At 33.8% G+C, this 144179-nt stretch overlaps 3 protein-coding genes across 6 annotated transcripts in view; 2 read left to right on the plus strand and 1 right to left on the minus strand.

Annotated features, from left to right (window-relative positions):
* The first annotated feature begins 10443 nt into the window (after positions 1-10443).
* LOC134229227 (zinc metalloproteinase dpy-31-like) lies at positions 10444-49081 on the plus strand. The gene is made up of 16 exons (XM_062710932.1): positions 10444-11555; positions 15048-15155; positions 15275-15479; positions 15685-15841; positions 20058-20133; positions 20222-20428; positions 28161-28302; positions 28413-28553; positions 28687-28787; positions 28962-29101; positions 29203-29324; positions 29561-29717; positions 39511-39599; positions 44760-44964; positions 46939-47073; positions 47163-49081. Exons 1-16 carry the CDS (start codon positions 11391-11393, stop codon positions 47251-47253), a joined length of 2241 nt encoding a protein of 746 aa, XP_062566916.1. The 5' UTR covers positions 10444-11390; the 3' UTR covers positions 47254-49081.
* A 15725-nt stretch (positions 49082-64806) lies between these two features.
* On the minus strand, positions 64807-114622 carry LOC134229229 (hepatic leukemia factor-like). Of its 4 annotated transcripts, XM_062710934.1 has the most exons (4): positions 114409-114622; positions 104500-104730; positions 90973-91128; positions 64807-68427 (listed from the first exon to the last, which is right to left on the minus strand). In XM_062710934.1, the coding sequence occupies exons 1-4, from the start codon at positions 114500-114502 to the stop codon at positions 68108-68110; spliced, it is 801 nt and encodes a 266-aa protein (XP_062566918.1). In that variant the 5' UTR covers positions 114503-114622; the 3' UTR covers positions 64807-68107. The 4 variants fall into 4 exon arrangements, with proteins under 4 accessions (XP_062566918.1, XP_062566921.1, XP_062566920.1 ...); XM_062710937.1 differs by lacking the exon at positions 90973-91128; XM_062710936.1 differs by lacking the exons at positions 90973-91128; positions 104500-104730; positions 114409-114622 and adding an exon at positions 72312-73888 and having other exon boundaries at positions 64807-68424.
* A 13971-nt stretch (positions 114623-128593) lies between these two features.
* The window catches only part of LOC134229228 (vacuolar protein sorting-associated protein 16 homolog), a 124981-nt gene continuing 109395 nt past the window's right edge, over positions 128594-144179 (plus strand). The window contains exon 1 of the mRNA XM_062710933.1: positions 128594-128680. Coding sequence (XP_062566917.1) covers positions 128637-128680 — 44 coding nt within the window. The 5' untranslated portion in view covers positions 128594-128636. The remainder of the gene's footprint in view (positions 128681-144179) is intronic.

The raw sequence follows: 144179 nt of genomic DNA on the forward strand, positions 1-144179 counted from the left end.
CAACGCAAATATAACCTTATTTTTCATTTAGTCTTCGCATATTATTTAAGCTTATGTTATATTTTAGAGTAATTTAAAATATGTGAAAGATACAGCGCTTGATGGTTTAGAAGATCAAAAACTGACTTCATGTCCCGCACTGGGATAGAACCTGCGTAATAAGGATCAACTCCATACCCCGCGACTCTAGAGCTAACATTGTAACAACTAAACATACATAAATGGTGCTAAACTAAACAAACATTCTGATAGTATTGCATAAGCAATATTTGTCCCCTACCGGCTTCCCCTTTTCACTCGTTTGGAATATTAATTTAGTGCATCAGGAACCCGATCGTAATCTTAATTATGAAAAAATTAAAAATGCCATAATTCCGTAAAACACCATTGAAGAAAAATGAAATTCAAACTTGATCTTTAACTCATCAAGATACAATCACATACCAAATATCAGCTCAATATATGCAAGCGTTTAGAAAAAAAGTGCGGAAAAACCAAGTGGAACAGACTGACAGAAAGACGTAAGGACAGACGGACGGACGATCAGACAGACAGACGGATTGATAGACTAAGAGGAAACCTATAGTCCCTCTCCGGTTTCACCGGTAGGGCACTAATAAGATAAATTGAAAAGTACTCTAAAATAGATAGTGGCTAATGCGAATTTCTTCTTTTTTCTGAAAGAATATTTGTTATTTAGATAATCATATGGAATTCATTTAGATTTTTTTTCTTATGTGAAATAATTATATTCAGAAGCAAAATGATATAAAAACAAAACAAAACGTTTTAACTGATTAGGAAGAGGGGAAAATACTTTTACTTTTTTTTGCTCAAATCTGTTCTTAGTTTGGAAGTTTTCGAAAGGTTTTAAGATTGTAGTGTATTTATAAAACTAAATTGATTTTATATGTTTGAAACTTTACTCCACAGTTTTTAATTTCATACAGTGTGAAAACTTTAGGAAGTCTTTATTTAAAAAATTAACGGAATTCAATGTTCTTTAGTAATTCTAAAAAGCATAAGAAGAGGTACTTTCAAACGCTGCTATTCAGCTAAAAATATAGTCCTTGTTAGAATTTTCAAATCGGTTTACCATTTCTGTTTAAGTTGTACAAATATGAGAAGGAAAATAAAATATGATCTTTTAATTAAATCCTCCACTTTAATCTGAATATTAACGACATAAATTGCATTTCGTCAGAAAACAGAATCATTCCTAAATAAAATCGTATTACTATGTAAATATTTTTAAAATATTTTTTTAAATATTTTAAAATTAAAGTTCAAGGAGTTTGAATAAAACACTTCGTATGAACTCTGGTAAAACTTATTTGAAAATGGCTAGTAGGGGCCCTGACAAAGAATTCGTAAATTTTTATGACTTATTTTTTCAAGAACACCCCCCCCCCCGTTAAAAGATAAACTTTTTCTTAAAGTTTTTCTTAAATTCATTTTCCCAAAAAGAAATGAATAAACAAAACATACCTTTGTCATATGTTTTCCAAACTAAATTCCATGTATTCTAATTGCTATCCCTTATATATTTTAATATATTAGGGATGGCAATCGAATACAGAATTGCTAATCGGTTAACCGTAAGCATTCCGACCGATTAACCGGTTAACCTTATCAAAATTCGCATTTTCTTGATGTACATACTTTTTTCCTAAATAGTTTAATTCAAATACTAGTATACAAGATTACTGATAAAGTCTAGGTGTTTTTTCATTTTATTTGCCTTGATTCTTGATTTTAAAAAAACACATATATTTTATTTCAGTTCCAATATAGAAAAGAACCCACATGCTTATATATTTTATTTCAGTTTCAATATAGATTAGAAAACGATGTGTTTGAGAGACACTGATGCCCCCGTGTGGCAAATTGGCAACACAGCGAAAGTTAAACTTTTCTTAAATGCAAATTAAATATATAGGTTCCCAAAGTTAGGCCTCCTCACAAGAAATACAATAGTGAAATATGAAAGCCCTAGCATCACCTGTTCAAAAGTTATGGCCAAGTATAAGTTTTTAAAAGGTAGGTCAAATTCCAAGGTCAAAGTTGTTGGTATCTTAAGAAAGGTCTTGTCAAAAGGGTTACATACACATGTATGTGAAGTATGAAAGCTTTAGTCCTAAACGTTCAAAAGTTATGACCAAGGTTCAAGTTTTTAAAAAGTAGATCAAACTCCAAAGTCAAGGTTCAAAAGGTTAAAGTTCTTGGTATCAAATGAAATGTCTTGTCTCTAGAATTAAATTTGTGAAGTATGAAAGTCCTAGCCCTGACCCTTCAAAAGTTATGGTCAAGTTTTGTTTTTAAAAAGTAAGTCAAATTCCAAAGTCAAGTCAAAATGTCAAAGTTCTTGGTTTCCAATGAAACGTCTTCTCATAAGGATTACATTTGTTAAGTATGAAAGCCCTAGTCCTTACTGTTCAAAAGTTATAGCCAGGGTTAATTTATTTTCATAAGTACTGAAACCAAAAGGTCAAATGTTGGTATACAATTGCAATAAAAGGTCTTGCCACAAAGAATACATATGTGAAGTATGGAACTTCTAGTATCTACTGTTCAAAAGTTATAGCCAAAGAAAAATTTTGAAATTTTTGTGTAAAAGTGGGTCAAACTCCAAGGCCAAAAAGTCAAATTTGGTGGTACCAAAATACAGATCTTGTCACAAGAAATACACATGTTAAATGTCATAGCTCCACTAAATCAAAAGTTTTTGGGGCAAGGTTTCAGTTTTTGCGGACAAATAGACAGAGAGAAAGACAGAAACACGGACGGACACGAAAAAACGACATATCCCCGAATCTTCGATTACGGGCGTATAAAATTAAGATAACCACTAATCATTTCTGAGAAATCAATATTTTCCTCAGCAAATTTCACATACGTTCATTCTGCATTGTCAGTATAATTAAAACTAGGTCTGAATATCTTAGTTTACAAAGTTTGTTTACTGCTAGTAATTTATTCAATAGATAACTGCAAAATATGAACATGCTAAATCCGCAGCTGTCAACGATGATTTAATTCTCATTAAAGAATTTCAGGAAAAAGTATTAACGACATGGTGTTCTAACATAATTAACACTTCAAACCCAAAATGACCGAATACCCTACATCAGCTTGGATATGTGAAAACGCTGAATTATAAACGTATAGCAAACATTTCATTTTCAAAAATGAATTTTAACAAATTATATATGTTTTATTTTTTCCGACTAATCGATTACAGATTTTCTAACCGATTGCCATCGCTCCAGCCGAGTACCTGATAATCAACCAGTTACACTCAAATTGCCTTATATGTATATATATAACAGCTGTCAATGACACCCTACCCCCAAAATCCCCACTTTTAATTTTTCTTATCTTCAGCTAAAAGCTTAACTTCCAACCTATGATAAAAGAAAGGGAGTCCTCTTGATGTGCACGATTTCGATGAAATAATGAGCCATACATAATTTTTATTTGTTTATTTCTATTTAAACTTGTTTAGCAGATTATATTTAATCGCATTTGGGGGACAAGAATAGATACCATTTTTGGTATCTTGACTTTATATTTTGATAATGGCTCGTTATTTATATATTATATGTCATAAATTTATACATAATTTTGTAATTAAATGTTGAATTTCAATGCACACTCCCATGACACCTGTAGCTTTTATTTGACATATAATAATTAACATTTTATGAATAACAATGGTAAAAAAAAAGCTACATGATAAAAATAAAGGAGTCCATTACATGAGCAGTGTCTCAATAAAAATTATATTTTATCATTCAATTGTCTCAAAACTACTTCTCTTTCTTGACTTTGATTAAAAAAAAATAAAAACAAGCAAATTCAAAGAATTATAGTCCCCCGCTTTCGGTGTATTAGTGGGTGAGATACCATTATCACAAAAGGGTCCAGTCTTGTATTCCACCATATTTCAAGTTAAAAACTATACCATGTATTTCCTACAAATATACATCGACTTTTGCTTCCAAACTTTTTAATTACAAGAGAACTTTACAGAACCTAGATACCGAATATCTAAAACACAACGCTCCTTCCTGTTCATGTTCCTCTTCACCCTAAAACTATAGTCCTGCTGGGTGACGTAAGAAAGAATGTAAGAAAGCGAAACCAACACATTTGATTTTCAGTCCTTACTAGTTATATATGCAGAGTAAACAAATTGAACACATCTAGTCAAATATAAACATTTAAAACAATAACAGGGTTCGGGTCCTGTATGCAAACACAGATGTTTGACGTGATGAAATGAAGATTGTCATTGAATTCTTAGAAAATTGTATAAATTCAATTCATTAATCTAAAGTATATTTTAATAAACTCAGAAATTAACAAGCAAATGCAAAGAATTATGGTCCCCCGCTTTTGGTATCTTTGAGGGTGAAATGTCATTTTAATTACATATTGTGTCAAATATGAACGCCATATCATATGTCATTTAGAAATAATCACCGAAGTTGAATTTTTAAAAGTGAAGGTCAAGGAGTCAGATATCATAGCATGCTCGGAAATATCTTATCACATGTAATGCACATGTCAAATATGAAAGCTCTATCTCTTTTCATTCAAAAGATGTGATTGTGAAACTCTGATATCCCGTATGGCAACATAGCGAAGATTAAACTTTTTTTATATGCAAATTAAATATAAATGTATTGGTACCCAAATAGGGTCTTCTCACGAGAAATGTGATTGTGAAAGATGAAAGCCCTAGCACCAACTGTTCAAAAGTTATGTCCAAGGATAAGTTTTTGAAAGGTAGGTCAAACTCCAAGGTCATAGGCTCAAAGTTTCTTAAGAAAGGTCATGTCACAAGTATTACGTATGTGAAGTATGAAAGCTCTAGCTCTTACCGTTCAAAAGTTATGGCCAAAGTTAAATATTTTAAAAAGTAGGTCAAACTCTGAGGTCAAGGTCAGAGGTTCAAAGTTCTTGATATCCAATGAAAGGTCTTGTCACAAGAATTATATATGTGAAGTATGAAAGCCCTAGCCCTGACCCTTCAAAAGTTAAGGTCAAGATTTTTAATTTAAAGTAGGTCAAATTCCAAGTGAAAGGGTCAAAGTTCTTGGTATCCAATGAAAGGTCTTTTCACAATGATTACATGTGTTAAGTACGAAAGCCCATATTCCTTACTGTTTTAAAGTTATGGCCAATGTGAAAGTTTTTAAAAAGTAGATGAAACTCCAAGGTCAAGGTCAAAGGGTGAAAATTGTTGATATCCAAATAAAGGTCTTTTCACAAGGATTAAATGTGTGAAATGTTAATGCCCTAGTCTTCACTTTTAAAAAGTTATGGCCAAGGTTAAAGTTTTTTAAAAAGTAGGTCAAACTCCAAGGTCAATGCCTGAAGGTCAAAGTTCTTGTTATCCAATGAAAGGTCTTTTCACAAGGATTACACATGTGAAGTATGAAAGTCCAAACCTTTACCGTTTAAAAGTTATGGCCAATGATAAAGTTTTTTCATAAGTACAAAAATCTTCAAGGTTAAGGTCAAAAGGTCAAAGTTGTTGGTTACCAATGAAAGTCTTGCCACAATCGTTCAAAAGTTATTGCCAAAGTAAATGTTTAAAATTTTTGTGTAAAAGTGGGTCAAACTCTAAGGACAAGGTCAAAAGGTCAAATTTGGGGGTACCCAAAGAAAGATGCAGGTGTGAAATATGAGTCGTAACTCCACTAAATCAAAAGTTATGGATAAGGTTTAAGTTTTTGTGACATCAAAAGGTCAAATTTGGTGGTACCCAGAGAAAGGTCTTATTTCAAGGAATGCACATGTGAAATATGAAAGTCATAGCTCCACTAAATCAAAAGTTATGAGCAAGGTTAATGTTTTGTGACGGACGGACAGACAAACTGACTGACTGGCTGACGGACGGACAGACGAATGAGATTTAATGTCCCTTTGCTTTCGCGAAAGCGGGGGACCAAAATATAAACAATGCCAATGTGTCAAGCCCTCTCACAAGAAATACAAATGTGAAATATAAAACCCTAGAACCACCTATTCAAAGGTTATGATCAATGTTAACGTTTTTAAAGGTAGAATAAACTCCGGGGTCAAAGTCAAAGGGTCAAGTTTGTTGGTTTGTAAAGAAAGACCATGTTTTTAAGATTAAATATGGGAAGTATGAAAGCGCTGGCCCTTACCGTTCAAAAGTTAAGGTCAAGGTTAAAGTTTGTAATAAGTAAGTTAAACCGCAAGGTTAAAGGGTCAAAGTTAATGAAATCCAATGAAAGATCTTGTCACAAGGATTACAAATGTGAAGTATTAAAGCCCTAGCCTTTACCGTTCAAAAGTTATGGCCAAGATTAAAGTTTTTTCGTAATTTCGAAGATCTCCAATGTTAATCAAAAGGTCAAAATCAATGGTTTCAAATGAAAGGTCTTGCCACAAGAAATTAATATTTGAAATATGAAATTCCTAGTATCTACTTTTTAAAAATAAGGGCTAAAGTAAAAGTTTGGAATTTTTGTGTTAAAGTGGGTCAAACTTCAAGGTCAAGGTGAAAGGGTCAAGTTTCTTGATTTCAAATGAAAGGTCTTGTCACAAGAATTAAATATGTAAAGTATTAAAGAGCCATTCTCTGTAATGATTTGAAATTTTATATAGGAGATGTGAAACGCATAGTCTCAGAATTTCTCCAAACTCTCTATGATAAAAGTCATTGATACCCTAAACTGAAATCAGGCAAAAATTGGTTGCTATGTTTTATGCTTACCATGGCAACATGTCTTAAAATTCGAAAAATGGCATTTTTTAACATGTTTAGAGCCCCATAGTTAACATTTGCGGCAAAGCAAACAATTGGCAATGACTTTTTCCAAAAGTTGAAGGTCAGATGTCTCAAATGCATGATAAATATGTTTGGTAAATCAACTATTACATACGTTACTATGGTAACAAAGTATTCAAAAGTAAAAAAAATATTCATTGAATTTTATAAAGTCATACACGTAAAAATAAAAAGCAATTATAGATGAAATGTTACCAAATAATAGAAAAAAGAGCCTTGAAACTTATACCAAGAACAAACTTTGATATTTCATTTTGGTTGGCAATGGTTGCCAAGGTTTTTATTCCACAGAGAGCCTTCAAAGTAACACTCTGTATAATTAAACCTGATCCTATCTTTTTAAAAAAAGCACATTTCCTCATAACTAATGATCAAATTTATAAGATGTCGATCTGCTCCAAGTTTTCCCACTTGAAAAAATTCAGATTAGATTCTTTAAATAGAGCGTTGCTATAGAAATAAGCAGAAAATATATGCTTAAAAACCTGAAAAATATTTTCTTTCCTTGGATACGTACCCTTAAATGTAGATTCCCAAAACTTTTATGATTGATATTTATTATCAGCTAACTTGACTTTTAATTTTGACTATCATCCAATCTCTAAGTGGATGCAAGAAGTTGGCACACAGGGTTTAATATTGATATAAAGTTCACAAAATCGAACATTTTCCCTTCTTGGTAACCATAGCAATAGTGTTGTTTTATTCATCAAATTTTATTAATATATGATATTCAACTTCAGTTCTAACAGATAAGTACTATTCAAGCTGAGTCCTTTAATTTGTTTCTTGATTAAATGGCAATTTAATTCTTAATGCAGCGAAAAATAATTCACTTTTAAGTACTGGTACTTTGTTTCCATGGTAACACTGCAAAGTAGCAATTATACCCAATTTTTCTTATGGTTTTGGTGTTGCAGGGCCCTAAGGATGCATATTTACCAGTCTTGAATTTTCATGTTTTTCCTCAAGACAGTAGGATTAACCCAGGGTTAGTTACTGGTTTTGCATGGTTACACTGTTTTACCATGGCAACCATAAAAGTTATTTATAGAATAATATTGCTTATACTTATATACTTAAGGTCAAACATTTTCATTGTTTTTCTTAAGTCGTTGATTGAGTTTGAGCATGTAACACCTACCATTAGTGAATACGGAGTGTTTTTCAGCATATTTCAGCATTTTAAATGTATTCCAAAAGTACCCTTGGTTACCACTTACTTAGAGATATAATCTAAAAAGTTTCTTTACAGTATAAGTGACATCAAGGTGTCATGTTTTTGTGAGAATGGTTTATTTGCTTTTTCTTGTTTTTATTAAGCCACAGTCAAGATTTAAAGTGGCTGAAAATCTCGATTTTTCAAACTTTTCCGGCTGTTGCCATAGCAACCGAGACACATAGCAACGAAATTTTGTTTGGTATTTGTTTCTGGTGTCAAGTACTAAGCATGGGTGAAGTTTCATCAAAATCGGTGACCATGCGTGGCAACGAAGTTTAAGTGGTTACAGGGAATGGCTATTAAAGCTCTAATCCTAGCCCTTCAAAAATTATTATATAATTATATGGTCAATGTTGTATTTTAAAAGTAGGTCAAATTCCAAGGTCAAGGTGAAATGGTCAATTTTCTTGATATCCAACGAAACGTTTTCTCACAAGGATTAGACATTTGAAGAATGAAAGCCCTAGCTCTTACCGTTCAAAAGTTATGGCCAAGTTAAAGTTTTTTCATTAGTACGGAGATCTCCAAGGTCAAAGTTGTTGGTACTCAATGAAAGCTTTTGCCACAAAGAATAATTATATGAAGAATAAAAATCCTGGTCCCAAGAACAGACTTAGGTCAAAATTTTGATTTTTGATATCTAAAGTTTCATTCAATGTATTAGCTTAAAAATTTGCAATTGTCCAAAACTCTTCAATTCTAATATATGATGAAAATTTTATTTTATTATCAAAATTATTTGGAAAGTTATATCAATTTGAGATTTTGACTTAAGTCTGTTCTCATTTTATGGTCTTGGGGCCTGATATCTACTGTTCAAAAGATATGGCCAAAGTGTAAAATGTGAGTCAAACTCCAAGGTCAAAGGGTCAAATTTGGTGGTACCCAAAGAAAGGTCTTGTCACAAGAAATACACATATGAAATATGAAAGTCATAACTCCACTAAATCAAAAGTTATGGGCAAGGTTAAAGTTTTGCGGACAAACAGACAAACAGCCAGAGAGATAGACAGACAGACGGACGGACACGACAAAAAACTATATAACCCCAAAACTTCGTTACGGGGGCATAAAAAGTATTCTGAGAGTATTGCATTAGCAACACATGTCTCCTACGGGATCCCCTATTATCTTTAGCATGTCAATTCATGAAAAAGTGCTCCCAAAATGTGAATATTTCGATAATTGTTCATAGGGCAGACTGACAGACAGACTTTGTGACAGCTATACGGTCGGACGGACGGACGGGCGGACTCAGAGGAAACTTGTAGTCCCCTCCGGTTTTACCGATAGGAGACTAATAAAATTTGAACAAAGAGTTACATGGCCTTGCCTCCCTCCCCAATAATTTTGCCGATATTTAATGTACTATAGAAAACCTAGCTACTATACTATCGTGCTCCCTTAATAATAACGCCTGATTTTTTTCCCCTTCTTTTTTTGATAGTTGATAGTGCTCCAACAGAAAAAAACATGACCCCCCCCCCTCCCCAACTGAAACTGCTAAGAGTTATTATTAGATTTGAATTACAATGTACCTATAGAAATAATACTGCAGATCTGAAGCTCGCTAATCAGAAATATTGGGATGGACATCACCGATAGTTGGAAATGCGTAACGGGCATAAATTATCCCACGTTTCCAACAGCCATTAGTGTCCCTGGCATACCCAACAAAGTAGACAGTTATTCCTTATATTTACAATTAATTGTGAAATAAAATTGTATATATATATTTTAAAATGTCTAATATATTTAAAATGGAATTGATTAGAAAAGTAAATATTTTAAATGTCAGCCTAAGGTCGCAGCAAGTGTTTTTGTTTTCCTGTCGAAGATTTTGAATAAAGTCTGCTTCATGTAAATACAAAAACAGGTCCTCCAATGCAGAAAAAATGGTTCCTTATGTTTACCTGGAAATTCAAGTGTAGGTGTACATAATGTATTATTTATTTAACAATGTTTTAAGTGGTATATATATTTTTTTTAAAGTTTTTTTTTTTAGCAATTTTATAATAGGATAATTTTTAGCGATCTCTTTACATTTCTGATTGAAAAAAAGTTTTACATGAAAAAAAAATGATTTAAAATTTAAACAAGTATATATTTGAAATGAATTTTAGATTGTTAGATTAAGTTTGTAAAGTAATGTTGAGTATATAATCATATAATAAAATGTATTATTTATTTAACAATGTTTTAAGTGGGAATTACATATAATAAACGACACACGAAAAAAGTTTTACCAAATGATTTAAAATTTAAACAAGTATATCTAATGAATTTTAGTTTTAGATTCACAAATGTTGGTATATAACTCGACACACAGTTTCCTTTTAAGCTCACAAAATTAATGTTCACAGTCTTGTTCTTTTTGATCGACTGTACTCACATTTTGTCTTTAACCATACAACAGAGCTAGATTAAAATTAGATAGGGTTCCCATGTAAGCAATAAATAATAGTGGTAAATAAGCCTAACTTTTAGACTAACTGACTGCGTTATAGCCAGAGTAAAACATGTAATTATTACTAGTATATAACCACCTGGCCACCTGGTATGAAGTAAAAACAATTAAATACATTCGAAATGCATGTAGTCAAAAGATTTACATAAAAATGTACTAAATATGCACACTAACCACAATGACAAAATACTTGTAGAAGCTGGGCGATCAAGATATGTTAATTTTCTGGTACAACTTACACTCCGCCTAAATCAATCTACACGTGGTGATTCAAACATCTGTTCGTTATTTATGCAAATAAAGTCTACAGAAGTTTATTGCATCCTAAGCAATACGTTATCTTTAAAGTACACTTATACTATATTAGTTGTCTCTAAATGACAGCAAGTAACGGTAAGTTTTCTTTAATTTTGATAAGATTCATTCATCGATGTGCTCAGCGATCTAGAACCATTTTTTTAAACTGTCTCAAAATCAAAGATTCTTACTGGTTAGATTTCAGAAAGGGGTGGAGATTTTGTTAAAAAAGAACAAAACAAATTCAAATAACTATCAATGAAAATAGGTAATCAAATTCTTGCATTATGAGTCGATAATAAACAAAAGGTAAAAGTTGAAAGCCCGCGAACATGACTTCCGACTTGACTAACACTGGGAGGTAGATATAAGATAAAACCCACAACGGTTCTAAACACGGGGTGCCCTAAGCATCGACGACAGTGAACGGATTTTTAGACATTAACTTATGATATAAACATCATTTAACAAGTTCTTTATTTTCATTTAACCGTTTTCGCGATATATCCTTTTTGCACGCATTTGTTTTATCTAACCTTTACCTTAAGTGCGTATCTCGTTTTCCGACAACCCTAACCATGATTGGTTCGGCACGGCCTTTGCAGCATATCACACTTTGTATAATTTATTTTGGCCTTTTTATTTTTATTTCAATGCGACTTTGCAATGGAATGCCAGTGGATATTTCTGTGGAACGACTAAATGAGGGTGTTTTGCCCCAAGAATCCTCCGAAAGGACTGAGGTAAGTCCAATTTTCTTGACGTATTTCAATCTTGGGCTCGGTAGTACAAGCTTTGATTCTTTTCATATTTTTTTTTCTCATCTTGTTCCTTGGGGTATTGTAATTCTTTGTGCAATAAATGATGAGGCTAGGTCAGAAAAATGATTGTATGAATTATAGAAACATTACAATTATCTTACCGTATTTTATGGAAGAATAGAGATATTCCAAGAAAATTAACCAAAGTTCGAGCAACTCAACCGCTCGGTGGATTATATTGGCATGCTCAAATTAGGATTATCGTTTTAGCGTGCATATCATGGTGTAAAAATTAGGCTTAGCGACTATCGTTAATCAGGCCCCAAGACATGCGTCCTTGTCAAATTTTGACGCGGGGTTTAGTACGAAGATGTTCCTCACCAGTGTGGACATTGTTCGTGGACCGTTTATGGCGAAAAAAAGCTGGGGAATGGCGATTATATTTAACTGTATGTCTTTATGTGACCCCCAGAAGATGTCAAATCACTCAAAATACCAGATTTGCACAAAAGAAATTAATATTCCATTTTTTTTATCCCTTAAAATATATCATATCTGTCATATTGTACGAAAACATTAATTTTGATAGCTATTTGAAAACAGGTAACGCCTAAATAAACTCATTATAACGTAATTTGTATAACTACTCTTGGTTAGGTATAAATACACTTAGTATGACTTTTTTTGCATTACATCGTTATTGTGTGAAAATTAATGAGTGAATGTGGAGAATTTACAAAATGTGATTAATCTTAACATTAAACAAGCTGCTTTATGGTCTCTCTTCGTTTGTAAATCACATTAACTAGTCCAATTATTCACACATTCTTAAACAGCTGGTTATGGGAAGCTCTATTAATTTTGAAATCGCCTCTTTGCATTGAGTAAAAAAAAAGTCGGAAACCCTGGCTCATTTGTAAACAGGTCAAAAAAAAAATCAGAACCACTAAAACAAAGACCAAAAAGGCTTCTATAATCAAATAATGGAGTGAATTTATAGCTAAGCTTGCGAGCACGCAAACAAAAAGGATAATCAAATAGGAACCTGGCCAAAGAAAAGGATTACAATGTTTACAAGTTATTTACAAAAAGTAGATTGTGTAGCCTAAAACCTTAATTAAGAAATCATAAATCTTATTAAAATGAACCAAATTTAATTAATAAGAAAATCTAATTGCTTTTTAAAAATCTTCTTTCAAAAAATTTAGTTATATATCTTTAAACAAAAGTAAACAGGTCTTTACAAGAAGTCTTACAGTACCTAATTATTATTATTTTGGTTTTGTTTGTGATTTGTGTTTTTAACTATTTCACCTGATAATTAAGACATCAGCTGAACTGCTTCTGATCGACTTTTGTTTAATCAACTGTTCGTCTTTCTTTCTGTCTGTCCTTCGAAAAATTAGCACTTTCGACTCTAGAACCACTTGGCCAATTTCATCGATTCAACTCTGCACATTTTGTTTTTGGTTAAAGGGTATTCAAATGTTCTCAAGGCAATACTTAAAAAAATAATTATGAATTGAAGAAGTCTGTAGAAAAACAGGATGACGATGACTCAGGCGAGCCTTTAGGCCATTAAACCTATAGCTAACTTTTTATAATACATCGTTAATTATGTTTCCATTTACATTAATAAACAAATTTAATAGAAAAAAAAACAAGCTATAATAGATCTATCACAAACAGCTTACAAATGCTGTTTTTACTTTACACATAATCTGATAGTTAAAGCAACGGAAGTATCGCCTTGATTGATTACAATTGAATCATACATCTTCGCGTATTCCTCTCTTGCAATAAAATTTCGTGTCTTAATACATCATTTTGTAAAAAAAAAAATATAATAATTATTTAAGAGTGATGATGAAAACTGTGCATGATGCAGCATTAATCTGGTAAATATGAAATACCACGTGCACGGGAGTAAAGAAATCAAGTTGGATATTATCCGAACTGAGCTTAATATGCAACTGTTAAACTCAATAAGGAAGTCCTCTTACAAAAAAGAACCTTTTATACAAAAGGAAATAAAAAGTTTCCCTTCTGGCCTATGAAATGCCTTCTTCACAGAGTAAAAGGCTTTTATCTCTATCAGAAATAACGGGGAAAGAATATACATATACCATGGAGTACAATAATGAACATTGTCAAGGTGTGTTATGAATTTTTAAACGCGTTCTAAAGCAGAAAATTCATTTTGAAGACATTATAAGACATTAAACTGTAAAATGAATGCATATGGAATATGGAGTGGAATACATTTGAAATAAAATCCTTTATCATCAATTCTTAAGTCAAGGGGGTTTATTTTTAGTATTTGTAATACAAACGAATCATACATGGTAAAAAAATTTTAAAAATGCAAATTAAGGTATTGTATTGATGAAATTTAGAAAAATAATTAATTTCTCCAACAATCTAAATTAAATTCAATTTGATTTCTAATAGGTGTTCAAGTTTAGATTTTGGAGTATCCAAAAACTCATTAAGAGAGTTAATTGTGACGAGTACACATTCCATCATCCGTAGAATTGTTTTGTGATAGTACTTTGAAATTCATCGAAAAATATGAATCTAAAAGCAAAGAATAGATCCTTGTAAAAACAAGCAGAAATTACAAATTTCACAATTTTCATTCATTTATTTTCAACTCTTTTTAAATTTACAAGTATTGAATGTTCCTGATAGGGATGACATCAAAATGCCAGTATTTTTTCCTGCCCACCTAATAGAAAGAACTACGTATGTTAGGCGCGGCGACGCCTTGTGGTGTACCCGAGGGCTAGCAATCAGACTGTTGTATCAACAGAAGAATGTGTGAAAACTATCTATGACCCATTAACTAGTGATCGACTCTGATCTGGATAAGACTATCAAGTGTGTAATCGGATTTATCTCTCAAATATTTCAACAGATGATCAAATGTGAGAAATGTAAACTATTTAAAAATATATTTACTAGCTACAAAACCGAAAATATATTAAATTACAAAAAGAAGTACATGTAATATGTAAAAAATGTAGAAGTATTCAATGTACGCGTGTTTCAAATGAAGAGGAGAAAGATTGAATTCTCATTGAAAAAAAAATCAGTCTCTTCAAATGGAAACTTGTGAAGTACGACAAAGTTTGTGATTTCTGTCAGATAACAAATCAAACGTTTCCCCTCAAGCCATTCATTGAAATTCACATAGACAAATGTCGATATGTCTAACTTCTAAATATCATCTAAGTATTTGTTCTAGCAATAAAAAAAATATTTAAATAACGTTTCCTTTGAAATTTCAAAATTGAATATAATTTGTAGACACGCTTGAGCATGATTTCAATCAATGTTATTTACAAAATAATCATTTCACAGTTTTGAAAGTTGAACAGATGCATTCATACGAGTTGTTACTGACAAGTAAATCGTAAAAGCAACGGTTTGTTATTTAAAATATCTTGACTCACCTATACTTTTTCCTCTTAGGCTTTCGATCCACTGGACATCAATGATGGTCAATCCTTGGACGCCAAACTCAAAATTATGAGGCTCCTGTCCGAGCTGGAAAAGGAAATGGAAGAGAAGTTTCAAAGAGTATGCATCAGATATTTATTTTGTGAATACACATACATTAAAAAACATAGTGACGAAAAAATACATTGGAAATTACTTTAATGAACTTGTTTTCAACATTTGTTCACTTACAATTTAAGAGAAAGAATCATACAAAGGTTAACGCAACAGCTACACCTCCAAAAGCGGCTCCCTACATTTTTGAGGGGGATATTATTTTACAACCAGAACAAGCACTGGAAATTGTTGAATGGGGAAAACGTCGACAAAAGCGCAAGCTGCACGCCAAAAAGGTTTATTTGTGGAAACTTCCTATATGGTACACCTTTCATCCTAACGAGTATAGTGAGTAAATCTCTCCTTGCCAGTTTTAGTTCATTTATACCAAACAAATTTCTGTCAGTCTATAATTTTTCTATTTCGAAAAAAAATAACATTGCTTAGTTTCTTTGGTTTATCTGAAATAACAATTAAAAAATAAATTAGTTTAATGTATCCTGATTCTAATTTTTTAATCACTGTTTTATTTTTAAAAAAACTTTTTTTATAGATAAGATGGAAGAGAATAGTATTCTAGAATCTATTAACATCTTGGAGAAACTAACTTGTATCAAGTTTCAAAAGATAGAATATCATCTACTGCTTAACAACACCTTCCAGTTGGCCAATCAAAACAATGTCACTATAAACTTCACCAAAGACATGGGGTAAGCGGAAATTTGCTTTGATTTTAAGAAGTTTTAAACTGTAATTTTTAGGTATGTCCCCTATAAAAGTTTAGAATCAATTTTGGTTTTACCGTATTTCTCATTTAAGACCGAAGTTTCTAACACAGACTTTAAGGCGCATGTAGTCTTTCTCATTATTACCTTTTTTTAAGTTCGTTCGAAAGACTTTTATTTTTGCTAATTCCTAATGTGATTATTCATTCCTTATACATGTATCAACTTACAGGAAATCGCGATTTCTCAGCAACAAGGAAATACTCATTTTAAAGACTACTAGTATCTTTTTTTTCTCAAAAATTGCTGCTGATAGAAATGCGATATTGTTCAAAAATTATTTTTTCATATGTCACAACTTGTTTGCATTGCAGTATGGGAAAGAATAAAATCTGCTTGATTTGATATATATCAAGCTGCATTTTTTTTTAGGTACAAACCGGAGTAGTGGGGTATTGAGGGAATTTTGTTATTTTAATTAATTTAAATTATATATATACCATATTTAATTTATAAATTGCACACAAACAAAGGAATCAGGATTAACTGGTCATGATTTGTTGTAATGGAAGGCTATTTAGAAGAAAATTCTACAAATCTTTCCACAGTCGTTTGTTTAATTTTATATTTTGGAACTTTGAAATTAATCTAGAGCTGATCATAAGATTTTCCTCCTAAAAATCAGTTATTCAAGATACCACAAGTAATTAAAAATCTCAATAAAGCGCTTAAAGATTGTACACATTATGCTTCTTGGGTGCAAGGCTCTGGATTAGGTTGCCATTTATTGATAATGTGTTAAACCTTTGAAAAATAATGTTCTTAAGTACTCATGGACACAAACGCGTCAAACTATAATTATCATAATTATAATCCGTACTTAACCTTTTTCTGACAATGTAAAATTCATGCCATAATATAGACATTATAATCATAAATATTTCGGTCTATGATTCAAGCAATATCTTGGAATTAAGTTGGTCATATATTGAAAATTCATTACTATTGAAAAATCTTTTCTTTGCCCCTAAATATTTAGCAGGCAGTCCAAAGACATGCTTGTTAAGGTATTCTCGTTCTCTGCCAGAGAGGATCCACTTGTTTTCCCTATAAAATATGATTTACTTTACAGATGAGGTTTGAAGAATTATTGTGGGTAAAAACGCGTAACTTTAAGAATTCAGAGACATTTTGTGAGCATTTTCAATAAGCCAGTGCCTGATTTTCAGAACCTGAGGATCGGATTACCTTAAATGAATTGGTGGGGTTTTTTTTTCTTCGTTCAAAATCGGATATGTCACATCTACATAATGATATTTGTTTTTGCCTGCTTTAAAAAAACAAGCTCAGTCGTTTAGCAGGAGAACTACGGAACATTTATTGAATTTAAGAATTTAAGTGTAATTCTGGTCGAAAAATTACGAAATGATGTTTAATAAAGATGAAAAGCAAAGTATGGGCCTCTTCCCTAAAAACAAAAAATGTACTTTTTGAAACTCATTTGCAAGTGTTACAAGAAAGCTATGATTATCGTCCACATGTATTTAGTCTTCCGCCTTGCGCAGTGGTTAGAGCCTCTGCTGTAGAGCCGCGAGGTAACGAGCTGATCCTCACTCGCGGGTTAGAATCCTCTGCTCGACTTGGCGAATGGTTCCTTCGACTGAGATCATGTTGGCACGAAAAAGATCCCTCGCTGCGCAGTGGCCCTGAGTGCCGAGTGTAGGTATATATTTGCAGTCACCAGTGTACTGTCAAGGTGTCTCCATATGAGTGAAAATTCTCCAGAGAGACGTTTAACAACAAATGAGCAAAACAGTTGCTGGTGAAAAGGACACAGAAGAGTGCAAATATTGGAAAAGTTGCAGATCTTCGCTTAATCTACTTGTTTTTTTTTCCCAAGAGTGCTGTCTGACATTTTGTGTCTTTGTCTTTCCTGATATACTTTATTTTATCAAATAAAATATACAACAAGACTATCTTAGTCATGTTGTATATTTTATTTGATAAGATAAAGTATATCAGGAAAGACATCTTCATAACGCGCTACAAAACGATGTAGAATCTCTTCAACAGGGGAAGATAATATTTCAGAAATTGGAGAAATTAAGTACGTCCTTAGAATCAAAATGGTTAAATTATTGGGGATTAAATGAAGGACATAGATAAAAGTGTAGTAAATGCAGTAAGTTTGGCTAAATTTAATCAGCAGTTCTAAAAACATAATCACTCTTGAATTTTAAGAACATCAAGGCTAAATGCTTAAAGGTGCCTGGACACAGATTTGAAAATTATAATATTTTCTTCAATTATCAGTTTTTCATATCATGACTTATATGTAGCTGTAGTATTTCACATGGAAATATAATTTTAAGAAAACCTATTTTATCTGGAAATTAGTGTAACTCTGAATTTCGGGACGGGCTTCAACGACTCATCTTTTGCACTCTTATGAAATAATCTTTACCCTTAATACTTATTAAAAGAAGAAATTGTCCGAAAGAGAAATAAATTAACTTTTATTTCCGTTAGAGAGTCATAGAAACAAACGAAAACTTTGTTTTTCCGTTGACAAATATCAAGATCTCTTAAAGGTACTTGGACACAGATTTGAAGTTAATTTTTTCTGTATAATATCATGAATTATATATTTTAAAAGCATTTCACACAAAAATTAATTAAAAATCTTTTTTTCATTTCAAAGTTATTAAAACTTCAAATTTTATGGCGGGTTTGATTGACACATCCTTGCACCTTCACAAATTTTAACTTTATTCTTAATCCTTCGGTAAAGTGGCAGTCTTTTTGTTTATTAATGAGAAATATTAAAACTTTAATCCAGAAAAATAATTTTTTTTCAGAGTAGAAATGTTACAAAGCAAAATTCCTTCACAAGTATTGTCATTCCGAACGAAATCTTGTGTGCAAATCGATCACACTCGTGTTATGTACACAGTTTTTGTAAACAGGGCAGGAGCTCTGTTATTGTTGATTGTTTACGATTCACCGGGTGCGTTCAGCCGTCAAAGTCTGCTCACCACAACTGCACGGGCTGAGAATATATTGTGTGTTTGTTTTGCTTTCGAACATGTCTACTCTGATTTTTCTGGATTATAGTATTAATATTTTTCATTTATACACAACAAGATTGCCACTTTCCCTAAGTATTAAGAGTTAACTTAAAATTTGTGAAAGTGCAAGGATGTGTCAATCAAACCCGCCCAAAAATTTAAAGTTTTAATAACTTTTAAAATAAATAAGATTTTTAATTAATTTTTGTGTGAAATGCTATTAAAATATATAAGTCGTAATATTATACAGAAAAAATTACCCCCAAATCTGTGTCCAAGTACCTTTAACCCTAAATCTTTCGAGAACAAAATTCACTTTTTGAAACTGCGACATTAACTCCTAGGACGGAAGTGTTTTTTAATCCAAAATTGTCATGCATGTAGTTTCTTTTAACTTATCTGATAAAAAATCAAAATCTTTCCAGTCACCCTTAGATTAGCAAGAAAATCAATTACTGTAAGGTTTTCCTTTGAAGATGGAAGACATTAACAGAATCATAAAGTGTGCGATTCATTTTTAAGATTCATTTTTCGATGAACAAAATCATTTATTTAGTCAATCGTATAACAAATATGATGTTCAATAAATGTGTTGAATAAAATTTCTTTTATAATCCCCTGGCAACGGATTTGGAGGGGATATAGTAATGAATTAGTGTTTGTGTTTGTATGTGTGTGTGAGAGAGAGAAAGGGGGGTTGTGTGGGTGTGGGTATGCTTGTTTGTTATATCCTATGCGAAAATGAAGTGACGCAGTTTGTATCGGGATCAATGTTTGCCTTGATCTATAGATATGTTCTTTGCTCATCATCTCAATCAAAGATATGTAGAAGGAGTTTCGACGAACAAAATGTTAGGCACGGCAGTACGTGCGAAAGCACGTGTCAAATAGCACAGCAGTGTGTGCGGAAGTGACATATATTACTTTTAAATACAAACATGTAATTAATAGATTAGGCCTAGCAGTGCTGTGTTTCAGGAAAAAACTTTGAAATGTGAAACAAATGCATTTTGATGATGTATATAGTGAATAATAACCCATATGTAACGGCCCCCGTTACAATTGTAGCAGCAGTAGTGAAAGCTTAAAGATATCTTAATGCTCAACCTTAATATGTTCAGACCTGGTTTCAGTTGTTGGTCCTACATCGGTAGACGAGAGGCACATAATGGTGTACAAGCTTTGTCAGCAGCCCCAAACTGTATGGTTGTACGTATTTGATTTACAATTAACCGTTTCAAATATCTTCTCTTGTATCATAAGACGTATGGATTTATGGGAGATTATAACTTTTCAGAACGAAGGTTCCTTGTTGCATGAACTGGGTCATGTAATTGGCTTTTGGCATGAGCACTCCCGGCCTGACAGAGATAGTCACATTAACGTGGAAAACGATTCAATAGAGGAAGGGAAATTGTTCAACTTCTACAAAAGCAGTTGGCAGAATGTGGAAACGAAAAACGTCAGTTATGATGTCAGCTCCATAATGCATTATTCTGCTACCGTAAGTTTATACACTTTTAAGTATTTGCTCAACACAAAATTATTCTGTATTTTAGACACTACAATTTTGTACTAGGTTACTTAAAATCTCTTCTAAGCTTCGACTTTTAGTAAGCAGTCCCTGACCGATATACACTCTAAGAATAAATTGAAAAAAATTAATAAAAATATGCAAATGATTTAATTCAATTATATGTCATTATCTGATAAGTATTTCGGAAATAAAAGGCCCGGGTGAATGAAGAGTCAAAAAATGCGTATATTTTCAATAATCGTGATTTATTTCTGCAACAGTTAAATGTTTTTGGTTAAGAAATTGAAAACATAAACAACTTACGATTGTTGTTTACCAACGATGAAATATCGTAAGCCTTACTGTAGGAAACCCTGTCATTGGTTCCTTTCTACTTTGTTGACGTCTGCCCTAGTTTGATCCCATGAAAATTTCACCCGTGAGCATTGCAAAAACCTTCGATTTACGATGGCGCTTTAATGTCGCTTGCTCAGGGTATTATTTCTTGTATAATATGCCTTCCCCTCTCAAACTTAAAGCATGGTATGGTTTTAGTCATATTTTATTCTATTCTTGTAATTTTTTACCATTTTGGGTGTGATAAAAAAAAAAAACAAGACCTTATCATGGACATCGAAATGCGAATTTTTAAACCTGACATTCCAAGGTAATTTTTGACTGTAAAGAAGATGGGCGCATTTGGCGTGTGATCTGCAGGAATCATTTGTACGAAACATTTATGGTTTAAATGTCAATGATTTGGTTGGCTGAACATAGCTGGTCAGATTTTACAAACACGTCCATAGTTTTTTTTTTTCATTTAGTTTGAAAGACCTTGGTATATGGTAACATCTATGCCCGTTTTTCCTAGGGGTACTATAACGTAGTAATGTTTCACAAAAAATAAACACCTAAAATATTTAATGCATAGATGCATGATACGTGCACATGTACATTATAGAATAGAAGATTGGAATTGATTTCGCTCGAGAACCAAACTGAACCGAAATTTATCTAATTCAAAATTTAAATACATCAGGACCTTATCATGGACAGAAATGCGAATTTTTAAACCTGACATTCCAAGGTAATTTTTGACTGTAAAGAAGATGGGCGCATTTGGCGTGTGATCTGCAGGAATCATTTGTACGAAACATTTATGGTTTAAATTCAATGAGCATAGCTGGTCAGAGGACATAAAACATTTTGGGTGAAATTTATCTAATTCAAAATTTAAATACATCAGGACATAAAACGAAACTGACCAAATAAATGGTTGTTTCATGAAAAAAAATTAAAGCCCCATGCCAGACTCGAACCAAAAACTTTTCGCTTTGAGCGGACTGAACAGGTAGCCCTACTCACTGAGCTATCAGCGCTACACGTATAAAGATGATTTAAAAAGGACAAAGAAGCACCACATTCACACATTTGGATTTTTGAGGGAAAAAGTACATTTTTCTTGGTCTCTCTCCAATCTTTTAAAAATGTGTATTCGTTTTTTTTTAATTAAAATACACACAAATAACCTTTCAAATCATGGAGAGAAGACCCAGAGATAGAAAATTTTTAGAAAAACGTGTTTAAAAATGTTCCATTTTGTATTAAATATCTGATCTGGCCAATTTTCAAGTTATGACTAAGGTTAAAAAAATTTGATAGTACGTTTAACTCCAAGATCAAGGTCAGAAGGTCAAGGTTACTGGTATTGAATGAAAGGTCTTGTCACAAGAATTACATATGTGAAGTATGAAAGCCCTAGCCCTTTCTCTTCAAAAGTTATTGCCAAGGTTAAAGTTTTTTCATAAGTTTGAAAATCTCCAAGGTCAAGGTCGAAACGTCAAGGTTATTGGTATCCAATAAATGCTCTTGCTTCAAAGAATACATATGTGAAGTATGGAAGCTTTGGTTCTAAGCGTTCAAAAGTTATGACCAAGGTTAAGATTTTATTTAAGTAGGTCTAACTCTAAGGTCAAGGTCAAAGGGTCAAAGGTCTTGATATCAAATGAAAGATCTTGTCACAAGGATTAAATATGTAAAGTATGAAAGTACTAGTTCTTCCCTTTAAAAGATATGGTCAAGGTTTATTTTTAAAAGTAGGTCATACTCCAAGGTCAAGGTCAAAGTGTCAAAGCTCTTGGTATCCAACGAAGCGTCTTCTTACAAGGACTACATATGTGAAGTATGAAAGCTCAAGACCTTACCGTTCAAAAGTTATTGCCAAGGTTTAAGTTTTTTTATTAGTACGTAAATCTCCAAGGTCAAGGTCAAAAAGTCAAGATTGGTAGCATCCAGTAAAAGGTCTTGCTACAAAGAATATATATGTGAAGTATAAATGTCCAAGTATCTACAATTCAAAAGTTATAGCCAAAGTAAAAATTTGATTTTTTTGAGTTAAAGTGGGTCAAATTCCAAGATGACGGTCAAATTTGGTGGTGCTCAAAGAAAGGTCTTGTCACAAGAAATACACATGTGAAATATGAAAGTCACAGCTCCACTAAATCAAAAGTTTTGGACAAGGTTAAAGTTTTTGCGGACAAACACACAAACAGAGAGCCAGACAGACGGACATGACAAAAACTATAAACCCCCGAAACTTCGTTTACGGGGGCATAAAAAGCTTGAATCTGTAACTGTCCGAATTTTCACAACCAGAGCTACAGTTCTGCAGCTATGATAAATTTATTTATACTTTAACGAAACTTTAGTAATAATAAGAAAAGTTGGCTTGTTATCATAAATTCTGTTATCACTCTCTATAGACCCTTTTCCTATGACATATTTTGCCTAGGAGTTATTCCCCTGAGCCGCCATCTTGTTGGGCAAAGTTGTGAATTTACCTCTTTGAGCAACCAATTTTTAATATGCATGCAAGAAATATATGTTGGAAAATATTTACAATTTTAAAATAGTGAATTAATAGAAGCCTTGACAAACGTATATTCATAAGAAAAATAGTGTTAACTTTACCTCATTAACCAGTATATCAAATTGAACTTGGTTGAATAATGAAGGGAACTGGATATGTTGCCCTACAATATGGCGGCTAAGGGGAATAACTCCTAGACAAAATATGTCATAGGAAAAGGGTCTAGTTGTCTGTCAATACGTTTTTCTCATAAACTATGTTTAATTAAATCGTACTTATATACTAGTATACATTATCTTAAACGGTCACAAGCATATCTTACAGTCACAGAGTTTCATCACCATTCAATACTATACCATTTTATAAATAATGCATGGTTATCACTGTAACTAAGCAATATGCCATGTTTATCTAATTCTAGAGACAAAGTGATTCGATTTCTTCATGCATTTATGAACAAATTTTTAATTGTAGAGTAAATGAAATTCTTCCTCTGTTTTTCCCTTGTTACAAACACTACTACGGAAGCCCATTTGTGCCAACCTGTATATAGAATGGAAAAGCGACATATAAAAGCAAACCTCAATATATAAAGGAAATGCGATATATATATAAACAAAACCTCGATATATATAAAGGAAATGCGATATGTATGTAGAACTCCAAAGTGTGATGGGACTCCAAAGTCCGATGGTCTACGCCAAACCCCGATGGTTTGACACGCCAAACCCCTATGGTGCTGAAAACAATTAACATTTATGACGTCATAATACTAATGCAGCAAACTATAATGCAGCACCATGCCAAGATTTTAAATAAGTATTTATAAATATCACTATGCGAAAACTAACCATTATCTCTCGGATAGGTGCGAAACTTACCCTAATCGCTCGAAAAGTGTGTAGGCCTAACAACTAAATAGATATCTAGATATCTTGGATGGGTGCGATACTAACCCTGATAACTCGACTAGTGTGCGAGGACTAACCCTAAATCAATTAAATTAAAAGGACTAACCCTAATCAGTTGAGTGGTGTGTGAGGACTAATCCTAATATCTCTGAAACATGTAAGCAATACACAAAATAAATAAAAGCGTATGCAAGGATAAATTCGTTTGAATGCAGGAAAATGGCGTCAAGGATTGACGTCGAATTATTGTGACGTCATAAACGTCGATTGTTTCTTCACACCATCGGACTTTGGTGTGTCAGACCATCGCACTTTAGCGCAGGGTGTCTTATAGGAAACGAGCCATCGGACTTTCGCGTGACCATCGGACTTTGGAGTCCGTACCGACAACAAACCATCGGGGTTTGGCGAGACCATCGGACTTTGGCGTCACCATCGGACCTTGGAGTCTTACATATATAAACAAAACCTCGATATATAGAGAGAAAAATATGATATATATAAACAAAATTTGGATATATATATAAAGAGAGATGCGAAATATATAAAGAGAAAATTTTCCATGGCCTGACCTTCAATGACCTTCAGGGATTCGCCAAAATCTGATAAGCGGCTCCCTGAGCACTGATTGAATGTAAACGGTAGATGTGGTTCAGTTTCAGGATGGTTTTCAGTGTTTTGCGTTTTCTTTATTTGTATATCTTAATTCATATGATGGTTAAAACTAAAGTGTATGAATAAAACTGCTATTTTTCTTACATTTCAAACGTGTTGGGGCAGAATAAAATCAAGACATTTTGCTCGATATGCTTATGTCATGGCAATAAATATTGGGTATTTTCATTTGAAATACATATAATTCAGTGCAAAAACGCACATCTGTAATTTCACGTTTTATAAGAATGATATAACTTTTTTAATTTGCATATAATCATGATAATTGCATTTATTTGCATTTATTTTATAATTGAATTTAAAATCTATAACAAGATTTTGACGGGGTTGTTATCATCAATTTGTCACTAAATTATAACGACATTATTTTTTTAAAAAAATGTTTACGTTGTAGTAATATCAACAACTTGGAACAATAATCCGCACTATAATTGATAAGTGTGCACTATTACTCCTTTCATTCATTCCAAAATACATAATATTTCTTTTTTTACACCCAAGAACCTTAAAATTAATTTTTAAAGGCGTGACTGTCGCCTTCTTCTCTAAAAATCCATCCTCACATAAAAAAAAATTATCTTCGTCTCTCGCATCTCTCTCCCATTCCGATTTTCAATTTGTTTACCAATCGGCATACAAGTATATTATACTTATATCATTAATTTGAATGTGGACATACAAAAACTAAACTTGTTAAGTCTTAATGCTGTACATTTATTTTCATAAATACTCAGTTAAATTGTTGGACCAGTATAATACTGTAAAGTTTTGTGAAAACGAAGTTTATCTCAAGTACATGTACACGTAAAGCCAATAAATACATAGAAAGGACGATTCACATCATATTATGAACTAATTAATAATCAAATGCTCATCTACTCCATTAAGTGCATTATTTTTAGTAAAGTTTCAAAAAGAGTTCCTTGATACATGTAAGAACAGAAGTCTCCTGATTCTGGGAACGCATAGTGTAATACAAGATTACTATCTCGGATCAGCCCCTGACAGGGCTTAATCTGTTTATAATCTTGATGGACAGCTGGGGAAGTCATGCAGTGGGAATTTTTCTCTTCATATATTTCGCATTTCTCTTTCTCCAAGTTTTGCTTACATATATATACACACATTTCTCTTTATATATATCATATATATCGAGGTTTTGTTTATATCTAACGCATCTCCTTTATATATATCGAAGTTTTGTTTACTAGTATATATATCGCATCGCATTTTCTTTATATATATATCGAGGTTCTGTTGATATATTTCGCATTTCCTTTATATATTGAGGTTTGCTTTCATGTATTGTTTTTCCTTTATATGTACAGATTGGCACTAATGGGCTTCCGTACATAACAAATACAGACGAGTGTGTATATGTTCCTTGAATGAAATTAGGGAACATACTCTTTTACTCATTTTTTTCTATTTATCTCTCCGAATTTTTTTTAAATTGTAAAAAAAAAAAATATTCGAGAGTTTTTTTTTATAGCTACTCTAAAAATGTTCATATTGGTCTTTATGCGTGCGCAAGCATCAGTGAAATTACTGTTTAAACCCATAAAGCCTAATTTTTTTCTTTTTATGAATCTCTTTGAACTAACAAAATGTATTAAAAGTGGAGAACTGATGATATTGTCAAATAACCATGAATTGTTCAAATCATTGTTCCTTGGATCAGATGGGGCCACGATAGAGATTATAAAGGTAGAATATTTAAAGCTCCTCAACAGTAAGTGCATGGTAAATCATTTTAGTTTGGAAGCATTCTCTGGTAGTGTAGATCTATTTTTGATCACATCACGATCCTCTGTATAGGATGGGCACAAAGGTTTTAAAAATACAGAAGAATGCATATATTTTGAGGGGAAATCTGATACAGAACAGCAAGGCCAAAGTTACACAGGTGAGCGGTGTGGCCCTTAGACCTTTATTTGAAAATCTACTCAAACTTTACCTTTTTGAACTTTAGTCGTAGAAATTTTATTTTATTAACACATGGGATCGTTTATTAAGATCAAATCAAACTAATATCTATAGAAATTTGGACAGTATTAAGTAGTTTTCTTAAGATTTCGATCACAGAACGATATCGTGACATTTTGCATTATCAAAGGGAAACAGTAATGTAGTTCAAAAGCCCGTGTGAAAATGGTGGGATTTTTCGTCCCAACCAAAATCTCACGGAAGGAAAGAAACTTTAAGGTATATCTCCTTACATTTTACATCATGGTAGAGATCGATAAAATGAAAAATCCCAACTGTGGCTTCACTTCGGATTTAAAGTCCTATCAAGAATTTTATTTTATTTGATGCCATATAGGAGAAATAAATCAGTTGATACTATGTTACATTGATGCTAGTAGTTTAAGAAAAGCTTTGAGCATAGTTTATATTAAAATTATGAAGAAATGTTGATTGATTGATTGTATGTTGTCTTACGTTCAATTTGAGAAGGCTTCTAGGCATTAATCCTTGCAAAAATCTATATTTAAACAGGAGAAGTGATTTTAAAATTTCATTTAATCAATTTTACGTTCAAAATACAAATTTGAAATCTAAGATAGAATGTACATAATTAACTCTGATACTGTAATGTTAGTTTATCAGAAAATAACTCTGATGATGAAATATCATTGTATAAAAAAAAATAACTACATAACTCTGACATTGAAATGTTATTTTATCCAAAAAATAACTTGATGGCTCTGATATTGAATTGTTATTGTAAAAGAAAATAACTAAATAACTCTGATAGCGAAATGTTATTTTATCAGAAAAAAAACGGTAAATAAGTCTGATATTGATATGTTGATTATTTTATCCATTCTTTCTTTCTTTTTATTATTATTATTATTACTGAAAACTGAAATGTTCCATTCAATTTCTTTTGAAAATTCTTTAAGATTCGTAAATAAAAAATGAAATAAATTCATCATTCTGAAGTAAATTTAGAAGCAAAAATAAGATTCCTTTTCCTCCTAAAGTCAAAGTACCCACTTATCTCAGTTAACCATATTTATGTGATGTTGAACAAGCAATTCTACCATTTTTAACATCTATACATAAAGAAATTTATTGACGTATACTTTAAATATTCTAATTACTTGTAGTCACAGACTTAACAAAATTTCTCCCTTAATTTGCAAAATTAAGAAATCGACTGTTTTTGCTCTACTGTCTTCTGATACTGAAATATTTAGAGGGGATGTATCGATGTCAGATCAAAAATTTGTATATTTCTTTGTAAATGGAATCATTCCAGGCATTTGCCGCTGTTCAGGGTGGTGGAACATTTGTTAAGCCGACACTTATTGCAAGGGACGTCCGCCTTCAACGTGCCCTTGGCCAAAGACAAGAGTTTTCTTTTTATGACGCAAAGCTTGCTAACTTGGCATACTGTCAAGGTAAAAAAGTAGTTTTCTGTATATTTTTCAGCAATGAAATAAAACGATAACTCATATGTAGTTAATATTCTAAATTACTTTATATAAAATATCATAACTTTTTCTCATAGACGTATGTGATCCTTCACTGTTGGCTAAGCCTTGTCTCCACGATGGTTACCAGGATCCCAAAAACTGTTCCAAATGCCGCTGTGCAGACGGGTTAGGTGGGGACTACTGCGAAAATGTTCAAATACATCCTCAGAGTACAGGTGAATTAGACTTTATTTTCAGTGTTAAACCTTGAATTTTATGGCTTCATAAATTTTTGTTCAATGAATTAAGTAGAGAAAAATATTCTTTAAAATGGTTTAAAATTTCTACCGAAACTTAATTTGGTTACAGTGGAAACTGGAGAAATCTTTGTTTCTGATAAACCCATAGTGATTTCTGCATATACAACTAGTGATTACAAGAAAGGGACTAAATTATCCTGGCTCTTTAAGGTACGTGATATAAAACATAAACTGAACGATCATGAATTCTTAAACAAATGGGGACTTTATGGATAATTTTTTTTACTCTGCTTAATAAAGTTTTCGGGACTTTTTTTCAGACTGTACCAAACAAAATCAATTTGAGTTTTTCTTCACAGCTAATAATTTTCTATTTTTTTTCAGACTGAGCCAAACAAAAACATCAAACTGACGTTTAAAGGAGATTTCATGATGTATTATAATTGCACAGATGATCCTAATGAGAAGTGCAGGGATTATGTTGAAGTTCGCTATTACCACAATCTAGCAAATCCTGGAGCAAGGTATATACAAGGTGCATGTATTAGAAAATGGAAAAGATAAGTTGTTTTCAGATGCGTATCTTCAACTCGCTTATTATATACAAAAATATTCTGATTTTCAGATTTTGTTGTTTCAATAAAAATGATAAAACCCCTCCCCTCTTATCAGAGGGGAATGAGATGCTGGTATTGATGCGCGCTTTTGGGGATGGTAAAAAAGGCTTCGAGGCGGAGGTGGTTTCAGGTAAAAAAAATCTATGAATGTTTAATACATATAAAATCCAACACAAATTATATATATATATTCAGGAAATCGGTATTGCTATACATGTATTTGTATCACTAGTATCATACAGTGCATGTATCATTGTCAGTTATTACATTTAAAGAAATCAATTCGAAAATAAATGGATGCAAGTTGTGTAAAAAAAATTCAATATGAAATAAAAAATAATTCATTTTTAACTGGTGTCCTATAAGAATATTGCGGCGGATATGGAAAGGATAGTCGAAGAGATCAGTCGTATATGCCTTGTTCCCGCCTTGTTCAAGAGACTTGTCAACAAGTGTGGGAGGAGAGGGAGGAAGTATCCTGTAAAACCTGGTACACATGGGCTCCAGACTGCAAAACAGAAGTGTAAGCATCCCCTTTATCTTTTTTCATATAATAAAACCAAAAGAAATCGAAAATTTTGGTTTTGTTTTAAACAAGAATATCAACAGTCTCGTTTAAAGTCATCATTTTGTAAATTCTATGGTCGATATAATGACCTTGTCATCTAATACAATTTATCATAAGGTCAAATGCTGGCTGGTTTTTCATAGTAATTGTTAGGTCATTATTCACACACTACATTGTCGACGGATTTTTCCGTTATTTCCCGATCATGACAAGGAGCACATGCAAGTGGGACCGGACGGCAGGGGATGCTCGCTCCTACAACCACCTGATCCCACCTCTTGATGCTTTTGAGGTGCGAGTTTGCTCAGCTCCATTTAGTAATTTTTAATGGACTTTTGAGCTTGAATACTATTCGGTATCTCCATATATCACATTCTATATTACTACTAGTATTTTACGAGGGCCGTTCAAAAATTACGCGGACTTGTTGCACAGAAAAAATATTTGACGACATAATTGGGCAAAATGTCACACATAATATAAAAGAATCTTTACTTATATGGTCTTCAAAATTTCATATCAAAATGTTGTAAATTGATACCGATTTTAAGTGATTTTTATGGAACGCCATCACTGCCTTATAGCATACAACTATGCATTTATTACGTCAATTTATCATTACGTGATGTGAACATATCTTTACGTTATGTCCATTTTTTATGGGATGATGAAATATCTGAACATCATGTCAATGCTGCATTACATGAAGTAAATACATCCTTTCATTATGTCAGCACTTCATAACTTGAAGTAAAAAACTCATTATGTGAAGTGATAATGTGTTTACATTGTGTTAAAACTTTATTACGTGAAATGAATGTTTCTTTACATCATTTCATTTCTTTAATATGTGAGGTCAAAATTGCATTACGTCAAGTAAATTGCGTTTTATAATTAAACTTATCATCACATGAAGTCAAAAGCCCATTCCTTTTTGAGAGTGTATATTTCTATTACATCAAAGTATTATTACGTGATATATATTTATCTTTATTTTACGGCGAGGGCATCATGATGTGAGGTGAACACATCTTACCTTTATGTCAGTGCTTTATTACGTGGTGTAAAAAGTGTATAACATAATGTGAACATATCTTTATATTATATCAACACTTTATTACATTATGTCGAAACTCCATACCGTGATGTGGATATATTATAACGTTATGCCAACTCTTTCTTATGTGATTTAAAAATATCTTTATATTGTGTTAACTCTTTATCATGTGGATTCCAAGTTCATTACCTGATGTAAAAATACATTTACATTATCTCAAAGCTGTATATCTAGTATATAATAAATGTTGACGACCCTGTTTTAATGACTGGTAAGAAGGGGGGGGGGGTCGTGATTGATTAGGACAAATTACAGGCACATAATATCAACCCCCTCTTTTCCCAGACATAACTTTACTATAGAAAATGTAATGTTCATTGAAACTGTACAGCCCCCCCCACCCCCACTTCTTGTTGAAATATAGTCCACTAAGGGTAATATAATAATATAATATATCTGGAAAAAAATAGGATTGATTGAAGTTGGACCACTCTCCCCCAAATAGGATTTTCGGGCTTGGACATTTTTTTTCTTGGCTTGTCTAGTTTTTTCGGATAAATGATTTTTTTACTGGCTGACCTCCTCTTTCAAAAAAATGATGCTACGTCACTGGAGTTAGTCATTTTTTTTAATCATTCCAGGGCCAGAATTCTATTACAAAAATCTACCAGTCGCTCATCTAAATCAATTGAATATGCCTTAGTAAGCATGCATGGGCACATATCAGTGGCAGATATGGGAATGTTGAACAAGGAAGGGGGACGGTATATGGGCGGAAAGCGGAGAAGCTCTCAGGCTTTATAGTTTTATAGAAAAAAGTTTTCAACTTAATTCAGCTAAACTTAATGTGAAACTAATGCAATGTCCTACAAAGTTTAAGACTTTTATGAAAAAAAAAAACAATTCAAAATAAAAAGAAAAAAATGGTTGCTGCACGACTCATAATATTTGATTTATTTAATTATCAGATTAAAGTAAACACCATTGAATTTCGACGTGACTTTCATTCACAGTCGCAGTGTTAAGGCTTTGCATGTTTCAAGATTGTCAATCATTTATCGCTTAAAGTTCATTTAAAGATGTCATTCCGAAATCGCTGAGAATCTCTTCTACGACAGTTTTCTCTCCCGCCATTTTAGTGCTTGCGGAACGCGGAAAATACGTTATGCTCATATAAAGGCCGAGGATACCCGCGTTCGCATAACGTAATAGTGAATCGACATAATGTAGAAGAGTGCGCACAGTATGGCATGAGCTTTTCACATCAGTTAATAAAAACTAAGATTGTCATGAAAAGTAAACATAACGAAATGCAAGTTGACGAAATAAAATTGTAGTATGTGAAAATGTCATAAAGAGTTGATATAATGTAAAGGAAAGTTAACACGATGCAATAGTAGTGTGGGTTAATGTCATAAAGAGTTGACATAATGTAATGGAAGGTTGGCACAATGCAATAGTAGGGTGGGTTAATGTCATAAAGAGTTGACATAATGTAATGGAAGGTTGACACAATGCAATAGTAGTGTGGGTTAATGTCATAAAGAGTTGACATAATGTAATGGAAGGTTGGCACAATGCAATAGTAGGGTGGGTTAATGTATAAAGAGTTGACATAATGTAATGGAAGGTTGACACAATGCAATAGTAGTGTTCTGCTATAAGGCAGTGACGGCGTTCCATAGATTTTTCAGGACATATCTTTAAGTCACGGAGCAGCAAAATCTTCGACGTCACAGGCATTATAAAAAAAATATGTAATTGAGCTTGCATTTTCTCAACATTTTCCCAAGAGTACCTTTACAGTTTGAGTTACTTTATCTACTCAACATCCAAACACCATTTTTTGTCAAGCTTAACATCTATTAAACAAGTAAAGAATATTTTTTTTTGTTTTAAAACCAAAAACTGCAGGTATTTATGAGATATAGTATCACCGTGTTTATCCCAACATGCGGGGTGTATACTATGTTGTGCGCGGGGTCTATGCTTCCGAAACGAGAGAAAGGGGGTCGAGGTACGTTCTTTGTCCGTTTTCGCAACTTACGGATATTTTCCCCCAGAAAGCATGTGCCTACGGAAGAAAGCATTATCTAAAGAGTTTATGGATACCTATGAATCCACTGTACACCTTCTAGTTTTATCAAACACCTCAACACAATTCCGAGGATCGGAGCAAGATTGACGCTACACTGTGTTTATGATCAAATATCAGAACAAAGCTTTGCTTTATCATCATTTTTATATTATTGTTAAATACATGTTTACAATATAAACGTTTGTACAAATTGCATGTCCGTAAATAAAACAGTCCGTATATCAAGATATTGACGAAAAATCAATGTTGTGTCCGGGGTGTATGCAACATGCTGTACGTGGGATGTATACCCCTTTCTTTTTACTCTATAGTATCATTGTCTGTAATATCATTAAAAATTACTTAACAAATGATTTTTATAAAAGTTCTATTAATTTTTTAAAATTATTCACCAGAATAGCACAACTTCAGGTTCATGAATTCGATTTACTGGAAAAAATTGATACATGTTCATCGCAATTTTGACTTTGCATGCATATGGAATTATAAATGTACAGGATACTTTGTTTAACTGTTTCATGTGATGACCAACAATCTATCCCTTCTTTCGATTTAAAGGCACCTTATTCAGATCCTTCCTTAATAAATACTTCACATATGCATGATTTTGAACATTAGAATTTTCTCATAATTTCTGTTAAATTTTTAAAATATTTTTAAATGACATTGAAAAAAGGCTTTTTGTAATGTCATAAACAGCGTTCTCCTTCATGTAGTATCTATATGCTGTGTACTTTGCCCCCAGGAGCCCATATTTGGCAGTAAAATATTTGTTTATATTGAGGCATTGTATTGAATTGAGTACATATTTTCTAGGTATTGGCCCGGGGAGGGTGTGTTTGTGCCTTAGGTCATTTTTTTTTGGGGGGGGGGGGTTACTTTATTACATGTATGTATACGATAATAAATTAGAGGAGGGGTGAACATTAATTAATATTAATTACACGTCAACGTTAAAATTGTAATTGTACCCAAAACAGTTTTTCTTTTCAATTGTGCATGCTCTCAGAAATTGTCGTCCCTTATTACAAATGTGCTTTTTTATAACCGGCTTTACATGTTTATATTGTGATTTGTAAAATATGAAATCTTTTCAGACGAGGAAAAATGAGTCCATATATTGCGAAAATTGAAAGGAAAATTAATATATCATACAGACACATAGTATTACCCCCTTTTTGTTCCAGACATAACTTTTCACTATAGAAAATGGTCATCGAAAAACAGGTTGCCCCCTCCCCCTTTTGTTACAGCATAGTCAAATAATGGTTATGTAGTATGTTTAAGTAAAAAAAAGGCGAATTGGTACTGAAAAAAGATGGGACCTACAATACCATCTGAAATAGGAGTTTTGAGTCTCGATAAGTCCCCCCCCCCCTTTTTTTTTTTTTAAAGCTAGTCAACTTATGTCAAATTTTTTTCAGGTACCCCCACCCCCCTTCAAAACAGATTCTACGTCACTGTCATAAATGCTTAAAAATAAATGTATTAATAACATAAATGTTGCAGAAACAAAAAATAAGATTTTTTCATAATACACCATTCACGTAGTGTTTCTATTATTTTTAAAAGGCTAAATACAATGTTAATAGATTAAAATGAGCTGAGAGGCAAAGTGTCCTTAATGCAGGGTTGGGGGAGGGCGAGAGATTTTATGATTACGTAGATTTAGACCATTGCGTCATCCTACGATGTAGCATTAATTCAGATAACAATCACTCCTTGCACACCTAGCGCCTATTATGTTTAAATATGATCGTTTCTTTTTAAAATTAAAAGAAAAAATTCTTTTGATTTTTAAAATTTAGTTTGTTTTATACTTCAGTACGTTTATGGAAATAACTTTATGGTTCAGTATTAGTATTAAGGTCTTTTTTTAACAATATCTGTCACTTATAAACCTGTGTGAATAATATTTCCATTGATACTTCGTATCAACAATCCTTAGAAAAATATGGGGTATACACCCCGCGTACAACATGTTGCATACACCCCGGACACAACATTGATTTTTCGTTAATATCTTGATATACGAACTGTTTTATTTACGGACAATTTGTACAAACATTTAGATTGTAAACATGCATTTAACAATGATATAAAAATGACGATAAAGCAAAGCCTTGTTCTGATATTTGATCATAAACACAGTGTAGCGTCAATCTTGCTCCGATCCTCGGAATTGTGTTGAGGTGTTTGATAAAACTAGAAGGTGTACAGTGGATTCATAGGTATCCATAAACTCTTTAGATAATGCTTTCTTCCTTTCTTCCGTAGGCACATGCTTTCTGGGGAAAAATATCCGTAAGTTGCGAAAACGGACAAAGAACGTACCTCGACCCCCTTTCTCTCGCTTCGGAAGCATAGACCCCGCGCACAACATAGTATACACCCCGCATGTTGGGATATACACGGTGAGTATGATATTGGTGACTCTGACTCAGTCACGTTCTTTACAGTCCGGATAAAGTTTTCGTCGAGAATCTTCTTCCCGTCCTCCCGTATAGCCTTTTTTACAGAGGTCTAACGGTCTAAAATTTGAATTTGCTATTTATGGACGGATGTCACGAATACCCTAGTTTACTACATGTTTTGTTATGCATATTTTGGATCTATGTTGGCGATATCTCGAGCATTACACATAATTTAACAAAAGTGTGGTGAGCTGTCAATTCAGGAAATGTCATTTTCACAGTTATTTTCACGGGAATCACATCAGAAAAAAAAATCACTATATTTCTGTTAGTATTTCAAATATCACGTCAGAAATCTAAGTACATAACAACAGAACAATTTAAAGATACATTTGAGAAAATTGTCGAAAAATATTGCGAATTATAGAAAATTAATGAGTTAAATTTTCGATTCTGCATGCTTTTGCTGCATTTTTTTTGTCGTGCTCCGTATCCTCCATCAGCGATATCAACATACAGATTATTTAATTAGAATTTTTTTAAAATACAGAAATTTTGCCGAAAATTTATTGGACTCTTTAAGATACATATTTCTGAGAAATTTCATAACTATATGACGTCTTTAAGAGTAAATAATAGCTCAGTCCGCGTAATTTTTGAACGGCCCTCGTATGACTTGTCCAAAGGCCCGAGAAGATTTTCTTATGGAAGAGCGTCTGGCATATCTGTCTTACTGTCCTGTATTTTCTTCTCTCTTTTTAGCTCACCTGAGCCGAAGGCTCAAGTGAGCTTTTCTGATCAAAATTTGTCCGTTGTCTGTCGTTGTCGTCGTCGTTGTCGTTGTCGTTGTTGTCGTCGTAAACTTTTCACATTTTCATCTTCTTCTCAAGAACCACTGGGCCAATTTCAACCAAACTTGGTACAAAGTATCCTTGGGTGAAGGGGATTCAAGTTTGTTCAAATGAAGGGCCACGCCCTTTTCCAAGGGGAGATAATCATGAATTTGTTAAAAATTAATGGCATTTTTAAAAAATCTTCTTCTCCAGAACCGCTGGGCCAGGAAAGATGAAACTCATGTGGAATCATCCTCAGGTAGTGTAGATTCAAGTTTGTTCAAATCATGACCCCTGGGGCAAAGGTAGGGCCAAAATGGCCGACCCAAGTTTTACATAGGAATATATATGAAAAATCTTTAAAAATCTTTTTCTCCAGAACCACTGGGCCAGGAAAGATGAAACTCATGTGGAATCATCCTCAGGTAGTGTAGATTCAAGTTTGTTCAAATCATGACCCCTGGGGCAAAGGTAGGGCCAAAATGGCCGACCCAAGTTTTACATAGGAATATATAGGAAAAATCTTTTAAAAATCTTCTTCTCCAGAACCGCTGGGCCAGGAAAGATGAAACTCATGTGGAATCATCCTCAGGTAGTGTAGATTCAAGTTTGTTCAAATCATGACCCCCGGGGCTAGGGTGGGGCCAAAATGGCCGACCCAAGTTTTACATAGGAATGTATAGGAAAAATCTTTAAAAATCTTCTTCTCCAGAACCACTGGGCCAGGAAAGATGAAACTCATGTGGAATCATCCTCAGGTAGTGTAGATTCAAGTTTGTTCAAATCATGACCCCCGGGGCTAGGGTGGGGCCAAAATGGCCGACCCAAGTTTTACATAGGAATATATAGGAAAAATCTTTAAAATCTTCTTCTCCAGAACCACTGGGCCAGGAAAGATGAAACTCATGTGGAATCATCCTCAGGTAGTGTAGATTCAAGTTTGTTCAAATCATGACCCCTGGGGCAAAGGTAGGGCCAAAATGGCCAACCCTAGTTTTACATAGGAATATATAGGAAAAATCTTTTAAAAAGTCTTCTTCTCCAGAACCACTGGGCCAGGAAAGATGAAACTCATGTGGAATCATCCTCAGGTAGTGCAGATTCAAGTTTGTTCAAATCATGACCCCCTGGGGCTAGGGTGGGGCCAAAATGGCCGACCCAAGTTTTACATAGGAATATATAGGAAATATTTTTAAAAATCTTCTTCTCCAGAACCACTGGGCCAGGAAAGATGAAACTCATGTGGAATCATCCTCAGGTAGTGTAGATTCAAGTTTGTTCAAATCATGACCCCCGGGGCTAGGGTGGGGCCAAAATGGCCGACCCAAGTTTTACATAGGGATATATAGGGAAACCTTTTAAAATCTTCTTTTCAAGTACTTCAGAGCTATGATTAGTGATATTTATATGGAATCATCCTCAGGTAGTGTAGATTCTAGTTTGTTCAAATGATGAATGCCTGGAGGGGGGGGGGGGTGAGTAAATTCAAGCCCGATGTGCTCAGGTGAGCGCTGTGGCCCCTGGGCCTCTTGTTCTATTTCTTGCCGCTAACCATCGGATCAATATCAGGCAAAGATGCCACGATGCATACAACGGTAATGGAACATCAACATTGTTTCAATCGCCATACGTTCTATCAATTTAAGATAACACAATGGGGGGGGGGAGTGTTCTACTAATTCTTTTTGGATCATGAATTTTTAAGAATAGTGGAATTGATCTCAAACTTTGTAATACACTGTATATTTCAAATTTATTTTCTTTTAGATCCATGGGCAATTACTTAGATACCAAAGATTTACAAGTCTTTGATTTTCAGCGTACTAGAAAGGTTTATTAAATCAAATATGGGAAACGAAAAATAATAATCATGCTCAAAAGTCCATTGAAAATACAAACTGGAGCAGAGGAAAGCACATATTTCTAAAACCTCAGAGGTAGGATCAAACACTAAGTGAGAGTTGGTGCAAAAGTGATGAAAACCTAACTTTTGTTAGTATACGGCAGTAGTGAATCAAAGACACCATGTATATAAGGTTAATTTTAAGTTAAGACTAATTTACATGACTGTCAAGTGTATTGTAAATTTCTCATTATCTACGGAAAAGTGTTCTCAATAACAGACTATCGGTATGATGGTATTTTTCCCTAAAATTCTATCATTTATGAAATAAAATGATCAAGTAAAATAGAGTGCTTGTTTGGAATCTGTTTGTCCCCACTGTTGATTTGAAATACATATGTGTATTATTCAGCCCTGGCATTCTTTGATGAAGTAAACCTTTGTTTTCAACAGCATAAATAAGACCACAAACGGTGCATTCTACTCCATTAGCATCATAAAAAGATATGTAGTTTAGATTTTCCCAAGTTTTGTTAAATAAGCTCTGTCCAGCACGATTGCTATAATAAAAGTTTGTTATAAAAAAACATTACGGCATTTACAGTTTTTGACAGAAAATTATGAAATTGAAATTGTGGGATCGGAAAAGGAATCTTCAATGTGTCTCTATTAAGAGAGAAGAAAAGTATTTGTAATACTTCTAAATAATAACGGCACCAATGGTCGATACAATGACCTTGTCAGCAAATATAATTTATCACACTGAATTTTCAATGGATTTTTCCCGTTCATTTCCGATCATGACAAGGAGCACACGGCCGGTGTGACCGGGTGGCAGGGGATGCTCACTCCTCCATGACACCTGATCCCACTTCTAATGTTTTGGAGGCCCATATTTGCTCTGCTCCTTATTTGTATTGTTTAACGGATTTTTGAGCTTGAATACTATTCGTTTTCTTATATTTCATGCAAATGTGACATGGGATTATGTAATGTAGAAAAAAATCTCAGGAAAACCAAAACCAAGTCACTCGGATGACTGTTGTGGCTCATGTACTTATTTATAGTATAATGTATTGTTTAAAGCAATATGAGCTGCAAATTTGAAGTCGGAATTATTTTGTTGCAAGATTGTAATTAAATATTTCTGAAAATAGTATAAATGAATATTTCAGAAAACAGAATAACAACATTAATAAACTTCTAGTGTTCATATTTGTGATGGAAGAACTATTTATAAGTTTGAATTAAAGCAGAATTACATTATTGTCATCCTGTACAATTTTTATCTCTGGTCATAAAAGTTTAAAATACAAACAACTTTATCATAAGAGCACATTTCAACATCAAAATAAAATTATCAAAAAAAAAAAAAAAAAACAGCTCATATTGCTTTAAAAAAGTAAAGTTTTACATAATAAAACAAAAAAATGTCTTATTGCTGCAAATGGTATTTTTCTCATATATTATTTACAAATTTTTATGTATTTCACCTACATCTAGAATGGTAAAGAAATCCAGGCCTGCTTTGTGTCCTAGATCCACATATTACTGCGCTGACGGCTTCTTCTTTGATGGCCAATTATGTGTTGGTAAGACTTTTTTTTTTGGGGGGGGGGGGACTGCAAATGAAGATTTCTAAAGTAGATCTATTGGGCCTGAAAGTCCTGAAAAAAAAATTAGAAAAGCTTCAGTGACTATCAAATAAAAAGCATGATTTTAGAGTTTGTGTAAATGAGGGTGAAAAACTCAAACGCAAGCACATCGAAAGGACGCAAACAATCATCTTGAAAAAAAATGGATACTACGTCATATTACAGGAGGAGAGTCGGTAATTGCCATGATTTTCCAAGAGCTCTTCGTCTGATTCATAAGGACTTAAAATCTTGCCCAGGGCTACAAAACTTATACCAGCTCACTTTTATCTTAGTCTCACTTTTCCATTTTGTATTCCTTTTGTATAAGAGAGACTTAGATCAAAGTAAGTTTTTCTAAGTTTTATGGCCCCGGGACCTTGTCGCGTGATTCTTTCTTGAAATATGAGAGATTCAAAATTCAGATATCAAAAACGTTCATTAAGTTGCAGCTTAATTATAAGGTCACCTGCGTCGCTGGTTAACTTTGCAATTTTCGGTTTCTTGAACCACTAAACCAATTTCAACCAATTTTGGCATATGGCGTCAATAAGTACAAAAATTGTGACTTCATGACCCAATGTGACCTTATGGATGGGATTAAAACAGTAAATATAAGTACTACTGTCTCTGCTCTTGTGTATTTACATGCAGCAGATGAGTACATTTACCCTTGTTTAGTTTTAAAATTATCTCATAAGACAAAATTTCCCTATATTGCTTTGCAATGAAAACCTTTAAATGAAATCTTAAGAGAAATTTATACATGTATGGAATGTCTAACAGGAAATTATTTAAGGAATCACTGTCTAGTTCGTATAGTATGCCAGGGCATCAACGATAGTGTGAAACATAGGATAATTTGCATAACGGGCGAAGCCCATCGTTGATGTCCCTGGCATACTATACGAACTAGACAGTGATTCCTTACATTTCCGTTTCACTGTGAAATAAAATTGTAGATTTATATTTTAAAAACGTAGACATAGATTTAAATTACATGAAGACTCCCTTGCCAATTTGCATAGCCCTCTCCCACTGACGCCAAACACAAAGGCAGCTGCACGAGATTTTCATGCATATTTGGCATCCTTAGCGTCAGACACAGAGACAGATGCGCACGAGATTTGCATGCATATTAGGTCTCCCTAGCTCCTGACCTTTCGACTTACATTCCGGCAGGTTTATCAAGAAATTAACTCCGCTAAGTTTCTAAGAGTTATCACAGAGACAAAAATAAGAAATGGAAATATTATGATGTACATGTTGAATGTGTTTACACATGTTTCACTACTGCAGGCAAATGCGAGCTAGGTAAAACATATAGGATTATTTTTTAGATTTGGCCATTTATTTAGAAATACAAGATCGAAACTAATCGGAAAATCAAAAATGTTGAATTTACATTTTAACCAAAACATTCTCATATCAAAACAGAACACAGTTAATCACAAATAAAAACTTAAAGCGAAACACGATTCGTAAAAGGAATGTGTCCACCATTTTTGATCGGATTCTCGCTATAATAATAATAATTTATTTATTATAGTGACTTGTGTAATACATTATATAAATATTGCATGTAGTGGAGTGTAACATTGAAAATTTTCACCCAAAGAAAACCATTGTCAACCGAGGCGCAGCCGGGGTTGACAATGGTTTTAGAGGGGTGAAAATATTCAATGTTACACTCAACGACATGCAATATTCATTATATTATACTGAATGTTTTATACAAATACATATAACAGTGAACCGTGCGCACATAAATTCTGCGCAGTCGCTATTTTTTGTAATACCACCCGTCGTCAAGCAATGTTGACTGTTGCTACGCTGGAGGGCGTGGCTTCATTATTCAGCGGGTAATAGTGTTTTTTAGCAAATGTTTCTCGACCAATCAGATTCAACTAATTTACATGAAAGTATGATATCATGAGATAGTTCATCTTAAATATAAAAATACAAATACTTTACACCCGGCCCTTTGGACCTATAAGTCACCTGGATTTAAATCTTATACATCATCTTCACGGACTTATATGTATGGACATTGTATGTACATGTAAATCGTTTATATTAATTTAATTGCGCTCCTGAGAATGACAAATTATGTTTATCAAGATAACATTTTACTGTCACAGACAGATGTCTATATCTATGATAATGACTAGAAATGCTCTTGTTGGTCATGTTGGTCAATTTGCACTGCTTGTCGCGGTATGATTCGTCCACTTGCATTGACCCTTAGTAATCTCCCCTGTTCCCGCGGTAAATTTCTCAAGATAGTGCGTGCATTTATTTCCATTAACCGTTCAATGCGAAATTTACTGCTTCTGATAAAAGTTTCTTTGTATAAATCGGTTCTTTTAACTTCATCTTGTTTCTAAGCACACAGATTTTTTCTTCTTTGTTTTGGAAACTGATTTTGATGAGGCCGGGTTTATTCGGAGACCTTGTTGGCAGCCGGACTGCGCCTGTTATCTGAACGTATTGTGATACAGTTTCTCTAAGTGCTTTAATCAAATTTTCAGCTTTTTGCATGACGTTTTCATCTTCAGTGACAGGGATACCACTAGCTGTGATAGTAATCTCATTGTTATCTAGCGGATCTAACGAGTGTCCGGTGGTTCCAAGGTGATTACTGTTATCTTTAGTGACATGTTTCTCTAACTTGTCCAGACGTGTTTGTATGGATTGTATGGAAGTGAGGATTTGATCAGTGCGATTTGTCTCTTGAGCAATATCTAAAGCTATCTCATCCTTCAATGATCGTATCTTTTTTTTCAACATTTTCCATCAAATCAAATTTTAACTTTTCTAACTTGGACTCAAACATGCGCTTCATACTTTCCTGATTATTCTTCAAATCAAGAACTACAGATAATAGTGTTTCTAATTTTTTTGACACAGAGTCACAGCTTGTTTGGTTTGACGCCATGTTTAAATATTGTCCACTGACCTTTCATGGAAAGTGAATGAATCAAATACGCTACTAGGTAGTTCACTGTCAATTTCACTTCTTATACAGTAAATCACTCACCGTTGTATCTCGCTCGACCCGCTCGTGAATACTGTTCAAAGTGGTGTCCTCGGCTTTAAAATATTTACAATCGGGACTGACTTCACTCCCGCTATTACTGCTGCTACTTTTGACCTTTTCCCTCTTCTTCTGCTTGTTTTGTCTATTTCCAGTCATTATATTTAGTTATGTCAAGATATGATACTAGTTCATACGGTTTTAGACGCATTTTATACCCAAAACTCGGAGCACCGAAAATTAACGTCCATACACCAAGTCACGTGACACCATGAGGATCCCTGAATAAAGCGACTGACTTGGTCACTGTTCAGTGTAATCATTCGTCACCTGTGTAGACGGACGTATGCTGTGCAACACTCGGTAGCGACAAAAAAATAACTTTACTTCTTCTTATCTTTTAAAGGAAGATGTTCAGCTTTAACAAAGGAGTAAAATTGCCATACGCATTGGTACACAGTCGCTTTGAAAATTATAAGAAAATATGTTTAAATGTGTTAGGTTACATGGTAGGAAAAAATTAAAAGAATCACAATTTAGTAGTACTGTAGGACTGGAATGGTTTCCAGTAATTTATAAGACTTGATTTTTTTTTGGGGGGGGGGGGCGTTGTTTAACATCCCTTTTAGAATTTTCCACTCATATGGAGACGCCACCATTTGCCATTGGAAAGCTGCAAATTTTATCCTCTACTCGGCACTTGAGTGAGGTATTTTTTCGTGCCAGCACCTACTGCGACACGGGACCTCGGATTTTACGGTCTCATCCGAAGGACCTGTCTCTGCGTCCCACAGTGGGATTCAAACCCGCGACGGAAGGATCAACTTACTTTGCGACTCAAGAGCAGAGGCTCTGACCACTTCACCACGTGGGCGGCACAATTTTGTATGTAATTATTTTTTGCATAAAACAATTTATTAACTTCTTTAAAATATGCAAGCAATGAATAATAAGTTGAAAATAAAGTTGCATTAATTAATACATGTATATCTACAATGAATTCTCTAACAAAACATGGACACTTTTTAAAAAAACAAGAAAAACGTGATAATTGCTGCGGATGACTTTTTGAAGACGAACGACATGAATATTTCGGCAGCAAATCTATGTAACAGAAACAAACCTACTTGGTGGTAAAACAATCACACTTGCATTTATACGTAAAACTGTTGGTGCTACAACAAAGACATTTCATTTCTTTCAAATCAAATCTTGGCTACTAACTAAGAGACCAGAATTATTCAAAATTGCTATAACTACAGTATGTAAAAAATAAATTATTTAAACAATACAGTAACTTTATTTTCCAAGACAAAACTAAATAAAGCATTAGTTTTAAGTCACGGGATATCAAGGAAAACAATTTAATCTTGCATTTCTAATATACAGTTATTAGTCATTTAACTTCTTGACATTTTCTCTCTCTCCCCTCTCTTTCTTTCAAAATATATATAATTTCATTGCACTACCATTACATATGAAAAAAAAAATAAGAAAAAAAATGCAAAAATGATTCATTCCAGGATTCGAACCCATTCTCTGGTAAAAAAAAAAAAAAAAAGTACTGGTTGGAAGCCCACAAGCATATCCACTAGACTATTTCGGACACGATGGTTTTCCAGTGTTATTTAATGTACACATTTTGCATTTCGTTTGGATAATAATTTTCATTCAATTTTTTGCGTTATTCAAAAAAGTGCCTCATTGAAACAAAAATCGGAAATGGCAGTTTTGAAGAAAGTTCCTCCTTCTTTGTGTATATGTAAAAAAAAAAATTTTTTTCAAGGAGGCACTTTTTCAGAACAATGGGGATTCCCTATTTAAAATGGAAAATCTGATATCTAATCTGAGACTAATTTTCACATCATTTAATGGCAAATTGGAAGTCAATACGCAGCTTCCAAATATTGTTTCTCGTTGTGTTTTATATATTGTTGCATTTGAAAAAAATAATATGGGTTTCTTCAACATAAAAATTCTTCTTTTAATCTGCTACAAATTTAGGGAAAATAACAAAAGAACTGCAACACCCTCTTTGAGATTGAACTTTTCCGTTTTTGGTAATAGTGTTGTTGTTACAGGATTAACCAGTACCTTTACATTACCACCTTCTCAGACGACTCACACGGTAACTCTCCAGGAAAACAAACTATCTTCAACCAGCAACGTTCTGTACGACGCTGTCGGTTGGACGACATGGTCATCCTGGAGTTCCTGCAGCGCTACCTGTGGTGGATGTGGAATTCAAACAAGGGATAGAACTTGTGAAGATTCCCAATTATGTGGGTTAGTACGTCCAACTTCAATTACATATAACTGAACCGATCTTAAAATTCTTGTCATTTATGAAGTGAATGATAATTTTTTTTTTTCAATTTCAAATCATTTAAAGTGTATTTAAATGCAATACAAAACAGTCACCATTTTTACATGAAGTAAACCTAGCCCTTTGATATTGGAATATATTAAAAAAAATGTTAATCTTCTTCTTAAGAGAGACAAAGCCAGTAAAGGTGAAATATGCTGAATATTCTGTGGAACTCTAGATTACGAATTGTTCAAATTGTGACTCTTTGGACTAGAGTAGGCCCCAATAGCGGATCATTGTTTAACAATGAAATATATACATGTATGAAAAAATGATCTAATTTTAACCTAATTTTTTTCTCAAGGACCACTAGGCCAGAAGAAATGATAAATTTTTGGAAGCTTTGCGATCAAGTGCAGATTCTAAATTGTTCAATCCATAACCTTCATGGTAGCCCTCTTCGACTTTTTTTTTTTTATTCTGATGTTTTCTGGAGAGGGCTACAATTTCAAAGCATCCCCGTAATGGTGCAAATAGATTTTTAAATACGGGTGATTGCAGGCAAAATAAATTGTTTTCACATTCAACTTACTTCTCTTAAGACGAATTTTTTATTCACTGTCAACAACATAGCCCGTTAAACGCGAAAAACATGTAAAATGAATTTGCGTGTTTACCAGTGGCTCTACTCAGCAGCCATGACAGTTCACGCGTGATGCACAGAGACTTTGAATTGAAATTTAGAACACCTTAAGAAAGGAAATGACGGTGTTTATAAAGATTGTCCTGAATGGTATCACAGAAACATTGATAAATAAAACAATTTCAAGTGTTATTTTTACGCAAACCTCGATATTTATGCTTAAAATAAGGGGATTCCTGAAAGATCCACTCCTATAGATCCTAAATTATCATTGGCTGTCTCAAAATAAAATCTATCAAGGTTAGTAAACATGGCGGATAAATTCAAGTTGTGATGTTGATATACACGAAAAATAATTAATAAACATGTATGGATCGTTATGAATATTTTTGGATCGATTTATGTCTTGCATAACTACATTTTTGGAGTCCAGGTAAGAAATGTTAACAAAATAGCCATTTATTGATAATTTGAGCCGAAATCTGTGCGGGGGTGATTCACTCCCGCACTTGTACCATTACGGAAATCCTTAAGAGTTGTAACCCCCACCCTCAAAAAAAAAGGGGGGAGAGGTCTACATTGTTGCAGCTACCTCCATGGGTAATGTGGGGCCACAGTAAGGGATCAAAATTTTACATAGGAGTACACAGAACAAAAAATCTTTAAATATTTTTCCTCTCAAGATCTTCTGAGCCAGAAAAATAAAACTTATTTGAAGGCATTGTGAACAAGTGCAGATTCTCAATTGCTAAAACCATGACCCCCGGGATAAGGTGGGGCCACAGAAAGGGATCGAACTTTTGTATAGGATGCAGAGGAGAAATCTTTTAAAAAATTTTACTTAAGAGCTTCTGGGCCAGAAAAAAAATGAAACTTTGTAGCTTTGTGAACGATTCTAAATTGTTCAAACCAAAACTCTCCAGGGAAAGGTTGGGGATTAAATTTAACAAATTGAAAAAATCTTGAAACATTTTATTCTAAAGAATAGTTTATATGAATATTACAAGGTATGTTTTATTATAGCAGAACAGACTTTGAATGTGTTGAGGACCCTAAGCTTAATCTAGGTGTTTGATATCATTTGTTTTTATATAAATATAGGGTTAAAGTGAATACGATCGTTGTAAATGATAATAATAATAAAAGTAAGACTTTTATACATCTGTAGAATGATAATTATGGTTAGTATTCCACATCTGAGAGCTCTCTATTCTTGATCATGTTTTGTATATACCCAAAGGAAACCATCTTGCTGAATTGATAAATAAAAGGTTTGTCTGAATAGTCAATCGGTGTGTTCTATATTTAGGGGTAAAACTTACGAAAGAGAGGCTAAACAGTGCGGATTACAGCCTTGCGATAAAGATAAAGTGTCGAACAAATGCACTCGGGAAATTGAAAAGCAGCAACTTTGTAGTCCTTTATCCATGGATATATGTGTCACGTAAGTTATCGAGCTCCTCATGGATTTTTTTTTAATAAAAATCTTTCAGAAAATTTTGATCCTAACTTATGTCTACATATTCGTTGTAGGACGTATACAGAAACTTACGACTGTTTCGGTACATGTTGTGCAGATTATAAAATTGATGGAGACAGCTGTGTTCCAATAAACAAGAGATAGGATTTAGTGAAACTGGAAAAGGGGTGCTAAACGCAAAGCGGATTGTTTCCTTGCCAAGCGACCGAAGAGGGTTTATATCTGTGATATTGCTTGTATCCTCCTAGATTGTCAAGTAGAATGCAGAATCTTTCCGTCATCGCCTGGGTTAGAACGTCACGGCTACTTCAAAACAGCCACATCTACACCTGTCATTGAGCATACCCCCCCAGAGTACTTTCAGTTGTACTTCATCTAAGCTAAGAATTAATGGGGCATGCTAAAATTATTTTAACCATTCGTCGATCATAAGAATTCCATTACAATTTGTGAATGTAAATAGTCAGTTCATTTTCAGTGTACATACACATAATTATTAACATCAGACCTGCTTTTGAAAAATGTTTGGAAATTTATTTCGAACTCGTCTGCTTAATCTATAATAATATCTTAATGGTTCACTGTCCCTTTTGCTTAATGTTTGCTAATGATTGTCATAAGTACATTTAATTCATAATTTAAAGGCATTCACTTTCAGCTTACATACAAGGAAAAACAATAATGGAAAATACCTTATATATACCGAAAGGAAAAAGAAAGGGTAACAATATATGCGAATTTTTTGATCGCAAGACCGAAAATTTCGAAAACTAGTCAGATGAGAATTGTGGTTTTTAAAACACTTAAATTTGTGTTCAGAATTATTCAACCGTGAAATTATGACGTCACATAGAGGAAGTGTTTTAAAAGGCCAAAAAAGTGCAATTTAATGACGACTAGCTTGTGAACAGTATTCTTGTATCATTTGATGCATTTTGGATATACCCAATTTTTTTCAATATTTTCAGACGGTATGAATTTCTTGAAGTCTTGTTACAGTTGACGGAAGTTCCATTGGGTCTGACATTTATATTGCCTAATTCAGAACAAAGACAACAACGGGTTGCTGTGCAGTTTCTTGAAAATTTTTACCCCATAGAACCACAGGTGACAGTAACATTATAGTCATTACGTAAATTCAAATTTAGTATGTTACTGGCCCCTGTGCATAGAACGTCTTACCCGTCGTCAGAGAGGGCTTCGAATGGTTTCCAACCAACCGTGACGATGACGTTAACATGTTACAGAGCCACGTCAAGATCGAGTTATTCATCCTTCCACCTGTTTAATCGTCACTTTGCTACCACAAAAACTGCTATGCATAAGCTAAGCTATGATAATCATTAAGTTCACCTTAAAACTGGGGGAAAAACAATTGCGCGATTTGGGTTTTTGAGCTAGTCAACTTTACTTTGTTGGTCCTGTCTTCCCACAGCTGAATTTTTATTAAAATAGAAAATTTGGCGTTATGGCTATTTAATAGTCATAACACAAAATTTTCTATTTTAATAAAAATTTGTGGGAAGACAGTCTTCTCACTGGCACATGCGTGTTGTTTACCCCCGGCCTAATGTAGCAAGGGTTTATCAAGATCACGCAAACAATCACATTTACCCACTCGATTGAACATTTGTGGGACTGATTGGATGGTAAGGTTCGATATGCCAAAGCTGGTCTCCTTCAACTGCCTCGTTGAAAAGATTGAATAATATCCATTTTTGATGGGCATTGAAGATAATGAGAATTTTGATGTTTATTTTTGGGGGAGGGGATGGGTATCGTCATATGATTATCAATGATTCATGAATTATAAGGCAAAAGCAAATGGGATTTTGGTTTCATTTATATTTAAGATTATTTTAAACGTTAGGTAGAAATACAAGAAAATGCGTAAGGAAAAATTAAATTATTTCTCCTCAGAAGTTTACCCTGTGTTTCTTTTTCCTTTCGGTATATATACTCTTATATCAAATATTACACAAGTAAGAATCTTAAAAAAATGAAATAAAAACTCTGATAAACTCCGGAGCGCTTTCAAATCTTCAGAAGCCATGATACTGTATACATGTACATTAATATTTATATGCAGAAAACTTGTGTAAATATTTACCACATTTAATTGAATGTAGAAAGTCGCTCTTTCAGAACTTTACGGTAATCCTTTTTTACTGCAAACTCAAAGTACCCTTGGTAGCTAATTTATATATTTGGCATTTGTAAAAAAGAAAATGTCTTCTAGGCGTAAAAATTACTTTAAAAAATATTTAAACTTTAAAAAGTCGAAACTTGACTAAAATTCATTTCAGCTTCGAACAGGAAGAATTACACTGTTCTTCGTCAAATACTGTATCAGGATTTATCATTCCTGAAACTTTCACTTCGTGATCACAAAACGTATCAAAGTAAAACATCGGCAATAAGGCCTGTCTAAAATTTAAATTTGGTCATTACTTCGGATCGGAAGTTATTTAACAACAACGGATTTTTTAAAGCCTTTTATACATGTATCAGTCTCTTATCCTGTCAAAAAAAAATGTGAAAATCTATCCAAACAACTTTTAAGCATTTGAGTTCACAAAAATTTGGATTCAAAATTATAATAGATTAATAATATTAAGAAGCAATATAATTACTTCAGAACGCAAGATCTAATAATAAAGATGATGCCGATGATTTGTCAAGATAGAACCACGCTGCTCTGTATGATTAAAGTCGCATCTCACATTTGTGTAAACTCCAGTAGTCTGTTTGTCTCACTGGACGTGTAACGAACTGGGTGACATTCGTGTTTAGAGGAGTCTTTGATAAACGTTGGTCATCATTTCAGTTACTTTTAAAAAAAAAAAAAATTAGTTTCAGGGGGTATTCTCAAACTTCGCTCAAGCAAAAATATCTAAAAATTTTATTGAGATTTTTAGCTCTTTGTTACGGTAGTATAAAGTATTAGTCCTGCACACCTAGCCCAAATTAGGAAATTCAAAATATGAACCTGATACTTGTCAAGCGATTGTATGAATTTTATACGTTGTAATCTTCTGGGGTAAAAATCACCAAATTAAAATAAGTCTCTTTTCAGAGAATATTGTCCAAATCTCTAGGATATTTCCGATAAAATGTGGAAAATACAATTAATAAAAACTCATTAAAAGTTCTTAATGGGATGCCTGTAAACACAAGCTTACATGTTAATTAATTTAAAATAAATGATTATTTTTCAGTATTTGTTTCTTAGATCCCGAAAAAAATAACTGCAGTTCTAAATTATTGTAATTGATCAAATTATACCCTAACAGACCGAGTTGAATTAATAATTATACCTAATAATTATATCTAAAATTTCTTTTATGCTTATAAATGCATATGTTTTTGATACGCCCAAAACCAGAATCAAGCATGAATGGGAAATAGTATTATGGAGTACAGAATATAGTATGCTTTTTTATGAATACAAGAAAAAAACTGTTTTATGGATCGGTAATTATAACCGACACCTCAGGAGAATACTTCTGTTATTGATAAACACTTCCACTCAATGTTGAAACCAAACAACATTATATTTTATTTTGTTGCATCGTTTATGTAAGTACATGTACTATCATCTCATTCTTTCTTATTTATTTTTGCACAAACTCAAATTGTGCATAATACAGAATTGTTTATGATGATAAGGGGGACCACTCTGCTACCTACCAACAGCAGCTGTCAACCGCTATTTTTTTTTGTATGTGAATTTTCTTAATTTTTTCCACGGACAATAACTTTTTTCTCTCTCGTGAATAAAAAATCTATATTTACAGTTTTCAACTCAGGAAGTTGCTTGAAATTTTATATAACTAATCAACTTTGTATTCCTGTTGTTAAGAGTTTAATTCTTTATTGATTTAGTGAGCAATCAGTATTCCTATGTAATTGCATCATGCTTACTTTGATTTTATGTGCAATTTAGCCTGTAATAAATATCTAATATTTATTTTGTTATTTGTATTTTACTAATAAATCCGTTTCAGCTTTTAAAGAGAGTTGGTTTTTTTCGGGGTTTAAAGTGTGTTTCAACTTAGATGAATACCCAATCTAATTAAAATTAGATGTCAAATTCGGAACAGCTCTAGGCTTATTCGCATCAACAATATACGATAATTTTGCAGGCGACGATTTGATTGGTCAATAGAATTTGACCTCTGACGTGACCCTCAATGGGATGTTGTTAGATGTTAGTGTAGCGAGTGTGCGAGTAGATCTAACATCAAATTTTAATTAGATTGGATGAATACCGTGTGCCTTTTTTCCAACCCCTTTAATATTATCAAATAAATTTATAAATAACTAATAAGATGCATAAGGATATCAGATCCTCAGCCAGGAAGGATAACTCTTCAATTTTTAGTGGTTCCAGTTAGCGGATAAAGTTGCTGACATATTTTAATGAAAATGACATGTCCATACAGGTGCATTTATCAAACAGTTTTAACAGAGGTCAAATCAGGGTTGGCTTCCATATTGTCTATATTGCTCTGTTCACCAATGTATTTTGTAGGTTCATTTATAGCACTGTAATTGTTCCAAGTGTGAAAGACGCTTGAAAAACGTGAATAAGGGAGAAAGGGGGAGGGTTGGTTTTTCCGCTATTTATTCAAAACAGGTCGTTTAAATAAGACTATTTTTGCTATCAGCTATCTAAAGAAAGTTTTTTACCAAAATTAAACGACAGGTTTTTCCATTTAAAAAAAATATTGAAATTGAAAACTGCACATTTTCAACGCTTAATTAAACCTTATTTATTCAGTTTAAGGTCTTCAAAAAATGGTTCATTTGTACTTTAAAAAGATGAATTTGTTTGTGTGTTAAATGGTTTAAAGAATAAGTCAATGAAATTTGACAGCTAGGCTAACTTGGCTTGTTTAAAAATCAAGGATTATATTGGTTAAAAAATTTCTCTCAACGTAAACAACTAAAGGCGAGTAACTTTTGGAATTTCCTGTCCAAAAACGTCTCGATCGATTTTGTCCAAAATTGTATACACATAGTAGATATAGTCAAGTAGCAAAAATTAAATGACAGGAACATTGTTGGGGGTTGTACATGTAGTACATGTAGTATCTACAGGGTGTTTCAACAAACATGTCCCGCATTTTGATGTCTATATTTTTGCAGAATAATAAAAAAAACCACTCTGTACATGCATTTACTGTTCAGTACATGTAGGCTGAACAACTACCTTTTTAGACTTTACATCATATGTATCTATATGAACGAGAAGGTATTCATGAACAATTATTTCAAAACACTAAATAAAAGAAGGTTTATAATCATATATTTAATTCTATTACAGTCATACTTGCATTTCAATAAGCGCAATTATTTTAATTGTCAATGCTTTTGAAACATTCCCCACCATCCACCCGCCAAAGTCACCCTTTATATACAATTTTCTCATTCTAAGTTGCAAAATTTGCATAATGTAAGTTTTTTTACAAAGTTCGATAATCAAATTATGCCCCTTTGAACAGCGTAGAAAAAAAACGATTATGCAAATGTTCAGGCAAAACTAACGAATAACAGGCTTGTATACTATATAAGACTAGAGAGTCACTCACTGATTACAATGTTAAGTTTTAGTCTTACATGTATTGTGAGATTCTCTCACTAAACAAGTAATGCTAACTGGCTAAGCAGTACAGAAAAACGCCTTTTAGGGCCGGTACACACGGTAAGGCTTGCCTTATAAGTCTGAAACCTTACGTTTTGCAGGACGTACGGCTCCCGTGTCCACACGCTAAGGCAAGACTTACAATATTATAAACAACATTTACATAAATTCCATGTTTTTGAACCATAAACAATGCACATTATGAAACGGAATAATATAATACTAACTAGGACTTTGAAAAAGTTTTACCGACCAGTGCATCCACACTTCTTAACAAGGAAGAGGAGGTTATCTGAAGTATTTGTAGATAGTATCATTATCTTACTCGAATATACTTGGTGTTTTCTTCAAAGTACCAACGTGTATGGTTTTATAAAAATAGATTGAACTTTGGGTAAATGGTTTTTATTGGTCAAGAATTTAATGTCATCTAAGTCTTGTATTAGGAAATAGAGCAGTGTTCTATTCTAAAGTCAGACTTGTAAGGCTTCAAAAAACGTGTATTAATGGTGTACACACGGTAAGGCTAGAACTTAAGTTTCATGACTTATAAGGCAAGCCTTACCGTGTGTACCGGCCTTTATTATGCTACAGAGTAATTTGGCGCTTTGTTTGATTGAATTTTAAACTGTTTACTCATCTCTCAAACAGTGTTTTACTTAATCAAAATAGATCAAGTATGTTTTAAGTAGACAGTACGTTAAGCAATTACAATGAGATACGTTGCAGTGTAATGCTATCTTTATTTTAGAACATCTAGTTCGTTCCCTAAACTTTAAAAAAAAACAATTTGAAAAAGTGTTTGTTTCAACCTTATTTTTAATTAATAAAAATTAAAAGAAAATCGGATTTATTAACCTTTGATTGACATTACAATTTTGTACAGTGCAATATAAGTATAGGTAAATTTTCATTAAAGATATGTATGCCGTGTTAAACAGTATTTTTGCACAACTGAAACCGAACAAAAATTTCTGGAGTATGATAAGCTACCAAAAATGAAGCATTCTTGCAAATTCGATGAAATATTATTCGGTATTAACAAAGAACTGATCAGGAAAAGAACACGATATTCTCATGCATATTTATAAAGGACTGACGTTTATCCTGGATCTACGCATGTGCGCGGGAAAAGCATCGCGAGAATCATCAGGTCGAGGAAAATATTTTTTGTGACGTCTGTTCAGTGAGTGACACAAATAGACCAATCAGCTCAATGAGTTGCATTTATGGGTTACTACATAAAATACTACATGTTTTTCAAAAAGGCTAGTTTTTTAAATCGCTCTCAGAAAGACTTGATGCATTATGTACATTATTTTCAAGTAATCCCATGCTCATATTTGCATACAAATTATTAACAATGATGAAAATTAAAGTTTTCCCCACTCCGTTGTACAGGTCCGTTTGTTTAGAGTTTCCCCGTGCTGTACTGCTAGTGGACATTTTCGGTTGGGTGAACATTTACGGATCTTCAGTATGGAGCGCATTATGCGCAAAAGATATTTTATGTCAAGTACAATGTATGGAGAGTTATTCAAACTACCATGTTTAGACCCTGAATGGGATATCGTCAATAATCCCTTTTGGTTTTTATACCCCCCGCTTGAAAAGCGGGAGGGTATATAGTAATCGTTAATTCCGTCCGTCCGTCCGTCCGTCCTTCTGTACGTCTGTCCGTCCGTCCGTCTGTTACGCTTTGGGGTACCCATCTCTTATCCGCAACTCCTCTCATACCATTGAATGAAATTTGATGCAACTTTCACAGAATCTTTATTACATATTGCCATTGTGCATCTCCTATTTTACTTTTTGATCCGACACATATTTTGGGTTTCCCGGCCACAGGAAAACATGGACTTTTTAACCATATGGGAGGCGGGGGGTATCATTTAGTGAGCTCATCGCTCACAGTACCTCTAGTTTAATATGAACTACATGTACATAACATATGTAGATGAAACTTACATACCATACATCTTGCCTTCTTAGAAATATAGTTGGGCTAATAAAATAAAATTGGTCAAGGAATTCCAGGCTTCTAAAAACTATTCCAGTTTGAGAGCACAACCAAGCATTTCGATGAACACCATTAAGAAAAATTAATTCAGGTAGGTAGCATCGGTTTTTTTTAAGTGGGTGGGGGATAGAACAGTTAGAATAAAAATCAACTAGTTCGAAGAAATCTGACAAGTAAAATAGGTTCCAATATCTATCAGTACTAAATTTTATTCATTCACTACAATTTACTGCCAAACTCCAAATTTCACTTTCGAATTAGTTCGAGGCAATGCTGATAACCTACTTGCAAGATTTTTTATATTATTTTCAAGGGTCAGAAATACTGTGGTTCATATGTAAAGAATTTTATTATATTATTTAATAGTATTCTGGTTTTGGCAATCGGTATATTGTGCAGATTTATACATGATATTCTGTGGAATACTTTTTGTTGTTTTGAACCATTAAGAAATGCAGAATCGAATGTATCTAATAACCATTTTGATTGATCAAATTATATCATTTGTTTGTATTGGTTATTTCATTTTGGCACAACATGGTTTCCACACTTCTTTATCCATAGTCGCTGACAGCTGTAGAATTTCATCCAACCTGTCCATTGAAAAGACAATTGCACGTGATTATTCCTCGGTACAAAAAGCAACCAATATCTCAATATTGACAATCTCTAACTCACGTGTTTGTAGTAAAAACGTAGTAGACCATCATGCTTTTCGGTTCATTCACGAGATTGGACCATTGTTTGCTGTAAACATGCGAGACAACGTGATCATGAATATTTCAATAAGGGGCGGTTTTTTATCCGACACGGAGAGAAAATAATTTTTACCAAATAATATTTCATAACTATTAAAAGTGATGGAGTGGAATTGTCTTATTTGCAGAAAGTATATAACTTATATAACTTGAAGAGACACCACATATATTTATTACTTTTAAAATAAGACACTAATACGGCATATATAGCTTTAAGATAAGAAGCATTTGAAAATACGCGTGCAAACAAAAATTAAATGACTCAACAGTCACATAGGTGTTTCATTTCTTCAGAGTATTTTTTGCATACCCAAACTAGTCGTAGGTTTGTCGAAAAAGTCCTCCAACATACACATTAGTGCTGGAGTGTTAATTGAGATTTGTATGAACGAGAACAGTCGAATATTTTTAAAATTATGTAAAAGTTAATAAAATATTTCATCCAATTTGTTTTAAAAAGATTCAAAGCACTAATTGAAAAAGGAAATTTTAGGAATTTTTTTGCGCATACCGAAACTAGTCGTTTGATAAAAAATTATCAATATGTAGCTTTATCGAAGGAGTCTTCCCACATACATGTATGTGTTGGAGTGTTAATTGGGATTTGTATGAAAGAGAACAGTCACATACTTATTAAAGTAAATAAATATTTCATCCATTTAAAAAAAAAAGAAAAAGGTATTGAAGGCACTAATTGCAAAGAAAATTTACGGATTTTTTTTTTTGCTGATACCCAAACTAGTCGTTCCAGAAAAAAATTATCAATACGTAACATGAAATATTTCGTTCCGTTTGTTCTTAATTTCTTTTCAAAACACTAAATAAAAGAAGGTTTATAATCATATATTTAATTCTATTACAACAAATGACTAAGTGTATTTTGATTGGATAACTTGCTAAGCAGCACGATGTGTTACACTGCACTGCAGCAGAGTGCAGCATTCTACAGTTATACTTGCATTTCAATAAGCACAAATATTTTACTTGTCAATGCTTTAAAAACATTCCCCACCATCCACCTGCCAAAGTTACCCTTTATATAAAATTTTCTCTTGCGACTGATTCTAAGTTGCAAAATTTGCATAATGTAAGTTTCTTACAAAGTTCAATAATCAAATTATGCCCCTTTCAACAACGTATACAAAACGATTATGCAAATGTTCAGATCAGTATCCCATTTGTTTTCACAAATAGGTCTGTGCTGTGTTTTTGACATTAAATAATCATAAATATTTCTGGATCCTTCTCTTTTTTACAAAGTCTTTTTACAAATTCAGGTTGATATGGTTTAACAAAAGTATAATATAAATATTGTTTGATATTTGGCCATGCAGTCAAAATGCTTTGCTTCAAACCTTCATATATGGTAAAAGGTAACTTTACAAAATAATCATTTGTGATACTTTCATAACTAATAAAATTGCCTTCTGTTTTGAATAAATCATGTACGTACTATATGGAACCCTTTATCGAACATTGGTTTACAAAATACATATTTATTTTGAATCTTTATTTTATTATTATACCACAGTGGCTCACTCAATGAATTTAAATTAAAACTCTCTATAAACTCACTAAAATAAAATAGAGTTTATTCCAAAACATGTTTTGTGTGATTTTTGCCCTTTGTTTACAATATTCAGACCCAACACTACACAACTTGTTACAGAACAAAGCAACGAGATCAGCTCTAGTTAACGTTTATATTGATACAATTATTTTAAAATAATTTTTTCATCAGAATTTTTTTCTTCAAATAAGATAACTGTATTTACTGAAGCCCTTATTTTCTTATAGTATCATTACACATGTAATATGTTTTTTATTGTTTGTTTTATATATTCTTCCAGTGTCTGACATTCTTGTTATTTATCAATAATTACAATATGAATGTATGATTCATGTACAAAATTCTACTCTGTAAATGAGCCCGGTGCCGGCTCTCTGTACTCCTGAGTATACTTTGATTGAAAGATGCCATTAATTTTTCACTGATTCATAATTATCTCCCCTTGGAAGAGGACCTGACCCTTCATTTGAACAAACTTGAATCCCCTTTACCCTAGGATACTTAGTGGCAAGTTTGTTTGAAATTGGCCTAGTGGTATCGTGAGAAGAAGATGAAAATGTGAAAAGTTTACGACAACAACAACTACAAAGACGATGACAGACAACGGACAAATTTTGGTCACAAAAGCTCACTTGAGCCCAGACAGGGGCCACATCGCTCACGTGAACAACTGGCTAGGTAAAAGCAAAAATCAGTTCAGTATTGAAAAGTTTAAATTTACTATTAAAAGTGGGTTCTGGGGAAAGGGTAGGGGGTATTGTGAACAAACTTAGATTTATACTTCCTACGGATGTTTTTATCGCAAATCTCGCTTGAAAGTATACACTGTAACCGAAATAGCATTGAGCGAATCTATTGGATATGACAATTAAACAATAATCACGGGTTTTATTCTATAAAACATGCGTTTTTGGTTGATTAGGACCCGCCCACTTTCATGCGAATCCTTTGCCTATATAAGTTGGAAAGCGTTCAACGGCCTCGAGGATATAGCCATATTTGATTGTCGAAAAACCTGATGACTTTTTGAACAGAAAAAACAAACAAACTATAAAAATTTATTTTTAGCATGTGTATGGCACGCCAAATTCACAAAAATGAGTTTCACAGTCGATAAACTAGCTAGGTCTATAAAAAATATTGGTTGTAAACTATAGTATACAGACTGTAAACTAAAGTTAACAGCTATATTTTACATCTGTAAACTATACTTAAAAAACATAGATTATCTGATAAATACAGTTTCACAATTTGTAAACTATGGTTTACAACTCTTAACAATAGTTAATGATTTGAAAAGTATAATTTCACAATTTGTGAAACAATGATTAACAGTTCTTAACTATGGTTCACGATTGTAAATTATTGTTTACAGACGTGAATCTATGTTTATCAACAAAATCTATTGTTAACGTTTTATTACAGACAGATAAACTTAGATTAGCATTCGTAAACTATAGTTAACAACCATTACAGATGAAAACTATAGTTAACGAAATGTTAACTATAGGTAACGGTTTGTGAACTACCGGGTATAGTTTACAGTCGATAAACCTAGTTGATCAAATGTGAAACTATGTTTAGCTCATTTTTGTGAATTTGGCGTGCCATACATGTGATTTATTCCTTTTGCAGATGGTACGTGTAATATCTTTCGAAGGCACACACAATTTTCATTTATCCTACATTTCTGCCGATTTCCTACAATGAATTTACAGCATTTTTGGTGTTTGTTCTTTGAGACTTTTCAGTGCACTATAAATCTTTTTTCCATATGTTTTAGTCTCAAGTGAGCTATTACATTGAGTTTGCAAACCCAAGCAAATTGAAAACGCGGGTATAACTAGAAAGCATACCCATCTTAATATTATACCAGAGAATTTGTTGAAAAATGTAAGTTCACAGGTGGTAAAACGCGTGAACGGGTAAAACATCGGATTTATTAAAAATCGAAATTCATGTGATTTTTTTTTTCATGCAGTGCACTTTTTACTCTAACGGGAATATGGCTGCATTTTTCAATTGCAAAAATGTGCCCCTGGACATGAGATGTATCAAGTCAACTCCTACCAGTCCTGGAACAGATTTTATTTGACGATCATCATACAGATTACCCACACTCACAATAATTTAATATTATGTATTAATAAGGTATTGCATAGGTCTACTAAATACTTTGCTCACTAAAGTATCACTTTTTGTCCGTTTTCTACAGCTGTTCTTTCTTGGAAATTTTCCATATTTTCGGCTAGGGTCTATACATTTGAGAATATGGGCGGATCTATAAAATACTGTAGCATCAATCAGATTATTTGTTGGATTTCGCAATTGTATTTCACTCCAATTCATCAGTGTCATCACTCAATGCATCACCGTTTCGGTCGAAGTGTATACTTTCAAGCAAGATTTGCGATAATTAATGATACACATAATGGCTTTGCTGTTTATAAGATGAAAATTTTTGTTGATGTAGCCATTGTATTCCTTTGTATAACTATGATCCACTTTAATGGCTCCTCTTTTCTCCTGGTTGGTCAAGATTGGAACAAATTTAAATCTGCATTACCTTTTTCAATGCTTTTTTTATTGATGATCATGATTTTCCCTATGTATTCCTACTCAAAACCTTGATCACCCATTGTGGCCCCACTCAAACCCCGCGGGTCATGATCTGAACAAACTTGAATGTACTACACCCCCCGAGTATGCTCCCATATAAATAATTATATGAACAATCAGAGCTTTGCTGTTCTCGAGAAGAAGAATTTTAAAGAATTTTTCCATTTAATCCTTCTTAAAACTCTGTTTAATCATTATGGCCCCATCATTGCCCCAGGGGTCATAATTTGAAAAAACTTGAATCTACACTACAAGAGGATGCTTCAATATAACTATGACCAATCATTGCTTTGTTGTTCTTGAGAAGAACTTTTTTAAAGATTTTCCTTTGTATTCCTATGTTAAACTTTGATCCCCAATTGTGGCCGAAATCCTACCCCGGGGTCATGATTTGAAAAATTTGAATCTACAATACAAGAGGATACTTCCACTGAACTATGACCAATCATAGATTTTTTCTTTGTATTCCTATGTTAAATTTTGATACTTCACTGTGGCCCCACCCTATCCACGAGGGTCATGATTTGAACAAACTTGAATCTACACTACCTGGGGATGCTTACACATGAGTTTCATCTTTTCTGGCCCAGTGGTTCTTGAGAAGAAGATTTTTAAAACATGTCATTAATTTTTCACTAATTCTTAATTATCCCACCTTGGAAGAGGACCTGGCCCTTTGTTTGTACAAACTTGAATCACCAACATCTAAGGATACTTTGTGGCAAGTATGGTCAAAATTGGCCCAGTGGTTCTTGAGAAGAAGATGAAAATGTGAAAAGTTTACGACAACAGACAAATTTTGATCAGTAAAGCTCACGTGAGCCTTCGGCTCAGGTGAGCTAAAAAGCTGTAGGACACTCAGTATTGTGCCTGTAGGATACTCCTATAGAAAATTTGAAAAAAAAAACATTGTGGTTACTTCTTCTTCATATGCTGCCAATAGATTTACAAAGCCAAACATAGGTAATCAAAGATTACGAAGCTCACCTCAACAAATGTTATCAGTGTAAGTAATGCAAATCTCACATCATATTTTCTTAATAGTTAGTATTTATCCTGACAACAATATTCTGTTCTGCAACTTCTGTTTAACCCCTTACATGGTGTATACACATCATTTCTACACGTCTAGCATGAAAAACATATATAGTGTAAATAAGTATTCATAACTTTGTTAATACTGCATATCTAGGACAAGGAAGTTCATTGGGATTGATCTGTTCCCAAAACTTTAACCTGGTCTCTTGTTTGGAAAATATAGGTCAAATCCAGCATATGAAGCAAGTCTGGTGGTGTCCATCCCTTGATGCACTGTCTATGCAAGTTTGGTTCACGTAGGGCTTATAGTTACTTGGGAATGAAAATGTTGGTCAGATCCAGCATTCTAAGCAAGTCTGGTGTATTAGTGTCCATCCCTAGATGCATCATATATGCAAGTTTGGTCCAGGTAGGGCTTATAGTTACTCGGGAATGAAAATGTAGGTCAGATCCTGCATCTGAAGCAAATCTGGTAGTCTCCATTCCTAGATGCATTATCCATGCAAGTTTTGCTCAGGTAGGGCTTATAATTCCTTGGGAATGGACCTGATCCAAAAACTTTAACCTGGTCACTCATCTGTAAAATGTAGGTCAGATCCAGCATCCGAAGCAAGTCTGGTAGTGTCCATCCCTAGATGCATCATCCATGCAAGTTTGGTTCAGGTAGGGCTTATAGTTATTTGGGAATGAAAATGTAGGTCAGATCCAGCATCCGAAGCAAATCTGGTAGTGGCCATCCCTAAATGCATCACCCATGCAAGTTTGGTCTGGGTAGGGCTTATAGTTCATTGGGAATGGACCTGCTCCAAAAAATTTAACTTGGTCACTCATCTGTAAAATGTAGGTCAGATCCAGTTCTGAAGCAAATCTGGTAGTCTCCATCCCTAGATGCATCATCCATACAAGTTTGGTTCAGTTAGGGCTTATAGTTACTTGGGAATGGACTTGCTCCTAAACCTTTAACCTGGGATGCCGACGCCAACACCGAGGTATAGCATAAGCTCATCTCGACTTCATCCAGGTGAGCTAAAAATGCCTTTTATAGGTGCCAACAAGATTCATTGCACACTACAATCACTACTGGAATCTAAAGTTTGGTTAAAAGGCACAGATTCCAGCAAACAGGGTAACTAAGGGGTGTTTAAGAAAGTTTGTTCTATGGTGAAATATTTTTGACTAGAAATATGTCCATAGGAACATGAATGCCCCGCCGAGGGTATATTAGTAAAGCAACATGAAAATTTGATCAGAATATCTTGAATAGTAATGTAGTTGAATTGCTTACATAAGTATGTATCAGCATATAAAGTTTGACACTAATTTCATTAAAGTGAGGTCAAGGTCAAAGGAAATGCCAAGGTAAAAAAACTGTTAATGCAGTTGAAAAGCTCTCATCAGTATGTTTCACCATATAAAGTTGGAAAAATATCATAAATGGTTTCTTCAAAACTGACTTAAACACAAATGGATAAAAGTGAAGTCATGGTCAAAGGAAAGGTCAAGGTAAAAAATAAGGGATACACTTGAAATGCTTACTAGTACCTTAATATCTATTAGCTTATGACATTTTAAACCAATAAGTACCTGAAATACCTAAATATAGCCATAAAATGACAAAAGTAGGTCACTGTGACCTACTTTTTGACCTATTTTTTAGTCGACATTCTCCGAAAACCCAAGATGCATCTACTGACAAAGTTTGATGATTCTAAGCCAATCAGTACCTGAGATATTCAAAAGTGGGTCACCCTGACCTACTTTTTGGTCAACATGCTCTGAAAACCTAAGATGCATCAAATGACAAAATTTGAAGATTCTAAACCAATTAGTACCTGAGATACCTAAAACTAGCCATAAAATGTCAAAAATAGGTCACTGTGACCTACTTTTTGGTCGACATGCTCCGAAAACCCAAGATGCATCGAACGACAAAGTTTGATGATTCTAAGCCAATAAGTACCTGAGATACTAAAATATAGCCATAAAATGTCAAAAGTAGGTCACTGTGACCTACTTTTTGGTTGTTAATCTCTGAAAACCCAAGATGCATCATCTGACAAATCTTAATGATTCTAAGCCAATTAGTACCCGAGATACTTAAATCTAGCCATAAAATGTCAAAAGTAGGTCACAGTGACCTACTTTGTGGTCGACATTTTCTGAGGACCAAAGATGCATCAACTGACAAAATTTGATGATCATAGGTCTAATAGTATTCAAAATATGCCTTTTAAACAATTTGATAACAACGAAGTTCAAAAAGTAGGTCACAGTGACCTACTTTTTGATAAATATGTTTAAAGGCCTCTAGATGCATCAGCTTACAAGATTTGGTGATTCTAAACCTCTTGATGTCTGAAATAATGGGATTAAATGTTTTAGAATAGATAAGCCATAAAATTCAAAAAGTAGGTCACAATGACCTACTTTTAAGTTGATGTTGTTTGTAGACCCAATGCACCAACTGACAGTTTTATGATCACAGGCCTTAATGTGTCCAAAATATGCCTCCAAATCAATTTGAAAACAAAAGCCCGTAAAATTTAAAAAGTAGGTCACCGTGACCTACTTTTGTATTAACATGATGTCAAGTCCTGAGATACATCAACTTACAAGATTTGATGATCCTAGTCTTTATAGTAAGCAAAATATCAACGTTTTTAACAAGTGTAAATTTTGGTCAAATTTGAAAGTGACCTTGAGACCACGCCCTTTGCCCCAGGGTCATGCCTTGAACAAATTTTTAATCTTCAACATATCCCGACCCTTGTATGTAAATTTGGTGAAAATCTGCCTGGTGGTTCTGGAGAAGAAGATCTTTTAGCAACCAGTACTTTTGGTTTTATTTTCGTGATTATCTCCCCTTGTTTTAGGGTCCCACCCCTAATTTTAGTATAAATGGTAGCCCTTGGACCAAGGATACTCTGTGACAAATTTGACAATAATTGGCCAAGGGGTTCTTGAGTTATGGCCCATATTCTAAAAAGTTAACGCACACCGCATGACGCACAAATGGCCATAGCATTAGCTCTGAGCCTTTGGCTCAGAAGAGCTAAAAAGCTCACTTGAGCCTTCGGCTCAGGTAAGCTGAAAACTGTCCAGGGATTAAAATGTAATTTATACTGATTTTTAAAATAATCATTTCACAAGTTTTAAGAATTTTTTCCCAAGTCGTTTTCATACCTAGCACAGCAAATTTTGTTTTACCCTTTCGTATATTTTTAAACTCACAGAATAACCATAAAAACTAAATTTTATTGATCAACATATTTTTTACAGAATTTTTTTCATTTATAAAAAGTACATAAAACTCATTTTCTCTAAAATACATCTTGAGAAAAATCAATTTTAAAATATATATATAATAAACTCACTACCTTTCAAAAAAATCAAAGTACTGTAGACGTACTTTTTTCCACGGGGTCATAATTCCGCGGAATTCTCATTTCTGTTTAATCCGCGGGTAGAAAATTATGCGGATTTTCTAGATTGTCACTATATCCCTTATATTTATATTAAGTACACTTGGACAAATTTCCGCGGAAAGTTTGTGACCGCGTACAAAGCGTACATTAATACCACGCGGAAAATAGTACTTTTACAGTATTTAAGTTTCAAAGGGGCATTTCAGTAGTTTTAGGGGGTATTTCGGTTATTTCTAGGGGCACTTCGGTAAATCAGGGGCATTTGGGTAATTCGAGGTACCGATGTTAGATTGTCATGGGAAATGATATACGTCGGTGCCTTTGGGGCATCCCTAAAGAAGAGTATGCTGAGGTTTTCTTTGCATGGATACAAGGACATGATGCATGTGTAAAGGGTAACAGGGAATGCTTTGAAGGATTGAAACTATTAATAATATACACTTATCCACTGGGTGTGAGTGGGATAGTTCTTTTATCAAACCCGCGACAGAGAACTATTGCCCGAGGGTAATAGTTTCTGTCAAGGGTTTGTTAAAAGAGCTATCCCACTCACACCCAGTGGATAAGCGTTTTATTATACTGACGTATAATATAATTTCTGCGGTTTGAATTTTTTTGGAGTACGATAATACTGCAAGAATAATTTGAAATTCTGATGACGTCACAATGCTACTGAAGTCATTATGACATCACCAGTCGATAGATTTAACGCTGGTAATCAAAATTGGAGGCAAAAATGGCATGAAAATTTTCCGAGGGTGGATAGCAAAAACTATACCCCGGGGTATAGCTTTGCTATGCGTGAACCATAAAAGATAGCTATTTTACCTTCTGAACTTTATATGGGAAACATTTTAACAGAAGTATAATATGTATTATGTACTTTTTCATATTTATTGAAGACATGTTGCATTATTTATTGAACGACCCTCGTAATAAAAAATATATATATCAGTGACTATGGCTCCTCTGAGAATCAAATACACCATCCTTGATGCAAACTTACTGACAACCATTAGTTACTGTAACTTCAGCATCATAAGACATAACCAAATTAACACTGCAGAGGCCAATTCAGTATATTAGAATCACTCATACTGATAAAGAAAATGTTTTATTTCAGATAAAAATATTAAGTTGTATATTATCATTGGTTGTCATCAAGAAATCAGTTAGTCAAGTGCTCATCAAAAGGCCTAAGCACTGAATGCTAAAATCAGTATTTGAGTACTTGAAAAATAATAAAACCATGCAATATTTCTTGAATTTTTTGAAGCATGTTTTACTTTCAAAGATCATTATATGGTTATCACAATTGCCTTGCGTGGCTATAAGGCCAACTAAGTTTTGACAATTAGCACCTTAGTCAGTGACTGCCCATTTTACAGCAAGGAATATGTCTCCTAACTGGAAATCAAAGTGCAAATAAATTCAATAAAATATAGCATGGTCTCTTTCATTCATTTAGTAGCGAATCTGGGAATATTCTAAATAAACAGGAGATTCTAAATGTACAAAATGTCCATTTCTTGTATGTGAGACTGAATTTACTTACTAGGTGGGACAAACAGTATATCATATCAATCATAGTTATATCAAAATAATACCAGTAAAACAATAATTATTATAATTTTAAATTTCTCCACACAGCAAAATAATGTTATACATGTATTCTGGTTCCTATTTGACAGAGTTACTAGTATTATGGTTTATATGCTTTTGCAAATGGTCAAGAATATGAACACTGAAATTTAAAAAATAGTGTCTTTCATTAAATCAAATCTGAACATTTATCATACATGACTGTATTTACATTTAGGTCCTGAAATTATGGTCTATCAAATGAACAAACAGTATATAAAGATAGGATTAGAATATGATTATCTTTCTTACTTGATGACCATGTACTCAAGCATTCAACCAGAATGCAAGCAAGTAACTGGTTACTAAAATTGAACAAATTGACAACCCTAAGTTATATATTATTTCCCTGAGATAACCTAGTAGGTATAATGTAACATGATCAATATTCAAGGTTCTTATCAGCATCTACATCTAAAAACTCGGCTAGTAAAACAAAAAAGAACATAATTTTTAAGAAAAAAAATCATTACAAACATGTACATCTAAAATCTTAGCTTCTTTTCACATTCCTGATTTTTCACTCTACTAAAACTACAGAAATATGTATAAAAAAAAAAAAAAAAAAAAAAAAGGAATGCCAGAATGAAAATTTGCCAGAATGAAAATTCATTTCAATGAAAAATGTTGATCATTTGTGCATAATGCCAAAATCCAAAGAAAACATAAAAAGCACCTTCTCAGTAACGTAAGCAATTAAATGTAGATTGTAAAATTTGATATGTATTAGTTTAATGTATCAAATCTGCTGCCATTTATGGAGATCATTGTAAAAAGAATGTTGGAGTTGGAAAAAAAGTTTTACTGATCAAATTGAATCAGAAAATTAAATCAGTCTAGACATATATTATTGAGGGAGAAATTCTTTCAAATTTTTCCTTTTATATAAATTTCTAAACATACCAAACGTTTATCAAGTTCCAGCACTGAAACTATAAGCACTATTAGGATATAACTATGTATATAATTATATACATATATCTAAACAAAATTTAAACCGTCTCCCAACATTTCATTTTACCATTTATATTAGAGTGTATGCTTATGAGTACATAACAAACTGACTAGTTCAAAAGAGCTAGGTCAATAAAAAGAAGGCTGCAGAACAAAGAAATAAAAATGTAACATACGGTAATCAAATCTTTACAAGAAGAAAAACTGGTTTAATGATAAGAATACTTTGTCTTCAATGGATTACAAATTATCAATACATGTAATTTGTAGAGTATTTCAAAACAACAGTTTTCACCGGATGATCATTGCACAATAACAAATTCTATATCTTTCAAAATGTTTCAGATCATTTCATCTGTTAAGTGATTACATTATTTCATAGGTACTTGTGTATTTATTTATAGGAACATGTTTATACATGCACATAAATTTGATTTTATTCTCCTTTCTCATAACTTGAAAGACTTGACTCCTCATCTCAATTTCTGATCAATATGTAATGCATCAATAGTGTGATCATATATACATGTATGTGCATGTAAATCTTAAGGGTATGTGTGTTTTAAACATCTCAATACATGAGTGACTAAAAATTACGATATATTTTTATGAAATACATATTTGTATATTACACTGTATAAGTAAAATGTAAGTGTGTGCTTGTAAAACATACATGCACAATGTTTTTTTCCATAAAAGGTAGAGGCAATACAAACAAATAAATGAGCTCCTTAAGGACATATGTAACATAGTTTGAACTTTGTCTTTTTCTATGGAAATGACGAGTTCCAATTCTTGTAGGAACTGTGTTCTACATTTTAATGTCTATATATGGTGTACATTTAACACTTCTTCTAAAACAATTTTGGATAAAAGAAACATCTAGAATATATGTTAAGTATTTTTTATATATTTTTCTTTGAATTACCCAAGAATATTCATCAAATGATATCTTTCAAAACCCCTGGTAGTGCATGCTGATTTTTTGTCTATGAACATCTGATGACACTATGATCTTAAATTAAGATTATCTTGAAAAATTTTAAGTAGGTAAGGTATGTTGCATATGTCCTTAAGTCTTCATTATAAAAATTATACATGGATACTCTAAAAATAATCACACATGTACCACACATTTATATAACTTTTAACAACTGACACCGGCTTTGAAAAAAAAAGTTTTTCAAAGATGATTGAAATTGCAATGTTGTTTAAAAAATTCTAGTGTTACAATAATTAAACTTTATTGCAAAATAAATTTAAATAACAAAAAAAGTATATAGAAAAATTAAACACCGGCTGGACATGTTGGATTTTTCTCAAAGATCATGGCCTTGCCCTCTTTTGTAGGAGGAGTTGTTTTAAAGAGTTTGCCTCTTCCCTCAAAGTCCCTACTTGGGCTCGTAAGATGGCATTTTCTTTTTCCAGAAAACTGGCACGAATAGCAATTTCATCTTCTCTTGCTTTACGGGCATCCCTCGACTTCTTAGCAGCCAAATTATTTCTCTTTCGGCGTTCAAAGTACTTGCCATCCTTCTGTTCATTAGGAATGGGTTTTTTCTCACTGCGTGGTCGCTTCTGTGTCTGCTGCACTGCTGCTAGAGCACGGGCTAGAGTTGGTGAAGATGCTGATGCTGCTGCAGCTGCTGGAAGCACAAAAATAAAGCACATTGAGAACCATATATACAGCACAGGGAAAGAGCACACAAAGAATGGCGCTTATAGGGTTTTATTACTAAAATAATGGCAATTCTACAAATGCAGGGTGAGGTAAATTAATGCCCTGGGTTTGTTCACATGCAGAGTTTAATTCGCAGTAATTTAATGTGAAGTAAACTAATGTGAAGTAATGAGTAAACTTATGCGAATTAAATTGCATTCACACAACAACTAATGCGAAGTAAATTAATGGGAATGAAATTTTGATTCCTAGCTGCAGTAAGGCTATTGACATCTTTTTTCAAAGCATGTCACATATGCAGAGCAAATCCATATGACATGCCAATAAAGTGTTTACACATGTAAGTGATTATAACAACATCTTCCTTTGTTTTTCACTCAAAAATAGCATAGATAACTGTAACTGACCATTGATATGTAGCATATAACTTAAATCTGCCCTTAAGCTTGCATCAGAATTTAATTCGTATTAGCTTCACTTAGCATTCTCACGGAGGTATAATACAGAGTAATTCAATGCGCAGTATTTAACTAATTCAAATCAAACTAAACAGCATTAAATTCTTCCTGTGAACGCTGTTCAAATATAATTCACAGTAACTTACATTTAATTCAAATAAAACTCTCCATGTGAACAGGGCATAATTGTCAGGTAATTAACTGTTAATGACAATATGGAATTCATTGAGGTCTAGCATATGTTGCTTTTTTTGTCTACCTTAATAATATTATTAATATTACACAGAAAAAAAGAGTCTTATTGCCACCAATATATATACTAGTTATTTTATTTCCATATACTCTCATAATCCCACTTCTTTCATTATATTTTGACATGGAAAATGGCAAGCTGATATACAGAACAAATAGTTCAGTATTTTTTCCCTCTCAAGTCACATTTATATGCATGCATCAAAAGTAATCCTACATTACATATTCCAGCCAAATAAAGGCAAATAAATAGCATCAATTATAAAAAGAGCATTTACCAATGAACATAGTAAATGTTAATCATTAGTGCTTAATAATATTAGTGATGCTCTAAGAAGATAAAGAATCTGCATTTAGGGTAAATTAAACCAATCAATCACAAAGTACTTATCAAAATTAGTCTATTATGCATCAGGATACTCAATAAGCATAAAACTAAGGCTCTGCCTACTGAGGAGCTCATCACATTACTGGCTGTGTGCAATATCAACAGATTCTCCTACTTATGATAAGATCACTAGGTACATGTTGTACATTAACGCTATGATTTAACTCTCATCAACCTGTACTTCATCAAATGCTCTACCTCTGACAAACATACAAGTCATCATACCATTCTACATTTCTAAGTGCTTGCCATAAGTTTCAACTTGTAGATCACTAGATTAACAAGTGTGATAAAATAAACATTTCACTTGAGAAAAATCTTACTAAAATGTATAATTTAGATAATTTTTTTCATATTAAAAAAAAAAACGTACACATCCTTGTGTACACATCAGTTAAAATGTATGCAAAACTGAAGAGGATCGGTGTACATAAATCCAAAAAGCACTAGTGAAATGAGATTTGAAAACTGCATTTTCTTTTTTCTTCTGTGATATATGAGTGACATCAACTTTGAACTACCTTAAAACCCAGTGAATGAAACCTAAAGTAACATATTCATTGTTTGTAATCCTTTTAATGTTTTTTCATAAATGTTTAGAATTCTATTATTTGTTTATTATCCCTTTTGGAATTTTCCCCACATATTGAGATGCCACCACTTGCCAGTATATGGCTGCAAATTTAGATCTATACTTGGCATTAGGGCCAAGGATTAGTGAGGGATCTTTTTTGTGCCAGCACATATACTGTGACGTCACAAAGGACCGGTCTTCATGTCCCGCAGTAGGATTCAAGCCCAAGACAAAATAAGGTTAAATCCTTACTCTGTATCTCCAGCGGAAATGCACTCATTATTGTACCATGTTAGCAATGTAATCTTTTATGGTTTATTCAATTAACATTTTATGTTGACCATGTTCAAGGCTTGCTCCATAAGAAATGTCAAAACTGTTTTAAAATCATTATCCATTTCAATTTTTGCTTTAAAATCTTTTTCGAATGATATAAAATACTCTTTAAAATATAAAGATAAAAACACCTTAGTTGTATATTGAAAAATGTAATTAACGTAGTTATGACATTACTTTTTGGTACTCCTTTTTAGTTTATATATATTTATCCACATGCATATCTTCCCTTTCTCTTGCATGTTTCTCTTTAATAATTTTCAATACCACTTTGCTATAAAGTGTCTTGTTTTTATAAGTTGTACTATCAAAATTAATCAAATTTTGATGAATGTTTGCATGCACAGATTTTTGATCATCCAATTATAAAATGATAATTATTACATATTATGATGAAAATATTAATCACAAAGGAAGAACAAGATCCTACACAAAGGGAAACCAACATAGAAACGTCAGAAAGCAACATACAAACCCATAATTACCGGGTAAATAAGATAATCAGAGGTAAACAAACTAGTTGATTATTAATATTGATCAATATTAGCTGTTTAGATTGGTTTCTGAAAAATTGAATTTGTCACAATGTAGCTGTAACTGTATATGTATAAGAAGTTGCAAAGATAGTTTTAATTTTTCTAATGTGTAAACCTTTCAAATATTTCTAAATGTTTTAAATGTAGAAGGAGAGATCACAGTTCCCTTGACAAGCAGAATTCATTACAAGCTTCATATTTTTAAAATATTGCTAAAATGTTTTTCGATCTATACTTTTCACAAATCATGCACCATATTATTTAAATATAAAACTGATATATTTTTTAATAGCACTTGTTAACATTTACTGGGTAATGATATTCATGTGAGGATTTTGTTAACTTCCATCCTCTTACATAAATTCCAATTAATCAAAATTGACAGAGTAAAAAAAAAGTTTTTTTAATTCCCATAAAAATACTAAAAAATAATTCAAAAATTACTTTAAACATAAATATGAACTAAATTGCACATACCTTTTTTAGAATTATTTTCAGAATAATAATTAACAGAAATTTATCCTAATGTTATTTAGACATAATAATACTTTTGTCTATGCATAATTAAGTGGTTTTTTTTTTTAAATATTGAATTTCTATTACAGGTGGTTTTATTGGGGATTTTGATTTCAGTACCTCATTAAAAAAGAATTAAAATAAGAAATCAATTTCTTCCCAGATGAATAAACACAGAAGTGGGTAAGATTACATCATATATACAACTGTAAAGCTATGAGAACAACAAAAGAATAGGACCCACCATTGACACCCTATAACACAAGGCTGGACAGGTTGGAATAATACTATTGTCTTATATAATGTTTGTCTACTTTCAAGTTCAACTGGGGTATTGCCAAATTGTGATAATAGTTACTGTCTGGTTTGCATGTCTGGTTCAAAAATCCATGTACATTACACTGTGGTTACTTCCAACTTTCAAACAATACCCCATAGATCATGACAATCTGCATATCAGTGACTGTACAATTATAAATGTTTGATAAATGTTTTTTGAAAAATACACATTTTACATCATTTATGGAAATTTAAATAATGCTTGACAAATACAATTCATATAATCTGTTATGGTTTGTGTGTGTGTGTGTTTTCTTAAAAAGAAAACTTTATAAAGCGGACTTACATATTTAAAAAAAAAAGGCAATTATCAGTTATAGATAAATCACAGTTATAGAAAAAAATCCTTGAAAAGCATGCAGATTGACTAAATAAATCTAAAGAACAGGATAAACAACAGACAATATGTCAACACAAGGGTATATATAAGTAGAAAATGACTCGCATTACCTAAGCCTTGAAACTGCATGTAAGGATTTAGATAACTGGATGACATAGGTCCTGACTGATAATTGTTTGTATGTAATCCTGTATTTTGTCCCATGTAACCATGACTCATGGAGGGTCCCCCTACCATGGAGGGGCCTGTTGAAGAGCAGTGTCCTTGAGGTATTCCTCCTGATGGCAAATAACCACTACCACCAAGTCCATCTACCATATACGAATCACCAAAGTTAGGCTCCATGCCTAGCTTTCCGTAGCCTCCCTCCAGATTTAATTTAGGGAGTCGAGATTCAGAGGATTTATTTGGATCACAAAAATATTGGTTATAGCTACCTGGACTTTCACGTCCAAGTTTGTTACTATCAAAGCATGGGTTATTACCATATGAAGCCATTCACTAATAACACCAGTAAGCAGACTTCAAGAATGCAAACTTTATGAATCAATTCCACTAAAAAGTTTTACTTTTTCATGAAGAATCACCTCCTTTTCCTTTTTGAATAATTGGACCTCTGCAAATCATTGAGCTAAATCTGTGATGTATTACAAAAGCCAACTGCAGTCTTAAGTAACAGTTCCCGTTAATTCTTCATAATCCTTTTCCAAAAAAGTAAGAAATAAATCTATTACATCAATATCTGTAAAATTCCTGTTCTATGGTCAGTAACAGGTAACAGCCAATAAAAATGATGTAATGTCTCTGACAGACAACAATGCCACCACTAATATCTCTTGGGTAAGTATAAGAACTCTGTGACATAAGAAATCTGTAAACTGTTATAATCCACCATACAATTGTGGACAGAGAAGCTAGGGAAAAAATCACTTCTTTTTAAAGCTGGAGTCTCTCTTCCATAACAGGAGATCACAACCAGTAATACTAACCAAAAGTACTGTACACATGCTTTAAATGAATTCCATGTATAATCACATGATCTTGACTGAGGAAAAAAAAAATATAAACCCAAGGTAGAAACATGACATAGCCTGAGGATTATGTAGGTGCAAGAATCTATCTTAACTTCAAAAAATATTGGCTGGTCACTTCCTGGGTACCTGACAGCCAATAGCTGATTGGCCTGTGATCTGCTGTACACTGACCTCAGGCTGTCGATCTACCTGCCCACTTTTCATTACATCATAGTGACCACTTCCTCTACATCAGTCCTCTAACTAGTCACAGCTGTCGTCAACATGGCCATTACATCCTAGAAACTACATCCTCCTTCAATTTCTCAGACACTGATCAGGAAACATGTCACAATGAAGTCAATACACTGGATTATCTCCCAACTGCCCAGCAGATGCACTTATTCACCATTACAATGGATTAACATTTATCTTCCAAATTACAAACAGTAGTACTGAGCAGTACTAAAATTCACACATAACTATCACTTGTTTACTGAACAAATATGCACCTAGAAGACATATACTTATATTCCACCTCCCAATATGTCAATCATAAACATTACATAATATATTCATATATATCTTATCGCTAAAGAGACATCACAGTAATACTTAATTGATCAACAAAGATTACAAATGACCCTAAAGAGTTGTAAAAAATTTTAATATTAAGAATAGGTATAGGAAAAAAGGGTCAATCCCAAACACTAGCTTGACTGCCTTTATACATTTTTCAAAATAAATAAGTCAATTGTAGTTTTGCTTGTTTTTGTTTTTTATGGATTTTTCTGCTTCATGACTTTTGAATAAAAAAAAAAGATAATTTATGGTATCTAAAATTTATGACTGCTGCATAGATTTATTTCAGCCAGCCAAAATTTAACCCCTTCCATGGCAAAGATTTTAAGCATTTCTAGACAAATTGATATTAAGATTTCAATGCATTTTTTTTAGTATTTCTTGTAGTTTTTGTTGATACCAATGTATATGTATTCTGAAAGTAGGTATTGTGTAGTTTCTAAAAATGATTATTAAAATATCATTTCAGTTGCCATGGCAATGAAATACACCTTAATAATGCTGGAATTTCCATTTATTCAAGAATGAGTTTCATTCTAGTTTTTTTGCTTAGTTAAATATATTAGAAAATATTTTTATTGTTGAGTTGAAAATTATGAGCATGTTGTACATTTTTACAAACCAATTTTAAGTATTTTGGGGGGATAGGGTGGGGTTAGGAGGTAATCATCAGAATTTAGCATTTTTACATATAACGTTACCCCTGCATTGATATCTATAATGGCAAAATTGCTCAAATAGTGCACAAAGTTTAACTCAAGGCAGCAAAAAACTGGTACAACCAATAAAAAAAAATTCTGTATATTATTTTATCGTAAATATTTTCTCTTTTTAAACAGTGCAAGATTTATTCTGATATTTGCAGTATTAACAAAGTTATGAATGTTTTTTCACACTATACTCGTTTTTCAAGTCAAATGCATAGAAATGCGTACATGCCATGTAAGGGTTTAAAGGAGTTAAGATATCTAGATCTTGCAAATAAATCAATAAAAATAAAAAATAGCCTAATCTGCCTATGATATTCCATTTCAATACTTTTGTTAAATTTTGACTGATTTTTATTTTTGTTTATTTAAAAAAAAAAAAATCTCTCAAGAAAATTCTAAGACTATAGAGATGCATGCAAGCATGTTGCTGGATTTAGTAAAAGGTGGTGTGGGTAAAAGCTTCACTAATTTTCAATCAGAAATGGTCTAAGACATTGATGATCAAAGTATAAATGAATTGCTCCATCTTCATTCATCAAAAAATATCTGACTTTCAAAATTAATTGTTTGTTATGTTTTCTAAATCATCTAACCCTTATGGATATTAATTATTATTTGTAAATATGTGTGTATGTGTGTGTGTTGGGGGAGGGGGGGGGGGTGTATGTCATAATGGGATTACTCAAGTGTATATTACAGAACATACAATATAAGAATAATATATGTTCTTATGTATATTGATATATTAAGCTTAAGTTTCTGCAATTTTCACTATATTCAAATTTATTTCAAATGAGTTGAATATTTTTTTAAAAGAGATATATTCTTAGAAATATGATTGTATCATTTGAAAAAATAATTTAAGAAGCAGTATGTCTTATTTATTAATAACCCCCCTCCCAACCCCACAATGAAAAACCCCACACTCCTCTGATCATGGAATGAGGGCTCTACCAACTGAGCTTACCATTTTAAAATAATCTAAGATAATTAACTTGTTAAATTCTTCAATATTAAGCAATATCAAGAAAAAGTAAAACTACAGGTACTTTGCAGTGAGCACTGAGCTCAATAAATGATACCCCCCTGCCTCCCATATGGCATACATGTTAACTCTACCCATTTAAGCGGGAGTCTACCGCTTTTTCAATTCATCTCCCTCCTACCGCTTTTCTACAAATGTTTTGTGATAAGTATTTTTGGTTCGCTTGGGTATCCATTTTGAAGCCACTCCTCATAAAATCTCATTAGATATCGCATGATTTGACCCAGAAGCACACAATTAAACACTTTTTTTTGTACCATTGAATATATACATAAAACTCAGTGACTACATTGGGAATGATAAATTTTGTCCACATCACTGCCAAGAAAAAGGAAATGTAGCATTCTAGAATTAGATGAAATGTTTGACATCGTCTATAAAAGCTATATTGCATCTCTACTTTTGTTTTCGATAATCATGAGAAATCCAGTTTACTTAACGAATAATAAGTACTAGTTTTAAATCAGCATTAAACAATGTCATCATCTGCTGTGTTTGACAGCTGAATGAACATTCAGAATTTAATTTATTGCTTTCAGACTATATCAACAAAGATGACTCTTCTAAAGGCTGTTAAGCATGCAGTCAATCAAAGCAAAATGATGAGCATGAAAATTATTTATATTTTATAATTTACCGTATAATCCCTATTAACCGCCCTGGACACTTAGAAAATTGCAAAAAGGGGGCGGTTATTTTGGTATTCTCTTTGTAATATTTAATATCATATCTAAACTTCAAAAAATACCTAAAAAAAAAAAATAAATTCAAAGAATCTCCAAAATAATGTCTAACTTTACTTCAAATGAAGATAATCCACCCAAAATTTGCTAAATGAATCATTTTCCACCAAAAAATTGGATAATAAACAAGTTTCATTTTCATTCCTTCAAATTTTTGCAGACTTTTGATACGATTCTAGTCTTTCTAGATAATTTTAATCACTGTACAGGGGGCCCTTATTTCCTGACAATTGAAATAGACCTAAGGGGGCGCTTTCAGGGGCAGGGGCAGTAAATAGGGATTATACGGTACATCAAAATTAAGGACAGATGATACAAACTTTCATAAAAAAAATTTGAAAATAACAACTTGGGTCATGTTTAAATGAGTAACATGAATAACTTTCACTGCGTAGTTTTAAACTTTTTATTCAAATTTTCACAAAAATGGAATTTGAAGTGAAAAATATTTGTATAGATTAATAAGGATGGTTTCAGAAGGGCAGACTTTTGAACATCACAGAAGGTTTACAATTTCTTTATATTCTAGGAATTTATTATTTTCATCATTTGCAATGAAATTAGGCCAAAAAATATATACCAATCCAGGCATCCTTTCTTTGTTTGTATCATCTGTCCTTAAGTGTTTCTATCTACTTCATTGCAGTTGATATTTGAGATTATTTATAGCAGTGGTCATTCAAGGCCATATTTACATTATATACATCTTCCTAAATCCATGCGTAAAACAAATTTTAACCATAGAAAAACAATGTTAACCTAGCCCTTTGGGCTCGATAAATCTTTTACTTCTTTAGATTCTGAATCATCGCACTGACCTTAAAGTAACAATAATCGTATAATTTAATGAGATCAAAATATCATCAATTTATTCCCAATTTAGCTCAGGTGAGTATTTTAATTGGCCAATACGTTTCTTTCTTTCTTTTTTTTTTTGCCCCCTAAAAATTTCAACTTTAATCCACAAGGGGTCATTATTCTACGGCGTCATTTTTCTTCACGTAGGGTGGACAAATTTTAGGGTGATGACATTGAAATGAAAAATATAAGAAATTACTGTCTAGTTAGTTGAATATGCCAGGGACATTAACGATAGTTGAAAACGTGGGATAATTTATGCCTGTTAACGGGCTTCGCCCATTACGCAAATTATCCCATGTTTCCAACTATTGTTGAAGCCCTGGCATACTCTACTAACTAGACAGTGATTCCTCAAATATATATTTATTTGTCTTCTTCATGTGTCAAATTACTTTTTCAAATTATTTTCTTTCATCTTAAATCAGAATTCTTCGAAAATATTGTGTGTATGTGTGTATTGTAAATAATGTTCATATACAATTTATTTGTTTATTACTACTACGTACAGTACTGATGTGTAAAGAATTAGATATAAATAATAGATATGGAAACTTTACGAAAAATTCTTCCGAGAACTGGGTACTCGATCAGAAGATTAAACAAGTAACTGGTTATTAAGAATTGTCTGATTTGACAACATTAATTTTTTTGTATATTTATTTTGGAGGTATTTGACACTGCCCCGCTTACCTGGTTTTAGTCGTTACAACTTTTTGCCAGATTTGGTTGACAATTTTAAATCAATTTAATGATGTGCTTGTTAACCTGATTTTTAGTAAGCACTTTATGCATAATCCTAGAATAAATAAATGCTTTAATATATTAAGACTGTTTTTAACAATAAACTGCAGGATGGTTAATAAAATACTGCCTTTGGTCATCCAGAAAAAATATCAATCTTTCAATGACTCATCTATAAGTTGGACATGGATGAGTTTTGGACCAAAATTTCACTCCCCCCCTAAAAAAATCGGACTTATAGGCTAGTATATGTAATACAGTATCTTGTACAAACAAGTGGATGAAATTGTTGTCATAAGTTTTTAACATTCTCTGCAGGCAATGTCACAGGTATATTATGATGCAAAGGATGATTGCACTTAAGAATATGCGAAATTTGCATGAAAATAAACTTTCAAAACAGACATTCTTCATTTAATTGCAGAAATGATCAACACCTTTTCTACAACTTTACTTAATTACAATAAATAAAAGTATGTATTATTTAACGATGTATGAATCTGTTTTCTTAAAGGCTGGGGTCATCACAAATTCTTCAATCTCCATATGATACTGAGGATGCCCACTTTTTTACTGACTTTATACATATAAAGTCAGCGCAAGATTCAATCTCCCATGCAGAGTTGTCGTTCGTTCCTCTCTCAGACACTTCTGCAATGGGCTCACGTCAAGATTTTTGACATACCGTATAAAACGTAATATTTGCAGGATTTTTTCAAATTAAAATAATAGTTCTGGATTTATTTAGTAAATAGCTACCTCAAAACCCAGACATAACCATAGAAATTGAATTATGATGAATTAAAACAAATGCACTATTTCTTGTGTTTATCACTGTGATATACGCGAGCCAACGACAGAGGTGAATGTATGAGCCGATGGTAGAGAGTGCGCAAGATTGTCTGTTGTTCTCCTTTTAACAGTAGTTGTGTATTTGCATAAGTGTTAGAAGATGAATAGACATGCGCTTATAGTTTAAAAGAGAAAAAACTGCTTCTTCTTTCACTCGATCTCTCTGTTGTAACCAAGGGCTGTGACATGTTGAATATTAAAATTCACCATGTGATATCTTTCCTCATGTAATTTTGTGAATACAAAATTCTGTCATGTTACATATAGGTGGCATGTTTTGTGCTAACTAAGACACTGTGCTCGAACATGTTAAATAGTCATCCATCAATTTAAAATATTCTTTACTTACATGGACGTAGCTCATACATTTTAAACCTTTGTAAATAACATACAGATGTGTGCCAAAAAGGAAGATAATTTTATTTTTGCGCTATATATTTCATTTGAAACAACATTTTGTAAAGTTACTGGTATGACAACAATTCTTGGCTAATTTTAATACAAATTTCTTGATAATACAAAAAATCGCTGATCAGCATTGATATTTTAATAATATTGTAACTAAGTGCAACATGAAAATTGAAGTCACATACTCACAATGAATTATTCAACATTGATCTGGAATTTTAGAACTGATGTTAGGTGATGAGCTTATCAGCTATCTTTTACTTAAAATTAAATATGTAATATCTTTTTAAAAAAAAGATAACTACACATTTTCTGGTTTTAGTAATGTGCCATTTAGAATAAATAGGAATATGGAAAATAGAGATCTCATATTTTTAAATACAATTATATGTCATTGATTAATTCATCCAGTTTTATATTCATTTTTATGATATGTTAGCTCTGCCTTGCATACATACATAATGTTGAATCAAGGGCAGGTAAGTGTAAATGATCTGTATTTGGAAAACCATATAAAGGACAAAAATGGGGTGGTCAGGCATACTAGCCAACTTTAATCTTTGTTATTCTAATAGGTGATTTCCTTGTAATAAGGTGATTTCTACGTGACATTTATGATGTATCATATGCATTGCCTCTGGTAATCTTTAGTAAGATTCATTAGATTCCAGGTGTATTACTTGGATGGTCTGGTAATACCTTTAAGATACAACTTCTGATATTCACAACTGGTGTTTTAATTGTTTCACAATAAGGAAGACAATAATTCTACAAAATACTGAGCTGAAATGAAATCTTGATAACATTAAGTTTTTAATTTGTTTAATCCTTTAATATGAAAATGTTACTAAATCTTATTAAATTTATAGAAGAAGAATTTTTTTATGCAAAAATTATTACCCATTGATAGCATTAGTCCAGTAAAACAACGATGTCCCAATTGAAAATTGAACCTTAATCCCTTACCCAATAGAAGTAAAAATTCCCTAGTTCTGGTTCATGAAAATGAATATAAAGATAAGCCTACAAAATATGTCTTACTATTTATGGTAGTTCATAAATGTTATTATGCTAGTCAAATAAATTTTTTTGTTGCGTGATACGTAGACCTAAATACCGGTCTTTAGGTACATATTATAAAGTCCAGAAATTATTCAATTATTTGTTCAATCTTTCAAATTACAATTACAGAAAGTATAAAAAATGTTGTAAAAATATGTGAAAAGAATGGCATCCTACCATCCAAACATAATTGATTTTATATACATAAAAATTTCAAGAAAGTAAAATTTTGTTTTTCTAGCATATTTTTTAGAAAAATAATGACTTTTCATATAATATCATTGTAAAATTTAACTGCTTTTAAAAATATCATGATATTGTGGAAAAAATCATGATATATTGCGATAAGAAATTTTTGGCAATACCCATCCCTATTATTGTCCCCTGCTTTCGCGATAGCGAGGGGACATTAAATCTCATTCGTCTTCTGTCTGTCCATCAGTCTGTCAGTCTGTCCGTCACCAAAACTTTAACCTTGTCCATAACTTTTGATTTAGTGGAACTATAACTTTCATATTTCACATGTATTTTTCTTGAGACAAGACCTTTCTTTGGGTATCACCAAATTTGACCTTTTGACCTTGGAGTTTGATTCTCTTTTACACGAAAATTCCAAACTTTTACTTTGGCCATAGCTTTTGAATGGAAGGTAATAGGACTTTCATATTTCACATATGTATTCTTTGTAGCAAGACCTTTCATTGGATACCAAAAACTTTGACTTTTGACCTTGACCTTGGAGATTTATGTACTTATGAAAAAACTTTAACCTTGATCATAACTTTTGAATGGTAAGGGCTAGGGCTTTCGTACTTCACATATGTAATCCTTGCGACAAGACCTTTCATTGCATACCAAAAACTTTGACCCTTTCATCTTGACCTTGGAGTTCGTCCTTCTTTTCAAAAACTTTGATCTTGGCCACAACTTTTGAACGGTAGATACTAGGACTTTCATATTTCACATATGTATTCTTTGTAGCAAGATCTTTCATTGGCTACCAACAAACTTTGTCCTTTTGACCTTGACCTTGGGAGATTTATGTACTTATGAAAAAACTTTAACCCTGACCATAACTTTTGAATAGTAAGAGTAAATAAATGACATATGATAGGGTGTTCATATTAGACACAATATGTCATAAAAAACCAGAAGTCTCTGATGAGACTGTAGCTCTACTGGTCTGTATGTGTAACAAAGGAAAAGTAGCACTTGGATTTGAAACTTTGCAAAAGGAGGCAATAAATAGAATTATGCATCTTAGTGTAGTCTACTTGTGTGCCAAATTTTATTGAAATCAGACCAAAACTGTAGGAAGAGTAATGTTTTAAAGGAATTAATTTTTTCTCAAAAATTTCTAGTTTTAGTAACTATGGCAACACTGTTCATCGAAATCAAAAACCGATGCATTACTTCATGTATCTTAGTGTAGTCTACTTGTGTGCCAAGTTATACTGAAATCAGACTAAACCTGAAGGAGGAGTAGCGTTGTAAAGGAATTTCTCAAAAATTTATATTTTTAGTAACCATGGCAACACTGTTCATCAAAATCAAAAACCGATGCACTTATTTATGAATCTTAGTGTAGTCTACTTGTGTACCAAGTTATATTGAAATCAGACCAAAACTGTAGGAGGAGTAATGTTTAAAAGGAATTTCCAAAAAATTTCTATTTTAGTAACCATAGCAACGCCATTCATCGAAATCAAAAACCGATGCAAGAGTTTTTGTATCTTAGTGTAGTCTACTTGTGTACCAAGTTATATCGAAATCAGACCAAAACTGTAGGAGGAGTAGCGTTTTAAAGGAATTTCTCAAAAATTTCTACTTTTAGTAGCAATGGCAACACTGTTTATTGAAATCAAAAACCGATGCACTAGTTTATGTATCTTAGTGTAGTCTACTTGTGTGCCAAGTTATACTGAAATCAGACCAAAACTGTAGGAGAAGAAGAGTTTTAAAAGAATTTCTCAAAAATTTCTATTTTTAGTAACCATGGCAACACCGTTCATCGAAATAAAAAATTGATGCACTAATTTATGTATCTTAGCGTAGTCTACCTGTGTGCCATGTTATACTGAAATCAGACTAAAACTGTAGGAGTAGCATTTTGAACAAGATGTGTTTGTGAAACACTATGCGCCCGGCGTCAACAAAGTTCGAAAAAGCTATTTTTAGTATTTAGGTCACAGTCAAGGTCACAAGGTCATTTACCTTGGTGTTGTTTGAAAGAACTTTATTAGTGGAGTATGCATACTAAATATGAAGTCCCTGTCTCCTTTGGTTCAAAAGTTATGGTAAAAAGTGGAAAAAGCTGTTTTTAGCATATAGGTCACAGTCAAGGTCACAAGATCATTGACCTTGATGTCATTTGAAAGAACTTTATTAGTGGAGTATGCATACCAAATATGAAGTCTCTATCTCTTATGGTTCAAAAGTTTTGGCGAAGGTTAAAGTTGACAACAGACAGACAGACAAACAGATAAACAGACAAACAGACAGGACAAAAACAATATACGCCGCGGATCTATCGATCCGGGCGCATAAAAACTGTTTACAGACAGACGGACAGCTAGATGGACGGCTAGACAGATGGACAGACGACGAACACCTTATCATCGCAGAAGCTCTTCTGGTCTCTGACCAGTAGAGCTAATAACATCTCACCCACAAAAGACACCGAAAGGGGGGGACCACAATTTCACATATGTATTCTTTGTAGCAAGACCTTTCATTGGATACCAAAAACTTTGACTTTTGACCTTGACCTTGGAGATTTATGTACTTATGAAAAAACTTTAACCTTGATCATAACTTTTGAATGGTAAGGGCTAGGGCTTTCTTACTTCACATATGTAATCCTTGTGACAAGACCTTTCATTGCATACCAAAAACTTTGACCCTTTCACCTTGACCTTGGAGTTCGTCCTTCTTTTCAAAAACTTTGATCTTGGCCACAACTTTTGAACGGTAGATACTAGGACTTTCATATTTCACATATGTATTCTTTGTAGCAAGATCTTTCATTGGCTACCAACAAACTTTGACATTTGACCTTGACCTTGGAGATTTACGTACTTATGAAAAAACTTTAACCTTGACCATAACTTTTGAATAGTAAGAGTAAATAAATGACATATGATAGGGTGTTCATATTAGACACAATATGTCATAAAAAACAAGAAGTCTCTGATGAGACTGTAGCTCTACTGGTCTGTATGTGTAACAAAGGAAAAGTAGCACTTGGATTTGAAACTTTGCAAAAGGAGGCAATAAATAGAATTATGCATCTTAGTTTAGTCTACTTGTGTGCCAAATTTTATTGAAATCAGACCAAAACTGTAGGAGGAGTAATGTTTTAAAGGAATTTCTCAAAAATTTCTAGTTTTAGTAACTATGGCAACACCGTTCATCGAAATCAAAAACCAATGCACTACTTCATGTATCTTAGTGTAGTCTACTTGTGTGCCAAGTTATACTGAAATCAGACTAAACCTGAAGGAGGAGTAGTGTTGTAAAGGAATTTCTCAAAAATTTCTATTTTTAGTAACCATGGCAACACTGTTCATCAAAATCAAAAACCGATGACTTATTCATGAATCTTAGTGTAGTCTACTTGTGTACCAAGTTATATTGAAATCAGACCAAAACTGTAGGAGGAGTAATGTTTAAAAGGAATTTCCAAAAAATTTCTATTTTAGTAACCATAGCAACGTCATTCATCAAAATCAAAAACCGATGCAAGAGTTTTTGTATCTTAGTGTAGTCTACTTGTGTACCAAGTTATATTGAAATCAAACCAAAACTGTAGGAGTAGTAGCGTTTTAAAGGAATTTCTCAAAAATTTCTACTTTTAGTAGCCATGGCAACACTGTTTATTGAAATCAAAAACCGATGCACTAGTTTATGTATCTTAGTGTAGTCTACTTGTGTGCCAAGTTATACTGAAATCAGACCAAAACTGTAGGAGAAGAAGAGTTTTAAAAGAATTTCTCAAAAATTTCTATTTTTAGTAACCATGGCAACACCGTTCATCGAAATAAAAAATTGATGCACTAGTTTATGTATCTTAGCGTAGTCTACCTGTGTGCCATGTTATACTGAAATCAGACCAAAACTGTAGGAGTAGCATTTTGAAAAATTGTTTACAGACAGACGGACAGCTAGATGGACGGCTAGACAGATGGACGGACGACGAACACCTTACCATCGCAGAAGCTCTTCTGGTCTCTGACCAGTAGAGCTAATAACATCTCACCCACAAAAGACACCAAAAGCGGGGGACCACAATTCTTTGAATTTTCTTGTTTAATTCATTTTTTTACTCCTCCATGGCACCTGATCCCACCTCTGATGTTTTGGAGCTTCGTGTTTGCTCTGCTCCTATATTGTATTAATAGTTTGATGGACTTTGATATTGAATATTGTTTGTTATCTCCATATCCTTCATTTATTTATTCTTTAATTATTCTTTCAATCCATTTGCTTAAATTATTTATAAAGGAAAGCATATTATGTCTTTAACATATATGTTTCCTTCTGTGTTTCTCTTTTGGTCTATTTTTTTTATTTTACAGATAATATAAAAGTTATATTATTTATTTCTATTTTTATTTGTCTTGATAGGTATAAAACATTAGAACAAATAAAAATACCTAAAAAATTAAGTAAAAATGGAATGCAAGCAGTGCCAACTTTGACTGCATATTGTAAAAATTCTAGACATAGAATCTCAAATCACCACTTACAATCAAAAGTTTAATGTTTGAACTTTTATTTACATATACTCTGGTACTTGCACTTTTTGATTAAAAGTATAGGCACAAGGCATTTGAAAATTAGCTTTGTTATCCCATATATGTTAACTCTACAGATTTAGGCGGGAGTCTACCGCTTTTATTCGTAAATCTACCGCTTTTCTAAAAAAGTTTGGTCAAAAGTATTTTTGGTTCGCTTGGGTAGCCGTATTCAAGCCACTTGTCATTAAATCTTGTTAGATATCGTGTGATTTGACCCAGAAGCATACAAATGCTTATTTTGTACTGATGTGTACACAGACTTCAAGCACGTATTTGACAACAACAGCACTAATTTCAGTGATTACATTGGTTACGATAAATTTCGTCCACATCATTGCCAAGAAAAGGGAGATATAGCATTCTAGAATTGGATGTAAATGTTTGACATCATCTATAAAAGCACAGGTGCTCGCAATGTTATCAATAAAGTCAATAGAAAGCACTCAATTGACAAAGACATGAGGCATGAACTATGTTGCATCTCTACTTTAGTTTTCAAAAATCACGGGAAATCCAGTCTATTTAGCAAAAGATAGGAACTAGTTTTAGATCTGGATTACCCTTACCAAAGTAAAATTATTGCAGCAATATTGCCGCTATATTGCGGCAACATTGCAGCAACACACATTTTTGTCACCAGAAACAAGCCCTTACCAAAATATTGACCTTCTGGCAACATCTTCTGGCTTTATTGCCGCAATATTGCAGCAACATTCTGGCAATACACTGCCGCAATATTGCGGCTATATCGTTTTTCGTATGTAAATTAGTTTTGCGGCAAAATTGCCAGAAAGGGGTTGCGGCAATATTGCTGCAAATCATGACCAAAATATTGATCTTCTGGCAACATCTTCCGGCATTATTGCCACAATATTGCGGCTATATCGTTTTTCGTATGTTAATTAGTTTTGCGGCAATATTGCCAGAAAGGGGTTGCGGCAATATTGCTGCAAATCATGACCAAAATATTGATCTTCTGGCAACATCTTCCGGCATTAGCCGCAATATTGCGGCAATATCGTTTTTCGTATGTAAATTAGATATAAATTGGTATTTAATAGAAATAATGATCTATCAATCTAACAATTAACAAACTGTGCTGAGGAACATAAGAATTAAGAGCATAATAAGCTACAGAGTCAGTAAGAAATAGCTACTTAAGCTTATGCTATTCTTTGATAAGACAGAAAAATTTTGTTGAAAAAAGATGTGTTTTGAAACACTTTATGCCCCCAATGGCAACAAAGTTTAAAAAACCATTTTTAGCATATAGGTCACAGTCAAAGTCACAAGGTCATTGATCTTGGTGTCATTTGAAAGAACTTAATTAGTGGAATTTGCATACTAAATATGAAGTCTCTATCTCTTATGGTTCAAAATTTATGGTGGGGTTTTATAAAGGCTATTTTTAGCATATAGATCACAAAAAAGGTCACAAGGTCATTGACCTTGGTGTCATTTGAAAGAGCATAAATAGTGGAGAATGGATACTAAATATGAGGCTGCCATCTTTCATGGTTCAAAAGTTATGTCGAAGGTTCAAAAAATCTATTTTAAGCATATGGCTCACAGCAAAGGTTACAAGGTCAAAGACCTTGTTGTCATTTTAAAGACCCAAATTAGTTGAGTATGCATATACTAAGTATATAGTCTCTATTTCTCCTGGTTCTTAATTTATGGCAAATATTCAATAAAAACTATTTTTAGCATATAGGTCACAGTTAAGGTCACCAGGTCATTGACCTTGGTGTAATTTGAAAGGACTTAATAAGTGGAGTATGCATACCAAATATGAAGTCTCTACAGTAAAACTCGTTTAGTACGAACACGGATATAGCGAATTCACGGATATAGCAAAGTTTTTCTGGGTCCCCTGCAAAATTCTTAACAAATCTTTGTAAAATTTTACGGTTATAACGAACTCTGATATAACGAATTTACGGATATAGCGAACTGATTTTGAGTCCCGTTGAGGTTAAAAATAATGAAATTTACATCTTTTATAACGAACTTTCAAAGATTATAGAAAAAATGGTAAATTGAACTTACTTTATTTCCTTTTTCATTTGTATATAAAATTCAATTCATAAGAAAACCTAAGTTATTGAAGATATGTCTTGTAATATTTGCTTCACTAACATAGTTGGTAGTAATACTTGAAGAAAAACATGCATATTGCGAATTCGCTATAATGGTTATACGAATTCGTTATACGGATATAACGAATTACGGATATAGCGAATTAAATTCACAGGTCCCCAGGCCTTCGCTATAACCGAGTTTTACTGTATATCTCATTGGTTCAAAAGTTATCACATATGGCAAAGGTAAAAGTTTACAAACAGATTGGACAAAAACAATATGCGCCCTAATCTATCAATCCGGGCACATAAAAAATGTGTGTATAAAAAATATTAATATGCCACTGTAAAAATGTCCAGCAACTCTGCATTAATTTTCAAATAACCTTATAATTAGCTGCCCATCACATATTCCCTAATGCCAATCAGTATAATGTATAATACATAGCTTGTTTGTAATTTCCAACATATACATAGAATCATTATTTTCTTGCAGGTATATATTCAAATTTATGCAATAAATTAATCATATATGTGCATGCATTTAATTGATAACATGCATTCATCTTCTCCTGCAACAATGGTATGATATATATAGACATACAAGTATGTAGTATACATGCATCACAAGCAATAGTTGAAATGCATATAATTTTTCCTATTTTAACTCCATAAAATCATTCATCTAAAAAAGAATATGGTTTTGACTTACCAAGTCTGATATATATACCATGAAAACAGATTAGACATTCCTATAATTCTTTCAAAAGGCCATGCCATGGAAACTGCTGAAATTCTTTTTTTCTGGCTATTCCACATTATTGTCTTACTAGTCATCATGTCTAATCCTATTGTACACAAGTAACAACTCCAATTAACTTGATACCATTCAATAATGAAGCAAAACATATGCTTGCCTTTGAATTCCCTCCATTTTATTTAAAAAGAGGAAGTAAATGACTGAGCATGCTCACAAATGCCTAATGGGTAATCCTAGATCTTCTGGCGACATTCTGGCAATACTGCCAGAAAGTTTTTTTTCTGGCAGTATTGCCAGAATGTCACCAGAAGTTGTTGCCGCTAGCGGTGATATTTCACTAACCCAAAAAGCTTGTTTCTGGTGACAAAAATGTGTTGCTGCAATGTTGCCGCAATAATTTTACTTTGGTAAGGGAGCTTTTAGGGTTAGTGAAATATCACCGCTAGTGGCAACAACTTCTGGTGACATTCTGGCAATACGATTTCACAGTTTTACAACTTGTTCTAAGAGTCTTCAACATATTTATTTCTGCTAGCAACCGTACAGTTTTCGAATAGACCATTTAGGTACTAACACCGTGCCTGGGGGTCAGGATTTGAACAAACTTGAAACTTTGATCGTCCATTGTTGCCCCTACCCCCTTCTACACTAGATTCATCTTTCAAGACCAAGTGGTTCTTGAGAAGATTTTTAAAAACATGCTGCCAAATTTTCACTAGTCTATTTCTTAATTATTAATCTCCCCCTTTAAAAAAGGGGTTGCCCTTCAATTGGACAAACTTGAATCCCCTTCACCTAAGGATGATTTGTGGTAGTGATGGGACATTAGGTTAATTTTCATAATCGATCATCGGTTGGAATCAGTTACTGCTTCCGATGCGATTTTACCGATTATAATCAGATGTCATAGTTTGGTATATAAAAGCAGACTATTACAATTATTTCATATTATTTCTTTAACATGAATATACAAGTTATTGTTTTCTTTGTTGTTTTGCTTATTTCACACTTTCTATATACATGCAGGGTTTAAACTTAACTAAAATTTCCACTAGCCATGTGGGCTCCTTCAGTTTCAAATTTAAGAGCCCACAGTTAAATCTGTTAATCCACAATCCCTGATCTTTTTTAACCCGTTGCATACATCGATCACTGGGACAATTTAAGTAGATACTAATATTAAATATAAAATACATTTGTTTAGAATAAAAATTGAAGTTCTTAATTTGTTAAATCAAATTTCGCATAAATATTTCATCATAGGAAATGAAACTAAATTCAATTACCAATTGTACTATTCTGTTTGGTAAGGGTATATACATAATACCTTTTTCCTGGTCATTGGACTATATATATATATACTTATAGTAGCCTAGCTTAACTGATGACACCGTCACATGAATAAGATTTTTTAAAGTTTAAATATTTTTAAAACGTATCTGAAATTGGTAGACACCTAATAACACTTCCATTTCATATGACCAAGTAATTGGAAATAATTTAATTGGATATCTACCATGTATAAATGATGGACAGAGAAATGGAGGAAATTTGGATTAGGAAAAAAGACATCGTTTTCAAGATTTCACAAAGCATGTAGTACTGGTAAATGGATTAGATGAAGGATATCTACCACGTATAAACGAACAATAGGACCATGTTTCTTTTATTTATTTAATTGATTGGAAATTTTAAAGCAAAAAACATGGGGAAAACGTCTGTTTTCAGTAAGGGGACTGGAATGGTCCTGCAGATTTTTAATTCACCACGTGGGCGAACAAGTCATAAATTTTACTCGCGGTTCCTAAGCACCTCTGCTTCGTGCTAGTTGGCTAGTATCAGAAGCAGAGGCCATTTTCTTTCATTAAGAAGAAATAAATTAAATTTTAAACTAGAAATGGATAATTCTGGAATGTACTTTATTAGAAGTATGTTTCCGATGATGGATTATGAAAAATTATAATTGATCATCGGAATCGGTAGAATTTTTTGTCGACAATCGATGTTTTCTGATTATCGGTACAACACTATACTTTGTGGCAATGAATTTTGGTTGAAATTGGCCCAGTGGTTCTGGAAAGATGTTGAAAATGTTAAAAGTTTACAGACAGACAAGACAGATGGACGGACAGACAGACACTGGACAAAATGTGACCAGAAAAGCTCCCTTGAGCTTTCAGCTCAGGTGGGCTAAAAAATTGAGGTGGAAGAAGCATTATTATGTTCATCTTGGTAATGAAATTTCAAGTTATTGGGGGTAGGTTCAGATTTTTTCCAGATGAACAATTTTTTGACGAAAAAATTTGAGGATATTTGTGTACGTATAAAGAGAACCAGAAATACTTAACTGATTAAAGCAGGGTTGGCCGGGAAATACCGGTGGTAGGAATTACCAGTGGTAAATACCGGTATTTCCCATCCAAGTAAATACTACAAATTTTATCCAAGCTGGGAAATAAAGATTTTTAGAATTTCTTTCTTTTTAATTCATTTAATCTGGTACCAAACTCAGAAATAAAATGAACATAAAAACAGAAGAATAAAATTGAAGTGTCTGCAATTTAAAATACTTGGTACATGTATATCACTACTCAAGTTCCCTGACCATATGCATTCTATAGCAGAACAAGTTTCCCTGATTGTATTTTAAGAACAAAAACGAAGTTTTCTGATACTGATACAAGTTTCTTTTCAGTTAAGTATAATTAAGAAGTTTATTAATTATAAATCTGAGAACATAATAAACTTGTTTTCATCCTTCTATAAATACTGTAGATATTACAATCAATTATGTTGTTTTAACTATCTGACTCTGTCCCTGTTTTGAGAGATATAATTATCTTGAGTAGAACATGGACAGAAATACAAGTATACTGTTTAAAAATTATTTAAAATGAAATATTAGGGAATCAATTGGACAGTGATACAAGGTTAATATCTTGGACAATAAGGTGTACTACACGTCTATACCCAAGTAAGTTGATTAAAGTTATAAATATGTAGCTATTTCTCATTTCCCAGTATTTCCCACTGTCCTGGAAAATTTGAGTGTTTCCCATTTTTTCTGCCAACCCTGGATTAATACTGTACACAAGCCCCTAATAAGATACCTACCATGTCCATAGAGGGCTGCACTATGTTCAAACACAGAAGTCTCATAAGAGTTGGACATGGTCAACCTGGTCTGGGAGACACTCTTTTCTGACCGTCTCCTCATAGGGACTGGCTTGGTCAGCTGCTGCTGGGAGGGGGTAGCTTCACTGGGGCTCCCTGATGGGCAAGAAGCAAGACAATCATTCATTTCCTACCCATTAGTCTACTATGGAATGTAATTAGTTATAAGTTCAAGGGAGTGTTTTAAAGGGTTTTTTTCTATCTATTTATAAGGAGGAATTCTTGACTGGTTTCTGACTAGATGAAATATTCATACAGTAGAATCGCTAGATTTCAATACTTATGGAATTCTTGGGTATACCCTTCATCCACAAATTTACATCCTCCATGAATGAATAAACCAGGGATTTATTTAAATCATAAGTCTACCTTCCTTTTCGGTTAACAGTCTCAAATAACACAAAAGAGAGAACAATGGTGGTTCTGCTAAGAGGATCTAAACATCAGGGAAGAGAGAGTGTTCAAATTTAGATTACACATGAATAGGGGAAAAACCTAAATAACTGCATATTATTTTATTTTATTGTAAGTTACTGATTGTTGCTTATCACTGATACTGCACCACTTTATAATAAATGCAAATATTCATTTTTGTTGCTTTAGATATCGTTAAAATTTAGGAAACCCATCTCTATTTTAGAATACTATAATTTGAAAATAACATGGGATTCTGTTACCCCTGAAACAGTTATTAATTGTAAGATGCATAATGGATTGATAGAAAATTCAAAACAGAATAGAGAGAGAAGGTATTCAGTCCTGATGCTTAACCTATTGGACTTAAATTGATTCAGGAATTCTCAAGATGAAATAGTGAAATAATCCACTTCTGATTCAGATGACATTGATGATAAACCTCAAAAATCTATTTATACCAAGAGTCTATAAATGCTATTGACACTGTACTTTATCAACGAGTTGTTAAATTCTTGGATCATGATAGAAGAGTGAAAGAGCAAGACTTTCTGACATTTTCATTTTATTTTAATCAAAATACTTATAAAAAATTAAATAATGAATTTTTAAAACAAAAAAAGAAATGAAAGTCTACTTAAACGTGCACAAGTACGACATTTGATTGTAACTTAAATAAATTTATGCATGCACAGATCTAGAAGGGGGTTGTGGTAGTCCCCATCCACCCCTTCCCCCTGGAATTTGCAGAGTTATTGAAGTAAAGGTGACCTTGGACCCCCCCCCCCCCCAAGAAAATGCGGACCCTTTCTTGAAAGCGCAGACTTCCATCAAGTTGGTATGAAAGTCAATCACTAACAACCCCCAGCCCCCCCCCCCCCCCCCCCCCCCCCCCCCAGCAATAGGTTTTCACGTATGGGAAAGGGTTTTTTTTTGCATGTCAAGAAATATCTGAGATGGAATTTTTTTTTCACTGGGGCTGGACCCCCCCCCCTTCCCCCCGAAAAAATTTCTGCATCCATGCCTGTTTCTAGATAGAATGTTCAATCGTTAAAATGATAAATGTCCTACAGACCCAGTTTAACGATAGAATTCGTTCCGTGTATTCACAATGTAGCAAAGTAAACACGGGCGATAACTTGTACTCAGTGTATTTACTACGAACAATCCCCAGAGTTCTGAATGTAAACATGACAGGTAAATTTGAAGCGAGAAAAATTGTTGAGAAAATTAGTTGAATTTTCCTCTTTTTATGGATTATTTTTGGGGATAAAAGGCATAAACAATCTCAAAAAGGTTTGTTACAATTATTTTGGAAGTTATTTTCAGTGCAAATCCTTTTGTATCCTTCAAAATCGTTTTGGAGCGATTTTGCAATTATTTGCTACATTGCGAGTATATGGGAGGTATTCTAACTGTGGCGAGGGCTTGTCCCGAGACACAGTTAGATTAGACCCACTGTATTAAGTGACTCACTGTCATATGTGAACAATAAACTCCTCCTATTGCTACTATAAATTTATATTACCTGTATATTCCTCCTATTGCTATAAATTTATATTACCTGTATTAAAAGACCACCTGTCTGAAGCAATCAATTCAAGCAGGCTTACATTTTTTTGGTTCTAAACATCTTCAGACACATGTTTATTTCATTTAATAATTACTATATAATACAAAACGTTCAAATAAAACAATATTTCAAAACTAGTGGGTATTGTTTTTTTTAACAAAAAAACACATGTCTCCCATTCTTTACCAACATTTACAAATGCAGTTTTACTATCAAGGTCAAAAATAATAATGCAGTGCATCTTTCAAGTCTTTAAAAGGATCTTAAGTTATGGTCTGGTCTTGTTTTTTCTTAATTTAACCTTGAATGAAGAAAGTGGTCAAGGTCAAATAATTTGATGTAGTGTATTTAGGCTTAATATTGTCTTTACTTGTTCCAAGTTTAAAATCCTAATGTCAAGAAAGGTCTCAAGTTATGACTTAGGACATATCTCACATGAACATTTGACCTTGACATAATAAAAAATTGGATTAAGGTAAAAAAATTTCATCACATAGACTCTCCATCTATGTGTCCTCTGCATGTTCCATATTTGAAGTCTAAATGTCAAAGGGTTCTAAAGTTATGGTCAAAACATGTTTTTTTCTCTATTTGACCTTGAAGAAAGAAAGGGGTCAAGGTCAAAGTCCTGGTGCACTAGATCTTGTATTTAATGTTTTCTTTCTAAGTTACAAGTTTGAAGTCCTAATATCAAAGGGTACTCAAGCTATGACCTAAACTATATTTTGATGTGAAAGTTTGACCTTGACCTAATAATATTTGATCAAGGTCAAATATTTTGATCACTTACACCCTTCTCCAATGTGTCCTCTGCATATTCCCAGTTTGAAGTCTAAATGTCAAAGGTATCTCAAGTTAAGGTCAAATCATGTCTTTCTCTATTTGACCTTGAACAAAGAAAGGGGTCAAGGTCAAAGTTCTGGTGCATTGCATCTTGCATTTAATGTCTTCTTTCTATGTTTTAAGTTTGAAGTCCTAATATCAAAGGGTACTCAAGCTATGACCTAAACTATATTTTGATGTGAAAGTTTGATCTTGACCTAATAATATTTGATCAAGGTCAAATATTTTGATCACTTACACCCTTCTCCAATGTGTCCTCTGCATATTTCCAGTTTTAAGTCTAAATGTCAAAGGTATCTCAAGTTATGTTCAAATCATGTTTTTTCTCTATTTGACTTTGAAGAAAGGGGTCAAGGTCAAAGTTCTGGTGCACTACATCTTGTATTTAATGTCTTCTTTCTATGTTATAAGTTTGAAGTCCTAATATCAAGGGGTACTCAAGCTATTGCCAAAACCCTTTTTTAATGTAAAAGTTTGACCTTGACCTTATAAATAAATCAATGTCAAAAATTTTGGTGGCGTACACTCTGCCTTAAGGTTATCTATTTATGTTTCAAGTATGAAGTCTTCAGGTCAAAGGGTATTCAAGTTACAGCCTGGACAAAATTTGGATGAAGAAGAATAAGAAGACTAGATGCGTTCTTGTTGCTAGAGCAACAAGCGGTTCTAGCAACAAGCGGTCTTCCGACCAACTTTTCGTTAGAGTTCTATGCTGCGTCATCCCATGAAAAAGATTTCAGAATGTATTTTTTTTTTTTTGTTTACGTTTATTCACAGCAGTCTCTCAACATACATCATGATAATTACAGGTATTCCTCAAAATATCTCAGAAAATAGCTTATAAAAATCGGCAAAATATTCCATACGTGTTATAAAAGACATAAAAGTCATTTGCAACTGAAAAAAGACATAAACAAAGAAAAAAATTTTGAAACGCCTCCAGTGGGATTCGAACCCCAACAGTGGGACAAAGTTTGGTTCGGTCATATCTTTTCAATAAATGCACCCATCAAGATACTGAACATATATTTAGAATTCTCATAAGACAATAAGACATACTATAAACCCTGTAAATCCTAAAGAAAAATATTGAAAAACAAAAAAGTTGAGAAATGGGACTTTTTGAATTCACTTCCATTTATCAACTTGAAGTGCTGATGACGAAAAATAAAGGTCATTCCCCATAATGGAGTTTGATGTTCTATCGCCTCAGTGAGTTTCACTTTCATATCTTTAGCCGTTCTAGAGAAAACTGCTGGACAAAATGCCTTTTTAAAAATACAAAAATCCCCAAAAATCACAAAGGAAAGTGAATTTTGAAAAAAATGAAAAAGATGTCTGGAGATATTCTCATGATGCATCATCCCTGTAAAAATCTTTTAAATCTCTCCATGCACAGCTGAGATATCGCCCTTACTATGAAAAAAAGAAAAATAATAATAACTAGAAATGATCTCGTTGCGAGCAACGAAAGGTCTTCCGTCCGATTTCGAAAAATAACCCATAAAATCGAGCTGAAAATGGATTAAACATATTTTGGACACACTGGTAATTGAAACGGGTCACTAGCGTGAAAATCCAATACGCTTATCGATTAATAACTGCCAACAAACTGCCTTCCACTTTGACATGGGCAGTAATCACTTCAGCTTTTAAGATAAAAATATTTAAATTGGTTATAATACTTAAAAGGTAATACTGAGATTTTATCTATGATTCAAACTTTTAATCTTCTAGTATTCGTGTTTATATTTTGTTTATGTTACTGCCTGTTGGGTTGTTTGTGTTGCAAAATTTTATCCTTCCAAAATGTTATTCATGTCCTTCGACGCATCTGTTCTTATAAATTCATCCGCAACAGTTATCACGTTTTTCTTGTCATTAAATAAACATACATATTTATGAACAAAGTGCAGTATTGGCCAAAAAATGCCGCGTTTCATATTTGCTCCGTTCAAAGCATTTTAAAAAGCCAAGGATTTTTTAAATTAAATGGTATATAATTTATATACATGACTCAAATGTATGCATTGAAAAAATAATTAATGCTCAATACTGCACCTTTCATAGCAGAACGTCGAGATTTTACGTACAAATTCAGACGCGAAGTCATTATTTTATCATGCTAATTAGACGTCATTAGAAATTCCAAACACACACTCTGCAATAAAGGTCAATGTTAAGAAGTTTCTATTGTTTTTAATATTTTATTTATTTATTTATTAATTTAATATCTTTAAACTTTATCATAATAATACTCCCTCTGAGGGCATCTAAGCTCTAGTTGATTGCATAAAAACAAATTCCAACAGAATTACTGTGAAAATAGGAAATGCTGGAAATAGTAATTCATCTTTTCTGTGGTAGTTCGGCTTACAGTTTCATTTTCTTTATTTCTTATAGCCAACTGGCTCATCAGAGAATACAAACAATTGGTATTAATAAGAAGAAAAACATACAGAGAGAGTGAACGTAAAGAACACATACATGGAAATAATACTATACATCAACTATATTTTTCTTAACATTGCTGCAGCATTTAAAAAATCGCCCAAATTTAAGAGATCTTTAATATTATTTAGGGATGTCAATTTTACTCGGGCAGCTTAGTCGAATAGTCAGATGCTTTAGTCGAACGATAGTCGAATATTCGTTTGATTTTAATTATTTTTTCATATCATCTTCACTTTTTGTCTTTTACAGACTAGTTTACAATATTTAACCCACGCTATCACCATTATACAACGAATTTCTGAATTGTAAACACGTACGTAGTACAAGAGGCCCAGGGGCCACAGCGCTCACCTGAGCACATCAGGCTTGAATTTACCCCCCCCCCCCTTCCAGGCGTTCATCATTTGAACAAACTAGAATCTACACTACCTGAGGATGATTCCATATAAATACCCCGGGTATCACTGATCATAGCTTTGAAGTACTTGAAAAGAAGATTTTAAAAGGTTTCCCAATATTTCCCTATGTAAAACTTGGGTCGGCCATTTTGGCCCCACCATATCCCAAGGGCAGGGGGTCATGATTTGAAAAAAACTTGAATCTACACTACCTGAGGATGATTCCACATGAATTTCATCTTTCCTGGCCCAGTGGTAATTGAGAATGATTTTTAAAGATATTTCCTATATATTCCTATGTAAAACTTGGGTCGGCCATTTTGGCCCCATCCTTGCCCCGGGGGTCATGATTTGAACAAACTTGAATCTACACTACCTTAAAGGATGATTCCACATGAGTTTCATCTTTCCTGGCTCAGTGGTTCTGGAGAAGAAGATTTTTAAAGATTTTTCCTATACATTCCTATGTAAAACTTGGGTCAGCCATTTTGGCGCCACCCTTGCCCCGGGGGTCATGATTTGAACAAACTTGAATCAACACTACCTGAGGATGATTCCACATGAGTTTCATCTTTCCTGGCCCAGTGGTTCTGGAGAAGAAGATTTTAAAAGATTTTTCTTATATATTCCTATGAAAAACTTGGGTCGGCCATTTTGGCCCCACCCTTGCCCCAGGGGTCATGATTTGAACAAAATTGAATCAACACTACCTGAGGATGCTTCCACATGAGTTTCATCTTTCCTAGCCCAGCGGTTCTGGAGAAGAAGATTTTTTAAAAATGCCATTAATTTTTAACAAATTCATGATTATCTCCCCTTGGAAAAGGGCGTGGCCCTTCATTTGAACAAACTTGAATCCCCTTTACCCAAGGATAATTTGTGCCAAGTTTGGTTGAAATTGGCCCAGTGGTTCTTGAGAAGAAGATGGAAATGTGAAAAGTTTACAACAACGACAACGACTACGACGACAACGACGACGACGACAACAACGACAGACAACGGACAAATTTTGATCAGAAAAGCTCACTTGAGCCTTCGGCTCAGGTGAGCTAATAAAAACTGTACATCAATATGTACCCAATGTATTTAATTTCAAAATTGATATGTTAGCTGCACATTTTATCTAAATGTAGGATATCAAAAGCTTGATTTGTCCTTTCTTTACATAACGGTAGTACTGTACATGTACCCCATAATTGAAGCCAATTTCTACGTGTCCGTCAATGACCTTTGACAGGTAAACAATTAACGTGTGATTCTTATAAAAACAAAGAGATAGATAGCTTGGGATAAATTTTAATTATGAAATTTTGTGCAAACAATCAATGATTGCATGAAATAAATCTCAGAAAAAGAAAACACGGTTTAATTACTCTCATAACTGACCCCAATTTACATGTATTTTAAAGATATGTTTGCCGAAAATACATACACGTACAAATAATTTCCTTTGAACAGTTATACCGTACCCTTAATTTTCACATATGAAAATACTGATCTGTAAATAAATGAAATGGGAAAATATAAGTTTATTGCCTTGAATTCAATATTACTTTGATGAAACACATTTTTAACGAATAACCAACTAAAGAAATTTTATTCGATAGTCGGTATGATCGAACGATAGTCGAGTACTCGAATATTCGTTGACATCCATAATATTATTGGAACTTAACAGCTGAATTAATTTAAAGACACTTGGCTTAGTATAATAATACTTTTTCAAAAATTTCTTTCTTAGTTCAATATACAATGGGAATTTCAAATTAAAATGAAATTCATCTTTTACGAGGGACGATCAGAAAATTCTGCAAGTATATCTATAAAATAATGAAAACAATATGTATCAAAATGTAAACTAGTTTAATCCTTCAAAATAACCCCCTTTTACATTTACACACTTTTGCAATCTGCATACCCATGATTTGAAAGCCCCGAGGTAGTCTTCCTTTGGAATACTGTCTAAGCACTGATAAACAGCACTACCAACTGCGCTGCGCGAAGTATAGCGACGTCCAGATAACATTTGTTTCAGTCTAGGAAATAGGAAAAAGTCACAAGGACTTAAGTCCGGAGAATACAGGGGGTGGGGGAGCTGAACAACCTTTTCATCCTTCAAAAAACTTTGAACTATTTTACTCTTATGAGCTGGAGCATTGTCATGAATGAGCTTTATGTTCTTCAAGCCTGTCTTTGGTCTTTTCTTTTCATACACTTTCTTAATTTTTTTCAGTACATTATTTTTGTAAAACTGTCCCGAGATACCTCTACCTTGCGGAGTTGGAATTTGCACAACCGGGCCACTAGAATTAAAGAAAATAGCATATAAAATTTTCTTAGCACTTTGACACCTTTTTGCAATGACAGGACGCTCGCTATTCTTCCTTACCCACATCATATTGTTAATTTTTCTTTGCGGCTCAAAAAAGTAAATCCAAGTTTCATCACCTGTTAGTAAGTCAGCAAATTTTCTCCTGTCACAGTTTTTATAGATTTTTAACAGTTTTCTTGCAAATTTCAAACGCGTTGTCTTTTGTTCTGGTGTCAAGAGATGCGGTATCCATCGTGCACATACCTTACGTAGGTGGAGGTGCTTCGTCAAAATTTCATGTACCTTTGCTGATGAGATACCAACAACACTAGCAATATATTTTAAAGTATATATCTACCATCTTCCTCTACCATTTTCTTTACTGCAGCCACGTTTCCATCAGTAACAGCTGTCTTTGGTCGCCCTGTTCTTGAAGAATCTTTAACGACGTCAACGCCATTCTTAAACTTTTTCAACCAACGACAAACTGTGCTTAACGAAACTGCAGAATCTCCATAAATCTGACAAATTTCTTTTAAAATTATTTTTGCAGGTATATCAAGAACGCCTCTCACTTTTATATAGTTTCTTATTTCAGCCTTCACTGTAGATTTCATATCACTGGGAGAAAATGGTCAGTGTGTACGACTACCCCTTCTTCTTTTGTATGTAACTTTTGAAATAGTGAATAAAACGATAACAAATTTTAGACAGACACATGTAATGAATGTATCTACCCGTGCGTGACATCGGTTTTGGTCATTTACGAAAAATATCTATGGAATAACATTACTTGCATTATTTTCTGATCCCCCCTCGTACATCATGGAGATTACAACATGTACATATAAATCTATTATTCTTAGGTATGTTATGGTGTCGACCTGTTTCAATATTCAACGTGTGATTCGATAACCTAAATTTTGTTAATAACTGTCTAAATTTTTTAACAATAGGTTTTGTTAAATACCACTGCAAACACAAATTGTCAATTAAATGTTGAGATAAATTATCTTTTGAAGAGTTTGATATATCTTATAACATAGTTTGCTTTGAAACATCTAAAGGTCGTTGTTTTATAATGTTGTAAGCTCTACATTTAGATTATTTTCCGTCCAAAGTTGGCCTAGGCCTAAAAGGGACAATTCTTTTTTAATTTGTAAAATCCATTTGTCATTTTGTAATAACATACTTTCATAACAGGACTTAAGAATACAATTTTCAGTTGTTCTCAATTTGATCCAATATTTAAATTTTCATAATTTCATTGTAACTGCTAGTGGAAAACACCGGAGCTCTGAATAAATCAAACTGTTTGAGGTTTTCTTCCCCACACCAACATATAACAGTTGTGTTGCAGTGATTATGGTTCTAAAAACAATCAAACAAAAAACCAAAATCAACCAGTTCTATATCTGCTGAATGAAATGAAAAAGAAATCTTTACATCTTTACATACAGAAAAGATAAGAAATAGCAGGCGCAGATCCAGAAATTTTTTCCAGGGGGGGTCGACCCCAGTCAAAAAAAATCCAAACCCAGAAATTTCTTGACAAGCTTAAAAAAAAACAACAAAAAAACGCCCAAACGTCAAAATCCTATTGGGGGGGGGGGGGGGGGGGGGGGGGGTAGTGGTGACTTCTATTGCCTCAAATCTTTCACTTTTCATACCCATTTCACATGATCGTGGCAAAACCTTTCATTGGATACAAATTACTTTGACTTTTTGACCTTGGAGAATTTCATACTAGTAAAAAACTTTAACCTTGGCAATAACTTTTGAATGGTAAAGGCTACAGATTACATACTTCACATATGTAATTCTTGTAAAAAGACCCTTCATTGGATACCAAGAAGTTTGACCCTTTGACCTTGGAGTTTGACCTAATTTTAAAAAGCAGACCTTGACCATAACTTTTGAACGGAAAGAGATATGGCTTTCATGCTTTACATATTCAATCCTTTTTACAAGACCTTTCATTTGATAGCAAGACCTTTGACCATTGGACCTTGGAGTTTGTCCTACTTTTTAAAATTTTTAACCTTGGCCATAACTTTTGAAGGGTAAGGGATAAGGCTTCCATACTTCACATGTGTATTTTTTGTGGCAAGATCTTTCATTGGATACCAATTACCTTGATCTTTTGACCTTGGAGATTTTCGTACATATGAAAAAACTTTAACCTTGGCCTTCTTTCATATTTCAGTATTGTATTTCTGGTGAGTTTGCATTTTAATAAAAAGTTTAATCTTTGCTATATGTTGCCATACGGGGGCAACAGTGTTTAACAAACACATCTTGTTTCCTATTTATTCTTGAGAAGAAGATTTTCAAAGATTTTTCCCTATATATTCCTATGTAAATCTTTGAACAGCAGTTGCAGCCTCGCACTATCCCCGGAGGTCATGATATGAACAAATTTGAATCTACACTACCTGAGGATGCTTCTACATGAGTTTCATTTTCCTGGCCCAGTGGTTCTGGAGAAGAAGATTTTTAAAGATTTTTCCTATATATTCCTGTGTAAAACTTTGATCAGCCATAGTGGCCCCGCCCTACCACCGGGGGGTCATGATTTGAACAAACTTGAATCTACACTACCTAAAGATGCTTCTACATGAGTTTCATCTTTCCTGGCCCAGTGGTTCTGGAGAAGAAGATTTTTAAATATTTTTCCTAAATATTTCTATGTAAACCTGTGATCGGCCATAGTGGCCCCACCCTACCCCCAGGGGTTATAATTTGAACAAACTTGAATCTTCACTACCTGAGGATGCTTCCACATGAGTTTCATCTTTCCTGGCCCAGTGGTTCTGGAGAAGAAGATTTTTAAATATTTTTCCTAAATATTTCTATGTAAACCTGTGATCGGCCATAGTGGCCCCACACTACCCCCAGGGGTTATAATTTGAACAAACTTGAATCTTCACTACCTGAGGATGCTTCCACATGAGTTTCATCTTTCCTGGCCCAGTGGTTCTGGAGAAGAAGATTTTTAAAGATTTTGCTTCGGAAAGAGGTCTCTAGAACCTATGAAATTACTTTGCTATATCCATAATTCTATATATCCGTATAAGGTATTAGTTAAGTTTATTAAGCTGGGGATCCAACATAACTTCGCTATATCCTTGAATTCGCAATATCCATGTTCATACTAAACGAATTTTGCTGTATTCCTATGTAAAACTTTGATCAGACATTGTGGCCCCGACCTTCCTCCAGGGGTCATGATTTGAACAAACTTGAACCTACACCACCTGAGGATGCTTCCACATGAGTTTCATCTCTCGTGGCCCAGTGGTTCTGGAGAAGATTTTTAAAAGATGCCATTAATTTTTCCCTAATTCATAATTATCTCCCCTTGGAAGAGGGCAAGGCCCTTTATTTTTACAAAATTTAATCCCCTTCACCTAATGATACTTTGTGGCAAGTTTAGTTGAAATTGGCCCAGTGGTTCTTAAAAAGAAGATGAAATTGTGAAAAGTTTACAACAACGACGACAACGACAGACAACAGAAAAATTTTGATCAAAAAGCTCACTTGAGCCTTTCACTCAGATGAACTAAAAACAAGAGGCCCATGGGCCACATTGCTCACCTGAGTAACATTGGTGATGCCATTCTTTACGAGATTTCCCCCCTTGTAATACCTAGTGTGGCCTTGTCCTACCCAAAGGGGGGGGGGGGGGGTCACAATTTGAACAATTTAGAATCTACACTATCCCAGGATGTTTCCACATAAGTTTCAGCTTTTCTGGCCCAGCGGTTCTTGAGAAGAAGACTTTTAAATTTTTTTCCTATATATTTCCATGTAAAACTTGGATTCCCTATTGTGGCCCCGCCCAACCCCCGGGGGTCATAATTTGAACAATTTAGAATTTACACTACCCAAGGATGCTTCCACATAAGCTTCAGCTTTTCAGGCCAAGTGGTTCTTGAGAAGAACATTTTTAAAGTTTGTTCATATATATTTGTATGTTAAATTTGGATTCCCTATTTTGGCCCCGCCCAACCCCCAGGGGTCACGATTTGAACAATTTAGAGTCTATACTACCCCGGGATGCTACCAAATAAGTTTCAGCTTTTCTGGCCCAGTGGTTCTTCAGAAGAAGATTTTTAAAGTTTGTTCCTATATATTACTATGTAAAACTTGGATACCTTTTTGGGGCTCTGTCCAATCCCTAGGGTCATGATTTGAACAATTTAGAATCTATACTATCCCAGGATGCTTCCATATAAGTTTCAGCATTTCTGGCCCAGTGGTTCTTGAGAAGAAGACTTTTAAAAAGTTTTTTCCTATATATTTGTAAAACTTGGATTCCCTATTGTGGCCTGGTACAATCCTCGGGGGTCATGATTTTAACAATTTGAATCTACACTATCCCAGGATGCTTCCATATAAGTTCCAGAATTTCTAGCCCAGTGGTTCTTGAGAAGAAGACTTTTAATTTTTTTTCCTATATATTTATATGTAAAACTTGGATTCCCTATTGTGGCCCCGCCCAACCCCCGGGGGTCATGATTTGAACAATTTAAAATTTACACTATCCCAGGATGCTTCCACATAAGCTTCAGCTTTTCTGGCCCAGTGGTTCTTGAGAAGATTTTTTCATGACCCCACCCTATTTTTGTATTTTCTTGATTATCTCCCCTTGTGAGGGGTCTTGGCCTTTCAGTTTAATAATTTAAACTCCACTTTCCCTAAGGATGCTTTGTACCAAGTTTGGTTTAAATTGGCCCAGTGGTTCTTGAGAAGAAGTCAAACATGTGAAAAGTTAACAGACGGATGAACAGACAGCTAGACAGACGGACGGACAAACGGACGACGGACAAAATGTGATCAGAAAAGCTCCTTTGAGCCTTTGAGCTAATTAGTAAAAATTAAAAAAATATCTATAATTTTTATCCTCTTTAATCTATTTCTTGATTTGTCTTTAGAATTCAATGAAATAATATCTCATCGTTTAGGGTATTTTAACAAAAATGAAGTATAAACATAAATATTTCAATCCACATTTCAGAGTCATAGCATTCCAAATTGACTTACATTCAAAATAAACTTCATTTGCAGAGAGAGGTGGTGATTAATCTCAATGTGACAGATAAAGATAATTAATGCTTTGGATTTTCTTCAAGAGGAAAGCTAATTAATCCCAAGAGGCTCATTGCAGGTTTCACAGTTTACAATGGGAACATTTTCAGCAGTTATCTCTCTTTGCCAATTCATTCTTATATAAAGTTAAGGAATCTACTCCTGGTACCCCACCACCCCAGCTCCAAACCAGAGGACATTGAGAAACAAATTTATCATCAAAATATGTCTTACTGCCTATTCAACCAACATACCAAATTTGAACTTAATTGGTCAACCATAAAAAATTTATTAGAAAAACAGAAAAATTGTGGACCAAAGCATGACAGATGGACAAAATCTTGTAGGGCCCTAAAAATTCTTTTTACCAGCATTCCTCTTACCTGGGGGAGTGGGTGGAAGACCTTTTTCAGGTTTGAGAGCATAGTTCATTGATGAATGTAAGTGTGGTTCAAACAGACCAGCAGCAGCTGTTGTGGCAATATGAGTTCCTAATGCATTGCTTTGACGATTCTGGTTAGACATGGCCTGTATTGTACTGGCAGCCATTTCTTCTACTGTCGAGTACTGATCCTGGTAAAAACCAGGACCATGAGGTTTTTCTCTAGATTCATCTATAAAAGGAATTAATCAACCTTTTAAACAAATAATGGTCATTTCACTCTTTATTGCTTTTTCAGGAGGTTTGCTCCTGTTATTAAAAGAATTGATAATTTTTTGTCAAGTACAATGCATGTACATATTAATTTATAGAATCTACACACATAGCTTGAAAAACAAGAGGCCCAAGGGCCTTGAATTGCTCTTCTGATAATTTGTACAATCAGATCACTTCTATTTGAAGCCTCTAACAGTCAAAGGCATCATGGAAACAAGTTATTTTTAAAATAATTTGTTAAAGTTAATGTCAACATTTTGGGTTATCTTTCCCTGATTATGCTTTTCTTCAGTAACTTATTCCTGTAATAGATTGTTATTCATGGCTGTTAGAACCGCATGTTTGTACCCCCTCAATAAAAATGTCTGATGACCTGATGACTTTATTTTTTTGCTTGGCAAGGAATTTTTGGTAGTTAATAGTGCCCCGAACTGAAAATGTATGGCTATGCCCCCCCCCCCCCCCAACTGAAACTGCTTTCTATGGGCCTGATACTATTCATTATTCATTATTGTACACCAGCTTATATCTGAAAAGTTTTATTCATGCTCTTCACTTAGGTTATTAAGTAGATGGAAAAGGTTCATGACAGTAAATCTAATGCATGGTAATTCAACAAATCATAACTTATTTCAGTTATTTCATTCCTAACCCGGCCACCTCACTTTAGAATGTATACTCTTGTACAAAAATCTACTGCTTTGCACAAACAAGAGGCCCATGGCCACATTGCTCACCTGAAAAGCTTTGCCCATGCTATTCTGAACCAGATTTCCCCGTTGTAATACCTATTGTGACCCTATCGTACCCGACCTGTCATAATTTGGACAATTTAAAATCTACATTACCCAAGGATGCTTCCACATAAGTTTCAGATTTTCTGGCCAAGTAGTTCTTGAGAAGATTTTTAAAGTATTTTTCCTATATATTTCTATGTAAAACTTTGATTCCTTATTGTTGGCCCACCAAAACCCCCGGGGGTCACGATTTGAACAATTTAGAATCTACACTACCCAAGGATGCTTCCACATAAGTTTCAGCTTTCCTGGCCTAGTGGTTCTTGAGAAGAAGATTTTTTAAAGACCCCACCCTATTTTTGTCTTTTCTTGATTATCTCCCCTTGTGAGGTGATTTGGCCCTTCATTTTAACAATTTAAATTCCCCTTCATCCAAGGATGCTTTGTACCAAGTTTGGTCAAAATTGGCCCAGAGGATCTTGAGAAGAAGTCAAAAATATGAAAAGTTTACAGACGGACAGACAGACAGACGGATGATGGACAAAATGTGATCGGAAAAGCTCACTTGAGCCTTCGGCTCAGGTGAGCTAAAAATTTGAATTTACAGATTACATGCTTAATTGTGAATTGTTCATAAATTCATATTTTATTCTGGTCGCACAGGGATACGAAAAAATGACATGGCACTAGCAATATACATGTATAACGTCGTAATGAAAATGTCTCCATTTGTATGAAAATTGCAAAGTTTTAAAGTTTTTTTGCAAAAAATTAAGCAAGAACACATATTATTTTTTTCAAATAGATCAATGCTAAATTTACTTCACATTCATTGTGTTGAGTAATATAAGATTTAATTGTCTGCATCATTTTAATTTAACAAGCATGGTTTTAAAATGCATATACTGGGATGAACGGTGCATTTCACTATATATTTCACTGAAATAGTGTCACCTGTTCTCAATAATATTAGTGCATTTGAAATACGATTACAATAAACCCACGCAGACAAATCTCAAAAAAAAATTCAGAAACAAAAATTCGAATTAAGAGGATTAATTAAGCTGACAAATTTACAGAGTATGTTTTTATGCAGACAGTAAACTTGCATCTACCTTAAAAAAGATGACAACAAATTTTCTGGTTTAATGAAGCCGAGTCTCATTTGAGTGTGCATGACATTGCTCAGCTTTTTAATTTCATGCAGTCATAAGTGCAAACAGTATAAACCTTTCCAAAATATTGTAATTTTAATATAGAATTAACATTTTCCGTAACGTTTAAAATGTTTAAATTGAAAGCATGGAAATAAAGCATTTAAAAAAAAAAAAAAAAAAAAAAAAAAAAATTTCCGTAACGCATACTGGTCTGAAAATGTGATTTTACAACAATAATTAGGTAAAACCCTGGAATGGCTCTAATGACATCCCTGTTTTCCAATTTAGTAAGCAATGCACGATGCTGAAGATGACATATGACTCACTAATATGCTCATAGACGACCATGAATACTATGCTAAACTCACTAATATGCTCATAGACGTCCATGAATACTATACTAACAAGAGACCCAGGGGCCACAGCCCTCACCTGAGCACATCGGCTAGGAAAAAGCACATATCAGATCAGAACTGAAAGTTTACTAAATGTGGGGGGGCTTGAATTTTAACCCCCCAGAGGGTCATGATTTGAACAAACTTGAATCTATACTACCTGAGGATGATTCCATATAAATATCACTAATCATGGCTTTGAATTACTTGAAAAGAACCGATTTTAAAAGGTTTCCCAATATACTCCTATGAAAAACTTTGGTCGGCCATTTTGGCCCCACCCTAGCCCCTGGGTCAATATTTGAACAAACCTGAATCTACACTACCTGAGGATGATTCCACATGAGTTTCATCTTTCCTGGCCCAGTGGCTCTTGAGAAGAAGATTTTTAAAGATTTTTCCTAATATTTCCTATGTAAAACTTAGATCTGCCATTTTGGCCCCACCCTAGCCCTGGAGGTCATGATTTGAATAAATTTGAATCTACACTACCTAAGGATGATTCCACATGAGTTTCATCTTTCCTGGCCCAATGGTTCTTGAGAAGAAGATTTTCAAAGATTTTTCCTATATGTTTCCTGTGTAAAACTTTGATCGGCCATTTTGGTCCCACCCTAGCCCCAGGGCTCATGATTTGAACAAATTTGAATCAACACTACCTGAGGATGATTCCACATGAGTTTCATCTTTCCTGGCCCAGTGGTTCTTGAGAAGAAGATTTTTAAAGATTTTCCCTAATTGTTTCCAATGTGAAACTTTGATCGGCCATTTTGGCCCCACCCCAGCCCCGCGGCTCATGATTTGAACAAATTTGAATCTACACTACCTGAGGGTGATTCCACATGAGTTTCATCTTTCCTGGCCCAGTGGTTCGTGAGAAGAAGATTTTTTAAAAATGCCATTAATTTTTCTTTAATTCATAATTATCTCCCCTTGGGAAAGGGCGTGGCCCTTTATTTGAACAAACTTGAATCCCCTTTACCCAAGGATACTTTGTAGCAAGTTTGGTGGAAATTGACCCTGTGGTTCTTGAGAAGAAGATGAAAATGTGAAAAGTTTACGACGACGACAACAACGACAACAGACAACGGACAAATTTTAATCAGAATAGCTCACTTAAGCCTTCGGCTCAGGTGAGCTAAAAACTGACAACAGAACATCAAAAGAAACATACTAGCAATCTAAACATTGCTATTTTCCAAAAAAAAATTATCTGCATTGATATGTATTTATACAGCAATACGGCAGTTTTAGAGGTATCAAAAAATAAACTTTGTAATTTATAAGACCTAGACCAACCAAGATGGTCAACTTTTTCGAAATTTCACAATTTGTTGATTTTTTTTACAACAAATTTCATATACTTGACTGAAGAAGAAATTACAAAAAATGTGGAAAACAAGGTAGTGCTTTTCCAAAAAATTCCCATACTATTAGGATCCAATAGTAATATTTGACAACTTTTGAGATGAACCCTAAGATTTTTTAGAAATCAGGGTGGTATAAAACATTAATTTTTTAATCTTAAAACAATAATATAGCATTAAAAATTAAATAGCGAAAAATAATCAAAATTCCTGGGGTAGAAATAATTATAGACTCAGCCTCCTTAAGTACTAGCTGAAATACAAAAAAAATGAGATTGGATCGAAAAAAAATAATAGTCTTGTTTGGTGCTATCCAATCTACCACATTTTTTGGCACCCAACCCAAAAGTTTATTATTTTTTTTTTAGTTTTTTGGTGGAAAATTGGAACATTCAGGATCGAGTTGCTCAGAACACTGGTTAAGGTTAACCACTGGTTAAATCTCTTATCCAATGGTTAACTTTTAACCATTGGTTAAAATCTGTTGCTCAAAATTTATCCACCGGTTAACTTTGCTATCCAGTGGTTAAATATTGGCTAAAGTTAGCCATTCCACAGAGGTGGGTTAAGTCTCTTAACCAGTGGATAAATATGACTAAAAATTATGATTTGTTGTAAATTTTGGGAGATAACGTAGGAAACAAAGGCTTATAGATATTGTAACCAAGAATTTAATGTTGATGAATATTTAAAAAGACATATGCAGTAATATAAAGTCAAGTTGACATGGTTTTGTAGCAATATTAGGCAGGAATAACATCACAGTCAGGGATATGATAGGTTTTTATGTCTTCATCGTCAGCAGGAATGTTTTAAATGGGTTCTTTCAAGGATTAATCTGTTGGCATTACAAAGGATCTTATCAAGCGGCCTTCCCTTGCTGAAAAATAAATGATTATTATAGGTATATTTTATATAACAATTATAAATGAATAAATTTGTTGGTCATTTGCATGATATAGGTCTATTAATGGATATAAATAAATTGTTACTTTGGTTAACATACATCAATATTTAAAATCACATTGAGAATTGACATCCCCCCTCCCCCCCCCAACCAACACACATACATACACACACACACCCTCCTCTAGTTCCTCTACCCCCCACCCTTTTTAAAAAAAAATATCTTGTATTATTTATTTGTTATTGTATTTCAAAATAATATTAGTTATCATTTCCTTGACGATATTTTTTATCTGCCTATTTCATTAAACTACTTTTCTTGTTGACTGCTGCATTAAATAAAATGCCTACCATTTCCTTTGATTTTATTATCATTTTGGCATGGTCTCGTGAGATACAGTGAATTAAAATATTTATTCAAAATAAATCTAGCATTAAATTTTTAATATCTATCCATAGGCATCGGGATTTCTTTTTTTTTTTTTTTTTTGCAAAGATAGACTTTATAAAGGCATTGAACAAATTGGGGTTACCTTTTTTGGTTAGTTTAGCCCCCCCCACCCCCCCACCCCAACCCACATTCAATTAGCCACTCCACTTTCAAAATGCTTCCGATGCAAATGCTATTGATATCCACATAGAGTTTTTTTGGGTCTAATTTCTACATATATTGATGCTAATATTAAAAGGTTATGTATTTATAGAATACACTTGGGATAGTGCATTTTTAGTTACACCGCAAAATTTAATTGTACGGAACGAAATGCATTAGTGACGAACTCGCTATATCTACTTGTATATTCGACCATGACCTTTCGGTAATAAAAAAAAATGCTACCCACTTTCAGACAGTGTTAGTACATTGTAATGCAGGATTGCATAAATGTGCTGAAAGTTATTTCTTGTTTGGAAATATTTGACAAACCACTGAACTGAGATCTTTCTGTCAAGGTATGTATAAAAGCAATAATTCAACAAGTGCGAATTTCCTCGAATAATAGCAGACGACGTTTACATCGTGTAAACAGTAAAGGTGTCCTGACTTCAATAAGTTTTTATTTAAGTATGAAACAATACAAATTGATGTATTTGCCTCGTAAGTATAGCCAAGTCTTTAGTAGCTGGTATTGTCTTTAAAATATTTTCTGTATCTAATGTTTAACAGTTTAACGAGCATCTAGGTTTCTGCAATCATTCTAAACACACTTCCAATCCATCTTACCTGTGGTGCTAATCCTATGGCAATTCCAGTCTATGTGTTTACATTATTACTGCATCTTCCACTTGAATTTTAAGCAAAGCATAATCCCAGCTGACTTGTGCATTCCTCACTTTTTGTGACTAAAATGTTTGTTTAGTTTTGATAACTGTTACATCTCGATATTTTCCACTTCTCCACATACGGTTGTAACGTTAAAACGTCTCACTATTTACTTATTTGATATTTACCATGGTAGCCATTTTTTTTTTGGTTGACAACTGGACAAGTGTAATGCATTGTGGGATACTAACCAGTGGTTAAATCACTTAACCTGTGGTTAGTTAACCAGAGGCTAATTTTATTTTGAGCAACAAATATTTGACCAGTGGTTAGTTACCCAGTGGATATAGAATTTAACCAACGGCTAACTTATCCAGTGGTCAAATTTAACCAGTGTTTTGAGCAACTCAGTCCAGGAATTTTAGCCTTGGACAAAATTGACCATTTGCCAGTGACTTTACAAAATGTTGTTTTAATGAAATACATGTAGGCCTGCAGTCTTCGAAATAACCTGGGTGCCCCATGCCCCGGACCTGGTAAATTTGCCAGCGGGCATGTGAAAATTCTCAAATTACATGCCCAAAGGGCATGTGTGAATTTTCTTTCGATTCACAATGTTTACTTGCCATTTCTTCTGTCATACCCCAGTTATTCGTGTAAACTTGCTAGTCTTAAGATGAATTGCCAATCTATGGTCTACATTCATCTTAAGTTACATTCTCGGTACAACCTGTCAAATGATTGTCAATCGTAATGATTGAAGTGTTTAATTTAACCTATTTGTTTTCTCAAAGTTTCTTGCTAAATTACGAAATGTTTATTGATGCCATGTGCAGTGGACTACGTTCATGATCCTATTTCTGAAATTCAGTTCAGCTGAGCCGACCAACAAACGACCAGCATGCGAGTGAAAAGTTGTGAACAAAAACGCATATGAAGATGGCAGAGATGCAGGCCATGGTCGATTTAAAACTCTGAAAACAATTTAAACTTAAAAGTGAGAGAATTTAAAAACAGAAACACTGTCCTTATAGTTAATATAACAAGAGGCCCATGGGCCACATCGCTCACCTGAAAATCTTTGATCATTCTGTTCTTTACCAGATTTCCCCCTTGTTATACATAATGCATCCCCACCCTACCCCACTGATCATAATTTAGACATTTTGAAATCTACACTACCCCATGGGCACATATGTTTCAGCTTTTTTGGCCCAGTGGTTCCTGAAAAGAAGATTTTCAAAGATTTTTCCTATATATTTCCATGTAAAACTTTGATTCCCTATAATGGCCCCGCCCTTCCCCCGGGGGTCATGATTCCTACAATTTAGAATTTACACTACCCCAGAGTGCTTCCACATAAGCTTCACTTTTTCTGGCCCAGTGGTTCTTGAGAAGAAGATTTTCAAAGATTTTTCCTACATATTTCTATATAAAACTTTGATTCCCCATTGTGGCCCCGCCCTTCCCCTTGGGGTCATGATGTGAACATTTAGAATATACATTATACCAGGATGCTTCCACATAAGTTTCAGCTTTTCTGGCCCAGTGGTTCTTGAGAAGAAGATTTTCAAAGATTTTTCCTATATATTTCTATGTAAAACTTTGATTCCCCATTGTGGCCCCGCCCTTCCCCCGGGGGTCATGATGTGAACAATTTAGAATCTACACTATACCAGGATGCTTCCACATAAGTTTCAGCTTTTCTGGCCCAGTGGTTCTTGAGAAGAAGATTTTCAAAGATTTTTCCTATATATTTCTATATAAAACTTTGATTCCCCATAGTGGCCCCGCCCTTCCCCTGGGGGTCATTATTTGAACAATTTAGAATCTACACTATACCAGGATGCTTCCACAAATATTTCAGCTTTTCTGGCCCAGTGGTTCTTCAGAAGAAGATTTTCAAAGAATTTTCCTATATATTTCCACGTAAAACTTTGATTCCCCATTGTGGCCCCTCCCTTCCCCCAGGGGTCATGATTTGAACAATTTAGAATCTACATTATACCAGGATGCTTTCACATAAGTTTCAGCTTTTCTGGCCCAGTGGTTCTTGAGAAGAAGATTTTCAAAGATTTTTCCTATATATTTCCATGTAAAACTTTGATTCCCCATTGTGGCCCCGCCCTTCCCCTGGGGGTCATTATTTGAACAATTTAGAATCTACATTATACCAGGATGCCTCCACATAAGTTTCAGCTTTTCTGGCCCAGTGGTTCTTGAGAAGAAGATTTTCAAAGATTTTTCCTATATATTTCTATGTAAAACTTTGATACCCCATTGTGGCCCCGCCCTTCCCCCAGGGGTCATGATGTGAACAATTAGAATCTACACTATACCAGGATGCTTCCACATAAGTTTCAGCTTTTCTGGCCCAGTGGTTCTTGAGAAGAAGATTTTTTAATGACCCCACCCTATTTTTGTCTTTTCTTGATTATCTCCCCTTGCGAGGGGATATGTCCCTTCATTTTAACAATTTAAATTCCCCTTCACCCAAGGATGCTTTGTACCAAGTTTGGTCAAAATTGGCCCAGTGGTTCTTGAGAAGAAGTCGAAAATGTGAAAAGTTTACAGACGGACAGACAGACGGACAGACAGACGGACAGCTAGACAGATGGACGGACGATGGACAAAATGTGATCAGAAAAGCTCACTTGAGCCTTCGGCTCAGGTGAGCTAAAAACCTTATGTTTTATGCTATATGAATGAATTTTGAGTAGGGCATGTACAAATTTCAATGGGCTGGGTTAAAATGATCGGTATACATGCCCAAAGGGCATGTGCTGAAAAAGAATTGCTGTGAAGACTGAGGCCTATATAGAGAAAAATAAATTATCTTCACTTTTGTCACACATCTGAATATATCTAAGTCAGGTCTGGTACAATCACTAGATTTAGCTACGTAGCTTGATTTACCTACTTAGCTTTATTTACCTACCCGAGGTAGCTTTATTTAGCTACCAGATCAATTTATATCTATAAAAAAACATTTTTCTCAGGATGTGCAAAAAATCCCAATTTGTTGCAGTGATTATTTTCAACTTTGAACTCATATGAAAACAATTCATGAAAAAATCACTCTTGAAGAAATGTCTTAAATTTCTGCGCAATTGCAATCAAAGTTCTGAAAGTTTTGGGGCAATGTATAACAGTTAGAACAGTTACTCCTGGAATGAAATGACAAAGAAGTCCAGTTCTGGTTAACATGATAATAGGTCGGTAATTATTCAGCACAATGTAAAGTGATCATACTCAGCCATGCCTCACCACACACAATAGAAAGGACAGTTATTCAAACAATGGAATTTCATGTTTTGCTCTAAATTGTCCAAATGCAGCAATGTATAAACTATCTCTGCTTTGGGTTGTTTTTTAAAAACTCCCTAGTATAAATATTAATAGTCAATGAATTGCGACTTTTTGTCTCTTTTTAATAAAAAGAAAAACTTTGAAAAGTTGCATTGAAATAGCTAAATAAAGCTACCTGAGGTAGGTAAATAAAGCTACGTAGGTAATTCTACCTATACGTAGCTAAATCTAGTGATTGTATTGGACCTGTAAGTGTAGCAAACAGTGAACAAGAGCACTGCTGCAGATTAAAAAAAAAATACAGAGTCGGTTAAAGCGTATTTAAAGTCTCCTATGAGTTACAAGTCATTGACAGAAAAATCTATGCTGTCACAATATTTTTGCACAGAGTTGTTATATAATGACCAGTATGACTAATGTTTACTATCAATGATCCAACATGGCTGCGGACTGGTCAAGTCAAGGACAGCGCATGGTTTTTATGTTTACGTATTGTCCTTACCAAAATTTTGAGCCGCCGCACGCTCGTGGTACATTTGTGATAAAACACTGCCGTCTACACCAGGTGAAAAATTACAGAATCCCCCGTCCGCCATCACTGAAACCGACGAAGTACGATGTAATAATCACTTGAAAACTGAAAATAGCTGACCACTTACGTCATAGTAAACAGTTAGAGTGCGCAATAGGGCGATCCCATTGACAACAAAATAGACAAATCTCTCTATTCTAACCTAGGAATTAAATATTTCTCTTTTTCTTTTTTTAACAAAAAATGTGCACAACTCAAAGTATAAAAAATTCCTTTAACAAGTTTTGAGTTTTCTCAATTCACACAAAGACAACACAATATGCGCAATAATGAACTCTTCCGTTACGCATTTTTACGAACAGTTATACTGACCAGTCACGTGATATATTCCGATGTACAAAATCAAAGTAATGAAAGTACTTTAAAGTAGCTAGACACGTCGCAAATGAAATACCATTATAGGGTTATTGAACTTACAGGCCCTATTTGTGAATATTGGCACAAGTTGGCTGTATAAATGCACGAGCTTGCGAGTGCATTTGTACAGCCAACGATAAGTTCAAAAAATCCTTTATAATATAGCTAAAACATTTCCTCATAATTTATAATTTAACTATTCCAACTAAAACAACTCAAACCAATGATTTTTTAGTATCGGATTTCAAATTAACGCCTGTCCTGTAAGTCATTCCGATGACCCTACCGCGGTATGATTTGCTTATTTAGGTTTTATTGGGTCTTATACGTACTAAATTTTATTAATAATTTCATTTTTGTGTAAAAATTAAACAAATCTTACCTGGATGCCACTTCCTTTCTTTAATTTGACTCTTAGCATTTGACCAAACGACTTTTTAGTATATTCTCGATCAGAGCTTACTATCTGTTCTAGATATATTACTGTAGTCAGCGGCGACTCACACAAATTGTTCCGACGAAAATAGTTCAATCATTAATAAGTAGATACAACATAATTGTTCATGATAAGAATAATGTTGTGTATGTCATACGTAAAAGAAACTTGAAATTAATGTAAATTTTTCCTCCAAAGATCACTTTCCCCCCTAAATGCAAATAAAAAATGTTAATATTCCTACGCTCGCTCCCTCCTCCCTCCTCAGCTTTTTTTAACATGTTTGATAACAGAGAATATCTATAGGTCATTCTTCGGTTGATATTTTTTCACCGATGAATTGATTATACTATATCAACAACTGTAGTAAAATCATGTTAATTGTTCGTTAATCATCATATAGTTTCCTCTTAGAGAAAAAAAATCATTCTATGTGTGTAATATATTAAATGACGGAATTTTCAATCCCTGAGCAGATTCCTGCACGTGTGTAGACAAAGTACACATAGGGAGAGTACCTATAAATTGTGTAACAAAACCCGAACTGGGCCGGGGATTTCTAAACTGACAATCATTTAATTTTTATTAATCAGAATTTGTATTCATGTGATCTAATTATGAAAAAAAGTTCTGTCTGCCATCGTATCTGTTCGCGGGAGTCCGTTTGACAACTCCATTGCATAGACCAAGGCTAACTGGACTTGCGGACACAGGTATGTGTACTGTTTATTAGGAGACTGTGTGACCGTAATGCTACGGACTCACGAAATTTACACAAGTTCTATAACTAGACAGCGCAGTTTTATTTTCAAAAAAGTCATTAAACACTTTTAAACAAATTAAATCTAAAAGTTAAATATCTTTGGATATGGGGTAACCCATATCTATTCTTGTTTATGGTTACAACGGGACGTTCGATATTGAACGCTCGTATTCGGAATGCTTCGGGAATACTCGTATACGTAATACAAACTCAGCACTCAAGAGTTCCTCGGATGGCTCGTACCTCGCACATGACCTCGGACGTCAAAGGTGTTATACCACCTTGCTGAGTCAGTCATGTGATCTTATTTGAATTTCATTCAAATGTAAAACTTTGTATTCCGAGTTACTTTTTTGTACGCCCAACACTGCGTTCTTGGTTTCAAAGAATACTAACATATATACGGCTGTAATTACATGAGGAATTACACAAATAAAGAGTCGAAAAACTTTAGGCAGAGCGAAATATGAAATGAGTGACATCGCAGTTCCCGGCGGAGAAATGTATCGACTAAAAAATTGATGCGTATTACTTTACCTATTACATCCGAGGTTTGAATGGAGCGTAGCGGAGTCAGCCGAGGATTGCCGATTGCAAACTCAGCGTTCAATAAAACGTCAAGATATTGAACGCTAACATTTCTAGATTTTTGGTATTATTTTATTGGAGACTATTTATTAGCTTTATAATAAATAGAGGATATTCAATGTTTTGTAGTTAAATATGGAATTTATTTCACGAATGGGACAGGATTTATTTATTTTTTTTTGTTGTTGTTGTTGTTGTTGATATTTTCACGAGTGCGAAGCACGAGTGAAAATATCAAAAAATCCTGTCTCATGAGCGAAATAAATTCTATATTCAACTACAAAAACATTGTATTTTCTGTTTATTACATTTAACATTTTTTAATTTTCCTTTGCCACTGTCTTTTTGTAATACAGTCATAGGCTACATGACGTCATAGTTGAGTTGTTGAGACGTCAAAGCTAAGTGCAAACATGGATTTATCAACATATTCGCGAGTTTTACCGCACTTTTGATATTTGTTACAGTGTGACAAGATATCATTTTGATATCCTTTCACACTGCATGTGACAGGATATATAATTTTTATTCAATGAATAAATTACAGTATTTCACTGGTAAAAATGTAATAAAATAGAGAATAATACATACCCTTTTCCATATCACATCCTGTATTAGCCCGAGACACCAATATCTGCCAGAGGGCCGAAGGCCCGAGTGCTGATATTGGTCGAGGGCTGATACGGGATGTGTTACGGAATAGCTAGGTATGTTACATACTTAGTAATAAAATACAGTAAACATTAAGTTGAGAAGAAAATAAGTAAATAATCATGCATGGACTTCGTACATGTATAGTCTATTGTCTCATACAAACCAAACCGGGTATTTCAAATGTGCCCGATCCCGTAACTTGAAAAGTGGGAGGGTATATAGTAATCCGTATGTCCGTCCGTCCGTCCGTCCGTCCGTCCGTCTAGCTGTACGTCCGTCTGTCCTTCCATCTGTTCGCTTTGGGGTACCCATCTCTTTTCCGCAACTCCTCTCATACCACTGAATGAAATTTGATGAAACTTTCACAGAATCGTTATTACATATGTGACCTCCTATTTTACTTTTTGATCTGACACATATTTTGGATTTCCCACAACAAAACATGGACACTGCCATTATATTCATATGGGAGGCATGAGGGGGATCATTTAGTGAGCTCATTGCTCACAGTACCTCTAGTAATTTGAAAATAATCTTTTATTTGTAAATTAGATTATCCTTACATTTAAAATGTTAAAATTAAGAGAATATGTACCCCCCCCCAAATATGTGTATGATCTCAAGTACATGTACTGTTTTTTTTGAGGTTTTATTTACTAGGGGTGTGGTATTGATCCGTATACAGCCCCGCAGGGCTGATACGGCTATTGTGACGTCATGCAGGCATATCGCATATGCAAAAATCCTGTATTTATTATCACTAAATATGTAATAAACAGTAGGCCTATATATAATATAATACAAATATAAAGAGAATATTACATACTAAAATCCATATCTTATGTCATACCAGCCCGAGTGGCGCCATATCTGCCCGAGGGCTGTCTGATATGGGGCACGGGTTTTTATGCCCCCGTAAACGAAGTTTCGGGGGTATATAGTTTTTGTCGTGTCCGTCCGTTTGTCTGCCTCTCTGTCTCTCTGTTTGTCTGTTTGTCCGCAAAAACTTTAACTTTGCCTATAACTTTTGATTTAGTGGAGCTATGACTTTCAGATTTCACATGTGTATTTCTTGTGACAAGATCTTTCTTTGGGTATCACCAAATTTGATTTTTTGACCTTGGAGTTTGACCCACTTTTACACAAAAATTTCAAACATTTACTTTAGTCAAATCTTTTGAACAGTAGACACCAGGACATTTATACTTCACATATATATATTCTTTGTTGAAAGTCCTTTCATTGGATACCAATTACCTTGACCTTTTGACCTTGACCTTGGAGATTTCTGTACTTATGAGAAAACTTTATCCTTGCCCATAACTTTTGAACGGTAATGGATAGGGCTTTCATACTTCACATATGTATTTCTTGTGAAAAGACCCTTCATTGGATACCAAGAACTTTGACTCTTTGACCTTGTCCTTGGAGTTTGACCTTCTTTTACTTTTCCATTTAAATGTTATAAAGCAAACCTTGACCATAACTTTTAAAGAGTTAGAGCTAGTGCTTTCATACTTTACATATTTAATCCTTGTGATAAGACCTTTCATTTCATATCAAGACCTCTGACCCTTTGACCTTGGAGTTTGGCCTAATTTAATTTTTTTTAACCTTAGCCATAATTTCTGAACGGTTAGGGCTAGGACTTCCATACTTTACACATGTGTTTTATATTGCAAGACCTTTCATTGGATACCAATTACCTTGACCTTTTGACATTGACCTTGGAGATTTCTGTACTTATGAGAAAACTTTAACCTTGGCCATAACTTTTGAACAATAAGGGATAGGGCTTTCATACTTCACATATGTAATCCTTGTAAGAAGACCCTCATTGGATACCAAGAACTTTGAGCCTTTGACCTTGACCTTGGAGTTTGACCTACTTTTAAAAAGTAAACAATTACCATAACTTTTAAAGGGTTAGGGCTAGTGTTTTTACTTTACATATTTAATCCTTGTGACAAGACCAAGACCTTTGACCTTGGAGTTTGACCTACTTTTTAAAATTTTTAACCTTGGCCATAACTCCTAAACGATTAGAGCTAGGGCTTCCATACTTTACATATATATTTTTTTGGGTAAGACCTATCATTGGATACCAATGACCTTGACCTTGAAGATTTCCGTACTTATGAAAAAAATTTAACCATTACCTCGGCCTACTTTCATATTTCACAATTGTATTTCCAGTGAGAATACCCTACTGTTGGTACCAATATATTAAATTTGTATTTAAGAAAAGTTTAATCTTTGCTATGTTGCCATACGGGGGCATCACTGTTTCACAAACACATCTTGTATTAAAGAGATACTATTGAAAAAGAGTTGGATGGCTCACAAAAATGTAAAGTAGGAATTTTACCTCAATGTCATGTCAGTTGTAAATTTTGAATTTACCGGGTGGCAGTAAATACAAAATTTACAACATGATATCAATGTCATAACGGTTTTAGCCCCATCCATCCCCCAGACCCATTTTTTCTAAGATAGTTTGACAAGCAAAATAAAAATAAGGAACATTTTCCAAACTCAAAAATCAATTTCGGAAATGTGTTTGTGTAGGGGGGAGGGAGGGGTATTTAAACAACCAAATTTTATCCATAAATAACCAGCTGCAAATTACCACGATTTGACAATACTGCAAAAAGGGGGTAACCAGTCTATTAATGAAGAAGAAATTTTACCACCACCCCAACCACCCCACCCCCCGATTCTACACTGTACATGCATGATTTTAGTTAATTTAATATGTTTATAATAACATTTCGTGATATCCCGATAAGTTGTCAACTCATGGGGAATAAAGAATTGAATAAAGTTTATCATAGTAAGCTATTATGAGTTGGTATGCCTTTCAATTTTCCCGATATTGTCGATGAATTAAAAAAAAAAGTAAATACAAACGTAATGCACTTATAATAACATATGCATGTATAACACATTTGTTATTTACTGAAAATTTCGGTAAATGCTAGGTGTGCCAATCCGTTGATCGTTATTTTTATAGTATTAATACGCATTTTTTTTTTTCATTTTCTGAAAATTTCTGTAACTGAACTGCCATTCGTGCGTTTTTAACATGTTTAATTTTCTGTATTTTACTAAAGCTTTAAAAAAATATGTGCTTTGATCAGTGCATTTCAGCAGATCCTCTACATACATTTTTTTGTATTAAATACTTATATACATGTACCAGTTAGGCCTGTATATATTTTTACCACATATGTCAAAATATAGTTGCTTAATTTATTCTATGTAAGAAGGAATCGCTTATTTCTTTGTTAGATATATTTATACCGCCCGCTTGAAAAGTGGGAGGGTATATAGTATTAAATCGGTATGTCCGTCCGTCTGTACGTCCGATTTGGTCCCTCGCTTCGCTCGGCACGAAATCTCATGGTACTCGGGAAAAGTTTACCAACATATACAGTGTACTTATACTTCCAATAGAAATGTTCACAAGTGCTCGCTCTGTTGAATAGGCCTCTAGTGATAAAGAATCATAATCATATTTATCACACAACTTAAGATACTGGATGAAACCAAATTTATTTATAGAATGGCATGTGATCGTTATTTTCTTGCGTTTTTCATTTTCAAGAGTAAAGATCCAGTCAAAATATATCCAAAACGCAGATATCGTCGTTTAAAAAACAATTGCTGATTGGTCGATCGATATCGATCCACTCCAATCACAGAGAAAACACAGAGAAAAAAGTCCCAACTTTTATTTAACATCATAGGCCAAGGATGTATGAGGAGAGCATCGTATCAGACACCCTAGATTGGGTTTGACCCTGAGTTTACAAATTTATTTTTCTGTATTTACCGGATTAAAGCTGACATGAACTCTTAAAAAGGCATCGTTTTTCATCTTTGTACGACTTACTACATTCCTGTACGCCATTGTCCGCCATATTTCTTCGATTCCGCCATATTTTAAAAAAAATTTGTCCACCTGTACCTGCTATATAAAGCCTGGTACATTTGTTTCACTTGAATAATTTTCTAGCCTGGTTGTCGACATGTACACATCTCCGATAGCATAATTTTTAGAAATCCATTAACTGACATGATTAATAACATGTTTTAAAAGTCCAACAAAAACTATAACTAGTATGCTGAGAAGTAAATTATTTTTGAATGCATTTGATGCAATATAGAAAAAGCACTAACACGGAATATATTCATGTACAGCAAAAACCGTTTGGATGTACACAACTGCAGGTCGAGAAAACGCATCGAACGCAGTGATAACTAGAGATACTGTGAGCAATGAGCTCACTAAATGATACCCCCCCCCCCCCACCGCTTCCCATATGTATAAAATGGCAGTGTCCATGTTTTGCTACGGGAAACCCAAAATATATGTCGGATCAAAAAGTAAAATAGGAGGTGCACAATGGCAATATGTAATAGCGAGCGCAGCGAGTGTCGCTCGTCACTGCGAGCTCTTAAAGCTCCGCCTGTGCGAAGAGAAAATTCGGACTACTGCACATTCATTCGATAGAATTTTTTGATGCAGTAATTTGGACCCACAATGCATCACTTGTTAAAGTACGTTCTCGCGAGAATAGCAGCAAAAGTTCATTTAACTAAAAGTAAACATGTCCCGATTTAATGGATAAATATTGAAGATAAATAGTTAACGAAACGTTCTTCATTTACTTTCAGCACTGTTCTGGGGACCGTTTTACAAAAGAACTTACGACTAAGACCAGAAACTTCAGATTATTGTAAAATTTTGCAAAATTAATAATTCTCTTTGAAATTGTCTGTGTAAAAATATCTTACCACATTCTTTTTAAAATGTTTAAAATAATTTTCGATATAATGTTAATTAAAAAGTTATGTGAATAATTATACTTGGTCTTAAGTCGTAAGTCCTTTTGTAAAACGGGAATGGCTTCTTTTTGGAAATGTAACTTACATACGACGTCATGTGACGTCAGAGTCTAGACCACTCGGAGTTCCTCGGATGACTCGTACCTCGCACATAACGTTTGAATGGAGCGTAGCGGAGTCAGCCGAGGATTGCCGATTGAGTCTAGACGCACCAAATGTCACGTGTAGTTTGACGAGCCCGATCTAAATTAGACCATAAAAAAATAAATATCTGAGCTCGCCATAACGATCGCACCGTCAACATATTAAAGATTCTGTGAAAGTTTCATCAAATTTCATTCAATGGTATGAGAGGAGTTTCGACTCAAACACGTCACAGTACCCTCGACTGCCGTCACAATGGAATACAAAAACGTCACAATATAATCCGATCATAATTACAGTTTGTCCCTAATAAACAAACTTTGTAGACTTTTAGGCTCGTTAAGAATTTTTTGTTCAGTTGCTCCCACCTCGATACTGTAGTTGCATCCTACAGATAATTCATAGTACATACTAAATGTATTAAATGTATTAAATGTGTTCAATTTCTCAATGAAGACAGGAGGAGGCAGGCAAAAAACTTTGCGATGTAGGAGACAACTTAAACTTTTAATTATTCATTTTAACAAGCTACGCCGATCAAGGAAAATTTTCGAGAAATGAAAGGAAGCGTTCAAACTAGAAACTTGTATATATCAATGTCAATGGCCGAAAACTTTTGACAAATATTTGGGCTCCGAGAAAATGGCCATGGGGTTGTTGAAAAAGGTTTTCCTGTAAATTGAAAGGGTATCTGTTCTGATATTCAGTCTATAGAATTTGACTTGTCCTTTTTATAACAATATCAATCACAGTGACAAAAATATAAACATCTGACATCAACAAGTTTCCCTTTATTGTTAGATGACATTTTTAATTGCATAATTAGGAAATTTTCCTTTTTCATATATTTTTCTCAGTTTTCAAATCGGGATCGAGATCCCACTGACTCAGATTTGTTTCAGATTCGAATTCGATTCATATTCAGAAACATCTCATTATAGATGTTTCTGAATCAATCTCTCACCAGACGGCGTTTTTACGCTCCGCTCCAACACAGCGCGCCCTCTGGTGAGAGATTGGTTTCTGAATATGAAACGAATCCGAATCTGAAATGAATATGAAACGAATCTGAGGAACCTCGATCCCGATTGGAAATTAACACATATTATTAACGGGAATAAGATCTCTGATTTTCCCCTGTGGTATATCAAACTATATCCTGCACGAAAAAATAAAAATGTTTGTGCCCCCCCCACCACCACCACCACCATACCCTTTAAGTAACAAGTCCATGACATACAAATCGTAAATGGATATTATGTTTGTATATATTACATGTAACAATGATGTAAAAAAAAAAAAAGAATTTATGAAGTATGCCAGTTTGATTTATTTTTGTCAGGGGCTTGGGAGTGTGTATTTAAAATGTATTTAAGTGAGAAGAAGTGGAGGCCAGTATCAAACCACTCCCCTTAACTTTGCCATTATAAACATGTATTTCATAATGTATTCAGATCAACATTATGGTTATGGTCCTCACTTATGAAGTCTAAAGACCTTTTTGGCTCATTAAGTATTTTATCTTTGGTTCAGTTGTGTCCCATTCCGTATTGAATATACATTACTTACTACTTGTAGTAATAAATGTTTATTCAATACATACGAAATAAAACATAAATTTTGTATTAAATTTAAGAATATTGTTCACCTACATGTACATGTAACTAGAAATTCGTCTCTCGAAAGAATCGTATTAAATATAGTAAGAAGGTGAAATCAGGAGGATACAAGGTTTAAATCACTGAGATGTGTGAGACAAGTTAAGTTTTACTTCCAATATTTACAAGCTACATTCTTCACCAATCAAAGGGAGTTTCAGAGAAATGAAAGAAAAAGTTTGTACTAATAACTCTTAGATATATGTACAATGGAAATCGCAGAAAATTTGCAGAGAAAATTATTGGTATGCAGCGGTCATATGGTTACTGAACAAGTTATTTATCCGACATAATTTTCAATTACCTATAAAAATATAAAGCGACACATATATAAATATTTAAACAGATTTAAAGAAAAAAAGAGCATATAATATGCTTTTCGCGAGGAACGATCACGTAAATAGCTGAATATGAAATAATAATACTTTACGAGCAGGTTTAATTTTCCATTGAGTTGAATGGGTACCTGTTCTTTAATTTTCCATTGAGTTAAATGGGTTCCTGTTCTCTTTTTCAGTCTATATAATTTGATTTGTTCGTCTTAACCAAATGACCAAAATCTGAACAGGTAAATCCAGAAGGGGGATAAGGCTCAAAAACTTTTCAAATTAAAATCCGTAAATTCCTCTGTCGTCACACAAGTGAAAAAAATAATTCGTAAATCACAGAAAAATATCAAATACCTTATACTATCATTATTCATTGTATAATTTAGAAAAATTCTTATTTTGATATTTCTATGCCCCCGTAAACGAAGTTTCGGGGGTATATAGTTTTTGTCGTGTCCGTCTGTCTGTCTGACTGTCTGTTTGTCCGCAAAAACTTTAACCTTGCCCATAACTTTTGATTTAGTGGAGCTATGACTTTCATATTTCACATGTGTATTTCTTGTGACAAGATCTTTCTTTGGGTACCACCAAATTTGACCTTGACTTTGGAGTTTGACCCACTTTTACACAAAAATTTCGAACATTTACTTTGGCTATATCTTTTGAACAGTAGATACCAGGACATTTATACTTCACATATGTAATCTTTGTTGAAAGAGCTTTTGACCTTGACCTTGGAGATTTCTGTACTTGTGAAAAAACTTTAACCTTGGTCATAACTTTTGAACGGTAAGAGATAGGGCTTTCATACTTCACATATGTAATCCTTGTGAAAAGACTCTTCATTGGATACCAAGAACTTTGAGCCTTTGACCTTGACCTTGGAGTTTGACCTACTTTTAAAAGCAAACCTCGACCATAACTTTTAAAGGGTTATAGCTAGTGCTTTCATAATTTATATATTTAATCCTTGTGACAAGACCTTTCATGTGATAGCAAGACCATTGACCCACGGACCTTGACCTTGGAGTTTGACTTTCTTTTAATTTTTTTTAACCTTGGTCATAACTTCTGAACGGTTAAAACTAGGGCTTCATCATACAAGTAAACAAAATGTGTTTATGAAACACTGATGCCCCCGTATGGCAAAATAGTGAAGGTTAAGCTTTCTCAAATGCAGATCAAATATGTTGATACCTAAAGTAAGGCCTTTTCACAAGAAATACAAATGTGAATATAAAACACAAGCACCACCTGTTCAAGGGTTATGACCAAGATTAACATTTTTAAAGATAGGATAAACTCCGGGGTCAAGGTTGTTGGTTTCTAAAGAAAGGCCTTGTCTCAGAGATTACATATGGGAAGTATGAAAGCGCTTGCCCTTACCGTTTAAAAGTTATGGCCAAGGTTAAAGTTTGTAAAAAGTAGGTCAAACTCCAAGGCCAAGGTCAAAGTTCTTGATATCCAATGGAAGGTTTTGTTACAAGGATTGCATATGTGAAATATGAAAGCTCTAGCCCCTACTGTTCAAAAGTTATGGCCAAAGTTAAATCTTGTAAAAAGTAGGTCAAACTCTAAGGTCAAGGTCAGTGGGTCAAGGTTTTTGATATCAAATGAAAGGTCTTGTCACAAGGATTAGATTTGCGAAGTATGAAAGCCCTAGTCCTAACTCTTCAAAATTATGGTCAAGGTTGTATTTTTAAATTAGATCAAACTCCAAGGTCAAGGTCAAAGGGTCAATGTTCTTGGTATCCAATAAATGGACTTTTCACAAGAATTACTTACGTGAAGTATGAAAGCCCTAGCACTTACCATTCAAAAGTAATAGCCAACTTTAAAGTTATTTCACGAGTGCAAAAAATTTCCAAGGTCAAGGTCAAAAGGTCAAAGTTCTTGGTATCTTGCGAAAAGACCCTTCATTGGATACCAAGAACTTTGACCCTTTGACCTTGACATTGGAGTTTGATCTAATTTAAAAATTTTAAAAAGCAATCATTGACCATAACTTTTAAAGGGTTATGGCTAGTGCTTTCATACTTTATATATTTTTAAATTCTTGTGACAAGACCTTTTATTTGATAGCAAGACCTTTGACCCTTTGACCTTGATCTTGGAGTTTTACCTTCTTTTAAATTTTTTTTTTAACCTTGGTCATAACTTCTGAACGGTTAAAGCTAGGGCTTCCATACTTTACATATGTATTATATGTGGCAAGACCTTTCGTTAAATACTAATTACCTTGACCTTTTGACCCTGACCTTGGAGATTTTTGTGCTTGTGCAAAAACTTTAACATTCGCTGTAACTTTTGAAAGCTAAAAACTAGTGCTCTCATACTTCACTTATGTAATTCTTGTAAAAAGACCCTCTTTTGGATAGCAAGAACCTTGACCCTTTGACCTTGACCTTAGAGTTTGACGTACTTTTAAAAACAAACCTTGACCATTACTTTTAAAGGGTAAGGGCTAGTGCTTTCATATATTACGTATTGAATCCTTGTGACAAGACCTTTTATTTGATAGCAAAACCTTTGACCTATATCTTGGAGTTTGACCTACTTTTAAAATTTTTTAACCTTGGTCATAACTTCTGAATGGTTAGGGCTAGGGCTTCCATACTTTACATATATATTTTATGTGGCAAGACCTTTCATTGGATACCAATTACCTTGACCTTGAAGATTTTTGTACTTAAGAAAAAAAACTTTAACCTTCGCCTACTTTCATATTTCACCATTGTATTTCCAGTGAGAATACCCTGCTGTTGGTATCAATATATTAAATTTGCATTTAAGGAAAGTTTACTCTTTGCTATGTTGCCATACGGGGGCACCAGTGTTTCACAAACACATCTTGTTCTTATAGTTTTCAAATTGGGATCGAGATCCATCACGATTCAGATTCATTTTCAGATTCGGATTCAATTCATACTCAGAAACATCTCTAATACCGTATAAGTAGAATTTTTAGCGAGGATTTAATTTTGGCATTGTTAGCGAGGGTGCTGACATCGCTAAAATTGAATATCGCTAAAAATTAAATGCATATTTAAAAGTAAAATCTTTTTAAAGTAGGTCAAACTCCCAGGTCAAGGTCAAAAGGTCAAAGTTCTTGGTATCCAATGGAAGGTCTTTTCACATGAATTAAATATGTGAAGTATGATAGCCCTTGTATTTATTGTTCAAAAGTAATAGCTAAGGTTAAAGTTTTTTTTCATATGTACGGGAATCTCCAAGGTCAAGGTCAAAAGGTTAAGGTTGTTGGTATCGAATGAAAGGTCTTTTAACAAAGATTACATATGTCAAGTACAAATGACCTTTTTTCTATTGTTCAAAAGATATGGCCAAAGTAAAAGTTCAAAATTTTTGTGTTAAAGTGGGTCAAACTCCAAGGTCAATGTCAAAAGGTCAAATTTGGTGGTATCCAAAGAAAGGTCTTGTCACAAGGAATACACATGTGAAATATGAATGTCATAGCTCCACTAAATCAAAAGTTATAGGAAAGGTTAAAGTTTTTGCGGTCAAACAGACAGACAGAGAGACAGAGAGACAGACGGACGGACACGACAAAAACTATATACCCCCGAAACTTCGTTTACGGGGGCATACAAATATCTTCACTATTGGCACAGATCTGTGGGTTACAAAATCTTTTAGTCATGTTGCTCACTTTTTGCTTTCCAATGGTTTTTATTTTTGTTTCTCGTTGATCTTGCACATATATAATAACTTAATTTATACATGTTATATGCCAGTTACATGTAACTTTGGGATGGACCCCCCCCCCCGGAATTTGCAGAGTTATTCAATTTATGTACTAAACCAAGTAAAAAGTTACCTTTGACCTCCCTAGAAAATGCAGACCCCCCCCCTCAAAAACTTGGATATGATTAAGTTGGTATGAAAAGTCGATCATAGGCATGATAGGTAACTTCAGAAGAAGATTTGGAAGTCACCGACTAACCTCCCCCCCCCCCCCCCCCCCCCCAACGAAAACGAATTTTTTTTTTAAGTTTTGGCGAGATAACTTTTTTTTTTTTGCTTGTCAACAAATTTCTGGGTTGGATTTTTTTTTCATTGGAGTGGAACACCCCCCCCCTTGAAAAAAATTCCTGGATCCGCGCCTGACCTCCATTCAGCAGCTGTTCAGTACTTTGATTTTCTTAAAGATCAGCTGAGCACAGTGAAAAATCAAGCAATTCTTAGGGATGCGGTAATCCATATCTATTCTCATTAAACGTCTAAATTAAATTCTTATCAGTACTTTCGTGACTCTGATTTTTAGGAACAGAATTGTCGGGATCGACATACAGTATTTTTACTTTCCGGAGGGAGGAGAACTTCAAAATATATTAGACGAAATGGCAACAGCGGACTGGAATCCTTTGGGAGAAGTATATTATAAGTACGCATTTATATGTTCAAATATCTTTTTAAATTTGTTTATATTGTGACGACTGTTGGGCGTGCCTAACTGTTGGGACAAGCGCAGATGTTAACACAGCTTACACTTCTATAATTGATCCCGCCTCTTCACAGTCAATCTGCACGAGACTATCCATGCCACATGACGTTTTTTGTTCTATAAAAATTTAAGGTCAGACGACACGTTCCTCAAATATATGTTTTGTATCTCTTGGTATTATATCAAAATTTTTTCATATTTGTCATTCTTTTCTGATTTCTACATTGTTTTCAAAATGTTTTTAAATATAGGGACACCAAAAATTGTGTTTATAGTGTTATAGGCAATTTAGAAGATTACCCATATGGGTTATATAAGAAATATGACCCTATGGTATCTTGGCCAAATGCCTGGTAAGGTACCCTAATTTTTTGTGAGGAAACTTGTTTAAGTACCTACACTTCAATGACAAATTCTTAGGAAAAATTATATATTTTTGAGGAACGTGTCGTCTGACCTTAAGAGTAAAACATGGCGAGCACCTGCTGGTTTTGGTGACTGAGTGTTCTACGTAATGGGAATGCAATACATTGAACTAATTGAAAGAAGAAAAATGCTTATGATTGTTGATCAAGATTCTTTTTCTAATTCTGGTTTTTGAATTGTTGAAAATAAACGTGAGTCTTAATGTACACTGTATACTCGATTCTCATTATATCGCGAGTTCCATTGTACATTTCTGACGAAAAATGAAGTTAATGAAAGAAAGAAAAAGTGCGCGAATGCACAGATACACAAAAAATTTCGATTTTTTATGGGTCAACAAAAACTGTCCGTGCAAAATTTTAGAAAGTATGGCAATTATATCAATACTTTGAAATGGTACATAAAAGATGTCTGAAGAGTTCATATTTGTTAGATTTTTGATTTTATTTGCAAAAAGAGAGATAATTACTTTCAAGGTTCACGTTTCATGTTAGATCAATTACAGAGAAAATTAAACGTTTGGGAATTAAATATGCATGATAAAGGGGAAAAATTTGTAAAATTGAATAATATATGTAGTAACTGTTACAGGTGCATAGGCACAGATTTGAAGTTAATATTTTCTGTATAATATCACGACTTATATATTGTCATAGCATTTCACACAAAAATAAAATATGTTTTACGGTGTGACTGTTGGGACGAGCGCAGTTGTACCTTCAGAAATTCACCTGAAACGGTGATTTGCCACTTCAAACGTCAAGTTGCACAAGACATCTAGACTGTGACGTCACACGAGAGCTCGTCCGGGTTTACGAAACAGCCGAGCATCTAGTTGAAGCTATAGACCTAGTGCAATTTTTGTCGGAAGATATTGCAGAGTTATTTTTTGTTTCTTTCAAAGATTTCTACAAACTGAAAGCCTTTTAATTATGCTTTAAGTTATTATTCATTTATTTATTTGCGCAAAGGTTATTGGATAGCAAAGGAATTCTGGCAAAGTTTCACAGAAAAATTTGCTTGATTTATAAAACTTTAAATTTTTGGATGGGTTTGATTGACATATCCTTGCACTTTCACAAATTTTGATTTTATTCTTGATACTTAGGAAAAGTGGCAATCTTGTTGTGCATTACTGAAAAATATTAAAACTTTAATCCAGAAAAATAACTATATTCACTATTCAGTATAGAAATGTTCGAAAGCGAAACCCTTTCACAGGTATCGTCATTCCATGCTTGCTTAGTGCTATGTACATACAGAGTTTAGCAAATTGAACACACCCGTGAAACATACACAGTTTTTTTGTAAACAGGGCAGGAGCTCTGTTATTGTTAATGTTTACGATTCACTGGGTGTGTTCAATATGCAAGTTTCAAGATTATCTCCCTTGGTGCGCTCTTTCGTTGAGAAAGGGAGTTTCGTTGCCATGTAAACAGACAGGTGGGACAGATATTTATATATTGGATAATGGATACTTTGCATCATCGATATACTGGTTTATCATAACTACATGATTGTCAGGATGCACTCTACAACTCAAGAATAACCAAATTAAAGGCATCATTTTTAAAGCAAAAAATCGTAACAAAAAAGACAATATCAGTGGATGTGATACTTTTCAAATGAGGGAAGAGAAATGGATCCCTAATAGATGCGGTACACATGCATCTGATCATTGCACGTCAGCAATCTAAATGACATATTGATTCTTTTCCTTATTTTAATTTAAAAAAACACTAACTTTTTAGAAAATGTTTGTACAATGAAGAAAATCGGTTACTTTTTATAAAAACTATGACGTTTCTTTCATTTTCAAGTACAAATCTACTTTCAATTATAATTGAAAGTAGATTTGTAAATATGCATAGTTGAGCTTGATAAAATCATCAAATGCATCACTGCTTAACATTATTATCTTTCAATAACATTTAATAAATTTTTAAAGCCATAAATATCGTTCACTTATTTATGCACGTTTGTATACAGAAACAACCTGTCCCACCTCCATGCTGAAATGAATACTTTTTGCACCTCTATCATAGGAGAGTTACAATCTAGAAACTCGCATCTTGTTAAAAGTCTGCTCACCACAACTGCATGGACTGACAATATACTGTGTGTATCTTTTGCTTTCGAACATTTCTTCTCTGAATTTTCTGGATTATAGTTTTAAAATTTTTCATTAATACTGTAAGCTACCCCAGGGGTGGCTAGTATTTCTAAATCCTCAGCATCTATAGGTCATAGTTAATCATCTAAATAATTTCTCTTTTGTCAGGATGTACCAGTAATTAATTTGTTCTTATATACATTAAACCAGGCACTACTCTGTGTAGATACTATGTTGAATGATACTCAAGATGATTGATCAGTCATACTCATCATTTATTGTATGTGCAGCATCTCATTATCATAGCAATAGTGATGGGGAATCGGAAAAAAATCTGAATCGATTATCGGTAATAATCGGCTGGGCATAATCGATTAATAATCGATTATAATCGAAATTTTGAACTTTAATAAAATTAATATAGAAAAGTTGAAACTTATTCAGATTTCTTTCAGACTTTTACAAAAAAAAATTTACTTACATAAAATATTCAAAAATGTTAATTGAAATTTCTTTTATAAAAAGTGGAAAATAATATTTTGTTTACTTTAAACAATATAGGACTATATAAGACTATTTTAACAGAATGGGAATTTATTTTTTTTTTTATAAAGTCATTGCAATGGGTATTTTACTGATATTAGTCCCACCTTTCATTTAATACATGTATATTTTTCTTAAAATTAGTTTTAATTAGTTAAAATAATAAAATTGCAAGTCTTAAAAGTAATTATCCAGAAGTTAGACTTGTATTTATGATAATAATTACGTTTAAAGATTGACTAGACTAATTATGGTTTCCTTTGTATAGTAAAACCTTGCAATATTAGCGTTTCCTGGTATTAGTCTAACCCCATATTTAATCATGGCGGTAAAAGTATCAATATCCTTCCATGTTTTCAACGTTCATCACTACTTTTATGCTCTTTGCACATGGATTTGGTAATAAAATTAAAGTATGACAATTTTATTTTTTGTTAGCGATGTCGGCGACATTTATTTTATAATCGATTAGTAGCATCGAAGAGCTTCCAACGACCGACAATCGATTGTCGGCGACAATCGTTCCATCACTACATAGCAATACAGGCAATATACAAATATCAATATAAAAACATGGCTGATTCTTCAGAAACACAAGTTTAGGTCATCCAGTGTGATAGGAGATTTCTAACTAGGCTAAATATATATATATGTCAGTGTTTTCCCTTTATTTCAAAGTAAAGGGTTAGAGATAAGTTGTAACAGGCTAGGGGCTGAGGTTTATGAACAAAATATCTGTGGATCTAACAACAAATTTTTATTTCCAAGCAGCATTTTTGTCAATCAAAGCGGTCAATTTGGCCGGTAGCTGGTTCTTAGGGAAAACACTATGTAAATAACATTATAAGTATCTCACCGTCTTTGTTTTCTTTCTTTCAGTTTTCAAATGTTGCCGCCATACAGTTAGCTGAAATCTGTCGTAGCGTAGTACGGGCTTGCTTGTATAACCTCCTATTCCCTGTCACATGACTCAAATTATCCAATGAAATTATGCCGTATGAACTATTAACCAATCATCAGCTTGTACGGGAAGCTGAGTTCCCACACAAGTTCCCACACAGAACTACTTTTACCACACAAGCTACCGTACAACTTTGTAACAAGTAAAACTATGTAAAATTAACAAATGGAAATAGAATACATAAAACTAGTGCTAATTGTAACAGGGACCGTTACAGATGTTCCCCCAACGCTCCGCAACTCCCTTTTTGTGCATAATTTCTGTAAGACATTTTTAAAATATGATCAGTATCGAAGGATTTCATCAAAGAATTATAAAAGCTACAATGATATCAACTATATGTCATTTAACACACTGTGTGCGCAAGCACATGCATGCATTTTCTTATATCTATCCTGTGTTTTATTATACCAGTGCAGCCAAGATGATCTGGTGTCTTGGAAAATACATCTTTGTGCTGTAGGAGTAGTTTAAAGAAAGCATCTTTCTGTTCTCGGTCTAGATTTATCGAACTTCTTTCAAACATGTCCAGGAGATGTTCTGGTAAATCTTTTTCAGGAGTTGTATTTTCTTTGGTTCCCTGAAGAACTAAGACTCTCTGTGGTAAGGTACCCTGGTCTAATAAATATGTGTTCCTGCATTTACCAATTGTAGTTCTTGCTTACAGTTTTACAGGTAGTTCTCCAAAGTTTACAATGTTTACATGTATCTGATCAGACTGGGTATCTATCAAACCATTCAAAACTTGCATGTCATTGCTGAAGGTGTTAAGTTGCTCTGGGAACCCTATGTCTGTGAGGTCATCATTCTTGGTCTAAGCTACTGGAACCCAGATGCCATAATTTGCAGGTATGGAAACTGTTTTCTTGACCTCTACATTTGTACCATTTGATCACTGGCAATCCAGCATTGAACAGTTGTCATCTTAGTTTGTAATGTTTTTTGTTCTGTAGTCAATGTGACAATACTGCAAGAGGAAATCTTGTCCGAGTATAGCAGAAAGATCCATGTCAACCACCACCAAGTCAATTGCATGTAGAACATCTTCTAGATAAATGAAAAACCCTCCAATACTATGGACGGACAATGCATGACCATTCAAATCTTGCACACACATGTTTGAGGGTTGAATCAGAGGACATGACTCCTCTGGGATCTTCAGAAATTCAACATGTGACAAAAGTGATGCAGTAGAACCACTGTCTAGTAAAAAATTAACATCCAACCCACCCAATGTTCCAGTAACATGGAAACCACTGATTAAGATTTTTTTTTCTCTTTAATTAAAGGGGCATGGACACAGTTTCAACTAAAATTTCAAAATTTGTTTTTGGTTTAACAGAATTTGTTAATAAGTGCATCAAAGGATCTTCTTTCAACCAAGGATAAGCTCATGAAAAATATCCTGGCTTGGCCTCTTAAGCTTGCGGCAAGGAACAGTACCTCATCCCTCTTTGTCCATAGGCTTAGTTCTGCACAGTCATTGAAATGTGAAATGTACTCTTCCCAGCTTACAGTACCATCATGTAATTTACAGGTTGGATAGGGCTTGAAAATATCTGAGGAGCAGGTCTTCCAGAAAAACCAGTGTAGGCACTTGATGGACCATGATTGTCTTCATTTCCTTTGGGAGACGATCTTTCTAAAAGTACTTCATCGCTCAACTTCTGATGTTCATCATACATGTCACCTTGACCACCTTCGTCAACTATTACCGACTGAGTCACGCGTACTTTGACTTCATGATCAACCGACTCACCACTTTCTAACATCTTAATTTTTCTTTTGTCGTCGTTGTCTTTTATAATCAGTAATGAATCTTATGTTAAATCTATGTCATCTTATCTTCTAAGACTGTAATGTTGATCTTAAACTACCACACTGGATGGCTCATGGGCATGTATCAGGATACTATAAAAATTTAGTATCCCACTTCTGACACCAGTTTGTAAGCTACCCCAGGGGTGGCTAGTATTTAATCCTCAGCATCTATAGGTCTCAATATCTTTCTTGTTTTTAGACAAAATCCTTTGAAATTTTGAACATATTCATACGCTTTGAAGATCTACAGCATAGAATATAAGAATAATCATGAAAGCATGCGCATGCACATGTGCTGCAATCTGATTGGCTGAAACTTTAAATGTCTCTAACTTTCTAAGTTCTCAACGAAAGGGGATGAAATTCAGAATATGAATAGGTATGATGGATTCCTACATTATGCTACTATCAAATTTGAACGCAAGCTTTAAGGACATGCATGCATGCAAGTGCGCACGCGCAATACGTAAAATCACCAATATATTTGAAAAACGGTAACATTTATATTTTTATTGATTGTCAGGATATAAAGATATGTTAATTGTTTATACAACATTGCCATGATCATCTTGCATGTGCATGCATGTGCGTGCGCTTGCAATACATTAAATGAGATATAGTTGATATCATTGTAGTGTTTATAATTCTTTAATAAATTCCTTTGATACTGAGCACATTTTAAAAAAGTCTTAAAGAAATAGGGCACAAAAAGGGAGTTGGGGAGCATTTGGGGAACATCTGTAACAGTCCCCATTACAAGTAAAACTAGTTTTAATTAGATTGGATAAACATGCAGTTCAATCAGCATGCAGTAGTGCATCAAAATATTTTTTAGAAAAAGAATTTATTATTGAAAACGAATTTTGAAGAGAAAATAACAAAATTATGACTATGACAAGAGCCTGAAAATCTTAATTGAGAAGAAAAAAAGGGGGGCTTCATCTTTTATAAGTTAATTGTGTTAGTTGTGCAAGAAATGAAATTTTTTTTTCTAGGATTAATGTTTAAAAAATCCAGAAAAATTATTGAAATGTATTTACAATGAAGCGCATTGAAGTAGTAAAATTTTCCGTTCAAATGGAACGTTTTGAGCTATCTTTAGAAGGTTTATTGTCATCTTATGACACGCCCATTTCTGTAGAAATGGATAAAACGGTCAATTTGTTTATTCGAATACCTGTAGAACAAGTTTTCCATAAATATAATAGCCAATGAAATTGACAGTCTAAATAAATACAGAGTAAACACGTGTTCGACAGAAACATGTGTTGTGGTAACTTCAATAGACATGATAAGTTAAAAAGAATGTACATATATTCGTTACAATTTGTGTTTTACAGAAGTGGAGAGTCTCTTACTCTCTCTTCTAATTTTTTTTTTTAAAGCTCCATTTCAGTGTAACTCATATTGCTTGTCGCGAAATATGGGGTGTCCTAAACATTACGACGAATATTTCTTTCTCGTTTCTAAATATGGGCGTGTCATTATGTTGTAATTGACGTTCAAAACATGACTCAGAACGTTTCATCCAAACGGAAAATTTTACCACTTCAATGCGCTTCATTGTAAGTTATAAACAATGAAACGTTTTTATTTTTAAAGAATTTAATAATGTGCACCACATACGCCAAGAATTATAGGTATGGTTTCAAATATTGTGTAAATTGTGAAAAATTCCAGGGGTCTGTAAGTCCTGTGTAACAAATGTAAATATTAAGCTTTATTTATAGTACATTCATAATAATGAACATTTTTATCAGGACTGGCAGATTTTGAGTAGGACTGGTAACCTTTAAAAGTAGCCAGTCCTGTGGCTTGCTGCTATTTTCAGTGAATTTCAAACCCTGCATAATTGCAGGACCTCATTTTCAAAAAGTATAATAGATATTAAAGAAAGAAAAACGGTTATGAAAAGCTTAAAGTCTATACTTCCTATGATAAAAATCATGTAAATATTTTGCAAAAGGCAATTTGTGGTGGTTCGTGGACTTAGCTCTTTGCCTCACACTCGTTTTTAGATCTTTTCTGATCACATTTTGTCCGGTGTCCCTCTGTCGAGCTGTCCATCTGTCTGTCTACCTGTCTGTCTGTCTGTAAACTTTTCACATTTTTGACTTCTTCTCAAGAACCGCTGGGCCAATTTCAACCAAACTTGCCACAAAGCATCCTTGGGTGAAGTAGTCCAGTCAAACTGTCTTAAACCTTAAACTTATTGCAACAGAATTTTTTTCTTTATCTATAATTAGTAAATTGTATTCTAATTAACATATAAAAACTCTAGAAAAATATATAAAGGCAAAAGATGTCTTTTCTTAGAAATAAATATTTACTAGTTTGAAAAAATATGTATTGCAGAAATATGCTACCATATGCAACAAGGGAGACAATTTTAACCACTGCAAACAACCCTCTTTTCATTTTAAACAAGCCAAATACAATTAATAATTCATTTTGTAAACATTCCAGGATTTAAATTTCACCTAATTTACTGAAGATATAAGATTTGAGAATTTTATATAAGTCTAATGGCCACTTGCACATGTCTGGGTTAAACCTGGGTCAGTGTAATCCAGGCTTAAGTTTAGCTCAAATTTGTTGATTCACTTGCACACTTGAAATACTCAGGTGAGATCAGCTCAGTATATTACCCTAGTTCTGAACCTGGCAGTAGGGAGGTTTAAACTAAGGTTTGGCATAGAATGGATGAATATTTTGATAGAATTGATATGGTGACTTATGTAGAAAAGCTCATAAGAAGAGAAAAATGTAATAAGAGATAGACAGAATCCATTATTCTGAAAGAAGAATTCATATGCACAGTAAATTATCTCCATTTTTCAGACACATTTAGAAAAAAAATATAAGATAATATAATTCCACTCTCCTGCTTAAAATTTCTCTGTGTTTCCAAATGTTTATTACTGGTTGGAAATGAAACATAATTTTTTATGCAGGGATGCAATAGCTCTAGATACTGTAGAAACTATTCTTGAAACAGCGCTCTCGTGTACACCATACAAATCTCCCTAAACTCTCAAAAAACACCCTGTTGCGTAAAAATCTTAATTAATGAAGGCAATAATTGATTGAGAGGAGAAATAACAGACAGTTTCTTTTGTTTTGGTTCTTGTTGTGCTGTAATTTTTAGGTCACCTGAGTCACTCAGGTGACCTATTGCTATCTGTTTTTGTCCGTCGTCGTCCGTCGTACGTCGTTCGTCGTACGTCGTTCGTCGTCAATCGGTCGTAAACTTTTGAACATTTTCAGCTTCTTCTCTGCAACCACTGAACCAATTTCAACCAAATTTAGCACAAAGCATCTATGGGTGAAGGGGAACAAAAATTGTGAATTTCATGATCCCTGCCCCCCTGGGGCCTGGGGGGTGGGGCCAAAACCACTAAAATTAATGCAATCTTTAAAAATCTTCTTCTTTACTCCTGGACATCAAGCAGTCAAACTGTTTGCATGATTGTAATCAGCATTGAGTCCTTTACCAAAATTGTGAAATTCATGGCCCTGGGGTCAGGGGTTCTTGTGCTAGGGCGGGGCTAAATAAGTATATAGTGAAAATGCATTATTTCTTTGAAAATCTTCTTCTCTGCTCATGAATATTAGATAAATTAACTAAGTACATAGTTATGATGAGCAAGAGTGCCTCTAACAAATTTGTGAATTTTATGGCCCCAGGGTCAGGGGTTCTGGTGTTAGGGCGGGGCTCTATTGATTATACAGAGAAAATACATGAATTCTTTTAAAATCTTCTTCTCTGCTCCTGGGTATTAAATAAACTAGCTAAGTACATAATAATGATGAGCAAGAGTGCCTCTACCAAAATTGTGAATTTTATGGCCCCAGGGTCAGGGGTTCTGGTGTCAGGGCGGGTCTCTATTGATTATATAGTGAAAATACATGAATTCTTTGAAAATCTTCTTCTTTACTCCTGGGTATTAAATAAACTAACTAAGTACATAGTTATGATGAGCAAGAGTGCTTCTACCAAAATTGTGAATTTTATGGCCCCAGGGTTAGGGGTTCTGGTTTTAGGGCGGGCTCTATTGATTATATAGTGAAAATACATGAATTCTTTGAAAATCTTCTTCTCTGCTCCTAGGTTTTATATAAACTAACTAAGTACATAGTTATGATGAACAAGAGTGCCTCTACCAAAATTGTGAATTTTATGACCCCAGGATCAAGGATTCTGGTGTTAGGGCGGGGCTGTATTGATTATACATGTGAAGTGAAAAAACATTAAATCTTTGAATTTCTTCTTCTTTGGTCCTAGGTTTTAAGCAGATGAACTACCTATATAGTTATGAGTAATCCCTAATCTTCAAGAATTGTAAATTTCAAGGCCCCAGGGTCAGTTGTACCATAGAGGGGGGGGGGGGGGTTGGCTGTACTTATATACTGAAAATGAATGAATTGTTTGAAATGTGTTCCTTGGTATTAATCAAATATTTTTGAAAAGTAAGGATGCCTTTCCAAAAATAGTGCAATGTGAGGATCTAGGCTTAAGAGTCAAGGGTTCATGTGTGGTAGCGACACTACTGATTATTGCTGAATATTACTGATTAGTTGAAATGCATTTTTTGTTCCCCCACCCTGCCTATGGGTATAAAGAAACCAAACTAAGGAACTGCTAAGTGTATAGTTATGATGGCCAAATTGTAAATGCTATAGCATCTGGCTTAAAACATGGATCAAATTCAATCACTGGAAAGTTGTTGAATAATGCTCAGGTGACCTATAAGGCCCATGGGCCTCTTGTTTGTAATATTATTAAATAAGATAATATTGAAAAAAATATTGGACAAAGCTGAATTTATTACAATTTTTATTCAAATGGTTGCCAAACACCAGCAAAATTATTGTTAAGATCATTACTCTCTTTTGCAATTGCATTATTAATTGGTCCGCGTTGTAACATTTCATAAATAAAGTTTCTGTTTCTTCAGAATAAGAATGCTTTCCTTTTATTTCAAGATTATCTTTTTTCGATCTCTGCGATCTTTCACAACATCAGCCTTTGCACGCGCTTTCAAATTTGTCCACAAAGATTTTAATTGTAATACTTCTGGTATTTACACCATGCCTTGCAGTGAATGCTTTCTCAATACTTTCCCATTCTTTTTTTCTTACAGATCATTCTCCCATCATTTAGTTTACTTTCAATGATTGATTTTTCTTTTTCTAACTAATTGTAATTTAAGAAGCACAGCCTTTTCCAATTCTGTTAAAATTTGGTGCCTTCTTTGATGTCATATTCAAAATAAATCCTGGTTTAACCTGCACTTATGTAAGAAATGCTTGAGTGAAAGGTCAGCAACCCAACAGCAGTTCACCTGAGTACAAGTTAAGCTGGGGTTGAGTCAAGTTTACCTGATCCTTAGATCAGTCTTTAAGCCCAGGTTACCTAATCTAAATGTGTGCAAGGGCCATATATATATATGTTAACTTCTCCTTTACTAGATGTTTGAAACATTAGGGGAAATAATCTATCGAGGGTCGTTAGTGGTTTTATTGCAACTTGAACATGAAAATATTTTATTATCTAAAAGTTAAACTTTTACTGTTTGACTTTGTTTAAAGATTTTTTTATCTTCTTTAATTAGTGAGATCTACTTTGTTAGTAAAAATACATGTAATATAGATTAGAACATCTTTAAAAAAATGTTTGGTTGCCTTCTCCTGACTGACTGACTGACTAAAATGGCCCGTCTCAAAACTTTTTTTTTAAATTCCAGAACATGATATTTTTTTATCCCTCTTATCTCGTCAACAAATATGTTGAAATTTTCTGGAAAAAGGATTTTCCAAATAATTTTACCCTGAGTCTGGAGAAGCATTATTTGTTTGTTAAATTGTTTATTTGCATTAAACGTGCAAGCATTATTTTAAAGATGGCCTTATTCTTGACCTGTGTGTGTGTGTGTGTGTATTCAGTATTGCAATTGTGCTCATTATGTAAAGTTTATTTTAATGTACATGTAATTTGTTAGCATATTTCATAAACACTATGAATCACTTTGATTCACATTTGGCATCTGGTTAGTTTTTAACACAATCCTGGAGCCAAGTAGGGCCACACAAGAGATTTAATTTTATGGGAAGTCTTTGAAATAGGCCGCATTGTAAGATTTTCATTTATTTTTTAAAAACATATCCTATTATGTAATAGATTCATGCATTTCAGCTTTTTAAAAACTACACAATATTTTCGACTTATCCAAATTACAGCAGTGAGGGATTTTTTTTCGTGGGACCTCGGTTTATAGGTCTCATCCAAAGGGCCCAGATCGGTTGATTGTATGTTTTACGCCCTGCTCGAGAACTTTTTACTTATATAAAAATTACTAGTATCGAAAATACATGCATTAGGAAATTATTAAAAATACTATTTTCCTATCACAATATGTAACATCATTTAAAACTGCATAGAAAATTTTAATTGTCATAAAAAAGACTCTATGCCATAGATAAATATCACTAGTTTGTTTGATTGTTGTTTAACATCCCTCTTGAGAATTTTTCACTATTGTGGAGACACCACCATGCACTTGCAATTTAAGTGGAGAGCAGGGGCGGATCCAGCAATTTTTGAAAGGGGGGGTTCCAGGGTTGTGTCCCTCTACCCCCCCTTACACACTCTCAAGCAAAGATTCACACAGACGTATGGACAGATCTAAATAATATCGTTTTTATTACGTCCGTTTTTTCTTTGAAAGCAAACAAACACATTTCAAACACTACTTAAGCCTTAAGATTCAATGGATTTTTAGCATTTCCGAAGAGTACAAAGAATTTTTCTTTTTGAAGAAAAACCTTGTGGGGGTGGGTTGCGGGTTTGGTTAAAAAACAAAGAGTTTCGTGTTAGTTCCTTCTAAAAATATGATCAAATATGTGAAAATCTATCTAGTTCAATACATGCGTTAGACGTACAAATATTTATTCTTGGAAAACGTTTCATCCGCCTCTCTCTCTCTCTCTCCACTTGGCAAAAAATAAAGGGGGGGTTCCAACCCCCGGAACCCCCCCTCTGGATCCGCCAATGGAGAGCTGCAAATTTTGTCCATTACTCGGATCTCGGTTTAAAGGTTTCATCCAAAGGACCCAGATTGGTTAATAGTATGTAGTTTTACACCCCAATCGAGAACTTTTTACTTAAATAAAAACATCAACATATACGGAAGGGCTTCAAATTTAGACTTATACTCGGCACTTAGGGCCATTGAGCAGTGAGGGTTCTTTATCATGACAACGTCTACATGTAACATGAAACGCTCTCATCCCGAAGACCTGCAACGTTTACTTCAAAGTGCCAAGAGCTCAATTAATAAAGTGATATCCCCCCCACCACACACACAATTACAATTGAAAATAAATCCGAAAGAATATAAAAACTAGCAATGGACATTATATTGAATACAGCGAGAGGCAATTCGAATACTATATTGAGGTTAACATTTAGGAGAGGAACCAGTTCCAGTTTCAAGATAATCATTAATTGCATTTTTAGGGATTCCATGGCATCTTCAGTGGATTTTATGATTTTTTATGCCCCCCTTTGAAGAAGGGAGGGCACATTGCTTTGCTGCTGTCTGTCGGTCGGTCCATTTAGTTTCTGTTCATTTTCTTCATAACCGATGCACATACTGAAATGAAATTTGGTATACAGGTATATCAGATGAATATCTAGGTCAAGTTCTGTTTTGGGTATCTTTGAAAATCTTCTACTCAAGAACCACTGGGCCAGAAAAGCTGAAACTTATGTGGTAGCATACTGGGGTAGTGTAGATTCTAAATTGTTCCGGGGTATTGGAGGGGCCACAATGGGGAATCAAAGTTTTACATAGCAATATATAGGAAAAATCTTTGAAAATCTTCTACTCAAAAACCACTGGGCCAGAAAAACTAAAACTTATGTTGAGGCATCCCGGGTTAGTCTAGATTCTAAATTGTTAAAATCATGACCCCCGGGGGTAGGGCGGGGCCACAATGGGGAATCAGAGTTTTACATAGGAATTTATGGGAAAAATCTTTGAAAATCTTCTACTCATAAACCACTGGGCCAGAAAAGCTGAAACTTAAGTGGAAGCATCCTGGGGTAGTGTAGATTCTAAATTGTTCTAATCATGACCCCTGGGGTAGGGCGGGGCCACAATGGGGAATCAAAGTTATACAATGTTGAATCAAAGCATCCTATGGTAGTGTAGATTTTTAAATTGTTTAAATTATGATCAGTTGCATAGGGTGGGGTCACAATATGTATTACAAGGGGGGAATCTGGTAAAGAACGGAATTGTCAAAGCTTCTCAGGTGAGCGATGTGGCCCATGGGCCTCTTGTTTGATAATTGAAAAAAATGATGTTTGGACAAATATATTTTTCTGGAAAAATTTCTGTTGCAATTTGTTTGAGGTTTGGGTGTTTTTAAGCTAGATTGACTGGACTAAAGGGGATTCAAGTTTGTTCAAATGAAGGGCCACGCCTCATTCAAGGAGAGATAATTGGGAATTAATGAAAATTTGATGGTATGTTTTAAAAATCTTCTCCTCAAGAACCACTGTGCCAGGAAAGATGAAACTTATGGGAAAATGTCCTCAGGTAGTGTAGATTCAAGTTTGTTCAAATTTTGACCCCCGGGGGTAGGGCAGGGTCAAAATAGCTGACCAAAGTTTTACATAGAAATATATGGGAAAATTCTTTTAAAAATCTTCTTCTCAAGAATAACACAGCCATAATTGATCATATTTATATGGAAGCATCCTCAGGTAGTGTAGATTCAAGTTTGTTCAAATCATGATCCCCGGTGTAGGGCAGGGCCACAATGGCTGACCAAAGTTTAACATAGAAATATATAGGAAAATTCTTTTAAGAATGTTCTTCTCAAGAACCACTGGGCCTGGAAAGCTGAAACTTATGTGGAAGCATCCTTGGGTAGTGCAGGTGTTAAATTGTTAAAATCATGACCCCCGCGGGTCACAATAGCGAATCCAAGTTTTACATAGATATATTTAGGAAAGATCTTTTAAAAATCTTCTTCTCAAGTACAACTGGGCCAGGAAAGCTGAAACTTATCTGGAAGCATCCTTGGGTAGTGTAGATTCTAAAGTATTAAAATTATGAAAGGCAGGGGGTTAGCAAATAGGAATAGCAAAAGGGGAAATCTGGTAAAGAACTTCATCACCCGAGTTACTCAGGTGAGCGATGTGGCCCGTAAGCCTCTTGTAAGCTCATCTGAGCCAAAGGCTCAAGTGAGCTTTTCTGATCAAAATTTGTCCGTTGTCTGTCGTTGTTGCCGTCGTAGTCGTTGTTGTTGTAAACTTTCCACATTTTCATCTTCTTCTCAAGAACCACTGAGCCAATTTCAACCAAACTTGCCACAAAGTATCCTTAGGTGAAGGGGATTCAAGTTTATTCAAATGAAGGGCCACATCCTCTTCCAAGAAGAGATAAGTATGAATTTGTGAAAAATTAATGGCATTTAAAAAAAAATCTTCTTCTTAAGAACCACTGGGCCTGGAAATCTTGACCCCCGGGGTAGGGTGGGGCCACAATGGCCGATCAAAGTTT

The sequence above is a fragment of the Saccostrea cucullata genome, unplaced genomic scaffold, assembly GCF_032062105.1.
Source record: "Saccostrea cucullata isolate Sc308-1 unplaced genomic scaffold, CSIRO_AGI_Scuc_v1 ctg526, whole genome shotgun sequence".
Taxonomy (NCBI): Eukaryota; Metazoa; Mollusca; class Bivalvia; order Ostreida; family Ostreidae; genus Saccostrea; species Saccostrea cuccullata.

Excerpts from the sequence above, each read along its gene's own strand:
- LOC134229229 (XM_062710934.1), bottom strand. The coding sequence starts at position 114,502 with ATGGCGGACGGGGGATTCTGTAATTTTTCACCTGGTGTAGACGGCAGT. Across the intron at positions 104,731-114,408 it reads TGCGGCGGCTCAAAATTTTG|ATGAATCTAGAGAAAAACCT; the intron begins GTAAGGACAATA and ends TTCCTTTTATAG. Across the intron at positions 91,129-104,499 it reads TCTTCCACCCACTCCCCCAG|GGAGCCCCAGTGAAGCTACC; the intron begins GTAAGAGGAATG and ends CTTGCCCATCAG.
- LOC134229227 (XM_062710932.1), top strand. The coding sequence starts at position 11,391 with ATGATTGGTTCGGCACGGCCTTTGCAGCATATCACACTTTGTATAATT. Across the intron at positions 15,842-20,057 it reads AACTTCACCAAAGACATGGG|TTGTTGGTCCTACATCGGTA; the intron begins GTAAGCGGAAAT and ends ACCTGGTTTCAG. Across the intron at positions 29,325-29,560 it reads CGAGGCGGAGGTGGTTTCAG|AATATTGCGGCGGATATGGA; the intron begins GTAAAAAAAATC and ends GTGTCCTATAAG.